General features: G+C 44.8%; 3 protein-coding genes across 8 annotated transcripts in view; 1 reads left to right on the plus strand and 2 right to left on the minus strand.

Annotated features, from left to right (window-relative positions):
* Positions 1-18,415: 18,415 nt before the first annotated feature.
* LOC137330962 (cyclin-dependent kinase-like 2) lies at positions 18,416-71,410 on the minus strand. Of its 2 annotated transcripts, none has more exons than XM_067994550.1 (13): positions 71,121-71,410; positions 64,010-64,200; positions 48,017-48,211; positions 45,592-45,770; positions 42,677-42,789; positions 38,527-38,666; positions 36,075-36,163; positions 33,186-33,321; positions 30,866-31,194; positions 29,392-29,485; positions 26,198-26,351; positions 22,733-22,836; positions 18,416-21,233 (listed from the first exon to the last, which is right to left on the minus strand). In XM_067994550.1, the coding sequence occupies exons 2-13, from the start codon at positions 64,175-64,177 to the stop codon at positions 21,168-21,170; spliced, it is 1,767 nt and encodes a 588-aa protein (XP_067850651.1). In that variant the 5' UTR covers positions 64,178-64,200; positions 71,121-71,410; the 3' UTR covers positions 18,416-21,167. The 2 variants fall into 2 exon arrangements, with proteins under 2 accessions (XP_067850651.1, XP_067850644.1); XM_067994543.1 differs by having other exon boundaries at positions 36,069-36,163.
* A 12,765-nt stretch (positions 71,411-84,175) lies between these two features.
* g3bp2a (G3BP stress granule assembly factor 2a) lies at positions 84,176-121,708 on the minus strand. Of its 2 annotated transcripts, XM_067994560.1 has the most exons (12): positions 121,470-121,708; positions 112,699-112,817; positions 107,003-107,084; positions 104,697-104,870; positions 103,348-103,435; positions 95,382-95,481; positions 91,925-92,105; positions 91,401-91,502; positions 90,921-91,023; positions 88,450-88,578; positions 87,679-87,797; positions 84,176-87,148 (listed from the first exon to the last, which is right to left on the minus strand). In XM_067994560.1, exons 2-12 carry the CDS (start codon positions 112,791-112,793, stop codon positions 86,876-86,878), a joined length of 1,446 nt encoding a protein of 481 aa, XP_067850661.1. In that variant the 5' UTR covers positions 112,794-112,817; positions 121,470-121,708; the 3' UTR covers positions 84,176-86,875. The 2 variants fall into 2 exon arrangements, with proteins under 2 accessions (XP_067850661.1, XP_067850668.1); XM_067994567.1 differs by lacking the exon at positions 91,401-91,502 and having other exon boundaries at positions 121,470-121,706.
* A 15,204-nt stretch (positions 121,709-136,912) lies between these two features.
* The window catches only part of uso1 (USO1 vesicle transport factor), an 85,491-nt gene continuing 78,224 nt past the window's right edge, over positions 136,913-144,179 (plus strand). For all 4 annotated transcript variants that reach the window (XM_067994578.1, XM_067994595.1, XM_067994589.1 and 1 more), the window contains exon 1: positions 136,913-137,081. In XM_067994578.1, coding sequence (XP_067850679.1) covers positions 137,016-137,081 — 66 coding nt within the window. In that variant the 5' untranslated portion in view covers positions 136,913-137,015. The remainder of the gene's footprint in view (positions 137,082-144,179) is intronic.

Below are 144,179 nucleotides of genomic sequence, written 5' to 3' on the forward strand. Positions count from 1 at the left end.
AAAATTAGAGCTGGGCCATTCAGGGGTGATGTCTGGAAGCACTTCTTCACACAAAGGGGAGTGGAAATCTGGAACTCTCTCCCCCAAAAAGCTGTTGAGGCTGGGGGTAAATTGAATATTTCAAAACTGAGATTGATAGATTTTTGTTGGGTAAGGGTATTAAGGGTTGCAGGACCAAGGCAGGTAGATGGAGTTAAGATACAGATCAGCCATGATCTAATTGAATGGCGGAACAGGCTCGAGGGGCTGAATGGCCTCCTCCTGTTCCTGTGTTCCTTCCTATTTTCCTCTGCATTTCAGTCTAGCTCCTGCTGGAAGCCTCTGAGTCACTGTGCCTTGTGATCTGTGTGGGAGCAGTTCCATTACAGTAATGATGTTATTGTAGCCCCTTTCTATCTATAGCTTTCTTCATTTGGCCAAGCTGGTTTGATAACATATCGAAGATGGAGGTCACAGAGCTGCCCAAGGTCTTTATAGCTAAAAGGTCAACATTTAGGAGGAAGACAAAGACTGGCATAATGGCCTCTGCCATTAGGAGCTGCCCTCTAGATCCCCCCAGGCATGTCGTCTCTGAGTTGCTGCTTGTAAGTGCAAGACGTAGTGACAGGTGAAGTATCTGAAGACTGCTCTTGTGAGGGACCTACTGGTTCTTCATGGGCCATACCTTATCAGTTAGGTGAGAGAAACCTGCTGGATTGTACACATAGCTGCCCAGGGCAGGCACCTGGGATGCTGCATCAAACAATGTTCATGCTTGTGTGGTTGTGCCTTTGGTCAGATCAATAAGCTAGTATTGCCTGTTGCATACAAATTTGGTCAAAGAGGTAGGTGTTAAGGAGCGTCTTAAAGGAAGAGAGAGGCGGGGAGGTCTAGGGAGGGAATTCCAGAGCTTAGGGTCTAGGCAGCTGAAGGCTCGGCTGCCAATGGTTGGAACGATGAGGCCAGAATTGGAGGAGCGCAAAGATCTCGGAGGGTTGTAGGGGCTGGAGGAGGTTACAGAGATAGGGAGGGGGTGAGGCCATGGAGGGATTTGAACAGGAAGGTGAGAATTTTGAAATCGAGGCGTTGCTGGACCGGGAGCCAATGTAGGTCAGCGAGCAAAGAGGGTGATGGGTGAATGGGACGTGGTGCGAGTTAGGATACGGGCAGCAGAATTTTGGATGAGCTCAAGTTTACAGAGGGTGGAAGGTGAGACGCCAGCCGGGATAGCATTGGAATAGATGAAAAGGCTGTAAAAAGAGTATTTGGGATCCTAGGTTTTATAAACAGGACAAAGAGTGCAAAAGCAAAGCAGTAATACTAAATAGTACAATACAAGCCATTGGTCAAGCTGCAGTCAGAATTTGCATCCAGTTTTGGGCACTCTACTTTGGGAAAGATGTCAAGTGCTTTTAGATGGTGCAGGAGAGATTTGCGAAGATGAAATCAGATGAGAAGCTTTAGTTATGAGGAAAGATTAGAGAAACTGGGGCTCTTTTCACCAGAACAAAGAAATAGTCCAAAATATGATAGAATTTGATGTTAAATAGGGAAAGAGCTATTTCCGATAGTCAGTGAGTTGGTCACTAAAAGGCATAAATTCAAGATCATCACCGAAAATCACAAAGGAAGAGATTCGGAGAATTATTTTACACGGAGAAATGTTAGGACATGGAATACCCTACCGGACGCAATGGTGGAGGCGGAACCAATAACAGCTTTTAAAAGGGAAATGGATAAATATTCAAAAAAGAAAAATATAAAAAGAAAAGCGCACTAAATAGATTGCTCTTTCGGAGAGCTGACACAGACGTGATGGGCTGTAAAATGCTGTGGTTCTTTATGGCTGATAGATTCACCAACTGGGCTCTCCTGGAAAGGAGCGGTGACCACAGGGAGCGCTAATCAGGAGACTGCACGCCTAAAGCCCATCATCGCCGTCTATTTAAATTAAATGGATGGAAAATCAGGGGTTTCCTGCAAATACCACTTCTTACCAGGAGCACCCACCCGGAGACTTTTAAAATTTATATTTGTTCTTGTGATGTGGGTAATACTGAGAAAGCAGCATTTATTGCTCACCCCTAGTTCCCTGAGGGGTTTAAGTGTCACAATGTCACGGGCCAATATTTGTCCCTCAACCAACATCGTTAAAACAGATGATCTGATCATTATCTGATTGCTGTTTGTGGGACCTTGCTGTGCACAAATTGGCATTTCGTGCATTACAACAGTGACTGTGTTTTACAAAGTACTTCATTGGCTGTAAACCGCCTTGGGACGCCCTGAGGTCATGAAAGGCGCTATATAAATGCAAGCTCTTTCTTTTTTTTCACATGTATGTTAGAGCAGGTAAGAGTGTTAGATTCCCTCCCCTGAAGGGGATTAGTGAACCAGTTGACAATCCGACAGTTTTCATGGTGTTTTTTTTCCTGGTCGTAGCCTACAAATGACCAGATTTATTCAATTCAATTTCACAATTTACCACGGTGGAATTCGAACTCACTCACCAGAACGATACCAGGGCTATAAGGGTTAAATTAGGAGGACAAATTGCACACACTGGGCTTGTATTCCCTCGAGTATAGAAGATTAAGGGTGATCTAATTAAGGGAGTTGATAGGGTAGATAGAGAGAAACTATTTCCTCTGGTGGGAGAGTCCAGAACAAGGGGGCATAACCTTAAAATTAGAGCTAGGCCGTTCAGGGGTGATGTCAGGAAGCACTTCTTCACACAAAGGGGAGTGGGAATCTGGAACTCTCTCCCCCCCCAAAAAAGCTGTTGAGGCTGGGGGTCAATTGAAAATGTCAAAACTGAGATTGATCGATTTTTGTTAGGCGAGGGTATTTAGCGTTTTTGGAACCAAGGAGGGTAGATGGAGTTAACACACAGATCAGCTGTGATCTAATTGAATGGTGGAACAGGCTCGAGGGGCTGAATGGCCTCTTCCTGTTCCCTGTGTTTCCTATGTTCCTACAACCTCTGGGTTACCAGTCTAGTCCCATAAGGTGGCAATTATTTCCACAACCTCAGAGAATCAGCCCCAATGATTGTACTTGAACTGTGCCAATTTTATACCCTAAAATAAAATGCCTGGTTACGCACAACAGCCCAACGGTGCAGTGCCCTGGAGTACCAGTAAGCTGTGCCGAAGAGCCGTGGGACATCAGCTTGTCTTCTCAGTCCCCGCACATTCCAAGTTTTGTTCTCAGATACGTTGCCGTCGAAATTACTGAGTGGAGGTCAAGTATTTCCCAACAAGGGGAGGGGACACGAGAGGGAAACCCCCCACCCCCTCTTCGAATGCAACCAATCTTCATTGAACTGCTCATCTGCCCTCATAGCTAGTTGTGATCATATTACCTCCTCCTGTAAACAGGTGTGGGATCTAGAGTGAACATCTGCCGAACTCCACCAGTCAGAACCTTGTTCATTCATTGCCATTTTCTTCTTTCTAATGACAAGCCATTTAGGTAACCTTCCGTTCATTCCATGAGCCATTATTTTCACTCCAACTCCCAGTGCAAAATTTTATCAAATGTCTTCTTAAAATCCAAGTGAATAATTCCAATTGGATGGTCGAATCCATTTATTCAGTTACCTCCTCAAAGTAACCCTGGATTGGTGACTCTCGCTAGAGCTACAAGAACTACAAGAAAGCCTTGGTTCAATGTTTGGGAGCAGACTTGCTGGGAGGGAACATATCGAGGCTGTTTCAAGTCTTATTACATTTTGTTGTTTTGATTATTCATCCAGACCATGAATATTTACAGATAGATAGTTAAGACAAGGGTTTCTCCAGCTTTATCATTAGTGTTACTGGTTCCAGTCAGGTCATAAGATGTCTCTTTACGCACTGCTTGGTGCCCATGTAACTTGGAGTGCACAGGGTTTATTAGAATCATAGAAAGGTTACAGCACAGAAGGAGGCCATTCGGCCCATCGAGTCCATGCCGGATTAATACATATATCATGGAGTGTGTGAGAGAATGTGAAATTCTAATAGTTCTTATTCCCGTTAATGGTAACAACAGCAAACACCTGTGGGTCCCGATTTTAACCCTACCCACCCGACGGGAACAGGGCGGGCAAACGGTTAAAATTGCGAAAACCGCCCCCTTCCCGCCAGGAACCTGTCGATCGCCATTTTAACTGCAGAGCTGACACGTGTCAGGAAGTCACCCACCGAAAACAGGCAGAACAACCTAATCAATATAATCAATATATGCAAATCGCTGTCCCATGATATCATTGGGAACCCATCCCTATTTTAACTGGGCGGGACAATAGTAAAACCTCGTGGGATTGGCCTCAGAAACTGACTGACCGGAGCTGCTAATTTACTGAGAATTTACCTGGAGGCAGAAGATTATGGAGATGCTTGTGCTGCAGAACTTATTGCATTTCCAAGGCATTTTCTCACTTGGCTTCACTCACCCTGATGAAGTAGCCTCTGCTTGTCACGGGTGCCAGGGTTGCTTACATACTCTGGTTGGAGGAAGACGAGCAGCAGCAGCAGCCAGGGTGAACAGGAGCAGGGCCTGTTAGACCACAGCAGGTGATGGGTGGCAGCCGGAGAGGCCAAGGACCAGGTGATATAAAAACCCTCGCGTTGGCCTTCTCAATCCACTCTGAAAAGTGACAAAAAGCGCCCCTGGCATTAACAGTCCTGGTCACCGCCCGGCCATTATACACTAAAGAACAGTCAAACCATTCAACCAAATTCCGTATCGGTTACCTTCTAACAATGCAGATTAACCGGTGCGTCCTCCACTCCCTTCGCCCCACCACTGATGGCCGTGCCTTCAGCTGCCCAGGCCCTCAGCTCTGGAATTCTCTCCCTCAGCCTCTCCCCTTCCCTCTGGCTCCTTTAAGACCCTCCATAAAACCCACCTCGTTGAGCAAACTTTTAATCACCCTTCCTAATATCTCCATCTTTGGCTCGGGGCTCATTTTCACCTGAGGAGCACTTCCAAGAAGCACTTTAGGATGTTTTTCTATATTAAATGCGTAATATAAATGCAAGTTGTTGTTACAGACTAATACTGAGCCAAAGACCCAGTCAGAACACACCCAAAATAATACTGCTCTGAGACACCTTTAAGCCACTAACCAAAACAACTAATGAGCTCAAACCTGCACCAGTTGGGTAATTTCTCCTGAAGAGTGACACATGTCTATAGGGCTTTAGGTTCTGACTGTCTGACATTTTAACAACACACTGCACTTGTTTACATAATCATTCACACTGCAATATTTATATTATAATTTCATCTTGCGCTAATATTCCTCAGCTCTGCCTTCTTGTGTGCAAATATGCAGCAATTGTAGCAACACAACTGATGGAGACACCTGAAGGCAGTCATTTTGGACTTTGCGCGATAGTGTAAAATGGACAGCAGCGAATGGGCAGCCTGTTTTCACATCTCTCCCAATCTTCATTTCCATTGAAGTCACTGCCGATTCACTGTCACCTGTTTTTACACTGTTGCCCAAAGTCAAAACTACCCCCGAAAATTTTGCAGAATTTGGGGCACTTTACTATAACATAGAATTAGGAACATAGGAACAGGAGGAGGCCATTCAGCCCCTCGAGCCTGTTCAGCCATTCAATGAGATCACGGCTGATCTGTATCCTAACTCCATCCACCCGCCTTGGCTCCATATCCCAAAAATATATTGATCTCAGATTTAAGATCATTAATTGAGCATCTACTGCTTTTAGTGGGAGCGAGTTCCACACTTCTACCACCCTTTGTGTGAAGAAGTGTTTCCTGACTTCTCTCCTGAATGGCCTGGCTCTGATTTTAAGGTTCTGTCCCCTTGTCCTAGACTCCCCCACCAGCGAGAAAAGTTTCTCTCCATCCACCCTATCAATTCCTTTCAAAATCCTTAAAACTTCAGTCAAATCACCCCTTAACCTTTTATATTCCAGGAAATACAAGCCTAGTTTATGTAATCTCTCCTCATAATCTAACCCTTGGAAACCTGGTAACATTCTGGTGACTCTGCACTGAATAATCATTCACAGTGCTACCCCACTTCCAGACATACTAGTTTGGTCTGTGCTCTCTGACCTACATTGGTTCCCGGTCCAGCAATGCCTCGATTTAAAAATTCTTATCCTTGTGTTCAAATCCCTCCATGGCCATGCCCCTCCCTATCTCTGTAAACCTCCTCCAGCCCTACAACCCTCCGAGATCTCTGCGCTCCTCCAATTCTGGCCTCCTGCATATTCCTGATTTCCATCGTTCCACCATTGGGGGCCGTGCCTTCAGCTGTCTGGGCCCTAAGCTCTGGAATTCCCTCCCTAAACCTCTCCGACTCTCTCTCCTCCTTTAAGACGCTCCTTAAAACCTACCTCTTTGACCAAGCTTTTGGTCACCTGTCCTGATATCTCCTTACGTGGCTCGGTGTCAAATTTTGTTTGATAATCGCTCCTGTGAAGCGCCTTGGGACGTTTTACTACGTTAAAGGCGCTGTATAAATGCAAGTTGTTGTTGTTTCAGGTCACTTTATGTATCTTTTTGTTCCTTTTGCCTTTCCATTGAAAGTCAATTGAAAGTCACCGGGAACCAATGTAGGTCAGCGAGCACGGACCCAACTAGTACGTCTGGAAGTGGGGTAGCACCGTGAATGATTATTCAGCACAGATTCACCAGAATGTTACCAGGGCTCAAGGGGTTAGATTATGAGGAGAAATTACATAAAAGGAATTTAGCAAAACTCTTCCAATTGTTCCTTAAACAAGCCATTAACAAGCTCAAATAAAATTAACATCGGGCTTGTATATTAATATACATTTAGCTACTTCAGCAGTTTGACAGGAGGGAGCTGGAATGAAGGAGTGTGTTGCATCAGCGTGAAAGCTTCATGGGGGTAATTTTAACTTTGGGCCATGGTATCGAACGGACCAATTACTGGAAGGGAAATATCGGGCGAGGTGTGTAATTGGCGGTTAATCCAACATGGTCCACTTTACACCATGGGCCAAAATTAAAATGACCCTCAGTAGCGTGAAAACTTTAATGCAGATTCAATACATATCGACATCCAATATCCAGGACCAGCCGCTCCCCCCACATTAATCACCTATTAAAGTGGGAAATATGTCACCAGAAACGGAACTTTGCACTAAGGATATATGGTGCACTGTTAAACTTATCTGTGTACACAAAGTTTTGCTAAACAATATTCTTATGTTGTGAAACAATATTCTTGTGTTGTGAAATATGAAAGTAGATTTTCACCCAAAGGCAAAAGACCTGGAGTATACCACAAAAATCCAAAGTATGCTGGGCAGTATTGTTAACTGTTCCAACCTCCAGATTTGAATCTGATGTTTAATATCTATTGTGCCTCAAAACACACTTTTATTTGACATTTAATGATGTAGCAACTAAGTCTAGACTGTTAGAGCAGGTAATTGCGAGGCTTAGCACAAATCTGCAATGGGTTATACATCACAGCAGTTTTGTAAACATTACTTGCACACGTCTGCACTGATTATATTTATCCACAATTAACTGCCTTGGTTTCAATGCAAGAGCCTGTTCTTCAAAGAAATTATAAGTAAATATGAAACAAAACAGAACATTGTGTGCATTGGTCAGTTTGGTCACCTTGTTGTACAACAACTTGCATTTATTTAGCACCTTTAATGCGGCGCTTCTCAGGAGCGATTATCAAACAAAATTTGACACCGAGCCACATAAGGAGATATTAAGACAGGTGACCAAAAGCTTGGTCAAAGAGGTAGGTTTTAAGGAGCGTCTTAAAGGAGGAGAGAGAGGCGGAGAGGGGGAGAGGTTTAAAGAGGGAATGCCAGAGCTTAGGGCCTAGGCAGCTGAAGGCACGGCCGCCAATGGTGGAGCGATTAAAATCGGGGGATGCACAAGAGGCCAGAATTGGAGGGGCGCAGAGATCTCGGAGGGTTGTTGGGCTGGAGGAGGTTTACAGAGATAGGGAGGGGGCGAGGCCATGGAAGGATTTGAAAACAAGGATGAGAATTTTTAAATCGAGGCGTTGCCTGTCCACTGCCCAGATGTTGGAACTGGCGAGCGGGAATGGGTGGAACACCATGAGCTGCTTGTACCCAACTTTGTGAAAGGTGCTATCAGTCAGTCGAGCTGTTGTGGGCACTGTATCATTCTTTGCCGAGGAGCAAGATTCTATACTTTCTTTCTATGAACCATTTCATCTCAAGATCTAACAAAAGAAACTTGTGGGATTGGTTTATTTACTTAACCCCTTTGCAAACTGTCTCCAGACCACTAGTACTGTATTGTGCTGTTTAATACCCCAACCATGTTTTCTGGCTTCTGGTAAACAAATAATCAGAGTGACTACTGACACCGCTGTGTCAGCCAATGAGTTGGTGGCAGGGCGGGACTTACGGCCGAACTCACGACAGAAACTACTGCAACTTCTCCCGATAAAAGCAGGGTGATTTCTCCAGCAAAATGCAGTGAGTGGAGGATAGTTACATAATACAAATTATGTGCGTAAAATCAATCCCAGTCACTTACAGCAGTTCGGTCTCCAGGCGTGATTGATGGGGGAATTACCCAATCATCTTCATTCTGGCCGGGAATTGTGATGTCACTGTATACAGCTCATAAATTATAACCCACCTAATTTACCCGATCAAACCCTTTCATTATCTTAAAGACCTCTATCAGGTCACCCTTCAGCCTTCTCTTTTCTAGAGAAAAGAACCCCAGCCTGTTCAGTCTTTCCTAGTAAGTATATCCTCTCAGTTCTGGTATCATCCTTGTGAACCTTTTTTGCACCTTCTCCAATGCCTCTATATCCATGTTATAATATGGAGACCAGAACTGTGCACAGTACTCCAAGTGCGGTCTAACCAAGTTTATATACAAGTTTAACATAACTTCTCTGCTTTTCAATTCTATCCCTCCAGAAATGAACCCCAATGCTTGATTTGTCTTTTTATGGCCTTATTAACCTGCGTTGCTACTTTTAGTGATTTGTGTATCTGTACCCCCAGATCCCTCTGCTCCTTTGTTTAGACTCTTATTATCCGAGCAGTGTGTGGCCTCCTTATTCATCCTACCAAAATGCACCACCTCCCACTTATCTATATTGAAATTCGTTTGCCAATTACACGCCCATTCTGCAAGTTTATTAATGTCGTCTTGCATTTTGATGCATTCTTCCATTGTATTAACTACAACCCCCAATTTCGTGTCGTCAGTAAATTTTGAAATTGTACTTCTGATTCCCGAGTCCAAATCATTGATGTAAATTGTGAAGTCCCACTCCGGAGACTTGAACACAAAATCCAGGCTGACCCTCCCAGTGCAGCACTGAGGGAGTTCTGCACTGTCGGAGGTGCCGTCCTTTGGATAAGACATTAATCCGAGGCCTCGTCTGCCCTTTCAGGTGAATGTAAAAGATCCCATGGCCACTATTTCGAAGAAGAGCAGGGGGAGTTCTTCCCGATGTCCTGGGGCCAATATTTATCCCTCAACCAACATCACTAAAAACAGATTATCTGGTTGTTGTCACATTGCTGCCGAATTTCTTACACTACATCAGTGACTATACTTCAAAACTCCTTCATTGGCTGTACAGCGCTTTGGGATATCCTGAGGTCGTGAAAGGAGCTAGATAAATGCAGGTCTTTCTTTCTTATTACAACAGCTCACTGAAGGCCATTATATGCCACCACACCATTCATTAACCAGAGAAATTAAAGGCGAGATGAGGAGAATTTTTTTAAGCAGCGAGTTGTTTGTCTGGAATGCGCTGCCTGAAAGGGCGGTGGAAGCAGATTCAATAATAACTTTCAAAAGGGATTTGGATAAATACTTGAAAAGGAAAAATTTACAGAGCTATGGGGAAAGAGCAGGGGAATGGGGCTAATTGGATAGCTCTTTTAAAGAGCCGGCACAGGCACGATGGGCCAAATGGCCTCCTCATGTGCTGAATGATTCTATGAATCTAGGAGATGTAGTGCCTGTGTTTGGTCAAGTAGGAAAGGAAACAGAAGAGAGTTGCATTAGGGTTAGGGTTAGAGTTAGATGATCCTCAAGATGAACTAAAGGGACAGGGTCGTGAAGGACAGTGGACTGGTCAACATTGCCGAAGATGGCAGAGGGGTCAAGGAGGATAATGAAGGACAATACCCCATGGCTGCAGTCCCGAAGGATGTGATTGGTGACTTTAACCAGGGTAGTGTAGGTGCCATGAGAGGCTGGACTTGACAAAGTAGGGCCAGACGAGGTGGGCACACAGGTCAGTGTCAATTATTCATTCACTGATGTTGGAAAGAAAGGGAGGTTGGAGAGAGTACGTTAGTCAGAGATATTAAATGGGTCAAAGCTGGATTTTTTTTAATAGGGTGGTTTACAATGAGATGGGGCAGTCCTGGAGGGTAAAGGGAGGCTGACAGCATTGGTGGGTATGGTGCCAAGGGAAGGGGTTGGTTAATCAGTTTGAGTCATGGGAACAGGTGGTGGGCTTCATAGAGGGAATGAATTTGAAGAAGTCAGAGGCTGAGATGGGGAAGAAATTATAAAGTGAAGGGGAAGAGAGAGATGAGTTGGGGGGAAAGTAGAGGGTAATGAGGGCAGGTGAAAAGGAGGTAGCAATGGCCAAATGGAAGCTCTTGATTTGGGGAACAAAGAAGAGACAAGAAAGCTTTTCTGATTTGGTGTCAGAATTGAGAATGGAGATTACTAGGGAGGGAGATCGGAAGAGGAGGGAGGTCGGAAGAGGAGGGAGGTCGGAAGAGGAGGGAGGTCGGAAGGAGATTGGAGGAGGAGGGAGGGAGGTCAGAGGAAGAGGGAGATTGGAGGAGGTTGGTGGTCGGAGGAGGAGGGAGGTCGGAGGAGGAGAGAGATCGGAGGGAGTTCGGAGGAGGAGGGAGTTCGGAGGAGGAGGGAGGTCGGAGGAGGAGGGAGGTCGGAGGAGGAGGGAGGTTGGAGTTTGGAGGGCGGTCAGAGGAGGAGGGAGATCGGAGGAGGACGGAGGTTGGAGGAGGTCCACGGTGGGGAGCAACATGGTCTTCTGGGTTGAGCAGGAGGAGGATCTGGCCATAGACAGGGAGAGGTAGAACTGTCTACGGTATAGTCCAATGCTTAAACAAAAATATTGCGGGGCAGCGGTGGGGTGGGAGGGGGGTAAGTCTGTTGGGAAAAAGACAAGGGAATTAAACATAATTAAGGTGAGAAGGCAAAGCATGACTCAACTGGGAGGCAGATACCATCAGGCTCAGTCTGAGAGGTGCTATCTGAACAGAACCACAGCCTGACGGTGATAAAACACAATATTATCCAGATGTGTACTTTAAGGTGCAGCAGTTACCTCTTCACCATTTTAAAGGTACTTACAGGCAGACAAATCTTTAACAAAAGGATTCACAATACCCAGATTTAAGAAAAACAGCATATTATATTAATTATTGAATTTAAGGAATGTAAATTCAGCAGAGAAAATTATATTTAAAGAAAAAAAGTTGAATTGTTATTGGTTTGGATAAATGCTTTAAGTTCTACTCTTTTAGTCTAATCGCCTTTATCGTTATACTGGGGAACAATTGGGTTTAAATCCCTTACATGTTTGATAATGACTTTGGCCGTGTTGCTTATAATTGAGGCGGGGTAGGAGCTTATTTTAAAAATCAGAGTCTTGGAGGGGAATCTTTGCCTGTGTTCTTACATTAATATCGTGTACATTAACTCCTAGGAGCTCAACTTTCTCAACTTCACTGGGAAACTGATTTAAGATAATTGACTAAAGAGCCAGAGGGGGGAGATGAGGAGAATTTTTTTTTAACGCAGCGAGTTGTTCTGATCTGGAATGCGCTGCCTGAAAGGGCGGTGGAAGCAGATTCAATAATAACTTTCAGAAGGGAATTGGATAAATACTTGAAAAGGAAAAAATTTGCAGAGCTATGGGGAAAGTGGGACTAATCGGACAGCTCTTTCAAAGAGCCAGCACAGGCTTGATGGGCTGAATGGCCTCCTGCTGTGCCGTGCGATTCTATAATATTCTATGATATGAAAGGGAAGAGCTTCGACCAGCAGCTCTGCTTCATCCCTGTGTCTTTTAATAATCCACAGCTACCTCGTCCTTTTACAGACGAGTGTCCCTGGATTTGAACAGCTCTTTATAATCCACAGATTGCCCACTGAACCCACATCTTCCTGGGACGGCAGAGATTCTCACAAAAGTTGTAATCTCATCTTTGAAAGGCAGAAGCTTTTCTGCACACTGATTCCGATTCAACGGGACAGTAGAAATCAGTAACCACTTATAATCCGTAATGATACTTAGGAACATTCAGCCCTCGAGCCTGCTCCATCTACCCGCCTTGGTTCCGTGACCCTTAATACCCTTGCCAAATAAAAGCCCATCAATCTCAGTTTTGACATTTTCAATTGACCCCCAGCCCCAACAGCTTTTTGGGGGAGAGAGTTCCAGATTTCCACCACCCTTTGTGTGAAGAAGTGCTTCCTGACATCACCCCTGAACAGCCCTGGCTCTAATTTTAAGGTTCTGCCCCCTTGTTCTAGACTCCCCCCACCAGAGGAAATAGTTTCTCTCTATCTACCCTATCAAATCCTTTAATCATCTTAAACATCTGAATTAGATCACCCCTTAATGTTCCACACTCGAGGGAATACAAGCCTAGTCTATGCAACCTGTCCTCGTAATTTAACCCTTTTATCCCCGGTATCATTCTGGTGAATCTGGGCTGCACCCCCTCCAAAGCCAATATATCCTTCCTGAGGTGCGGTGCCCAGATGTGAATGCGATACTCCAGATGGGGTCTGACCAGAGCTCTGTACAGCCGCAGCATAACGTCCGCCCCTTTGAATTCCAGTTCTCTTGACATAAAGGCCAACATTCCATTAGCCTTTTCAATTATCTTTTGTACCTGTCTCACTAGCTTTTAGTGATCGGCTGCACACGGAGCCCTAAATCTCTCTCTTTCTGCATAGGTTATCATTGGAAATAATTGTCTGGCACTGACAGCTAATCTGTAACCTCTGCATAACATTGAGACAAAGTTGATGAACACAAAGGGTACGGTTTAATTTAAATAGGAAGCAGAGTTAAATACACTGAAAATTGACACTAATTTGTTTTTCTTTTAAAAAGTTTTTTTGTATAAGCACTGTAACATACATAAAACGTAGGCCATTGTCGCCATTTACCTGTGTGATACCTGTTGCATTTTAATTTTATTAAACAGTCATTTTGCAAAAATAATCTTTTTGGTTCTACGCTGGATCTGAATTTTGTATCTTTTTCTTTGCAAATCAATTGGCCAATCCATTGAAGCACAAAGCAGCAAATAGCCTCACGCATGGTAAATTGAGCAATGGCTGCACTTTCAGTAAGGGGGCATTGCTCGAAAGCGGCTCATTGGGGGACGGTCAGACTTAATGCGCTCCACGTTGTGGTTTAACTGAAATGCCTCAGAAAACGTATCGCGAATCGGACTGTATTGTTCAGTACGGTTTCTGTGTCTTGTTTTACGCCTTGTTTTACAATTCTGACAATCTGGGAGATTTACGACGACCCTGAAAGTTAGAGTTATGAGGGATCGCCTGTAATTATAAATCGTGGACAATAGTACTTTTAATATTACCGCCTCAATTACAAAATGTGGGCTAATGTAGGTCACTATCACATTGCTGTTTGTGGGATCTTGCTGTGCGCAAGTTGGACGCTGCGTTTCCTACATTACAACAGTGACTACACTTCAAAAGTACCTCATTGGTTGTAAAGCGCTTTGGAACGGCCTGAGGTCGTGAAAGGCGCTCTATAAACGCAAGTTCCTTCTTTCTTTAATAAACCATCTCTCCCACCACCTGCACGTTCCCCTCCAAGTCACACACCATCCTGACCTGGAAATATATCGGCCGTTCCTTCATCATCACTGGGTCAAAATCCTGGAACTCCCTCCCTAACAGCACTGTGGGAGAACCTTCACCACACGGACTGCAGCGGTTCAAGAAGGCGGCTCACCACCACCTTCTCAAGGGGCAACTAAGGATGGGCAATAAATGCCGGCCTCGCCAGCGATGCCCACATCCCATGAACGAATATTTTAAAAAAATCAAAAGTGTGAATTCAGTTCCAAAGTTTAGAAGAGATTTGGGAAATTGGAGCCATTTTCAGTTCCAGCACCAACTCACTGCGACTTACAAAGTGTAAACACACACACTCCTTATTATTAAATTAGAGATTTGTGAGATAGTGCGTGAATTCAGCTGCCACTTTTGTAAGTTTTTTTTTAACAAAACCAAGTCCTACTGTGTTGCTGACAATTGCAAACCCAGAATACTTAGCAACGCATCTTTAAAACAATGATCAGTGAGTTCTACAAATGCAGTTTTTTTGCTTTTATTGTCCTCACAGGATGAACACACTCCCCTCTGTTTTCGACAATCCGTGTTTTGAAACCGACACTTAGAAATGAGAGTGATCATTGTGTAATGATACAAAGTAGTTTTACATCAGGAAATTTTGCTCGTGCAGACATAAAATGATCCGAGGTGGATACTATAATTAAAAACACTACATCTCACCATAGGTGCTCTTTAACTAGTCAGAAATCCACTCCCTCATTGCCCACTCATCATTTACCAACAGATGCACTCATTACTTTGTTTGCTTATGTGCTCTGATTACAAGATGCTGGTACGGTCTCAGGACTAACAAGCTATAACTAATGAGGGAAGATGCATCAGGAGCTTAACTGTTTGTGCAGTTTTATTGTAATCTATTAAACTCTTTTCTTAAATAAAAAATTGGAGAGCATTGATGACTTTAGCTCAAGATGAATTTACAAGTGTACCGCAAAGAGTCAGAAGGTCGAGGGTTCGAGCCCCACTCCAGAGACTTGAGCCCATAATCCAGGCTGACACTCCCATTGCCAGTACTGAGGGAGTGCTGCACTGTCAGACGTGCCGTCTTTTGGATGAGACGTTAAACCAAGGCCATATCTGCCCTCTCAGGTGGGTGCAAAAGATCCCATGGCACTATTTCGAAGAAGAGCAGGGGAATTCTCCCCGGTGTCCTGGACAATATTTGTCCGTCAGCCAACACCTAAAAATGGATGATCTGGTCATTATCACATTGCTGTTTGTGGGATCTTGCTGTGCACAAATTGGTTGCCGTGTTTCCCACATTACAACAGTGACCTTACTTCAGAAGTACGTAATTGACTGTGAAGCACGTTGGGACGTCCTGAGGTTGTGAAACGCGCTGTATAAACGCAAGTTCTTTCTTTTCTCCTCTTCATCTACGTGCTGCCCCTTGGTTACCTCATCTGCAGGCACACAATCAGTTTCTATGTTTATACCGATGACATCCAGCTCTATCGTTCCACCACTTCCCCTGATCCCATGACCACTTCCATACCGTCTGACCGAAGTCGTCATGGACGAGTCAACATTTTCTCAGTGGAACACCTGAAGGGTCAAAGCCAACGTTACTTTCCCCTGCTATCAACTTAGCTCCCTTGCTATTAACTTTATTCCCCTTTCCAGCAAAGACTGAGCCAGGCTATGTAAAACTTTGCTGTTCTATTTGATGCAAAGCTGAGGTACAAACCCCACATTCCATGCATCAAAAAAACTACTTACTTCCACCTCTGCTCCTATGTCATGTCCGCCACTGCAGATCCCCTTATCCAAGCTTCTCTCAACCCTCGACTCAATTTCTCCAATGGTCTCCTTACCAGCCTCTCATTTTCCTCCCTCTATAAGCTCCAACTTGCTCAAAGCTCAGTTGACCATGTCCTGCCCCGTAGTGCGTCCTGCGCGTCCATTACTCCCACCTTTGCTGATCTACATTGGCTCCCTGTCCCCATCCCCAACTCTGCAACCTCCTCCAGCCTTGTATCTCCATCCATGCCTTCCAACTTTGGTCTTTCCTCTGCCCCAGCGTTGGTCCCACAGAGCGTCCAGCTGCCTCGATCCTACTCTCTGCAATTCTCTTCATAAAACCCTTCCTCTTCTCTCTCCGCCTTTGAAGACTTTCTTGTCATATTTCAGGATTTTTTTTGATCATTTTTCCACAGAAGGGATTTGGAAAAAGAGTTACATTTAAATGTTGGGTTTTCGAAGGAAAGTGTATTCACATTAGCTTAAAAAGAATCGCTGAGCTAATGGTAATGAGCTTGGTATTGAAATTGTTTCCCCAAAGACTGAAAATAATAAGCAATTAGTCAGCCTGTCTCGGTAATCAATAAACGGCCTCACACCCACTGTGTTGGGAGGTCTCTGGTCCCAGTCTATCAGTGGGGGGGGGTTGTCTGACATGGTTCCCTCTGGTTGCGAATCTAGGGAATAATAATTGGGATAGAAAAACTCAAGAGTTAAGTTTTTAAATCAGAAGCTGTTGGGACAGGTTCTCAGCAGACTCAGAAGTTTGGAATGCAGGAGGGTTGTTAGAAGTTATTTTGTTTAAGTCGAGCAAGATGTGGGGAAGAGAGGCACATTTATTATTTTGTATTATTATGTGGGGAGTAATTTTAACCTAACCCGGCGGAGTGTGAAACGGGACGGCCAAACTGTTCCCGTCAGTTTCTCACCGAGCAGATTAGGTTAAAATTAACCCCGTGGAGTCAAGTTGGGTTGATTGAACGAAGTGAGTCTCATTATTACTGTTGCATTTTATGTTCACTTGCTGCCTGAGAAATAAAACAGCTTAACAATTTGTTTTTGGCCTCATCTTACCAAGTGTTTCCTTGATTCACCTTTGGCGAATGTAGTGGGCCATATATAAATGACACAGATATGTAGTTCGGATCAGAAGGGTGTCCTGGGATAGGGTATTGGATAGTTAGATATCGGGCAGTAATAGGACATCAGAAGATGGTTTCTGAGACGAAACAGGCAGGATTAGATAAGAAATAAAAAACAGAAAATGCTGGAAAACAGAGTCAGGGAAAAGGGGGAGGGTGGAAAGAACAAAAGGGGAAGGTCTGTGATGGGGTGGAGGGCAGGAGTGATTCAAAGACAAAAGGGGACGATGGTGCAAGGCAAAAGGAGGGTGGGAATGGGACAACTAAAGAAACAAAAGATGGGTCCAGAGGAGGTGTAAATGGCAACAGCAGAATAGCGGAGGGGGAGGGAAGCCTGGAAAATCCGGCAAAGAGGAGAGGGGTCCCGTGGCCCGGGAATACGGTGGAGAAAGGGGGGGGGGCAGGAAGACCCCAGGGATATGGACCCCCCTCACCGGCCGTGTACCAATAGGGGATCCTCACCCCAACTACCTGCCCACACCTTAATCCCCTCACCCAACAAAAATCTATCGCTCTCAGTTTTGAAATTTCCAATTGACCCCCCAGCCCCAACAGCTTTTTGGGGGAGAGAGTTCCAGATTTCCACTCCCCTTTGTGTGAAGAAATGCTTCCTGACATCACCCCTGAACGGCCTAGCTCTAATTTTAAGGTCATGCCCCCTTGTCCTGGACTCCCCCCACCAGAGGAAATCGTTTCTCTCTATCTACCCTATTGAATTCTTTAATCATCACAAACACCTCAATCAGGGATTGATGCAGTGAGGATCTGGAGGATCATGGGAAAGACCTTCGTTCATCTCTGTAGCGCTCAGTTGCAAACATATTGGTTATTTGAACTATTTACCAAATCGATCGCCATAGCCGGGTTCCCATGTAATGGAAAATGTCCATTTCTCAGGATTAATTTACTCTATAGAGGAAACTCCGTGCTCCAAAGCTCCCAGCTGGGAGCCACAGTCAAGAGGAGCACACCATCAAGCGTGAGCGGGCGGGAGCATTGAATCTACCCTTACATTCGTGCCATGTTTTTTCAAAAGCAAACTCCTGCATTGACTGGAATTACTAATTGACCAGTTCTCTGTGTACTTTCATCACCAGGACTTGCTTACTATAATCACAGAATTGCTTACAACGCATTTTGCTCTGATTTCAACTCTCCAAGTTCTATTTTCTGGATAATTATATGTACTAATATATAATTACAGGTGTCATGTTGGCGTTACAGGCACGTACAATGTTGGGAACTTAAAGTTCACGTGTTTTGTTGAATTCTTAATATTTGCCTCTTTTTAAATCTGCCTCAGTTACTCTGTGTGATCGATTTGCATCTAATTGAAGCTGGTTTTAAGGAGTTAACGTACTTTGAGGAATTAATCACCTGCCGGCTGATACAGTGTGTAATTCCCCACCGTCAACAGAATCCTAATCACCGCTGGACGCTGAGATAAAACTCACCGCAAAGCAGACTATGGGATCCTTACAAAACCCTTGGCCGTGTCAGCTTTAACTGCTAATATTAAAAATAAACACTTTTGAGGCAAGCACAATTCAAACTTGGATTACCCAACCACAGGCTTGTACGTCTGTAAATATAACTTGGGCTGAAGCATTAATGAGTGAGTGAGGAGACTCGTTGATTATGTTCAATTACTGTAATAATATTTAATCAGTCATCTCCTTCCACGCAGCAGTACAATCATTAAGATAAAACACCACAGTGAACACATTAGACAAAATATATGGCTTAGCAAACTGCGTTTAATGCCAAAAGCCAAGTGCTACTTATCAGCAGTGCTACAGCAACCATGGGGACCGTTCGATGTCCCGCTGACCCAATGAGAATGGTGCATGGAGGGGGGGAGAGGGTTAAGATCAGGCTGAGTTCATCTACCGACCCGAGGCTCCACTGCTCCCACCCCTCACCTTCACCGACTTTGAAGTAGGCCGAGGCTCCCTTTGCAGGTGATCGAGGGCCAACCGCAAATGTAAAGGTCGCAACCCGATGACTTTATCGGCGCCGCCCTGGGGGGTGGGGGGTCAAACCCGCCAGAGAAACCTGGCATGGCGCAGCAGAGCGGCCGGGAGAGGCCAAGATAAGTGCGACCTTTAGTTGTTGGGCCTCCCTCTCGCTCTGTTTGTGAACTCCCCTCACCCCAGCACTGACCTTATTCCAGGGCCTGTTCCCTCAGCTCAATTGGACTCAAATCCCACTCCCGCCCGTCAGCCTTACGTTGAGTCTACAGCACAGAAACAGGCCATTCGGCCCAACCGGTCTGTGCCGGTGTTTATGCTCCACACGAGCCTCCTCTCTCCCTACTTCATCTCACCCTATCAGCATATCCTTCTATTCCTTTCTCCCTCGTGTGTTTATCCAGCTTCCCCTTAAATGCATCTATATTATTCGCCTCAACTACTCCCTGTGGGAGCGAGTTCCACATTCTCACCACTCTCTGGGTAAAGAAGTTTCTCCTGAATTCCCTATTGGATTTATTAGTGACGATCTTATATTTATGGCCTCTAGTTTTGGTCTCCTCCACAAGTGGGAACATCTTCTCTACATCTATCCTATCGAACCCTTCCATTATCTTAAAGACCTCTATCAGGTCACCCCTCAGCCTTCTCTTTAGCCCCAGCCTGTTTAGCCTTTCCTGCTAAATATATCCCCTCAGTTCTGGTATCATCCTTGTGAATCTTTTTTGCACCTTCTCCAATGCTTCGGCCTTGACATCATTTCCGCCATCTTCTAGCAGGAAACCGGCCTCAATTTTTCAAACGTGGCCCTTAAGTTAAAACGGGCGGTGGCCTCACTTCCTTTAATAACTGCCCGGGGACGTTGTCTGTTTTGGGCCTCCCCACGCACTGTAGCCGCCTCCCCCCACTTTAAATCAACAACAACTTGTATTTACACAGCGCCATTAACGTAGTAAAACGTCCCCAAGGCGCTTCACAGGAGCGATTATCAAACAAAATTTGACACCGAGCCACGTAAAGAGATATTAGGACAGGTGACCAAAAGCTTGGTCAAAGAGGTAGGTTTTAAGGATCGTCTTATAGGAGGAGAGAGAGATAGAGGGGTTTAGGGAGGGAATTCCAGAGCTTAGAGCCCAGGCAGCTGAAGGCACGGCCGCCAATGGTGGAGCGATGAAAATCGGGGACGCGCAAGAGGCCAGAATTGGAGGAGCGCCGAGATCTCGGAGGGTTGTGGGGCTGGAGGAGGTTTACAGAGATAGGGAGGGGCGAGGCCATGGAGGGATTTGAAACACAAGGATGAACATTTTAAAATCGAGGCCAGTGTGTCTGTGACCCAGGAATGGGACAGGGTGTGAACACAGCCCCCTCTTCATGTGTTGACCATGTATTGCGTCACTAATTGGTGAAGAGTCACCCAGGTCTTCATGGCGGGGGGTAAGGAGAACGTTGCTACGATGTTGTAGCCCTGTCTCCAGCCAGTGCTGCCTTTGACCGTGACTCCCTGCTCCAAACACAGGATCGCTGAATGTTCCACCTTCACAAGTGGGACGGAACCTGTTTAGATTATTACATAATTGCAGGCGATCCCACACTCGTTTATATCGTTTACTTTATATAAAAAAAAAATAAAGGGCCTTTAACATAACATTAATCTTAAAGAAAGGCTCAAGGAATTGGGGTTTTTTCACTGGAGCACAGAAGGTTAAGACCCGGGTCGGGGCGGGGGGAGGGAGGATTCAACCGAGGTTTTCAAAGTGATGGAAGATTCGGAGAGAGCCAGTTGTATAAAAGGTTGTTTCCTTAGTTAGCAAACCAGTAAAAAGGCAGCACGGACTCAGGATCAATCATTAGACAAACGAGGAGGGAAGTTAGAATCAGAACCAAAACCGATTATCTGCTCGTTATCACATTGCTGTTTGTGGGATCTTGCTGTGCGCAAATTTTCTATCGCGTTTCCCACATTACAACAGTGACTACACTTCAAAAGTGCTTCATTGGCTGTAAAGCACTTTGGGACGTCCTGAGGTTGTGAAAGGCGCTATATAAATGCAAGTTCTTTCTTTCTTTTTCCATTTCATCTTTTCACCAACACTCCTTGTACACTCCCTTCTCCATCACAACGTACGTGACAGACCAACTGAGTTGAGTTTCGGCCTGACATGGCCTTGGGTGTTGGGTGAGGCACAGTGTCTGAGGTGCACCAGATGACGTGTTCTGGTCTGTCAGCCATTTGCTGCTTATCACCTGGCCCCAGTCCTGGGTTGTGATTCACCGACAATTATCTGGTGCAGTTCAATGAGGAACGAGGAGGGATTGTGCAGCAAGACAGTGCAAGTTGATGTCTCAGAGTGAGTGGGGTCCATGTGCGCATCGCGCGGTGCTGAAAGAACAGCAGGCTTCACATCCAGATGGGGGCTTGTCGTTTCCCCTAGGGGAGCTGTTTAACTCGGGGAAAGTTGCTCTCTGCAGCTTCCTGCAAGGAATTTAACGAGCTCTGGGGGGAAAAAAAAAGAGTGAGAATGCATCAGTTTTTATTTTAAAAAGTCGACATGTTAAAAAGCTCCTTTACTGCTTCCTTCGCCCTACTGCACAAAACTTGTCCCTTCACATAAGAACATAAGAAACAGGAGCAGGAGTAGGCCAATCGGCCCCTCGAGCCTGCTCCGCCATTCAATAAGATCATGACTGATCTGATCCTAACCTCAAATCTAAATTCATGTCCAATTTCCTGCCCGCTCCCCGTAACCCCTAATTCCCTTTACTTCTAGGAAACTGTCTATTTCTGTTTTAAATTTATTTAATGATGTAGCTTCCACAGCTTCCTGGGGCAGCAAATTCCACAGACCTACTACCCTCTGAGTGAAGAAGTTTCTCCTCATCTCAGTTTTGAAAGAGCAGCCCCTTATTCTAAAATTATGCCCCCTAGTTCTAGTTTCACCCATCCTTGGGAACATCCTTACCGCATCCACCCGATCAAGCCCCTTCACAATCTTATATGTTTCAATAAGATCGCCTCTCAATCTTCTGAACTCCAATGAGTAGAGTCCCAATCTACTCAACCTCTCCTCATATGTCCGCCCCCTCATCCCCGGGATTAACCGAGTGAACCTTCTTTGTACTGCCTCGAGAGCAAGTATGTCTTTTCTTCAGTGCACAATGTCTGGTTACTGCCCTGCCCAAAACCAATCTCCAACCTCTCACATCCTTTAAAGAGTTTGGAGCTCAGTCTCGGAGTCAGCAGGTAAATTATAATCGTTGCACAGCTGTATCAGTCTGGCGGAGACAGGGTTCTACATTTCTCAACACCTTTGGTTGGAAGGAGACAATCACACAATAATGCACCAGGTGATGGAGCATCGATCGAGATCGTCTGGACCGAGTTACCTGATTGCAACCAGGACCGCGACAGTGAAAAGGAAAGAAAAAGAAAGAATTTGCATTTATATAGCGCCTTTCACAACCTCAGGATGTCCCAAAAGGCTTTACAGCCAATTAAGTATTTTTTGAAACGTAGTCACTGTTGTAATTTAAGAAACAATTTGCGCAGAGCAAGGTCCCACAAACGGCAATGTGATAATCACCAGATCATTTTTTTTTTAGTGATGTTGGTTGAGGGATAAATATTGGCCCCAGGACACCAGGGAGAACTCCCCTGCTCTACTTCGAAATAGCGGCTGTGGGATATTTTACATCCACCTGAGAGGGAAGACGGGGCCTCGGTTTAACGTCTCATCTGAAAGACGGCACCTCCAACAGTGCAGCACTCCCTCAGTACTGCACTGGGAGTGTCGGCCTAGATTTTATGCTCAAGTCTCTGGAGTGGGGCTTGAACCCATGACCTTCTGCCTCAGAGACAAGAGAGCTACTAATTGAGCCTCGGCTGACAATGTATGTCTGTGTATGTGTATACGCGAGCAAGTGTGCGCATACGCGAGCATGTGTGTGAGACAGTGCGTACCTTGCTGTACATTTCACTCAATGGTTGGTACTTACCTGTGAGGCCAGGCTGGGCTGATGATACAGGTCCATGGCAGCCAGGGAGGGAATTTTAGATTCCAGGATTTTCCTGCTCTCCTTCCTCATTTTTGAATGCTTTGCTGGGAGAGATCAAATCGTACATCGTTACCCTTCCCAGAATAAGTCATGTATCCAACACCAATGATCTCACTTTCATCTTTCAGTCGATGTGAAAGAAGTAAAAATGGATTAGTGCAGAAATCCACGATTCACGTTTAAAGGGAATTATAAAAGAGCAAATCTGTCTGGGACTTCAACCAGCTCGGCCAGTCTTGCTCATAGTTTAGTTCCTCTCACCAACTTTTCTCTCCTCCTCTGGAAGTGTTGACTCCTTGCTGCTGTGTTAGATTTGACCTCGTGCTTGGTGAGAAAGATCAGTCCCAGAACTGAGCCCTCATTCTACGCAAACCTCAGTTGTACCTTTATACAACCGTAGTTGCAAAGAGCCTTGGTCAGACCCCACCTGGAGACACTGCGTTCAGTTCTGGGCACCGCACCTCAGGAAGGATATATTGGCCTTGGAGGGGGTGCAGTGCAGATTCACCAGAATGATACCGGGGCTAAAAGGGTTAAATTATGAGGACAGGTTGCACAGACTGGGCTTGTATTCCCTTGAATATAGGAGATTAAGGGGTGATCTAATTGAGGTGTTTAAGATGATTAAAGGATTTGATAGGGTAGATAGAGAGAAACTATTTGCTCAGGTGGAGGAAGTCCAGAACAAGGGGGCATAACCTTAAAATTAGAGCCAGGCCGTTCAGGGGTCATAGAGTCATAGAGTTATACAGCACGGATAGAGGCCCTTCGGCCCATCGTGTCCGCGCCGGCCATCAAGCCCTGTCTACTCTAATCCCATATTCCAGCATTTGGTCCGTAGCCTTGTATGCTATGGCATTTCAAGTGCTCATCCAAATGCTTCTTGAATGTTGTGAGGGTTCCTGCCTCCACAACCCTTTCAGGCAGCGAGTTCCAGACTCCAACCACCCTCTGGGTGAAAAAGTTCTTTCTCAAATCCCCTCTAAACCTCCCGCCTTTTACCTTGAATCTATGTCCCCTTGTTATAGAACCCTCAACGAAGGGAAAAAGCTCCTTAGTATCCATCCTATCTGTGCCCCTCATAATTTTGTACACCTCAATCATGTCCCCCCTCAGCCTCCTCTGCTCCAAGGAAAACAAACCCAATCTTCCCAGTCTCTCTTCATAGCTGAAGCGCTCCAGCCCTGGTAACATCCTGGTGAATCTCCTCTGCACCCTCTCCAAAGCGATCACATCCTTCCTGTAGTGTGGCGACCAGAACTGCACACAGTACTCCAGCTGTGGCCGAACCAGTGTTTTATACAGCTCCATCATAACCTCCTTGCTCTTATATTCTATGCCTCGGCTAATAAAGGCAAGTATCCCATATGCCTTCTTTACCACCTTATCTACCTGTTCCGCCGCCTTCAGGGATCTGTGAACTTGCACACCAAGATCCCTCTGACCCTCTGTCTTGCCTAGGGTCCTCCCATTCATTGTGTATTCCCTTGCCTTGTTAGTCCCTCCAAAGTGCATCACCTCGCACTTTTGCGGGTTAAATTCCATTTGCCACTGTTCCGCCCATCTGACTAACCCATCTATATCGTCCTGCAGACTGAGGCTATCCTCCTTGCTATTTACCACCCTACCAATTTTTGTATCATCAGCGAACTTACTGATCATACCTTTTACATTCATATCCAAGTCATTAATGTAGACCACAAACAGCAAGGGACCCAGCACCGATCCCTGTGGTACCCCACTGGCCACAGGCTTCCAGTCACAAAAACAACCTTCGACCATCACCCTCTGCCTTCTGCCACTAAGCCAGTTTTGTATCCAAAGTGCCAAGGCACCCTGGATTCCATGGGCTCGTACCTTCTTGACCAGTCTCCTGTGGGGGACTTTATCGAAGGCCTTACTGAAATCCATGTATACCACATCCACTGCGTTACCCTCATCCACACGCCTAGTCACCCCCTCAAAAAATTCAATCAAATTAGTCAGACATGATCTTCCCTTGACAAAGCCATGTTGACTATCCCTGATTAATCCTTGCTTCTCCAAGTGGAGACTAATTTTGTCCTTCAGAATTTTTTCCAATAATTTTCCTACCACTGATGTTAGGCTCACTGGCCTGTAGTTCCCCAGTTTTTCCCTACTCCCTTTCTTGAATAATGGTATTACATTAGCGGTTCTCCAGTCCTCTGGCACATCCCCTGCGGCCAGAGAGGTTCTGAATATATGTGTCAGAGCCCCCGCAATCTCCTCCTTTGCCTCACACAGTAGCCTGGGATACATTTTGTCTGGGCCTGGGGATTTATCCATTTTTAGGCCTGCTAAAACCGCCAATACCTCCTCCCGTGATGTCAGGAAGCACTTCTTCACACAAAGGGGAGTGGAAATCTGGAACTCTCTCCCCCAAAAAGGCTGGGGGTCAATTGAAAAATTCAAAACTGAGATCGATAGATTTTTGTTGGGTAAGGGTATTAAGGGTTACAGAACCAAGGCGGGTAGATGGAGTTAAGATACAGATCGGCCATGATCTAATTGAATGGCGGAACAGGCTCGAGGGGCTGACTGGCCTCCTCCTGTCCCTATGTTTACACATCCAATACCTGGTGATGTAGCAAACCAAGGGGTCGAACAGAACCCCAATTACTATATTTAGCTGACTGGATACATCTCGAGACCTCTCCCGATTCCTGGACCATGGGAAGTAGTTGAATAAAGATGCTATCAGGCAGAGCCGAGGATACAAACTATGGAACAGGTTTAATAAAAATAACAGATAAACCATATCAAAGTTCCCTTGCCAGATACAAAATAACAAAACATTTAATTAACTCTACTGATATAAATCTGATCTGCATCTGCAACAAACCATAAGATTTAAAAGGATGACACCAGAACTGAGAGGTTTTACCGATCAGGAAAGACTGAAGCGTCTGGGGCTCTTTTCTCTAGAAAAAAGACTGAGAGGTGACCTGATTGAGGTCTTTAAGATTATGAAGCGGTTTGATAGGTAGACGTAGAGAAGATGAGTCCAAAACTAAGGGCCATAAATATAAGATAGACTCTAATAAATCCAATGGGGAATTCAGGAGAAACTTCTTTACCCAGAGAGTGGTGAGAATGTGGAACTCGCTCCCACAAGGAGTAGTTGAGGCGAATAGCATAGATGCATTTAAGAGGAAGCTCGATAAACACATGAGGGAGAAAGGAATAGAAGGATATGCTGATAGGGTGAGATGAAGTAGAGTGGGAGGAGGCTCGTGTGGAGCATAAACACCAGCACAGACCAGTTGGGCCGAATGGCCTGTTTCTATGCTGTACATTCCATGTAACTCCTGATATTGCAGACAGCGAGAATATAGCACAGGGATTGATGGATACAGGACTTCCAACATTAGTCCCGCTGTTTACCTTCTGCTGCTTTCAGCTCTGGGAGGTGATTACTGCTGCTCAGTTCAGGGAAGTGCACATCCTCCTTCTCAGATTTGAAAGCCTCCCATTTTTTTTTGCTCGTGAGCCCCACTCTCTCGAGTTGGACGGGCCGCTCCGCTTTCTCCTGTTGGAGCTAAGAGAATCAAGAAGAGAAAGAAAGACAAGACTAGCATTTATATATCGGGCCGCTCGAGACACTTAACCGGCACTGAATTACCTTGAGGTGTAGCGACTGTTGCTATAACCGCGACAATTCAACAAAAGTCAACACGTTAAATTATTTCTCCATACGTGTGTTAAAAGAACAAGTGGGGAGGTAAGGAGAGATGTTTTTACGCAGCGAGTTGTTATGAAGGATCTTAAGGCCTTGGAGAGGGTGCGGAGGAGATTTACTAGAACAGTACCAGGGATGAGAGACTTCAGTTACGTGGAGAGACTGGAGAAGCTGGGATTGTTCTCCTTAGAGCAGAGAAGGTTAAGGGGAGATTTAATCGAGGTGTTCAAAATCATGAAGGGTTTTGATAGAGTAAATACGGAGAAACCGTTTCCAGTGGCAGGAGGGTCGGTAACCAGAGGACACAGATTTAAGGTGATCGGCAAAAGAACCAGAGGGGGAGATGGGGAGAATTTTTTTTACGCAGCGAGTTGTGATGATCTGGAACGCGCTGCCTGAAAGGGCGGTGGAAGCAGATTCAATAATAACTTTCAAAAGGGGAATTGGATAAATACTTAAAAAGGGAAAAAATTTGCAGGGCTATGGGGAAAGGACAGGGGAATGGGATTCATTGGATAAAGAGCCGACACAGGCAGGATGGGCCAAACTGTGCTGTATGATTTACCCACATTTGCCTCATTCCCAATAATTTGGACTTTGGGCGCCACTTGCTGGCAGGATCCGATACTGCAAGTGCAGAAGCATCAGTGCAACATCTGGCAAATCCTGATGCTGCACAGCTGGAAGATAGTGACAAACCCGAAGAGCTCAGCCTTCTGCAAAACAGGCGGAATTCTTCAGAGAAACATTTTCTTATTCCCTTAAGGAGTAACAGCGGTAATAATGCAACAAAGTAATAATAGCTTTAAAAAATTAACAAAGATTTGATTTTGAAAAAATATTATTCAGGGAATTCCTCTTGTCCATCCCCGATATCTATCACTCCACCATTGGCGGCCGTGCCTTCAGCTGCCTAGGCCCTAAGCTCTGGAATTCCCTCCCTAAACCTCTCCGCCTCTCTCTCCTCCTTAAAACCTACCTCTTTGACCAAGCTTTTGGTCACCTGTCCTAATATCTCCTTATGTGGCTCGGTGTCAAATTTTGTTTGATAATCGCTCCTGTGAAGATCCTAGGGACGTTTTGCTACGTTAAAGGCGCTATATAAATGCAAGTTGTTGTTGAGGCAGTCACACCTAAACACTAATCACCCGAACCAGTACTCAGGATTGGCTGAGCTGTTAGGAGGCATTGAGGCCTGCCACCGTCTTGTAACTGTGCAGTCGCAGGGTTTTTGAGATATTTATGGTGCTGCTCTTGCAGTATTGGATCCTGCCATCAAGTGGCACCAAAGTCCACATTATTAGAAATTGGGGCCAATTTGGATACGGTACTCGGGACTCTCTATGTAAGGCACTATAAGGCTCACTCTCTGTCAGTCTATATACGCTGAAAGATGGGGTAGATTTTATGAATTTTTAAAAATTCATTCATGGGATGTGGGCGTCGCTGGAGAGGCCGGCATTTATTGCCCATCCTTAATTGCCCTTGAGAAGGTGGTGGTGAGCCGCCTTCTTGAACTGCTGCCGTCCATGTGGTGAAGGTTCTCCCACAGTGCTGTTAGGAAGGGAGTTCCAGGATTTTGGCCCAGCGACAATGAAGGAACGGCGATATATTTCCAAGTCGGGATGGTGTGTGACTTGGAGGGGAACGTGCAGGTGGTGTTGTTCCCATGTGCCTGCTGCCCTTGTCCTTCTAGGTGGTAGAGGTCGCGGGTTTGGGAGGTGCTGTCAAAGAAGCCTTGGCGAGTTGCTGCAGTGCATCCTGTGGATGGTACACACTGCAGCCACAGTGCGCCGGTGGTGAAGGGAGTGAATGTTTAGGGTGGTGGATGGGGTGCCAATCAAGCGGGCTGCTTTGTCCTGGATGGTGTCGAGCTTCTTGAGTGTTGTTGGAGCTGCACTCATCCAGGCAAGTGGAGAGTATTCCATCACACTCCTGACTTGTGCCTTGTAGATGGTGGAAAGGCTTTGGGGAGTCAGGAGGTGAGTCACTCGCCGCAGAATACCCAGCCTCTGACCTGCTCTTGCAGCTGCAGAAACTTAACTGGACCAGTTAATACTAGTGATCCCAGAGTGGGGCTTTAAATAGCAGGAATGCTAATCGGAGTATTTTCTTCATGGCGAGAGACTGGGAACTGTGGAGGAGCAAAGGGATTTGGGTGTCCAAATACACAAATCACTAAAAGCCGGTGCCAGGCTCAAAAAGTAATCAAAAGGCAAACAGAATGTTAGCCTTTATCTGGAGATACTGCGTTCAGTTCCGCGCACTGCACTTCAGGTAGGATATATTGGCCTTTGAGGATGTCCTGGCCAATATTTATCCCTTAACCAACATCACTAAAAAAAGATGATCTGGTCATTATCTCATTGCTGTTTGTGGGATCTTGCTGTGCACAAATTGGCTGCCGCGTTTCCCACATTACAACAGTGACTACACTTCAAAAGTACTTAATTGGCTGTAAAGCACTTTGGAACGTCCTGAAGTCATGAAAGGCGCTATATAAATGCAAGTTCGTTCTTTTAATAAGTTTATTCAGACAGTATGAAATTGGGAAATCAGCTGTTCTGCCCCCTCTCCCTAAACTTTCAGGATAACGGGAATGGTTGGCAGGTTACAGTTTATACTTTATTGTTGTGTGTTACATTTTTCCCAGTTGCTCTCCCAACTAATCAATTCCCATCCTCTTTTAATCGGGAAGCCGGGTGCTGAGGTCAGAGATTCCCATACAACTAGAGGGTCACTTGGATGGGAAATAGTGGGAAGCTGTCCTGGCCGTCTCTCCCGGCCGACACACTGGCTGAGACTGACCGATCGGTGGGCTGACCGGCGGATGGCAAATCAGATTCCCCATTGGGCTGGCAGCTCAGGATACCGCTCGTCTGTAAGAGCCCAGACCTACCTGTCCGTTTACATACACACTGAAGAGGTTGATGGGAAGGGGCTGGTTCAGTGTTCTCAGCGGGTTTGTGTGTTTCTTCATCTTGTTGTTGACCCTGAGGGAAAAATAAAGAGAGGAGAAGAGAGATCTGTATTCTAATCAACCGGTAAGAGCGCCATCTGTCTGCCCCTTCACCGCCCTATGGTGCCAATGGCATTGGTGGGTACTTGTACTCAAGCCAAGCACGCAGCACTTCCACAGAGTAGATTAATAGAATCATACAGCACAGAAGGAGGCTATTTGGCCCATCTTGCCTGTGCCGGCTCTTTGAACGAGCTATCCAATTAGTCCCACTCCCCCGTGCTCTTTCCCCATAGCCCTGCAAATTTTTCCTTTTCAAGTATTTATCCAATTCCCTTTTGAAAGTTATTATTGAATCTGCTTCCACCGCCCTTTCAGGCAGCGCATTCCAGATCATCACAACTCGCTGAATAAAAAAAATTCTCATCTCCCCCTCCGGGTCTTCTGCCATTTACCTTAAATCTGTGTCCTCTGGTTACCGACCCTCCTGCCAGTGGAATCATTTTCTCCTTATTTACTCTCTCAAAAGCCTTCACGATTTTGAACACCTCTATTAAATCTCCACCTTAACCTTCTCTGCTCTAAGGAGAACAACCCCAGCTTCTCCAGTCTCTCCACATAACTGAAGTCCCTCATCCCTGGTACCATTCCAATAAATCTCCTAGTTTTGGACTCCCCGCACATAGTCACCGTTACTACGTAAACAACCGTGGCAGCCAATTTGTGCACAGCAAGATCCCTCTCCCAGCAGTGAGATAAATGACCAGATAATCTGTTTCTTAAGGTGCTGGTTGTGGGAGGAATATCAGAGGGCACGGGGAGAATTCCCCGCCCTTTGGATGGTGTCGTAGCATCTTTTACATCCACCTGAACAGGCAGACGGGGCCTCGGTTTAACATCTCATCCAAACGAATGGGACCTCCAACAATGCAGCACTCCCTCAGTACTATGTTGAGTATGTACTCAAGTCCTTGAATGGGGCTTAAACCCATGAGTTTCTCACTCCGTGGGGTAGATTTTGACTCTGTGCGACAGTGTAGAACGGGTGATAGTGAGTTGGCAGCCCATTTTACATCACTCCCATTGAAGTCAACGAGAATAAAAATGGGCGAGAGACGTATGGCAGGCTGCCGACTCACTATCACCTGTTTCACACTGTCGCACAAAGTTGAAATGACCCCCAGTCAGTAAGAGTGCTACCAATCGAGCCAAGCTGACACAAGTTACATGGTTGCGACTTTCCCGACGTGCACCGACTGCGGGCAACGTTCCCCACCTGGGAAACGGGAGATGCCATCTGCCAGTTTTGGGAGTGAATCCATCTGCTATTTGCCGCTCTAAGCGGGGCTGAGAAGGGATTGGTCACCAACGCGGGTCCCGGTTACAACAAGCTACACGTGACCTTTGCACCTACCAGAAGTTGGGCTGACCCGAGACTCCGACCCCAGAGTTCACGTTCACACTGAGGGCTGCGGGATTGAGGGTGGGAGGGTTCTGGGTAATAGGAGGGATGACGGTGCCAGCTGGTGACTTCGGACGGTCAAAGCCAGCGCTTCGGTCTTTTACCAGTCCCTGAGATATGACCTTATTTGGCCCCAAGTCCCGGAACGTTCCGCCGTCGACAACGTTCTCCACAGCTCTCTCCAACTTGGCAGCTTTCTCAGACTCAACTTTGGATGCTTTGGTTTTGGGCAGTTTACCATCAGATTTAGTTTCCTTGGTTCTTGACTCAGCATCTTCACCCTGTTTTCCAAGAAGGTGAGAAACATCCTTCACCAATACAGTCCTCTACACCCAGCAGGGAAAATATACTGACAAGCAAGTCCTTCTCTGAGAAAATGTTATATTAACATTGTGTCCATCCTCTGTTTATCCTTTTCCAGAGAGCCGATTGATCCCTGGGAGCCGCGGCTGCGATTGGTTGTGGGTGTCCTCTTTTAATTGGTTGTTGCTAAGCACATGTTTAACAGGGACCCACAGTGTCCAAGTATCACATCCACATTAAGCACAGGGCCCACCGTTAAACACAGGGCCCACCGTTAAACACAGGGCCCACCGTTAAACACAGCATCACCATCAAGCACAGAGCCCAGCGCCAAGCACGGAGCCCAGCGCCAAGCACGGGGCCCAGCGCCAAGCACAGAGCCCAGCGCCAAGCACAGAGCCCAGCGCCAAGCACAGAGCCCAGCGCCAAGCACAGAGCCCAGCGCCAAGCACAGAGCCCAGCGCCAAGCACGGGGCCCAGCGCCAAGCACGGGGCCCAGCGCCAAGCACGGGGCCCAGCGCCAAGCACGGGGCCCAGCGCCAAGCACGGGGCCCAGCGCCAAGCACGGGGCCCAGCGCCAAGCACGGGGCCCACCGTCAAAGTTCCAGGTCCAACCTCCCACTCTCTCCCTCCCTCCAACTCCAGCCATGTGCTTCTGGAGCAGATTGCTGTTACAAACTAATTAGACCTAGAAATTCCCCAGGTTGTCAGTAAAACACATATCAGGGATCAGTAAACAGTAGCAAAACAGCAACTTGCATTTATATAGCGCCTTTAACGTAGTAAAACATCCCGAGGCGCTTCACAGGAGCGATTATCAGACAAAATTTGACACCGAGCCACATAAGGAGATATTAGGACAGGTGACCAAAAGCTTGGTCAAAGAGGTCGGTTTTAAGGAGGATAGGGGTGGAGAGACGGAGAGGTTTAGGGAGGGAATTCCAGAGCTCAGGGCCTAAACAGCTGAAGGCACGGCCGCCAATGGTGGAGCGATGAAATTCAGGGATGTGCAAGAGGCCAGAATTGGAGCAGCGCAGAGTTTTAGGGCTGGAGGAGCTTACAGAGAAAGGGAAGGGCGAGGCCATGGGAAGAATGACCATAACATGACCGTATCATATGACTAAGGGCACACATCCTCTTTATATTCTTACTTTACTTCTGGGGGCTAAAAGATCTAAGACCTCATTCCACAATATAAACTGAGGTATGGGGTCACTGGGAACCGTAACGATAAAAGAGAAATGGGTGAAGGAGATAAAGAGTATCCATAACACAGGCATGTAGAGTCCAGAGCACGCACACAGAGAATCTATCGTATGGGTGAAGGGTCTCAGTAACGTGAGTGGGGGCTGGCTGAGCTCGATGGCCAGGGCTTGTATTTCTCTGCCCAGTCTGATTGGGACTGAATGATTACCTGGTCTTTATCTCCACCATCCCTTCTTTCTCGATCCATTTCTCTTCTATCGTTCTGGTCTCAGTGACCCCGTACCTCAGTCCTGCTCCTTCTCTGCATTACAACCAACCATTCTTAGAACGACTGCTTCTCGTCCTGCTGCTTTCACACAGATTTTAAACTCTGCTCATTATTTTGAACTTAGTTAGGAACGACTGGCCACAGCAACTGTTTAATATATTTACAGCGAAGGAAATTTCCAAACCAAATCTTTATCAATTGATTTGAAGGTACATTTACATAGAATTTTACCGCTCAGAAATTCGGCACTACAGGTCGATGCCAGTGTTTAATCTCCACACCAGCCTCCAACCCATCTCCTGCTGCATCTCACCCTGTCAACATACCTTTCTATACCTTGTGTGCTTATCTTGTAGATGAACTAGGGAAGATTACCCCCGTCCAAAGCCTCAACAGGCCTCATGAATCAAGATGAAACACTCTACTAAAAAGATTCAAAGATTCTGGTGGTGACCACAAGTTAGAGGGTTCTCTCACTGCAACTTTATGACTCACCTTTGAATTTGTTAAGGACTTTTTCTGGTCTTCTGGTAGTTCCTCCAACTCCTTCTTGCCAATTTTTGACCTCTTGGGTAGTGGAAGATTATCTTTCAAGTCCTTGTGATATCGAACACCAAGCTCCTGGGTAAACCTAGTTACAGACACAAGACCAAACTAAATTACTTTCCAACAGAAAACGCAGGAGAAGCTCAGCGAGTGAGGCAGCGTCTGTGGAGAAAGACCCTTCGTCAGGTCATCGACCTGAAACGTTAACTCTGTTTCTTTCTCCACAGACGCTGCCTGACTGGCTGAGCTTCTCCAGCATTTTCTGTTTTTATTTCAGATTTCCAGCATCCGCAGTATTTTGCTTTTAAATTACTTTCCAACTGTGCTTCAAAAAACTTACAGCACAGAAACAGGCCATTCGGCCCAACTGGTCTATGTTAGTATTTATGCTCCACACGAGCCTCCACCCTCCCCTCTTCATTTCACCTGATCAGCATAACTTTCTATTTCTTTCGGATGAGACGTTAAACCGAGGCCCCGTCTGGCCTCTCAGGTAGACGTAAAAGACCCCACGACACTAGTTCAGAGAAGAGTAGGGGAGTTCTCCCCGGTGTCCTGGGCCGATATTTATCCCTCAACCAACATCATTAAAACAGATTATCTGGTCATTATCACGTTTGTTTGTGGGATCTTGCTGTGCACAAATTGACTGCCACGTTTCCTACATTACAACAGTAACTACACTTCAAAAAGTACTTCATTGGCTGTAAAGCGCTTTGGGACATCATGAAGTCATGAAAGGTGCTGTAAAAATGCAAGTTTGTTCTTTCTTTCTTTCAGAATACCAACATCCAAACACTCAGCATGCGGCAGAAATCTCTCTCCGCTATTTTAGTGGAGGTGTTAGCACTGGTTTTAAAAGAGCTATCGCCTTATCACCGAGATTGTGGAGAGAGAAGTTTCAGTATTGCACGGTGTAATTTCAGGGTCGTTGTGAAAGGAGAGTTCGGTGGTATTATGAGAGCAAGTTCTCTGTTTCGGGGCTAACTATCCTATTCCTAGGCTGGAGGCCGACCTTTGCATCATCATTCCCTTGTTACATTATCGGTCTGCCCGCCTTCTACAAGAAGGAAGGAACGCACATGGGGGCATCTGTGTGATTACAGTATCCAATGAGGAGGTTCACTGTTCCCACCCCAGGTCTCGTGAACATAAGACTAAATATTGGGAACTAAACAACATCTTGCATTTATATACAGCGTCCTTCATGTAGTAAAACGTCCCAAGGCGCTTCACAGGAGCGATTATCAAACAAAAATTGACACCGAGCCACGTAAGGAGATATTAGGACAGGTGACCAAAAGCTTGGTCACAGAGGTAGGTTTTAAGGAGCACCTTAAAGGAGAGAGAGAGAGGTAGAGAGGCGGAGAGGTTTAGGGAGGGAATTCCAGAGCTTAGGGCCTAAACAGCTGAAGGCACGGCCGCCAATGGTGGAGCGATGAAAATCAGGGATGCACGAGAGGCCAGAATTGGAGGAACGCAGAGTTTCTAAAGGTAAACTCCTGATTATAGAGGATGCAGGGTCCACTTACAGGAGTGTGCAGTGATGCTGCCCCTTACAGAATATCTGGTACAGATCTGAAATTTATAACAGTAGGCTTAACGGCCCATTAGGGGCAATGGTACATTGCCCATTCATTTGTACCCAGTGCCCATCCCTCGATTATCCTGTGGATGTTTGATGTAAATGGGCTGAGCACAGGTGATCAAAATTAGCTCCTAATTCTCTATATCTAGTTTTAGAATAAGATTAAGACCAATACAGGGACTAAAATGGGTAAATTATGAGGACAGGTTGCATAGACTAGGCTTGTAGTCCCTGAATAAGGGGTGATCTAATTGAGGTGTTTAAGATGATTAAAGGATTTGATAGGGTAGAGAGAGAGAAACTATTTCCTCTGGTGAGTGAGCCCAGAACAAGGAGGCATAACCTTAAAATTAGAGCCAGGCCGTTCAGGGGTGATATCAGGAAGCACTTCATCACACAAAGGGGAGTGGAAATCTGGAACTCTCTCCCCTGAAATAAGCTGCTAAGGCTGGGGGTCAATTGAAAATTTCAAATCTGAGATTGATAGATTTTTGTTGGGTAAGGGGATTAAGGGTTCCGGAACCAAGGCGGGTAAACGGAGTTAAGATACAGACAAGCTATGATCTAACTCAATGACAGAACAGGCTCGAGGGGCTGAATGGCCTCCTCCTGTTCCTGTGTTCCAGTTCAAACTTAGCCTTAGCCTCCTGACCCCAATGCTCAGCAAATTGTAGGCTGCACACACGTGTTATTCTGATAGGCACACGTCAGTGGGAGGAAGGTGCAAGTGAATTGTCCACTTCACACGAGTGACCGCGTTACAAATAATAAATTAATTAGTCGCGAAGTACTTTGGGACGACCCGAGGCTGGGACGAGGTAAATTTAGGGTTGCCAACTCTGGTTGAATATATTCCTGGAGGTTTCATCACATGACCTCCTGACTCCAACCGCAAGCCCCCCGCCCCCCACAGTCCCGCCATTGGTCGCCCAACACGCCCATCCTCGCGGTGCCCCGCCTTCCCACGGCCAATCGGGAAACGAACAGACTCTTCATTATCCGATTGGATGATTCTTGTCTGTCAGTCCATCAGCCTTTCTCCCCCCATCTCCAGCGTGTCTATAACCAATAAACAGAAGTGTGCAAAGAAAATGAAAATAACACACAATATTTTTTTAAACCCCTATGATTTTTCTCGCTGCAGTGCCCTGGAGATTAGTCTTTAATTCCTGGAGACTCCAGCCCAATCCTGGAGGGTTGGCAACCCCCTATATAAATGGAAATTCCTGCTTTCTTTGCTTTACCGAGACCTTTCAGAAAACCCATCTTTTGTGAAATAGTCGTGTTCCAGCAACTCTGCACAGGATGGTCTTTTATCGGGGTCTATCTGTAAACATTTCTGGAAAAAAAGACAGCAACAGTTTAGAGCAATGTTAAATTGGGTCATCCGCCTGTGACAAACACTGTATTAAATCACAGTGAAATCATGTCTCATTTTACAACAGTTTTGGAAGAAACGACAAATAGAAATCCCTCACCAGCTGAAACGACTATTTCTTCAAGTCAATCGAAGGAGAAATAGCTGCTTCCTTGGTACCGGTTGCTATGCCTACTGGGCTGATGCACAGGGTTGGATTTTGCAGGATTGGGGCATCTCGTGGCGCACACTGTTAGTTAGACTTTATTCTGCACCCGTCTGCTCAACGGACCGTAACTTGCTGGGAGCGCGAGCTGATAACGGGCGGGGCGGGGCAACTGGGCATCCAGGACCTCAGTGAACGACGGGACCAACAGTCTGTCTCCTCAATCAGTGAGATTAAAAGATAGAGAAAGAAACAGAGGAACGACGGAGAAGGGAATAGAGTGAGTTAGAGTCAAATCAGGTAGAGAAAGAGAAATAAAGAGAAGGAAAGAAAGATTGGATTAAGAGAGAGAGAGAAAAAAGAGAGAAAGGAAAAGTAAGAATTTTTAAAAAAAAAAATCTCTAACAATTCACTACCTGCAGGAATGAGATTGAACAGTTTAAATTGTTCCCTTTCTGGGCCGGAGAGATTGATTAGCATTACATTAATAATTATCACGTCGTTAAAAAGGTACTTCGGCTGTTAATCACCAGCTCTAACTTTCTGTGGCGAGTTTAATGGGCAATTAATGTGCAAATCCAGCAAGTTCTTAAAGCTAACGGGGAGGTTGAGGGCGAGACGCCGTTTGTGTGAAGCAGACGGAGGAGTGGGGTAAATCGACCAGCAGGTTCTGGAGATTTGTAACTCACGGCGTCTCTCTCAATCCCCTGAACCTGCCGGCCGAATTTCACGTTATTAATGGCGTGCGTCATGAACACGCCGTTATCTTTCCAGCAAGACCCGACCCTTGATGTGATCCTGTAGGTGATGGCCCTCTCGTCTCTCTTCTATTTGACCGTGTGAAGTCTGGGCCAAGATACTTGCATTCAATAGTGATCTCAGGCGAGATCGCTATTTCCCATCTTTCTGTCTGAAAACCACAATCTCCCGGCCCTGTATCGGTGTAATTACCAGCAACGCATAAACCAGGTACTTGAATATTTGTGAAATTCACCAATGTCGGCCCATTTAAAAATGATTTGGATACACTGCCTGTAACCAGTGTGATTATGACTCGCCCCGTGCTGACCAATACAAGACCAGTCCAGAGCAACAAACCCCCCAGTATTCCCGGTTACACAGAGAGGATTCACCACTTTAATGTTCTTGGAATATTTTAATGCTCTAACGAGGATTGGGGGTAGGGTCTATTTTCAGCCTAGGGCTCCCAATGCAGAGCTTTGTGCAATGAAATTCCCGCATTTTTTTTAAATTTTGAAAAAAAATTCCAAATGGAGGGCATTTTTTGAAATTTTCTGCCCAAATATGGGCGAGTGTATTGAATTGCAGCACAACACATCAGACAACACTATCCTATCCTCTGCACATGAGCAACACTGAGTGCTAGGAACACTGTGCAGTGTTGCTATGCAGAAGGAGATTTAGGTCCTGACACTCCCCCAGGATCTCGTTGCTCTCCCAACACAACTCCAGCAGGAAACCAGCAGAACCCGGAGAAATTTTTTTAGGCAGTGAGTTGTTATGATCTGGAATGCGCTGCCTGAAAGGGCGGTGGAAGCAGATTCAATAGTAACTTTCAAAAGGAAATTGGATATATGCTTGAAAAGTAACAATTTGCAGGGCTCTGGGAAAAGAGCAGGGGGGTGGGGCTAATCGGATAGCTCTTTCAAAGAGCCAACACAGGCACGACTGGCCGAATGGCCTCCTTCTGTGCTGTAAGATTCTATGATAAGTAAAAAAAAGACAGACATAAGCTACATCAGGTCTCCGTCATTGTGGTTGTGAGACGAGTTCCCGTTGTAAGTTGCAGCTTGAATGTAAACCCTGCTGTAGTACAGTCGTGTAGGGTTAAGCATTCATAGAGCTGTAAAGTCTGTCTCAGCACGTGACATGGGTCAACAGTACGGCAGATTAAGAGGAGACACTCTATGGCATGCAAACTTGGCCCACCTCCTCGGTGTGATGTGGCCTCATGCTGGGAGCTGCTACATTTGGTCCCATCCCATTTCAAAACCGAGATCGATAGATTTTTGTTGGGTGAGGGTATTAAGGGTTACGGAACCAAGGCGGGTAGATGGAGTTAAGATACAGATCAGCCATGATCTAACTGAATGGCGGAACAGGCTCGAGGGGCTGAATGGCCTCCTCCTGTTCCTATCACTGCAGCAAAGTCACGTACCTTCACTAAGTCTAAGGCCAGGAAGGGGATTTTGGGATAGCGATTTTGAAGAAGTTCAATTTCTTTGATTTCAGGCAGGTGCAGTCCAGCGAAGAGGGGATTCTTGTAGAAGAGCCCCTGATGTCTGGGAGTTAGATTACCTGAGGCAGGAAAATACTTTGTAAGTATCGAAGAAAGAATCTTTCGTTAAGACGCACACAGCAAATCAAAAGGAACCAGGGGGTAAATTGTGTGGATTAGTGCCTGACGCGGACCCTTTGCACAACCGGACCACATATTGGCGCTCTGGGGGGGGGGGGAAAAGAGGTCAGCAGGGGTTATTCAATTTAATGGACAGGAATCAGATATACTGACCCCCGGGCCTGAATTTCCAAATTGACCGGGAGCATGCATTTGTAAATGTTACCCTTTGACGTTGGGAATCCTCCTCCAGTGACATCAGGAGACTAATGCAAGGAATCTTACAACACCAGGTTATAGTCCAACAGTTTTATTTGAAAATCACAAGCTTTCGGAGGCTTTCTCCTTCGTCAGGTGAAGTGTGGGATTCCTTGAAGGCTATCTGTTTTTAATACAACGGGTCATTCTCTCTCTTTCTCTTCCTTTCGGATGTTTCTCTCTCTCTCTCTCTCTGTCTTTTGTTCTGGCCATTTGTATATTCGGTGGTCCTGTATGTAATGTCTCTCTGTCTGAACACTTTGATTGCCTTGACAACGGGCAGTTGGAAAGATTATCTGTAATCACCAGGCATTGTTCTATGACTATATATGCGGTAACCTTCAAGGAATCCCACACTTCACCTGACGAAGGAGAAAGCCTCCGAAAGCTTGTGATTTTCAAATAAAACTGTTGGACTATAACCTGGTGTTGTAAAATTCCTTACATTTGTCAACCCCAGTCCGTCACCGGCATCTCCACATCAGGAGACTAGAGAGAGGACTGTGGGCAGCACATTCAATCCATGCAACCGCTAAACGGAGGCATTCTACACAAAAAGGTACATTCACCAATCCCATGCGCACAGGGAGTGCGGATTGGACACCCTTCCTTCGAGCACTGGGGGGTGCAGGATTGGTGAATTTACCCTAAAATGTCTATGTCCCTCTGATCCACAGTTTGTTGGCAGAAAACTACCGAGAAACACCAGTGAGATTTGACAACGTTTCGGATGATGTGGCGCAATTCATCAAAGCACACTTCAAGATAATTATTGTATTTAAGAGAGAACTTGCATTTATATCGCACCTTTTATGTCCTCAGGACCTCCCAAAGCACTTTGCAGCCAATGAGTTTACCTTTGAAGTGCAGTCACCGTTGTTATGTCGGCAGTAACGGTCGCCGATTTGCTCATAGCAAGTTGCTTAAAACAGCAATGAAATGATGACCCAATAATCTGGCTTTTTTTGGTTGAGGGATAAATATTGGCCACGACTGGGGAGAACTCTCCTGCTGTTCTTCGAATAGTGGCCGTGGGATCTTATCCGTCCACCAGAGAGGGCAGACGGGGCCTCGGTTTAACGTCTCATCCGAAAACAGATTATCTGGTCGTTTATCTCATTGCTGTTTGTGGGATCTTGCTGTGCACAATTTTTTTTTTTTGTGGCTGCCGCGTTTCCTACATCACAACAGTGACTAAACTTCAAAAGTACTTCATTGGCCGTAAAGCGCTTTGGGAGATCCTGAGGTCGTGAAAGGCGCTATATAAATGCAAATTCGTTCTTCTCTCTGCTTATGCTAGACGTGTGTTTTAGGTGTTATTTTCTCTCTGTTGGGAATGGGTCTTCAGGTGAACGTTAACTTTGTGGGGTCCTATTCTGTTGTGAAACTATCACACAGAGGAATATCGGAATTTGACGTTCCTACGTTCTGTACAATGGTCGGATATTCTATATCCGAACCTGTCTTAATGATCAGGTCCACAATAAACAAAGCTAACAGGTGGACATGTTCCCATATTCCTGGTTCTGGGATTGGGGAATACGTCCTTACGATGGGTTAGGAGCTAAAAAAAAAAGTGATCATAGTTTCAAAGATTGTCGGAATCATAATGATTACAGAGTGCAGGCGAATGCTCTCATCAGTACTAGACGCTGGTTACAAGGCTCAGTGAGCAGTTAATAAATTAGTATGACAGGACTCGGGAATGACAGAGATACCAAGTATCATGTTTGCTTTGGAAAAAGAAATAGCAAAGTGAATAAATAATTAACAGGATGATCCGATCTTCCAATTCCCATTTGGAAAAGCTCAGTCACAGCTGGTGTTAGAAGCCAAAAGTCAAACAACGCAAGTGTGTTTGGAATGTCAATATCATAAACACTTTGATGTTTTTGAAATGTAAAGCTCTCTGGATTATAAATGTATTGGGTCTAATCTTAAATGGAGCAGTACTTTTCTGATAAGGGGCTGGATCGGGGGGTGGGGCGGTTGTCACAGGTGGGATGTGCTTCTAACGGGAGATTTTTTAGACCTGTACGGGAATCTCGGAATCCATCAGTTCTGCCAAATGTTAGCAGGAGCAGTGTTTTCATTTAAAAAAATCCTGCATTACAGCCTCCCTAGCAACACACGCTGATAAAAGAGCTAATGCAATTTTAATACAGTCTGACAACCATTCTCTGACCTGCGTTCATTGTTCACGACTCCATTTTGCAGCTGCCAAGTTAAGAAGCTTCTGGAATAGTTGTGCCAACCACTTGCTGTTGACTGCAAACACTCCTGTCTGCAGGAGGGAGGGCCTAGAATGTTCTTGATGGGACGAATAGTGCGCAGTGGACGGGAATCGAAATCCTGGGCCAGGACAAAGTCACTTTGCTTCTGCGTGGTACGTGTCGAGGGGACACAGGAGCTGGCGCATCCAGGCCTGAACGTTCCAGATCAATCCAAAGACCGTACGCAACGTACCAGCCCTGACTATCCACCGCTTTCCCCTGGCTGTGCACAGCTCTAACCCATCACCCCGGAGGGTTGACCCCAGACCTCTGAACTCTGAGGGGAAAAGCTTAAACAGAGCTAACTATCCGTCGGTGAATCAGAGTGAATGGAGCCTGCGCGTGGGCCCGTGGGAAACCTGTGGCCCATTCGTATTCAATCACATTTTACTCAATCTTTCTGTCGAATCCCACTCACATTTTTCCTGATTCCAGTTGCCTCTGGTTGTTTCCTGTTCTTATCCCAAAGAAAACACATGCACCAAAATCCCTTCCCCCTCCCCACAATTCTTATTGGAATTAAATATACACTTGAAAATGAAAAATTTCCATGGGGGAACGAGCGGGGGAGTGGGAATAATTGGAAAGCTCTTTCAAAGAGCCAGCACAGGCACGATGGGCCAAATGTCCTCAGTCTGTGCTGTGAGATTCTATGATATTTACCCACACAGCAGCGTCAAGCTGAGAGGGCAGAAGTGAATTAGAGTACAGTCCAAATGCCCAGTAGCTAAGAGCAGAAGATGGGCACTGTGGGCTGGAATGGGTTACCTTAAATTTGGAGATTGAGTGACAGAGCAGCGTCACAGCAGTTGTGACGTACCATGATAGTCCAACGGGGTCCTGGTCACAGAGTAGTCCAGGAAATCAAACATGAGCAGAGTCCCAGACATCAAGAAGAGCTCAGGTGAAAAATCACAGAACGAACCAGGCTCAGGTATGGCCAATGCGCTCTGTACGGGTAGGTTGGTATCTGATATTGGTGGTGTAAAATATATCCACTGTTAGGAGCAGGGAGTCTTAAGCACTGGGAACTTAGGAACATACGCAATTGACGGGCAGGGAAAGACAAGCCAAAGAAAGAGGAGATGGGGCAGAGCAGGGGCGGGGGCAACGGAGAAAAGGGGCAACGGAGAAAAGGGGCAAAGGACGGCCAAAAACGACATCATCTTACAGAACAGACTCGTGGAAATAACAGTACAGAATGAGGGGGTGGGGTATATTTGGTCCATCGTGGAGCTAGTTCCTTAACTGCAGCTATTAACAGTCAGCTGATAAGTGAAGGTCTCCAAAAAGCACAAATTAATCTGATCCTAATGTCACAATCAGAGGAAAGGGAATGGGAAATAAAATGAATTGCATCATTTGTTTTTAATGGAGGCCCCCAATAGAAACCCCCGTATCAGCCCTCTCCGATGAGCCATTCTCACTAACGTACTCACCGAAACACTTGATTATCTGATACAATTGATCAATATCAGAGTCTCCAGGAAAAAGTGGCTCTCCTGTCAGCATTTCAGTTACCAGGCAACCAACAGCCCATACATCCACGGATCTGAAGGCGACAGTGACAACTTGCATTTATATACAGCGCCTTAAATGTGGTAAAAACACCGCAAGGCGCTTCACAGGAGCGATTATCAAACAAAAATTTGACACCGAGCCACATAAGGAGATATTAGGACAGGTGACCAAAAGCTTGGTCAAAGAGGTAGCTTTTGAGGAGAGTCTTAAAGGAGAGGTTTAGGGGGGGAATTCCAGAACTTCGGGCCTAGGCAGCTGAAGGCACGGCCGCCAATGGTGGAGCGAAAGAAATCGGGGATGAGCCAGAGGCCAGAATTGGAGGAGCGCAGAGATCTCGGAGGGTTGTAGGGGCTGGAGGAAGTTACAGATGGTAAACACAGATTACAGGGCCGGTATTTATATCATTCGGAAGATCGACTATCTTTTCTAAACAAGTGTGAAGTGATTCATTTTGGTAGGAAGAATGAGGAGAGGCAATATAAACTAAAGAGTACAATTTTAACGGGGGGTACAGGAACAGAGAGGCCTGGGTGTGCACATACACAAATCTTTGAAGGTGGCAGGACAAGTTGAGAAGGTTGTTAAAAAAGCATTTGGGATCCTGGGCTTTATAAATAGAGACATAGAGTACAAAAGCAAGGAAGTTATGCTAAACCTTTCTAAATCACTGGTTAGGTCTCAGCTGGAGTAGTGTGACCAATTCTGGGCACCACACTTTAGGAAGGATGTCAAGGCCTTCGAGAGGATGCAGAGGAGATTTACTAGAATGGTGCCAGGGATGAGGGACTTCAGTTATGTGGAGAGACTGGAGAAGCTGGGATTGTTCTCCTTAGAGCAGAGAAGGTTAAGGGGAGATTTAATAAGGTTGTTCAAAATCATGAGGGGTTTTGATAGAGAAATAAGGAGGGAGAGAGGGCACTGTAAGGAGGATTGAAAGAAAAATACAGCATTATGGCAACAGTTGCATGTGGGATCGTTCCACACAGAATGTCATCAGTGGAAACCCAGAGTCTCTTTGTCAGCACTGTCTTTCAGGATATTCAGTCGTTGCTAGCACAGTGCATGATATGTACTTGGAACGTGCGGTGCAGTCATACACAACCATTCCATTGACTTTAGTATAGTCCATTCCCGTTTTTTTGTGACAGACGCAAATACGTTTCTCGCAGAGAACCACTGCAATATGCCGGCAGCTGTTCAGCGATTCCTGACATATGAAGGGCGGGGAGGGCGAGAGACACAGCACCTGGACAATGGACAGCGAGCACATTATGGTGAAGTTATTTTGAATAGAGGAGAGTCCTGTGCCCTTTTTTTTTTAGGGTGTTATAAACTTTTCGTGAGAAAATGTTTCAGTGTCGGTGAGCAGTCAGCTGATTCCGCAAGAGACAGCTCACCTCAATATCCAAAGTTCTCAGCACTTGTGGTCTCACTGGATGATATCAGAGATGGAAAGCAGAAAGGGTGGGACAAGTTGAGAAGAAAAATTAGGTCTTCAGTACATTTTCTTTACATTTTGTTGGGGGGACGGGACACAATGATAACTTTCTCCCTGGCATTGGTCATTTCCAAACCTTCACCAATGCTCTATTTGCCCAAGAGATTAATGATCCAGTTACACCCCCCACAATCCAACATTCCCTCTCCTTGTAGGGAAACCCAGCAGCTTCCCACCTCCCCTTCCTCCCCCTCCTCCCATCCTCATCCCCCTCCTCCCCTCCTCCCATCCTCATACCCCTCCCTCCCACTCCTCCCCTCCCTCCCCCTCCTCCCATCCTCATCCCCCTCCTCCCCTCCCTCCCATCCTCATCCCCTCCTCATCCCCCTCCTCCCCTGCCCCTCCCTTCCCCTCCTCATCCCCCTCCTCCCATCCTCATCCCCCTCCTCCCATCCTCATCCCCCTCCTCATCCCCCTCCTCCCATCCTCATCCCCCTCCTCCCCTCCTCCTCCCATCCTCATCCCCCTCCTCCCCTCCCTCCCCCTCCTCCCCTCCCTCCCTCCCCCTCCTCCCCTCCCTCCCCTCCTCATCCCCCTCCTCCCCTCCTCATCCCCCTCCTCCCCTCCCTCCCCCCCTCCTCATCCCCCTCCTGCCCTCCTCATCCCCCTCCTCCCCTCCCCCTCCCTTCCCCTCCTCCCATCCCCCTCCTCATCCCCCTCCTCCCATCCTCATCCCCCTCCCTCCCCCTCCTCATCCCCCTCCTCCCATCCTCATCCCCCTCCTCCCATCCCTCCCCCTCCTCCCATCCCTCCCCCTCCTCCCATCCCTCCCCCTCCTCCCATCCTCATCCCCCTCCTCCCCCTCCTCCTCCCATCAGCCATGGCTCAGCAGGTAGCTCTCTCACCTCTGAGTCAGAAGGTCGTGGGTTTGAGCCCCATAATCCAGGCCGATGCTCCCAGTGCAGTACTGAGGGAGTGCTGCACTGTCGGAGATGCCATCAATAGGATGAGACATTAAACTGAGGCCCTGTCTGCCCTCGCAGGTGGATGTAAAAGATCCCACGGCCACTATTTCAAAGAAGAGCAGGGGAGTTCTCCCTAGTGTCCTGGGCCAATATTTATCCCTCAACCAACAGATTATCTGGTCATTATCACATTGCTGTCTGTAGGAGCTTGCCCTTGAGGTGAAAAATTGAGTTGTTTAAAGGTGAAAAAAGGATTCAATAGGGTTGGATAGAGAGAAACTATTTTCTAAGAAAGAAAAGAAGAGAAAGGAAAAGAAAGAAAGAAGGAAGAGAAAGAGAGAAAGTTGTGTGGTTGGGTTTTGGACAGTTGTTGTTTGAGAATGATTCCATCTCTCTGATTGTTGGAACATGGCCTCTCTTAAGTACATACTTGCCGTACTTGGTGTCTCCAACTAAGAGTTCGGGAGCTCTATACCAACGAGTTGCCACATAGTCGGTGTAAATCTCTCCGGGGGCTGCCAACGTCCGAGCAAAGCCAAAATCACACAGCTTAACCACCCCGGACTGAGACACTAGTATGTTTTCCGGTTTGATGTCACGGTGAATGATCTGAAAGGATACACACACACACAGAGTGGCCATCAGAGAACAGGCCAAGTACCAAAATACTCCAAGTACTGTTCAATCTACTGGGAACGACATTATTTTATAGAGTATTCTTCTCCCCTCCCCCACTGAGAGGGCTATGCTTTATTTTACAACAAGTAAGTCAATCAATAGATTTAAACATTGAATCTTGATATCACAACCTGGATTAGCAAACTAACTATTCAGTCTGCTGAGAAGCCTGAATATATAGTTGAAAAGAAAACATTTGCAGGGCTATGGGGGAAAGATCAGAGGGAGTGGGACTAATTGGATAGCTCTTTCAAAGAGCCGGCACAGGCACAATGGGCCGAATGGCCTCCTTCTGTGTTGCATGATTTTACGAGCTCCAGATAGTGCAGCCACGTCACCTGGAAATTGTGGTGTCTCGCCGATCGGAGAAAGATTTGAGGGCCTGATCCGCGGGGCTGCTGATTTTTTCCAAACATTAAAAAAAAATCAATGGCCAGAAAATCATAAGCCTCGTGAATCAGGGGCGCTGGCCTCTTGCATCTGATTCTCCGATCCGCGGTCCCATCGGGCAAGATGCCGTGCCAGCAGCAGCACCTCCTCGCAGTTCTGGCACTCCTGTGCCTGCTGGTAGGTTCCCTGAGCAGGCTCGTGGTCAGTTAAGTAGAAATTAATTAGCTATTTATACCCATTTATGAACATGGATCAGACAACTAGAGTCCACTAATAAAATGTTTCTCTACCTTGTGATTGTATGGAATGAACTATCGAGGGAGCAGTGGAGGTAAATGGTGTGGAGGAATTTAAGGAGAATTGGACAGGTATTTGAGGGAGTGGGTTAGGACGAGCCAGATGAAGCAGAGGGTTCTTCCAGTCCTGTACTTTCCGATGCTCCTGTAACGTATGGATTGATCGAACATGGGGCAAGACAGCTATTACTGGTCTTGTGCCCCCATCCGTGCCTTTGTTACCTCGAGACTCAACTATTCCAATGCTCTCCTGGCCGACCTCCCATCTTGCATCCTCCATAAACTTGAGCTCATCCAAAACTCTGCTGCCCCCGTATCCTAACTCGCACCAAGTCCCGTTCACCCATCACCCCCTGTGCTCGCTGACCTACACTGGCTCCCGGTCCAGGAACGCCACGATTTTAAAATTTGCATCCTTGTGTTCAAATCCTTCCATGGCCTCGCCCCTTCCCTATCTCTGTAAACCTCCTCCAGCTCTACAACCCTCCGAGATCTCTGCGCTCCTCCAATTTTGGCCTCTTGAGCATCCCCGATTTTCATTGCTCCACCATTGGCGGCCGTGCCTTCAGCTGCCTGGGCCCTAAGCTCTGGAATTCCCTCTCTAAACCTCTCCATCTCTCTCCTCCTTAAAACCTACCTCTTTGACCAAGCTTTTGGTCACCTGTCCTAATATCGCCTTATGTGGCTCGGTGTCAAATTTTGTTTCATAACACTCCTGTGAAACACCTTGTGATGTTTTACTACGTTAAAGGCTCTATATAAATGCAAGTTGTTGTTATTGTACAGTGCCTGGCCATGCATACAGGACACCAGCTAGGACATTGAGACAGAGGAGTGTGATTTATTCTAATTAACCAACTAACTGACTAATTACACATATAAAACCAGAAAATGCTGGAAAAGCTCAGCGGGTGAGGCAGCATCTGTGGAGAAAGAAACAGAGTTAACGTTTCAGGTCGAAGACCTTTCGTCAGAACTGGAAGATGTTAAAGAGTTAAAGTTTTTAAGCAAGTACAGAGCCGGGGAAAGGGGAGGAGGGAGGGAGGGAAGAACAAAAGGGAAGGTCTGTGATAGGGTGGGGGGCAGGAGTGATTAATTGACAAAAGGGATGATGGTGCAAGGCAAGGAGGTAATGGGACAGGTAAAGAAACAAAAGATGGGTCCAGAGTAGCTGTAAGTGGCAACAGCAGAACCATTACCAGCACCCGCTGTCTGATAAAACGGGAGCAATGATTATGATCTGAAGTTATTGAAATCAGTGTTGAGTCTGGAAGGTTGTAAAGTGCCTAAACGAAAGATGAGGTGCTGTTCCTCGGCTAATAATACTAATTAAATTAGAGTTTAATGAAGGAGTTGACCAGTTATTGGGAACGATTGGTGTATTCTCTCCACCAGCGTCCAGCGTGATTACCATCAGTGGTGTCTGTTGTCAGGTGGCAGCCCAATGAGGGGAGAGCCGAGAGACTGCACATTCCACGATGCATCACTCACATTGTGGCTGTGGCAGAATGCCATCCCTCGCAGGACCTGAATCAGATATTTTCTAACTTTGCCGTACTCTAATCCATTCGGGAACTGTTCCAGGTCATCCAGTACGGTGTGGTCCACAAACTCAAACACCAGGTACCAGCGCTTTTTCTTCTTGCAAACTTCGAGCAGGTGGACGAGGTTCTCGTGTCGGAGTTGCTGTTAAAACAAGAAGAGAAAAGAGCAAACGTTTTCTTTTTCTCCTGAGGGGTTGGCAGATTTCCGGACAACCTTTGAAACTCTCTTACAGCTTCATATGATGCAGAACGAGCGAAGAGAGCCCTTGTCTAGTTGGGGACAGGCGGCTTGTTAGTTTAAACAAAATACATACTAGTGAATCCCGAGTGACGCTTCTCGCGATAAGTCAAGAGATGAGTTGTTTTATAAGGACAGGTATCGTACTGTACGATAAAATATAGTGTCCCTTTAAAGAAGAAAGACTTGCATTTATATGGCACCTTTCACGACCTCAGGATGTCCCAAAGCGCTTTACAGCCAATGAAGTACTTTTGAAGTGTAGTCACTGTTGTAATTTGGAAAAGGGGCAGCCAATTTGCACACAGCAAGGTCCCACAAACAGCAATGTGATAACGACCAGATAATATTTTTTTTTAGGGACGTTGACTGGCTAAATGTAAATACGCTATATTCTTGAAATGAAAGCTGGGGTCAGCTACAGGTCAGGCTGCAAGTTGTAGGAGGCTAGTGTCTGACACAGCTTGAAAATTGGTTAAACCAATGAATGGAGCTGCATCAAGGTGGCAAGTGGGGTGTCAGAGTGGTCAGTGCCGGGGCCACTGCAATCTATGGTGTACAGAATTTATTGGGAGCTGGGGGCAGTTTACACCAAATTGGAGGGAGGGTTCAAACAATAGGGAACAGGCAAACCAAATACAACGGGATCTGGATAATAAAAAGACAGACTTGCATTTATATAGCACCTTTCACGACCTCAGGACATCCCAAAGCACTTTGCAGCCAATGAAGTACTTTTGAAGTGTAGACATTGTTGTAATGTAGGAAACGCAGCAGCCAATTTGCGCACAGCAAGATCCCACAAACAGCAGTGTGATAATGACCAGATAGTCTGTTGTTAGGAGGTGGTTGAGGGACAGATTTTGGCCAGGACACCGGGAAGAACTCCCTTCCTCCTTTTCGAAATAATGTCGTGGGATCTTTTATGTCCATCCGAGAGGGCAGACGGTTCAATGTCTTGTCCGACAGGTCTGGAAGTGGACTGAAGTAGAGGAATTACCATTTAATGTGAACCAAATGCAAGGGACCAGTATTGGCCGAGGCTCAGTGCCGGCACGCTTGCCTGGGAGTCAAAAGTTGGTAGGTTCAGGCCCCATCCAGACACTTGAACTCATATTGGAAGCTGACACTTTTCAGTGCAGTACAGAGAGTGTTGAAGGTGCTATCTTTGGTACGAGGCATTAAACCAAGACTCCATCCGTCTGCTCTAAAGGATCCCATGGTACCACTTGAATTGTAATATTTACCCCCCCATCCCAACTGGTTCACTAATGTCCTCGAGGGAAGGGAACCTCCCTCCCCTACCTGATCCGGCCTACACGTGACTCCAGCCCCACACTATGTGGTTGACTTGTGTCGCCCTTAAGAGTGACTAAAGATAGACAATAACTAACTGCCTTGCCCACATTGAAAGGATAGATAAAAAACATATACACAATACCAAAAGGGTGGAAGAGATATTTTGAAAGAGACACGTTATTTTGGCACTTATTTAAAACTTTTGTTATGTCGAGGTTAGGTAGACCAGTTCTGTAGTCACATATAAAATAAATCATAGAATCATAGAGCACAGAAAGAGGCCATTCGGCCCATCCTGCCTGTGCCGGCTCTTTGAAAGAGCTATCCAATTAGTCCCACTCCCCTGCTCTTTCTCCGTAGCCCTGCAAATTTTTCCCCTTCAAGTATTTATCCAATTCCCTTTTGAAAGTTACTAATTTATTGCCTATTGGAGTACGTAAGGACTGGTTAGATTTTTACTTAATGTTTATGTTATTACAAATTATGTCACTCGGGAGGAGTCAGGGCAGGTTATTGGTGTACGTCACCGGTTTAACTGAATGGAACACCGAGGAACAAACACCCAGAAACTGTATCACCTGACGTCACAAATTATAACATCAGGATCAGCACCTCATCTTTAAGAAAATCTCCTGCCGAGATTTCAGAGACGAGTCTGCAGTCATCACCCATTGTGCGGGGGTGTCAGAGTAAAAAAAACCACTGGAACCCCTCCTGTGATGGACTGAATCCATATTATGAAGGAATTAGAAACAGCAAAGGTCCCAACACCAATTCCCTTGGATATTTCATCCCCTCTCCTCCAATGCCCCCACCCCCCAACCCCATTCCTGTATCACAGCCCGAACAAAATCCTACCATCCAACCAATTTCTTATCCATTTCAGAACTGGACTTTGCAGCTGAACCTTGGTCACAGTTCACTCACCCCTCACCTGAAGCGAAGTGTAATATCCAAAGGATTAGTCAAAGGCGGCCAAAAGAAATAAGTCCTCATAGTCTGACCACGGAGCTGCTTCGCCTCAGGTCTCCCTTATGTAAGTGTATTGCGAGCACTGCCGAGCTACTCAGTGGCAGTGTTTGAAGATAATGTACCTCGATGAGGACTGGATAGTGTTTTACAATGATTACCTTCAATTCTCACCCTCTCAGAGTCCCCACTGTGTCTCAAGCCAGATTTCCATGATCATGTGGACTCTTATAGTTTGAGGCAGGGTGGATCGCGTGTACATAACAGAGCCTGCCCCATTTTCCTCTGTGTGCAGCACACAGGCAACCCTTTACGTCCAAGTGCATTAAGAGGAAGATCTAACCCATAGTTTCACTCTACAACTTTTAAAAGAAAGTACTTGCATTTATATAGCACCTTTCACTACCTCAGGTCATCACAAAGTGCTTTACAGCCAATGAAGTATTTTTTGAAGTGTAGTCACTGTTGTAATGTAGGAAACGCGGCAGTCAATTTTGCGCACAGCAAGATCCCACAAACAACAAAGCGCTAATGACCAGATCGTCTGATTTTTTAAAGTGATGTTGGTTAAGGGATAGATTTTGGCCAGGAACTGGGGAGAACTCCCATGGTCTACTTCGAAATAGTGCCATGGGATCTTTTACCCCTCATCCCCCACCACACACTGAGGCTGGCCTTTAGAAAGTCAGGCCCTGCGTTCCTTCCAGGCCATTAAAGACAGCAACGGAACTCAAACTACGACACCACAGGCAAAGCGAGAGAACCTGCATAAACGTGGCTGGTCGCTGATTATTTCTGGTGTGAATCGTAGAATCGAACAGCACAGAAGGAAGCCCATCGTGCCTGGGCCGGCTCTTTGAAAGAGCTATCCAATTAGTCCCACTCCCCTCCTTGCTCTTTCCCCAGAGCCCTGCAGAGAGTACAGGGCGAATCCAGCGTTCCCACACTCGCAGCTAGGAGCTTCACTCAACGGGGCACTGGTCAGAGAGAGAGGGCCACAATTCGAGAACACTGATCCTCCGACTAAACAAGCCTCCCCATTGGGAGTCCAGCATCACTGAACGCCTATATTTCAATTATTTTAAAAATAAGTCGTAGAGATCTGGTCAGAGGCTTATTGATTTTGTTTGTACATTCAACGTCAGTCGGGCACATTTATTTCCACCATTGTAATAATTTTAAGACAAGCAAATATATAGGCCGCGGGCTCTGTTCTCTAGAAAAGAGAAGGCTGAAGGGGTGACCTGATAGAGGTTTAGAATTATGAAGGGGTTCGATAGGGTAGATGTTGAGAAGATGTTTCCACTTGTGGGGGAATCCAAAACTAGGGGCCATAAATATAAGATAGTCACTAATAAATCCAACAGGGAATTCAGGAGAAACTTCTTTACCCAGAGAGTGGTGAGAATGTGGAACTCGCTCCCACAAGGAGTAGTTGAGGCGAATAGTGTAGATGGATTTAAGGGGAAGCTGGATAAACACATGAGGGAGAAAGGAATAGAAGGATATGCTGATAGGGTGAGATGAAGTAGGGAGGGAGGAGGCTCGTGTGGAGCATAAACACCGGCATAGACCAGTTGGGCCGAATGGCCTGTTTCTGTGCTGTAAATTCTACGTAAAATAAATCCATCTTAAGGAACCACCAAATAGATAATTAAAACACTCATCTGCGCCATTCAAACAAATCAAATAAACTCAAGCAGACATGTATCTCCTTCTTTTAGTAGATACTAAATCAAAGCAACAAGCAAACTCACAGCATTCCGAAAGCTTGTTCAGGCTTGCCCAGATACTCAAGAATGCTTTAAAGGAAGAGATTAAAATAATTTCAACAGCACATTAACCAACATGTTCATTGATATTACCGAGGAACTCTTGTGTAACAACTGGTGGAGAGTATTCAACTGGACCATAATAATTATTAACAGAATAAAAAGGCAAATTCATCACATCTAATTACCCATCAATTAACATTTTTATTTTATAAATGTGCAATTTTTAGAATCATAGAATCGTACGGCACATAAGGAGGCCATTCCACCCATTGGGCTTGTGCTGGCTCTTTGAAAGATCTATCCACTCTCCTGCTCTTTCCCCGTGGCCTGTAAATTTCTCCTTTTCAAGTATTTATCCAATTCCCTTTTGAAAGTTATTATTGAATCTGCTTCCACCGCCCTTTCATGCAGTGCATTCCAGATCAGAACAACTCGCTGCGTAAAAATATTTCTCCTCATCTCCCCCTCTGATTCTTTTACCAATTATCTTAAATCTGTGTCTTCTGGTTACCGACCCTCCTGCCACTGGAAACAGTTTCTCCTTATTTACTCTATCAAAACCCCTCATAATTTTGAACACCTCGATTAAATCTCCCCTTAACCCTCTGTCTAAGGAGAACAATCCCAGCTTCTCCAGCCTCTCCACATAGCTGAAGTTATAATGGCTTTAATTTGAGATTTTGCTGTCTCACCTGTTTGTTGTGTCAGCCACAGGTGATGCCAATTCTCTGACCAATACATTTATTGAGTATATTAAAATAACAATATATTAATCGACTGACCAAGGGTAATTTACTAGAGAAAACAATATTCAGAGCATTTAATGTTCACCTAAATTTAAATTCATCTCAAAGCAAGTTTCTACTACAATGGACATTATCTTATTAATCCTGCAAAGCATAAATGCTGGAGAACATAAGTGCAACTCCTGCAATGCTCTGCTCCTGACCAGGAGCCCCACTCCGTGAAGAATTGGCCCTCGTTAACTGACCTACCTTAGGGGTTCAGGCAGAAGGGAGAAAGGAATAGAAGGGTATCCCAATAGGATTCGACGAAGTGGGGAGGGAGGAGGCTCGTGTGGAGCATAAACGCCGGCATAGACCAGTTGAACCGAATGGCCTGTTTCTGTGCTGTAGCTTCAAAGTAATTTGATATCTACAAGCATAGCTACTGACCAGAGGTGCAGTATTGCTGAATCTGCTCTGTCTTATCAAAGTTCAGTGTACAACTCTGTAGTGATGTGAGGTCTAAGACACTCAGATACCATGCTATCCCCTTGAGATGCACCATGCTTCGATATATGAATAAACAAGCACCCCTCTGCTGGTTATCATTGTAAACAAAGTGGGAATACATTACACTCAGTGCCACTGACAGTAATCAGCTGTCGAGATCTGTGAGCCTGAGCTCCCAAGGCAAGTTTGTTAAAAATATTCGGACCTGTCACAAGATAGAACAGAACCTTGCGATCCACTTATTATATTAATTAGTTCTCATCCTCGCACATGGACAACATGTAGTTCCTTGTAGTTGTGAAATCGAGTGACTCACCTCCCGACTCCCCAAAGCCTTTCCACCATCTACAAGGCACAAGTCAGGAGTGTGATGGAATACTCTCCACTTGCCTGGATGAGTGCAGCTCCAACAACACTCAAGAAGCTCGACACCATCCAGGACAAAGCAGCCCGCTTGATTGGCACCCCATCCACCACCCTAAACATTCACTCCCTTCACCACCGGCGCACAGTGGCTGCAGTGTGTACCATCCACAGGATGCACTGCAGCAACTCGCCAAGGCTTCTTTGACAGCACCTCCCAAACCCATGACCTCCACCACCTAGAAGGACAAGAGCAGCAGGCACATGGGAACAACACCACCTGCACGTTCCCCTCCAAGTCACACACCATCCCGACTTGGAAATATATCGCCGTTCCTTCATTGTCGCTGGGTCAAAATCCTGGAACTCCCTTCCTAACAGCACTGTGGGAGAACCTTCACCACACGGACTGCAGCGGTTCAAGAAGGCGGCTCACCACCACCTTCTCAAGGTCAATTAGTGTTAATTGTATCCATGTGATACCTCAGTGCAGTTCTGAGGGAGTGCTGCATTGTAGGAGGTGCCGTGTTTTGCATGAGACATTAAACAGAGATCCCTTGCCTGTTCCATTGGTTCAAGCGGCAAAGATCAACGATCCTGTGGTATCCTTTCGAAGAGGAGCAGGGAGTTCCCCCTTTGCCCTGGTGAACATACATCTGTCAATCAACACCACAAAAAAATAGACTGACTACTTGTACACTTCATTACTTTTTGTGGGATCTTGCTGTGTGCAATCTGATAATCTGTTTTTTTTTTAGTGATGTTGGTTGGTGGGTAAATATTGGCCCAGGACACCGGAGAGAACTCCCCCTGCTCTTCAAAATAGTGGTCATGGGATCTTTTACGTTCACCTGAGAGGGCAGATAGAGTCTTGGTTTAACATCTCATCCGAAAGTGCGGCACTCCCTCAGTACTGCACTGGGAGTGTCAGCCTGGATTATGTAACATGAGTTTTAGATCTTACAACAGATATAACTTGGGATACGGAAATATACGGGGAGCCAAGAGTACACATCAGAAATTATTTTAAATGGCCAGAACATCACTCACAACACGGGCCAGAATTTCAGACAGGGGCTCTCATCGGGCAGACTCCCCATTGCGAAATGCGAGGTTGGGAAATTGCCCCCTTTGAAGACGAGAGACAGGGAACGGTCGTTCTCACTGTAACAAGGAGATCCACAGAGAACACAATTCATCTGTCTGCATGCATCAAGCGGCCCATAAAATATTAAGCTATTGTCTTTTTAACAGGTAGTTAGTGCGGTGTAACAGTATATCAATGGTTTGTCTATCTCAGCCACATCCTATCTCAATAGCAATTGTTTGCAGCCCTGCAGTTGTCAACTGACCGATTGTCTATTGACATCACTGAGTCAGCCAATGAGTTGAAGGCGAGGTCGGACTTATGGTCCTGCCTCCAACTCACTTATGGATTCACAACAATTCCATTTACTTCACAGCAAACAAAGTCTATTTAAACAGTGCATGACAGCAAACCATCTATTTTACAGCAAACAAAGTCTATTTAAACAGTGCATGACAGCAAACCATCTATTTTACAGCAAACAAAGTCTATTTAAACAGCGCACTACAGCAATCTGTGTCCATTTAAAAAGAGTCTCTTCGAACTACAGCAAACAGAACTCATGACCGAAACTACAGCAACTTCTCCCGATAAAAGCAGGATTATTTCTCCAGCAAAATGCAGTGAGTGGAGGATAGTTACATAACACAAATTATGTGCGTAAAATCAATCCCAGTCACTTAGAGCAGTGCGGTCTCCAGGCGTGATTGACGGGGGAATTACCCAATCATCTCCATTCTGGCTGGGAATAGTGGTGTCTCTATATGCAGCCATCAACAGAGCAGCACCTTGTGGAATCTCAGACTCTGGGGCAACAGATGGTGCACACCTGCTGTATTTACCGACACTTTACATTTCCGCACAGCTTGCGGTAGGGTGAAAATCACTGATTGCAAACATCTACACCCTGGCCATTGTAAACATACAGGATAGTGAATACCCAGGTACTAAACAGGGCCATTGTAAAGTTTCCCTTTCTGCATATGGTGCTGTATCCCTCGGGTTACTTATATGGGACTCTCTTCTCTTTCCAGATGCTGATGAACGTGTTGGATAGTCCCAACATCCTCTCGTTTCATTTCAACATTTGCAGCTTTTTTTTTTGTTGGCTGGCTGGAGAATCCTTGGGTCACCTTCACGTGATGTAAAGATCAAATCCAACAACCCCCTGCCCCACATTCTGCCCAAGAAACCCGGAAAAATATCTATGTCCCTGGCATAAAGACAAGAGGTCAAGCTTCTATCCAACTCCGTGTTGGTCCTGAACTGCTGCAAGGGTTGCCCCAATCTCACGTCATAACTTCAGGAGGAGAGGGGCAGGAGCCCCAGGGAAATGGCATTAAGTTGCCATTTTCAGCCGTTTACTCCATTATCTCCAGGGAAGGCTGTTCAGTAGACGTGGTCTACATGGACTTTAGCAAAGCGTTTGACAAGGTACCGCATGGTAGGTTGTTACATAAGGTTAAATCTCACGGGATCCAAGGTGAGGTAGCCAATTGGATACAAAATTGGATTGACGACAGAAGACAGAGGGTGGTTGTAGAGGGTTGTTTTTCAAACTGGAGGCCTGTGACCAGCGGTGTGCCTCAGGGATCGGTGCTGGGTCCGCTGTTATTTGTTATTTATATTAATGATTTGGATGAGAATTTAGGAGGCATGGTTAGTAAGTTCGCAGATGACACCAAGATTGGTGGCATTGTGGACAGTGAATAACGTTATCTAGGATTGCAACGGGATCTTGATAAATTGGGCCAGTGGGCCGATGAATGGCAGATAGAGTTTAATTTAGATAAATGTGAGGTGATGCATTTTGGTAGATCGAATCGGGCCAGGACCTACTCCGTTAATGGTAGGGCATTGGGGAGAGTTATAGAACAAAGAGATCTGGGAGTACAGGTTCATAGCTCCTTGAAAGTGGAGTCACAGGTGGATAGGGTGGTGAAGAAGGCATTCGGCATGCTTGGTTTCATTGGTCAGGACATTGAATACAGGAGTTGGGATGTCTTGTTGAAGTTGTACAAGACATTAGTAAGGCCACACTTGGAATACTGTGTACAGTTCTGGTCACCCTATTATAGAAAGGATATTATTAAACTAGAAAGAGTGCAGAAAAGATTTACTAAGCTGCTACCGGGACTTGATGGTTTGACTTATAGGGAGAGGTTGGATAGACTGAGACTTTTTTCCCTGGAGAGTAGGAGGTTAAGGGATGATCTTATAGAAGTCTATAAAATAATGAGGGGCATAGATAAGGTAGATAGTCAAAATCTTTTCCCAAAGGTAGGGGAGTCTATAACGAGGGGGCATAGATTTAAGGTGAGAGGGGAGAGATACAAAAGGGTCCAGAGGGGGAATTTTTTCACTCAAAGGGTGGTGAGTGTCTGGAACGAGCTGCCAGAGGCAGTAGTAGAGGCGGGTACAATTTTGTCTTTTAAAAAGCATTTGGACAGTTACATGGGTAAGATGGGTATAGAGGGATATGGGCCAAGTGCAGGAAATTGGGACTAGCTTAGTGGTATAAACTGGGCGACATGGACATGTTGGGCCGAAGGGCCTGTTTCCATGTTGTAAACTTCTATGATTCTGCCGATCTCCTGCTAATCTTCCGTTGAAATTCAGTGCAATGTTCTCTCTGTTTTTTGGGTTAATTTTAATGAGTTGGGCCTCAACACACAGCCTCAGCTGTCAGGAACGTGTACCAGAAATTTTGATGTGGAATTATAGTCCTAAACCCTTGCATCTTGCTTCATCTCTCCCCACCTTTTAAACACCATCTCAAAACCTGCCAATTCAACCAGTCTCTGGTCACCTCTCCCTTTGACCCCTCGGTGAAGGTTTTTTTTAATGGTAAAGTTGCTATATAAAGGCTTTAGTTGCTGTTTGAGCAGGAGGAGTAAAGGGGAAACTTGAAGAGTTGGGACAGGGAGGTTTTGGTCGGGGGGTGGGGGTCAAATGAACATTTGCAGAGAAGGTTTTTGAAAGCAGGGAGGGAGGAAAGCGGAGGGATCGAGGGGGAGAAGTGCAGAAGGCAGAGATGGAGTAAAAAAAATAGTGCCATTTGTGGTGGAATGCTGAACAACAATTAAACTGGTGCAATGCATTGCTGCATTTTTCCAGAATTTTCTTTTCTGAGTTGACAGGTAAGCATTGGACCGAGCTCCAAGCTCAGCAGTTTTATTCCCTGCCTGGGATGTCCTCCATCTTTGACATGCTTCTGGTTTTACACAGTCTATCGATACAGTATTTTCTTTGCCATTTCTCCGGCCTATTCACCGTGACAAGTAATCTGCAGGATCCTGTTTGATAATTCTTCATTCGATAATCACACCACAGGACACAGTTTACCAGAACGTACCTCAGGCACAGAGCCCTGACTGCCTGCGTGGAGCAGGTATCAGAAGATTACAAGTTGGCTCCCCTGTGATCCTCTGCCCGGAATTGAGGGGTGACCAGAATAGAGGTCTTTCAGATTATGAAAGGGTTTGATAGGGTAGATGTAGAGAAAATGTTTCCACTTGTGGGGGAGACCAAACGTTGGGGCCATCAATATAAGATAGTCACTAATAAATCCAATGGGGAATTCAGGAGAAACTTCTTTACCCAGAGTGTGGTGAGAATGTAGAACTCGCTACCACATGGAATAGTTGAGGCGAATAGCATAGATGCATTTAAGGGGAAGCTAGATAAACACGAGGGAGAAAGGAATAGAAGGATATGCTGATAGGGTGAGATGAAGTAGGGAGGGAGGAGGCTCGTGTGGAGCATAAACACCAGCAAAGTCCAAATGGCCTGTTTCTGTGATGTAGTTTCGATGTAACTTCCCAATGCGTGCTCCCAGCGGCCGGGTCTCAACACTCAGAGCTCGTATTCCTAATTACATTTCAGAACAGAGAGACGGTCATTTTTTTAAATGATGCCCCTCAAGTGAACGAACTGCTTCGCAAATTCCTCCCGCTCTCTTTATGGCCACTTCAATTCCCATTTGCCAATTTTGTGGGGCAGGCTTGATGGACCAGCTGGTCTTTTCCTGCCCGTCAATTTCGTATGTTCGTAATGTTCTCACAAATCTGATGAAGCTGTCACTTTGTCTTGTTTCCACACAGGCGGCTTGAGCTCCCGCCTTCCCATTTTGTACTCACTCCACTAAAACTAGCGACAGGAGGGATCTTACCATCTCTTGGGATGGATACAATGACGTACTTGTATCTTAGTTTGAAAAAAAAAATTAAATATGCGTTTCACTGATACAATCCACACTCCATGAAATTGGCTACAGAGCAAATGTTTCATAGTCTGATACTCGAAGCCCTTCTCTCGTTAGACACCTTTGCTTTGCTGCATCAGTTTTGGGAAAACTGCGCTACGTTAACCTATGTTAACATTGTTCTAAATTGGATAGCCAGGTGGTGAAGGATAGACTACGAGAGCCTGATCTTCAGTTGCTTCCAAGCCTTTATTCACCGAGATCCACATCACCCACACCACACCCTAGATAAGCTCTCATATAAATGGGCACAAGAGAGTCCCCAATTGGTATTCACCACATGGATACAATTAACACTAATTGATACAAATCACATGGATACAATTAACACTAATTGATACAAATCACATGGATACAATTAACACTAATTGATACAAATCACATGGATACAATTAACACTAATTGATACAAATCACATGGATACAATTAACACCTTTCCCACCCGCTTACATTTCCACCAAGCACCACTGGGGTCGCCAACCCTCCAGGATTGCCCTGGAGTCTCCAGCAATTAAAGACAGTGGCTCCAGGACACTGCTGGAAAAAAACCCGGGAGAGAAAAATCACTGGGGCATTTAAAAATTGTGTTTTTTTAAAAATAATTTTCTTTGAACATTTTTGTTTATTAGTTATAAAAATATTGGACACGGGGAATGAAGGCTGTTGACTGATGGTGAAGAATCATCCAATTGGGTAGTGAAGAGCCTATTCACTCTCCGATTGGTGTAGGAAGGCGGTGCACCGCGAGGATGGACACGGCGGGCGACCAATGGCTGGAGTGTGGGGGCAGGGCGGTCAGAGGCAGGAGGTCATGCGATGACACCTCCAGGAATATGTCCAACCAGAGTTGGTGACCCTAAGCACCATTAGGCAGCAGGTGAGTCTGACAACAAACTGAGGACAACAGGGCCAAGGGGGGAATTGGGCAGTGGCTGGAGTCATAACTGACACATCGATGATGGCCATGGTTAATGGAGAACAATCGTCGCAGCCCCGGGAGTTCCTCAGGGAAGTGTTCCTGGCCCAACCATTTACAGCTGCTTCATCAGTGACTTTCCCCCCCGTCACACGGTCAGGAGTCGGGCTGTTCACTGATGATTCCACAGTGCTCAGCTCCATTCACAACACCTCCGACAATGAAGCAGCCTATGCCAGCCTACAGCAGGACCTGGATAACATCCAGGTTTGGGCTGACAAGTGGCGGGTAACGTTCACGCACAAGGGTGAGGCAATGGCCATCTCGAACAAGTAAAGACCCAGTCACTCCTGTTAATTGTATCCATGCGATTTATATCAATTAGTGTTAATTGTATTCAGGAAGTGCATAACAATTGGGGACTCTCTTGTATCCATTTATATGAGAGCTGATCTGGGGTGTAGTGTGGGTGTAATCTGGAGCTCTGTGAATAAAGGCTTGGAAGCAACTGAAGACCAGGCTCTAGTATTCCATCCTTCACCACTTGGTTATCCAATTTATAACAATTCCTCCTGACCTTCCTCAATTGGACCACCATCACCAAGTCCCCTACCATCAACATCTTGGAGGGGCGGGTCACCACTGACCACAGACCACCTCCCCTTGACATTCAATGGCATTACCATCGTCGAATCCCCCACCATCAACATCCTGGGGGTCACCACTGACCAGAAGCTTAACTTGACCAGCCAAATCAACGCAATGGCTACAAAAGCAGGGCAGAGCCTGGGTATTGTTTGATGAACGTCTCGTCCTTTCAAAGCCTCTCCGCTATCCACAGGGCTCAGGTCAGGAGTACGATGGCAGACTGACCACTCACCTGGGTGGACGCAGCAACGAGAACACTTGCATGATGGACGCACCTGTTAATAGGATCTGTTGCAACCCCCTGCACCACTGGCACACTGTGGCTGCAATGTGTACTATCTGCAGGATGGACTGTGGTAACTCACCAAGCTCACCTCAACACCCTCTCTCAGTACCTCGACACCTACCAATGAGAAGGACAAGAGCAGCAATGTCATGGGAACACCATCACCACCAAGATCCCCCCCCACCAAGTCACACACTTTCCTGACTTGGGCATAAAATCATCATTCCTTCATCATTGCTGAGTCAAAACATCCTGTAACTCTCGACCTCACACAGCACCCTGCAGTGGTCGATGTAGAAAGCCCACCATCACCATCTCTGGACAACTGGGAAACCCACCACCTCCATATCTGGGCAACTGGGAAATCCAACACCCCCATCTCTGGGCAACTGGGAAACCCACCACCCCCATCTCTGGGCAACTGGGAAACCCAACACCCCCATCTCTGGGCAACTGGGAAACCCAACACCCCCATCTCTGGGCAACTGGGAAACCCAACACCCCCATCTCTGGGCAATAAATGAGACTTCTCTAGCATCGCTCACACCCTGAGAACAAATTGTAACAAGATCCATGAAAATTTTTCGTCACGTTTTTATGTCAACTTTTAACATTGAAATTACCTATGTAAACATTTAGAATGGAAATCCTGTATGTAAACAGTTGCCTGTAACGCATACAGTTGCAGGCACTGGCCAGCAGTGGCTCTGTGGAGTGGGTTTCTGAAGTATTTCTCTCAATTCTGTCACCATCTTTTATATATAAAATAAACTTATATATTCATCAACTGATTGTGGGCAATTTACCAGGATCTTCAGGAAGTAAATACAGAACAAGCATTCACCGAGGACTACAAAAAAATGTTGTTGTGTAATTAGAGTGCTCAATGAATTCTTGCCAATTTAAACTTATGGCTTAACTAGACATCAGAATACAGTCTGACAGTATAATGTTCCTCGTCATCTTGGCATGTCATGCCTTTGTCTGTCAATAATACTGACAGGCTTATTGCCAGCAGTAATTATTGTACAATAGACCGTGTTTTCCAATACTTCGGTATAGAGATATGACAGTTAATCTTTTATAAACCTGCTGAACCTTTTCACCAACACTTCCACCAAGTGCTGGAAGTTCTGGGAGTTCTGTCTCACTTATGCATTCACCTCATAAACAAATTGCTTAAATGTCGCTGCCATGTGAATGTTAGAAAAATAAAGTCATTACCCGTTGCCCACCTGTGGTTATCTCTGTGCCTGCTTCCGATTAACCATTAATATTGCAAAAATAAACACCACATGGTGAGGTAAATAACCCTTTCTGTCAGACAGTCATTATTATAACCTGCTTGCACGTCATAACCACGCTCGGTACAGTATACATAGCCAAGAGCAGTAAGTAAACACGCTTTTTCCTTCCGAAAAAAACCTCTGTGAATGTATAGATTATATAAAGTTAATGGTTCAGACCTTGCTCGAGTGGGACATCTTGAGACGCGCCCTGTTAGTTAGATATTTTCTGCACCCTTCAGCTTAAAAAAATTTTGTGGCATAATTTCACTGGAAGTGTGAGCTGATAATGGGGTGGCGAGGGCAATGGGGACATCTGGGACCTTAGTGAATGATGGAACCAACAGTCTATCTCCTTAACCAGTGAGATTAAAAGATAGAGAAAGAAAAAGAGGAACGACGGAGAAGGTGAATTAGAGTCGAATCAGGTAGAGAAAGAGAAATAATAAAGAGAGAGAAAGATTGGATTAAAAGAGAGAGAAAGGAAAAGTAAGAAAAAAAAATGTTAAATTTAGAATGCAAAATTCTTTTAATTCTCTAACAGTTGACCACCTGCAGAAATGAGTCTCAAACAGTATAAATTGCTCCTTTGCTGGGCCAGAGAGATTGACTGGCATTGCATTAACAATTCTCACACCATTGAAAGGGTACTTAGGCTGTTAATTATGAGCCCGAACTCTCAGCGCTGAGTTTAATGGGCAATTAAGGTGCAAATGCACCAAGTTCTTAAAACTAACGAGGAGGTTGAGGATGAGACACCGTTTGTGTGAAGCAGACGGAGGAGCGGAGTAAATCGACCAGCAGGTTCTGCAGATTCGCAACTCATGCCGTGTCTCTCAATCCCCTGAACCCGCTGGCCGATTAATGACGGCGCGTGTCGTTAACGTGCTGTTATTTTTCCAGTAGTGGAAAATCTCCAACAGTGCAGCACGTCCTCAGTACTGCACTGCAATTTACAGCCTAGATCATGTGCCCAAATCCTGGAGTGGGGCATACATTAGGTCTTAGCTGTGGCTCAGTGGGTAGCTCTCCCATTCAAATCCCACTCCAGAGTCTTGAGCACTAAATCTAGGCTGACGTTCTCAGTGGAGTGCTGCACTGTCAGAGGTGCCGTCTTTCGGATGAGACGTTAAACCGAGGCCCCGTCTGCCCTCTCAGTTGGACGTAAAAGATCCCACGGCCACTATTTTGAAGAAGAGCAGGGGAATTCTCCCCGGTGTCCTGGGGCCAATATTTAGCCCTCAACCAACATCACTAAAACAGATTATCTGGTGACAATGACTGCACTACTGAGCTGAATTCTTTGGTAACCTAGTGCTGGGTAAGGTATCTAAGCTTCCTGACAGTTTAATGAAGACAAATCTTCATTGTTCCCTCAGGGTCGAGGGATAGTAAGTTTATATTGACTGTTATAATCGCAGGGCGAGGGAGATGTGGATATGGCCTAGAGCAGTCTGTAGAGGCTCAACCTGCCATTGTAAATCCCTGAAAGAATGGTGTTTATTGCAGTATGGCAGCTGTTAGTTACAATCAGGCACTTTGAGAGCAGCTTTCAACTGCGTGAAACATCTCACCTTTAATAACCTTATTTCCCTCATGGCAATTTTTTTCACCATTTTGTCATCGTCACCGTCCAGGAATTTTTTGATGGCAACAATTCTTCCACTTTCTTTGTTCCTGCATTTCATTACCGTCCCATAACTCCCTTCCCCCACCAGGCCCAGGTTTTCATATTTTTCCATATCTGTTAAGATCCACCTGTGAACTGTAAGCAAACAAACATTAACATGGAAGGAGACTTTTTTTTTAATGCATTCTAGTTTTCCCTATAATACATCAAAACCATAAAAAATGCAAACAAAGCACTGGGTTTAATATCTGGAGGGGTAGAATTGAAATGTAGGGAAGTTATGTTAAACTTATACAGAACCTTTGATAGACCACACTTGGAGTACTGTGCACAGTTCCGGTCTCCATATAACAAAAAGGATATAGAGGCACTGGAGAAGGTGCAAAAAAGATTTACAAGGATGATACCAGAACTGAGAGGTTATACCTATCAGGAAAGATTGAACAGGCTGGGGCTCTTTTCTCTAGAATAGAGAAGGCTGAGGGGTGACCAGATAGAGGTCTTTAAAATAATGAAGGGGTTTGATAGGGTAGACGTAGTGAAGATGTTTCCACTTGTGGGGGAGACCAGAACTAGAGGCCATAAATATAAGATAGTCACTAATAAATCCAATAAGGAATTCAGGAGAAACGTCTTTACTCAGAGTGGTGAGAATGTGGAACTCGCTCCCACAAGGAGTAGTTGAGGCGAATAGCATAGATGCATTTAAGGGGAAGCTGGATAAACACATGAGGGAGAAAGGAATAGAAGGCTACGCTGATAGGGTGAGATGAAGTAAGGTGGGAGGAGGCTCGTGTGGAGCATAAACACCGGCATGGACCTGGTTGGGCCAATTAGCCTGTTACTGTGCTGAAAATTCTATGTAATTCCGCTAATGGTGGAGGGATGAAAATCGGGGATGCGCAGAAGGCCCGAATTGGAGGAGTGCAGAGATCTCGGGGGGTTGTAGAGCTGGAGGAGGTTACAGAGATAGGGAGGGGGCGAGGTCATGGAGGGATTTGAACACTGGAATGAAAATTTTTAAATCCAGGCGTTATGAGTAATCTTGGGGATTTAGGATATTTCACACTTTGAGAGTTTAGTTACAAATTTCTAGGAATCTACAATTTGACACCTTGCCACAATGAATGATGACGGTCACTCCTTTGAAGGAAGTAACAGTCCCAGTGCGAGCTGTCACCATACGACTATGACATCTGTTTTTGAAACATATTCCAGTCAGTGGATCACAAAGGCCTCGCAGAGTTATTTTTATAAATGGTTTGATGCACCGATGGAATTTCAGCCATCGACACCTTGAAACTCAATGCCCAGCCACACATCCCGAGCACCTTTCTTGCAGGTCAATACAAAAGGTTATTTTGTTGTCGAAAGCGGGAGGCCCCTGCTTTAGTGCTGCACATACTGTGACAGGGCTGCGGTGGAGAATTCTCACAAGCGGGTCCAAACTAATCAAAACTCTTTTCAGTGGCCAATGACAACACCGTAACACTGAGGCTGATGGTTAGGTTCGTCAGCAGGACACACGACACGGAGGACGTGTCAAACCGACTGTTTGTAACAAAATGGAGGCAGCGATGACGTGCTCCCACATTAACAATTAACCCACTTGCGGAGATTGCTTTCAGGCAATCAGCCGCAGTTCAGTATTTTCCTACTCAGACAACACTAGCCTTAACAGGAGAGTGCCTGACGAGTACAGCCCGGCTAAGATTTGAGTCGATGATCTCGGCCGACACTCCCAGTGCCAATACCGAGGGAGTGCTGCAGTGTCGGAGGTGCCGTCTTTTTGGATGAGACGTTAAACCGAGGCTTCGTCTGCCCTCTTCAGGTGGATGTAAAATATCCCACGGCCACTATTTCAAAGAAAAGCAGGGGAGTTCTCCCCTGGTGTCCTGGGCCAATATTTACCCCTGAATCAGTATCACTAAAAGCAGATTATCTGGTCATTATCACATTGCTGTTTGTGGGATCTTGCTGTGCACAAACTGGCTGCCACATTTCCTACATTACAATAGTGACTACACTTCAAAAAAGTACTTGATTGGCTGTAAAGCACTTTGGGACGTCCTGAGGTCGTGAAAATCTTTTTCTTTCCAGGTGCGGTTCTAGTCCAAGCCGATAGAGGCACAGAGTACAAAAGCAAGGTGGTTATGTTGAACCTTTATAAAACACTGGTTCGGCCACAACTGGAGTATTGTGTCCAATTCTCAGCACCGCACTTAAGGAAGGATGTGAAGGCTTTATAGAGGGTGCAGAAGAGATTTACTAGAATGGTTCCAGGGATGAGGGACTTCAGTTACGTGGATAGACTGAAGAAGCTGGGGTTTCTTCTCCTTAGAGCAGAGAAAGTTGGGAGGAGATTTGATAGAGGTATTCAAAATCATGAAGGGTCCAGACAGAGTAGATAGAGAGAAACTGTTCCCATTGGCAGAAGGGTTGAGAACCAGAGGGCACAGATTTAAGGTGATTGGCAAAAGAATCAAAGGGATATGAGGAAAATCTTTTTTACGCAGCGAGTTGTTCTGATCTGGAATGCGCTGCCTGAAAGGGCGGTGGAAGCAGATTCAATCATGGCTTTCAAAAAGGAACTGGATAAATACTTGAAAGAAAAAAATTTGCAGGGCTACGGGGAAAGGGCGGGGGAGTGGGAATAGCTGGATTGCCCTTGCAGAGAGCTGGCATGGACTCAACGGGCCGAATGGCCTGCTTCTGTGCTGTAACCATTCTATGATTCTATCTAAACATTTGACTCTTCAAGTGCATTGGTAAGCAGTGAGATTAGAATGTTGTACCTAACTCGGGGCTCTCCTCATCTGACAACACTTCCAGTTGGATTGGACAAATCCCACTTTCCCTCACCAGACATTATTGTAACACATTATCTGAACAAACCAGGGAGGGGCCACTCATCAGAGCTCGAAGCTCTGTTGTAATGTAGGAAATGCAGAAGCCATATCTCCACATACACACCCCACCCATCACAAAAATCAAACAACATGCATTTATATAGTGTCTTTAATGTAGTAAAACGTCCCAAGGTGCTTCACAGGAGCGGTTATCAAACAAAATTTGACACCGAGCCACTTAAGCCACAGGTGAGCAAAAAATTGGTCAAAGAGGTAGGTTTTAAGGAGCGCTTTAAAGGAGGAGAGAGGTAGAGAGACGGAGAGGTTCAGGGAGGGAATTCCAGAGCTTAGGGCCGAAGCAGCTGAAGGCACGGCCGCCAATGGTGGAGTGATTAAAATCGGGGATGCACAAGAGTCCAGAATTGGAGGAGCGCAGAGATCTTGGAGGGTTGCAGGGCTGGAGGAGGTTACAGAGATGAAGAGGGAAGCCATGGAGGAATTTGAAAACAAGGATGAGAATTTTAAAATTGAGGCGCTGCTGGACCGGGAGCCAATGTGGGCCAACGAGCACAGGGGGTGATGGGTGAACGGGACTTGGTGTGGGAATTGGTAGTATCAAGAGGCAGAAAGAAGACTTTGCATCAACTTTGTCTTTGGTTTCATTACCACAGCAAAAATCTAGGATATTGTATTAAGGTAACGCACTCCTTATGGTTACTTTACTTTTTTTTCCCCCTTCTGATAAATAAGGATTGATTTTAAGAATGATTCACAGTTATATCAATTGCCAAGGCTCATCTGGCAAATCATTTATTTCAAAATGAGAACAAAAGATTGGAAAGAAGTGATCTGCCTGGCCAAGAGAGTGAGGAATAATGAGTTGTGATCACAGCGTCACTTGACTGAGTTCAGATTTGGAGCCCAGCACTTTATCACCATCGGAAAACATCTCCGAATTATAATAATGAATGTTCAGACATGTACAATGTGATAATTGGACAGAGCGTTTATTGACACCACTGTGTTGACCAATGAGTTGGAGGCGGGGCGGGACTTACAGTAAACAGAGTCTATTTACTCAGCAGAGTCGGTTTAAACAGTGCACTCCAGCAAACAGTCTACAGAGTCTATTTAAAAAGAGCCTCTAGGAACTAGAGCAAACCGAACTCATGACTCAAAGTACAGCAACTTCTCCCGATAAAAGCAGGATTATTTCTCCAGCAAAATGCAGTGAGTGGAGGATAGTTACATAATACAAATTATGTGCATAAAATCAATCCCAGTCACTTAGAGCAGTGCGGTCTCCAGGCGTGATTGACGGGGGAATTACCCAATCATCTCCATTCTGGCCAGGAATAGTGATGTCACTATAGGCAGCCATAATTGGGGGCTGAGAGCTGATTAAACATCCCAGAAGATTTACTATCACCTAACTAAGTAACTAAGCAACATATAATGCATTGTTATCATAAACTATTCTAGCCTGTTATGAATTGGTAGACAGGAAGAAGTTAATTTGAGCCAACACCACCCCCCCCAGGTATGAAGTGGCTTCCAGGGCTGATATCAGCTTAGTACTTTACAAATCAAAGTGTCAAACAGCTATCTGGTAAACCGCTCCCACTGAGGCTAAAGGTATCTCTTTGCTCATTCTGTCACCCGGTAGTAGGCTCAATCCAAATAGCTCCTTCAATCCATCTAAAACACTCCTCTTCTTCCCAACGCCTGCACTGGTCTTTAACGTCTCCCCTTCCCCGTGCACTTTTCCTGTTTCCAAACTAATTTCTTTTCCAAGAGTTCCAGTTTCTCATCTGGTCTTTGCTTGAGTAACAGAGTGGCAAAAATAAGAGCACACGGAATTGGAGGTAACCTTGTGAGATGGGTGGGTAATTGGTCGGGAGGTAGACGACAGAGAGTGGGGATAAAGGGTTGATTAAATAATTGTGGTACTTAAAATGAAAAAGAGAGTTGATAGGGTCGATAGAGAGAAATTGTTTCCTCTGGTGGGAGAGTCCAGAACAAGGGGGCGCAATCTTAAAATTAGAGGCAGGCCGTTCAGGGGTGAAATCAGGAAGCACTTTATCACACAAAGGGGAGTGAAAATCTGGAACTCTCTCCCCCAAAAGGCTGTGGATGCTGGGGGTCAATTGAAGTTTTCAGGACTGAGATCGATAGATTTTTCTTCGGTAAGGGTATCAAGGGATATGGAGCAAAGGCAGGTAAATGGAGTTAGGAACAAATCAGTCATGATCCAAGTGAACGGCAGAACAGGCTAGAGAGGCTGAATGGCCCCGCTCCTGTTCCTACGTTTGTTACATACATCTGTACATTTGTTCTATTTAGCACTTATGGCTGGGCCGTTCTTGTTGCTTGTGGTTACATTGATTACATTGGCCAGGTCGTTTGCAATTTTTCTTGTGCTTGAAACTGTGTATTTTCCTGTCTGCTCTGCTCACAGTGGATCATCTGCTTTAAACTAATGGCAATTTCTTGATAATGAAATGCCCGTCAATCTTTTCCATCACTCTCGTTCATTTTCATCATCTGTCAGGTTGAATAATGCGAGAATATCCTCTGCTTTAAGTGTCAGTTTGGCTCAGGGTGCCTCTGAGTCAGAAGATTGTGGGTTTAAGCTCCCTTCTGGGACTTATGCTCATAATCTAGGCTGACACTCCAGTGCAGTACAGAGGGAATCCTGCATTTCCAGAGGGGAGGGGAGGGGATGCTGCCTCTTGGATAAGACATTAAACCGAGGCCCCGTCTGTCTATGGAGGTGGACATCAAGGGATCTCAGGGCACTATTTGAAAAAGCGTAGACTTCTTCCGTTGTCCGAGTTAACATTCATCCCTCAACTGCCACCAGCAAAAACTAGATTAATTCGTCACTGATCTCATTTGCTGTTTGTGAGATCTTGCTGTGCACAAACTGGCTGCGATGTCTGCCGACATAACAACACTGACTGCAATTCAAAACAATTCATTCGCTGTGCAGAGCTTTGGGACGTCCTGAGGATGTGAAAGGTGCTATATAAATGCAAGTTCTTCTCATTTATCAACCATGTAGTAAATTAGTGTTTACTTGTGTAACACTCATTTCGGAATATAAGTACAGGACTGCAATCACTCTTCAAGTCTATCTGACCGGTGCCAAAATTGAAAGCTTCCAATAGCCCAATCCCTCAAATCATAGAATCATACAGCACAGAAAGAGGCCATTCGGCCCATCGTGCCTTTGAAAGAGCTATCCAATTAGTCCCACTCCCCCTGCTCTTTCCCCACAGCCCTGCAATTTTTTCCTTTTCAAGTATTTATCAAATTCCCCTTTTGAAAGTTATTATTGAATCTGCTTCCACCGCCCTTTCAGGCAGCGCGTTCCAGATCATCACAACTCACTGTGTAAAAAAATACTTCTCATCTCCCCCTCTGCTTCTTTTGCCAATTACCTTAAATCTGTGTCCTCTGGTTACGGACCCTCCTGTCAGTGGAAACAATTTCTCCTTATTTACTCCATCAAAACCCCTCATAATTTTGAACACCTCTATTAAATATCTATCCAATTCTCCCCTAACCTTTTCCATATAATCTACCTTCATTAACTTCCTCCCTGGACAGTCTGTTACACACGTTCACCAACCTCTGTGTAAAGTAAGTAAATCTAAGATGTGCCCCGGTCTTAAACTTGATCTCCTGGTTCTAGAATCCGCGACAATCTTTTAACATTTAACTCAAAATACACAATAACTGACTTTGGAAACCAGTGTATGAGCAGATCTGCGCTGTCAGTATAAAACTGCAAATTACCAGAAAACGTAAAGTTTTGAAAGTTCAATTTAAAAAAAAAAATCAGTAAAAAGAATTCCAATAAATTCATGGAAACACTCAACATTTTTTTCAACAGGCTGTACCAAGGCGGATCACGTGAACAGATTGAACGATAGCAAATACCTCAATATAGAGTTTATTCCACTCAATTTTATTGTTCAATCAAACTAGATATTGAACTATTTCCAATAACATTGCCGAGTCTCTCAGAGTGGATGAGAGGTATGAGAAGTTTTTGGTCACTCTAATATCTCCATTCATTCCACAACACAATTCCCCCAAGTCTCTCTCCAGTAATCTAACTTTCCTATTTCTGTTCCTTGACTCTCTGCATTGTTCTATAGTCCAGGCTCCTCTCACTCCAGTGCCCGTTAGTTTCTGTACCTGAACAAGTCGGGTTAGTCTCAACTCTTCCATCTGCTCAGCACATCCACGGGAACAGCTGTTAAACTTCCAAATGACAACGCCTTGTGCCTCCCCCTTTACATTAAAGGCTGTGTGAAGTGTAGACTGGCCGCTGTTACTTTGCTGGAGTCAGTCAGTCCGCCAGAGTCTCTCATTTATCCGACTGAACTTTGGTGACGGAGGATGAGCGGCAGAGAATGGGGCGGCGCTTCCCACAGAGTGAGGAGGGAAGGTCGGGGAGAGACATTGCCCGTCTCCCTGGACAGGACCCAGGTCTTGCTCGCAACCACAATGGGAAAAGGAGTCTGTGTGCTGGGTGGTTACCAACAGCAACAAGTGACTCTCCCCACAACATGGAGCACCAGCCTCAGCACCAACCAATCCGACTGTTCCATCTACCCAATAAACTTTTTTTTGATGGAAAAAAAAAGTTTGCAAGACAGTCCCCCAAGTTAGTGATGGAGAGCAGGACTGATTGTTCCATTCACCCAATAAACTTTTTTTTTGGAGACAAGTTGTAAAAAAGTGTTTGCAAGACAGTTTATCAAGTTAGTGATGGAGAACAGGACGGAACAAACAAAAAACAAAGGAAAATACTGCTGGAAATCTCAAACAGAAAACGCTAGAAACACTCAGCAGGTGAGTCAGCATCTGTGGAGAGAACAAGCCAAGGTGGCACAGTGCCGTCATTGCATTACTGATTCTGTGTGCTGCTACATTTAAAAATTAGACAAACACAAATAGTGAAGTGAAAAGTGCATTACAAAAGTTTACAACCGCCCCCACCACCAACCTAGTAGTTATAAACTCAGCCACTTTTTATTTTCTAATCATGTAAATGCAACTAAAGATGTACAACTTTCTTCCCACTTCTGTGGAAAGGTCAGCGACCTTAAACGTTTAACTGTTTCACTCTCTCCACAGCTGCTGCCTGACCTGCTGAGGGTTTCCAGCATTTTCTGTTTTTATTTGTGTTCAGTTGTGAACTGAAACCTTTAACAACCACTCTCAATGGGCAGAAGTTACAACACTCCAGTCACAATGGGCTCAATATCCCATCTGCCTCTGTCCCTGTGACAGCCCAGATATGACCAGGATTGAAGGGATGCTGATTTAACCATTTTACAGAAACAATTTTTATTTTTAGTAGCTACAGGAGGGATAATGGCAAGTCAGTGTCATTGACACAAAACCATCGAACTGAAGTTCTGATCAACGATTGCGTCCAAGCATGAATCAATCCTTTTCTCATTTACCTGCCAATCGACCAGCTGCGTCTTTCAAACATTTTCCATTTTAAAAACCTTAAAATACACGAGGCTGGAAACTGCTATTGGTGCTAACAGTGGGTGAACAATTAACACCTTTATGTGACATTGCTGTGTGTGTTATTTTAATGAAAATAGGAGGTCAGAGGAATGCCATACGAAAGTGTTACACGTTCATATAACCAACAGCAATTTCCCATTCACCCATCACCCCCACGCCCCTGTGCTCGCTGACCAACATTGGCTCCCAGTCCAGCAACACCTCAAATTTAAAGTTCTCATCCTTGTTTTCAAATCCCTCCATGGCCTCGCCCCCTCCCTATCTCTGAAACCTCCTCTAGCCCTACAAACCTCCGAGATCTCTGCGCTCCTCCAATTACACATCCCCGATTTTAATCGCTCCGCCATTGGCGGCCGTGCCTTCAGCTGCCTAGGCCCTAAGCTCTAGAATTCCCTCCCTAAACCTCTCTCTCTCTCCTCCTTTAAGACGCTCCTTAAAACCTACCTCTTTGACCATGCTTTTGGTCACCTGTCCTAATATCTCCTTATGTGGCTCGATGTCAAATTTTCTCTGATTACGCTCCTGTGAAGCACCTTGGGTCATTTTACGATGTTAAAGGTGCTGTATAAATGCAAGCCACTGTTCTGATCCTGTCAGAAAGGGTTAATTTCTCATACTGGAAATAAAAGAGTCATTGAAAAAAATATCAAAAGTGCCCAAAATGTAGTTTGCAGGAACAGCCAGACGGAGCTGAGTTTTATGTTAACCTGAGTTTCAGGTTAAGTTGACTGACTGCCTCCAGACTGGGGTTTACAATCTATTCTCATTAATTGTCACTCTTGATCGTTCCCTGTGGCTGTTGACCCTTGTAATCAGGACAGTCCAGCCCCTGTCCCTGGTTATTGCGCGGTAACCATGGGGACCTCCCCACGAGGTGTAAACAAACTGAAAACAGCTTTGAAAGTTATAGTAAGTAATCGGGTGTGACACCCACACACAAACAAGCTAATGGCCTGTCTTACACATCACAGTAGTGGTAGAACCCTAAATATGGGAGTACATTTTATCGTTAAGTAAAATTCCAACCCCCACTCTGTATTTTGTTTCCAAACACTGACCATTCAGCAATTACAGTGGCAGCATTGCTCAAATAAAGCCGGTTAATGAACACACACGAGGAAAACGTCTCCCCATTTCCCCCAATAAATGGTTGCATCTATTCTCGATGAAAATAAACTCTCTCACATCGGTAACAGCCAGACCGTCCAACAAAGTTGCTTTGAGGAAACTGAAGAAGTTCTTGAAACTTTAGCATTTTAGCAGCTTAGTTATTATATCTAACCCGAGGTACAGACACTGCAATAAACATCCCTGTAAGCTGTGAATGCCAGAAACTATCTGCTCAGAACATGTTTCTGCCTCAAGTTCACAGGCAGCCACCAGAATCAGGAAGTAACACCCGGTTCTATAAAAGAAGCGCTAGGAATAGAGGGGTTTTATTATTTTGGAACGAACATTGTATGGTGAAGCAAAGTGCTGACTTACTGGGCTCCCCTGGGCCCCTCAAGGGAGGTTTAGGCCCCCTCCTGCTCCCTTTCCCCAGTCATGAGAGCCTCCCATAACCGTCATCCCCCCCACCGTGACATACCTGGTCTCCAGCGGCCTCCTGCTGCCCAAAATCTCCCCCACCGACCAGCTGCTGCTACCCTAGGGTCGCCAACTCTGGCTAGACACAATCCTGGAGGTTTCACCACATGACCTCCAAATCACACAACTCAAAGAACCTCCCCCCCCATCGCCAATATTTTTATAACTAGTAAATAAAATGTTCAAAACAAATGAAGAAAAAGATACCATTTTTTTTTTTTAAAAACACCCCGATGATTTTCTGCTGGGTTTTTGCTGGCAGCAGTGTCCTGGAGATTAATCTTCAATTCCTGGGGACTCCAGGACAATCCTGAAGGGTTAGCAACCCCTACGCTTCCCGTCTATCTCGGGCGGACAGCTGACCTGTGTCACACGGAAGAGGCCAGGAGTTAAAATGGCCTGGGCCTCACGCTGCCGAGGACAGCGGGTTTGGCGCTCGCTTAGTCCCCGTCCCCCACCCCTTGGCCGAATTCTGCTGCAGGTTAAAATCGGCACTTTAACGCCATTAAAAGTATTGGCCAGGAAATTGAGCTGAGGAGTGAACGAGCCCTGCCCGCCACTCGTTTGTTATCAACTCACCCACAAACTATTCACAGGCTTCTGGGCGCCAACTTGCTTTAATGGATTCCTGCAAAAAGTCCAGCGTTCTCTCCACGGGGAAAGGAGCGCACTCTCCCCGCAGCCAATCAGCTTGAAGCATCCTTGACAAGCCATGCAGACTAAGAATCGGGAAGTGTCAGATAATTCACTATAAAATCAGTTAGAGAAAGCGAAAAAGAAAAGGGTAAGATTAAAAAACAGATAAAAGAGACAGAAAGAATAAGTAAAAAAATTTTTAAATTGGAATTTTTTTTTTAAAGTGTCGAACAATTAATATCTGGAGGGAAGAGACTCCACATTTTTAAAAGCTAATTTTCAGTGTCAGGGGGTTGTTTGGCAGTCATTAATACTTACCACACCGTTAAAAGCTAGTTTAGACCTGATATAACTCAGCATCCCTCCAAATAGAGAGATGAGTTCGTCTCCAGCTGGTCAGGAGAGCAAGTTCGCTGGTCCATTCATTCAGCCGGTGAGCTGTCCTTCCCCTGCAGCTTTCAAACTAGGTCAAATGGTAGAGCGATTTCCGGGTTTGACCGCGCACATGCGGTCTCCGGAACTTGCTCTTCCATTTGCCCTGAAATAACGGTGAGTCCTGTTAGTCTCGTCGTTATTTCATGAACAATTTCCAGGCCATTAAAATCTCTCACCAGGGCAGAATCAAAGTGCCATCTACTGTCGTGGGATGGAACAGCAGCAAGGCTGGGAGCAGCGGAGGCAGGAGCGGACCTGATTGGGGACCGGAGAGGAGCAGGGAAATAAAGAGCGAGGAGCAGAGGCAGTATATATTATATATTATTTATATATTATATATTAATTATATATTTGGTGGGATTGAAAAAGAAATCAAGGATTGATGTCACAGGAGAACAGGTAGGTGATTGGTTGGTGAGTATTACAGATTTGTTTGCTCTCTAAGTTAGGGCAGTGGGTTAAAGTAAGAGTTGGGAGAATATAACTACTATTACTTTATTAAATTAGTAATTTAAGCTAGATTAACAAATTAATTAATAAAACTGCAAATAATCGATTGGATAAAAACTTTTTAAAAAATAATTAAATGAAACAAGGTTAGATTTGGATGGCTGGGCAGGTGGTGTGTCGTAACTGCAGCACGTGGGAGTTTGTGGAGACCAGCAAGATTCCCAGGCAACCACATCCGCATTAAGTGTCTGCAGCTTGAGGGACTTCGGCTCAGAGTTGTTGAGCTGGAGTTCGAGGTGCAGACATTGTGATGCATCAGGGAGGTGGAGTGTTATCTGGACACTTTGATCCAGGAGGCAGTCACACCCCTTGGGTTAAGTAGTACTTTAGAGTTAGTCAGTGGTCAGGGACAGGAGGGTGTGACTGCGAGTCAGGCAGGTAAGGGGACCCAGGATGCAGTGGTGGAGGAGCCTCAGCTCTTAACCTTGTCCAACAGGTATGAGGTACCTGCTACCTGCATGAATGAGAACAAGGACTGAGGGAGGAAGGGCAAACTGACCAATGCACCGTGGTACAGGGGGCCATTCAAGTGGTAGGAGATAGTATAGTCAGGGGGACAGACAATGTTCGCTGCAGCCGCGACCGAGAGTCCCGAAGGCTGTGTTGCCTGCCCGGTGCCAGGGTTAAGGACATCTCCTCGTGGCTGGAAAAGATCTTGGAGCATGAGGGGGGAGGATCCAGTTGTCGTGGTCCATGTAGGAACCAACGATCTAGGTAGAACTGGGAATGAGGTTCTGCTGAGGGAATTCAAGGAGCGAGGATCTAAATTAATAAGCAGAACCTCAAAAAGTAATAATCTCCGGATTACTACCTGAGCCACGCACAAATTGGCACAGGATCAAACAGATCAGAGAGTTAAATACGTGGCTCAAAGAGTGGTGTGGGTGGGAGACAGGGGTTTTGATTCATGGGGCAGCGACCCCAGTACTGGGGAGAGAGGGAGCTGTTCCGCTGGGACGGGCTCCGCTTAAACCAGGCTGGGACCAGTGTCCTGGAAAATGAGGGGACATTTAGAAATCTAAACAGAAAAGACAAGGCAATAGAGCAGTGTAGCGATTTAGGTAAAGATAAGCAGAGTGGGACAGGAAGGGACAGAGTTTCACAGAAATAGTACATCAATGAATAAAAAGTGAAAGTAGGGAATAATGGTGAAAAAGTTAAAATTAAAGGCTCTTTATCTGAATGCACAAAGCATTCGTAAAAAGATAGATGAATCAGTGGCACAAAGATAAACGGGTTTGATCTAATAGCCATTACAGAGACGTGGTTGCAAGGTGACCAAGGTTGGGAACTAAATATTCCAGGGTACTTGACATTTTGGAAAGACAGGCAGAATGGAACAGGAGAGGGGGTGTAGCCCTGATAATAAAGGGTGACATAAGGACATGATGTGGAGATAGTCTCAGGATAAGGACAGTTAGAGAGAAAGGATCTTAGCTCCAAAGATCAGGAAGTAGTATCGGTATGGGTGGAGATAAGAAATAACAAGGGGCAGAAAACACTGGAAGGAGTAGTTAATAGGCCCCCCCAACAGTAGCAATACAGTTGGACAGAGTATTAATCAAGAAATAATAGGAGCTTCTAACAAAGGTAATGCAATAATCGTGGGAGACTTTAACCTTCATAGACAGGCTGTAACTGGTGGGGTGCCGCAAGGATCAGTGCTTGGGCCTCAGCTATTTACAATCTATATTAGTGACGTAGATGAAGGGACCGAGTGTAGTGTATCCAAGTTTGCTGACGATACAAAGCTAGGTGGGAAAGTAAGCTGTGAGGAGGACACAAAAGAGACTGCAAAGGGATTTAGACAGGTTAAGTGAGTGGGCGAGAAGGTGACAGATGGAGTATAATGTGGGGAAATGTGAGGTTATTCACTTTGGGAGGAATAGAAAAACAGAATATTTTTTAAATGGTGAGAAACTATCAAATGTTGATGTTCACCTACAAAAAACACAAAGTTAGCATGCAGGTACAGCAAGCAATTAGGAAGGCAAATGGCATGTTGGCTTTTATTGCAAGGGGATTGGAGTACAAGAGTAAGGAAGTCTTGCTGCAGTTGTACAGGGCTTTGGTGAGATCTCACCTGGAGTACTGTGTACAGTTTTGGTCTCCTGATCTAAGGAAGGATATACTTATCTTAGAGATGGTCCAACAAAGGTTCACTAGATTGATTCCTGCGATGAGAGGATTGTCCTATGAGGAGAGGTTGAGTAGAATGGGCCTATATTCTCTGGAGTTTAGAAGAATGAGAGGTGATCTCATTGAAACAAATAAGATTCTGAGGGGGCTTGACAGGGTAGATGCTGAGAGGTTGTTTCCCCTGGCTGGAGAGTCTGGAACTCGAAGCATAGTCTCAGGATAAGGGGTCGGACATTTAAGATTGAGATAAGGAGGAATTTCTTCACTCAGGGTTGCGAATCTTTGGAATTCTCTACCGCAGAGGGCTGTGGATGCTGGGTCGTTGAGTATATTCACGACTGAGATCAATAGATTTTTGGACTCTAGGGGAATCGAGGGATATGGGGATCGGGCGGGAAAGTGGAGTTGAGGTCGAAGATCAGCCACGATCTTATTGAATGGCAGAGCAGGTTCGAGGGGCTGTATGGCCTACTCCTGCTCCTATTCTTCTTATGTTCTTAAGGTTAAAGAGACTGAAACCAGGGCATAACCAGGTAAAATAACTGCCAATTCTTGCTGGGTGGTAATTAAATCTTGAAAACGCAGAATATTCGTTCAATTTTCTCTCCTTCTGATTCATTTCCACACCCTGCTGTACACATTTCCCACAGCCATCAACAACTTGCATTTATATAGCACCTTTCACAACCTCAGGGTGTCCCAAAATGCTTTACAGCCAATGAAGTACAGCAATGAGATAATGACCAGATAATCTGTTTCTTTCGTGATGTTGGTTGAGGGGTAAATATTGGCCAGGACATGGGGAGAACTCCCTTTTCTCTTCTTCAAAATAGTGCCATGGGATCTTTTACGTCCGCCTGAAATTGAAAAGTTGGCACCTCCGACAGTACAGCACTGCCTTAGTACGGGCACTGGAACGTCAGCCTAGATCTTGTGCTCAAGTCTCTGGAGTGGGACTTCAACCCACAGCCTTCTGACTGAAGAGGCGAGAGCACTGCCCACCGAGACACGGCCAACGCCTAACTGAATTTATCTTCCAATGAAACAACAGCACTAACAGCCCTTTGCAAGCTTCCTGGCTCTGAAATTTCAAATAAAAAATTACAAATACAAATCAGACTGAACTGGCTGGATTACCAAGTCCCACAGTTGCGTGTGGTTTTGAGGCGACATGTTGGATAGACCTGGTCTCCAGCAATTAGGAATTATTGCTTCTCCTTCACATATGGGATAACCACCTTCCAATGTTCACAATCTAATTTTGCAATTAAATTTTCTGTTGAATGGCCCAGTAAATAATCTCCATATTCTGAAAATGAACTGCAGGGATTTCATTACTTGATTTCATTAACAATTTTTAAAAAAAAAAAAAAAATTAAAAAGGATGTTGCATTGTAAACACATTCTTGGGAGAACGGGCTGTTAAATCCAATGGAAGAGATAAGGATCGTTCTACTCAGAAAACTTAAAACACTCGCAATGCATGCTTGCTGAAAATCAGTTGGTTCTCGCCTTCCTGAAAGCAACTATAATCTCTCCAGTTCTTGCTGGAAGTCTGGAAAGAACAGCAGGGCTACCCTGTAATTACTCAGTTGCCAGGCTACAGTTCTTCATGAACATCAACAACGGCCAATTAAAATAAGTGGAAGATGTAAGCATTGCGCTGGCACTCACTGACCGTGTGATAAACTGCCTCAACTCAGTAAACCTTTCAATAATAAATTTTGTACTCAATCCTGCAACAAAACTTGGGTGTCAAAAATATTTTCTGCTACCAGCTATTCTTCAATTTAGTAGTGGAGAGTTTGGCACAACGACAGGAAAATTTTAAAGATGGAGAAAGATAAATACAAGCACAGACCAAACTGTTTTTGAGGGAGGTAAAGTATTGGGTATCAGCTTGGCTCAGTTGGTAGCACTTTCACCTCTGAATCAGCTCTCTGGTTCAAGCCTCACTAGGACTGGTGCGTATAATCTAGGCAGACACTTCAGTGCAGTACCAAGGGAGTGATGTTAAAGATCCCACGTCACTTTCTAAAGAACATTTTGTCTCACTTTTGAGAAATACCACCATCATCATTAGTATCCTCCACTTCGCTGGTGTTTTTAATTGATTAATTGAATGTATGTTTTTTGTTGTTGACATTGTTGTATCAAAATCAAACAGATACCAATAATAATGACCTACAATGAAGCATCTTCATTCTTTGACATCTTTCGCACATCAAGCCAAGTTCTGGGGATGTCACATATTCAGCACAATTGATTATTTTTTTTATGCAGTCACTGGGCAGAGCCACATGACTTCTTACTTGCACATCTGCACCACTGCTTTCCTTGATAAATATTAATGACTTGGGTGTACAGGGCACAACTTCAAAATTTGCAGATGACAAAATTTGGAAGGGTAGTAAACCGTTAGGAGGATAGAGACGGGCTGGTGGAATGGGCAGACACATGGCAGATGAAATTCAACGCAGAAAAATGCAAAGTGATACACTTTGGTAGGAAGAATGAGGAGAGGCAATATAAACTAGAGGGCACAACTCTAAAAGGGGTGCAGGAACGGAGAGATCTGGGGGTTTATGTGCACAAATCCTTGAAGGTGGCAGGGCAGGTTGAGAAAGCAGTTCAAAAAGCATACGGGATCCTGGGCTTTGTAAATAGAGGCATAGAGTACAAAAGTATATAAGTTATGATGAACCTTTGTAAAACACCAGTTCAGCCACAACTGGAGTATTGTGTCCAGTTCTGGGCACCGCACTGAAGGAAAGATGTGAAAGCCTTAGAGAGGGTGCGGAAGAGATTTACTAGAATGATTTCAGGGGTGAGGGACTTTAGTTACGTGGATAGACTGGAGAAGCTGGGGTTGTTCTCCTTGGAACAGAGACGGTTGCAAGGAGATTTGATGGAGGTATTCAAAATCATGAAGGGTCTAGACAGAGTAGATAGAGAAACTGTTCCCATTGGCGGAAGGGTCAAGGACCAGAGGACATAGATTTAAAGTGATTGGCAAAAGAAACAAAGGTGAGGAGGAAAAACTTGTTTACCCAGCGAGCGATTAGGATCTGGAATGCACTGCCCGAGAGGGTGGTGGAAGCAGGTTCAATAGTAACTTTCAAAAGGGAACTGGATAAGTACTTGAAAATGAAAAAATTTGCAGGGCTACGGGGAAAGGGCAGGGGAGTGGGACTAGCTGGATTGCTCTTGCATAGAGCCGGCGTGGACTCAATGGGCCGAATGGCCTCCTTCCGTGCTGTAACCTATGATTCTGTTATAATGGCCCCAGTTTCCGCACAATAACTTAAGCTGATCCAACCAATCTCTCAATAAAATCCCTAACCAGCCCCAAACAAACAGCAGCAGAGCCTGAATTGAGGATTGGGAGGGAGGAGGTGTGCAAACGATTCCGATAACGGGATTAAAGATGACCCTACAAGGTACGTAAACCTATCTTTCCTGAACATTTACCTGAGGAAGGAGGAAGTCTCCGAAAGCTTGTGAATTTAAAATAAAATTGCTGGACTATAACTTGGTGTTGTAAAATTGTTTACAATTATCTTTTCTTCAGTCAGGTATATTTCTATTTCACACATCATTGGCGCCACGCCGAAGTAACACAGAATCTAGGGTGGAGGCCCCTACTGAGGAGCTCCAACACCTACTCCCAAGATCTTACAAAAATACTGTCCATTGCCAAATTTAAACAATGTTTGGCAGACAAGTGAGGAGTTTTCCATATAGCAGCCTTAGAAACATTGCCCATTGAAACTTCACCAAGGGCCACCCAAGAAATGGTCATGGGACGAGTGGAATGGTCCTTAATTGGACTCATCTCTCTAGGATCCTTCTCAGTAGGATGGAAAGATTGCACTCTCATTGTGCCTTATCGGCACAAGAATCACCATGTTGCTATAAAACAAATAATTTCCTTGAATTCCTAAAATTGAGTCTGGTGAGCACACAGGTGAACATTATTATTATTTTTTTAAAAAAGCACAAAACCTGGTCGGAGCCACAAAGAAGCAGTTGTTTTTTTCCATTTTCAGATTCCAATCCACCGGCAGAGCTTTGCATGTAATGAGCCCGGTTCAACTGGGGCAATTTTTAAAAAAAATGTTATGGCTAAGAGCTGTACTTTAAGTGCTGCAGGTAGTGGGCATGGGACTCAAGGAGATTGTGCTCGGAATAGAAGCATTATTAAAGCTGGAGAAAAATATATAATCAAGGGCTATGGGGATTGGGCGGGAAAATGGAGTTGAGGTAGAAGATCAGCCATGGTCTTATTGAATGGCGGAGCAGGCTCGAGGGGAGGTATGGCCTGCGCCTGCTCCTGCTCCTATTTCTTATGTTCTTATAGTACAGGAGTAGGGGTCACATCTGCTCCTGCTGGCATGACATTAAAAAAAAGGGTAGGAAAACACTTAGCACAAAATTTCCTCAGATGCAAATCAAGATAGTCGAAGTTTCTACAGTGTGTGAATAGCCAAATAGAACTGCGGAACATTATTCCTGTCATTTGCACCAGACTCCCCAGTCTTGCCTAGATTCTTGCAACAGAGCTTGAGCCTCTATAAATCCACTCACCAGAAATACAGGTTTATCAGCTTGTGAAAGATGCAAATGAATAGCAATGTTTGGCTGCAGACAATGATCAAATAGAAGTAGATGCATCCAGGGTCTGAGTCCCAAGTAAGCACTCTAGAAAACATTGATGTGGAGATGCCGGTGATGGACTGGGGTTGACAATTGTAAACAATTTTACAACACCAAGTTATAGTCCAACGATATCAAATAAAAATCGTTGGACTATAACTTGGTGTTGTAAAATTGTTTACAACTAGAAAACATTGCAAGACCATGCAGGAAATATTCCATCTTATTAATTTACTTAACAAAAAGAGCAAAGGACACAAAGAAGGAAACAGATCTAAATCCTAGGACTTAAAAGCAATTAACTAAGGAGAGACTGGTATGAAGAGAATATTAAGAGTGAATTTGGAGGTACGTGTGGAAGAGTAGTGTAGGCCATTCAGCCCCTCGAGCCTCTTCTGCCATCAACGCATGAAAGTAGAGTCCATGAGGGCAAACTCTATGATGGTTGCGAACAGCAATCTTATTAGCATCAAGTCTGCAGCAGTTTTATATGTAAATTATGCTCAAAAATATAGGCTGATGTTTTTATATATAGTGTAGAGAAAACGATCAATTTTACCAGGTATAGAATTCATCAAAGAGAAATCTTTTACCATCAAAACCACTAAATGCAATAAAAATTTAATTTGTTAAAACAAAAAACTCAGGCTAACTTCATACACAAAACACTGGACAATTGGCCCATTAGAGATACAACAGAGAGAGGAAGCAAGATAAAAGAATTACAAAATTCTCAATAGTAATAAGTAAATGTTTATGCAACAATTTATATGAAACCAGAGACATTCATTTTTTAAAAAAAGGTTCAATCATGATACACAAGGAACAAACTGACTGGCAAGTCTGTATTTAAGTTCTGCAACTGGAGTTTCAAATTTAGATTGAAGATTGAACAAACATGCTTCTAGATTAATTTTCCTGTACAATTAATTATTTTGCAAAAATAAGTAGAGGGAGCCTTCTGGGTCATCAATTCACAGCAATGTCCACCACCCCACCAACTCATCACTGCATTTAACTGCCTCCAAAAAGTTCCAGATTTTGCCTCCACAACCCAATCATTCCAGCTATTTTCAATATCCTGTGGGACAGCAAAAAATGAGTGAGAACTGCAATTGCAAACACATATTGGAAACAGTGCCACAAGTATTTTGGAAATACTTCAAACGCAGACTCATGACTATTACAGAATGCATGTAAGGATTATGGTATAAACATTTTCCTGTCAATATCTACGCCGATTTGGATGTACCACAAAATGAACATTTAAGTGACAGCTTGGCTCAGTGGTAGCACGCTCACCCGAATCAGAAGCTTAATCCCCAATTCTAGGCCTTGAGCGGGTATATTTAAATGGACACTCCCAGTACAGTACTCGGGGAGTGCCACATTTTCGGAGGTGCCATCTTTCCAATGAGACATTAAACAGAGGTCCCGCCCGGCTCTTTCGGTGGACATAAAAGTTCTCGTGGTCTTTTTCCAAAGAGTAGGGAGTTCTCCTGGCCCAACACTCAACTCTTAGCCAACACCACTAAAGACAGATTAACTGATTATTCATCTGCTTGTGGGGCCTTGCTGTGCGCCAAACCGCACGACATGTTCACCTACAGAAAAAAGTGACTATAGTTCAAAAAGTCACTCCTCGGCTGGGAAGAATCGCGGGACATCTTGAGGACATGAAAGGTGCTATACAAATGCAAGTTCTTAAAACAGGACACAGGAATTATAATACTGAAAACAAATTTGAATGCTTCAGACATCAGTAGTTTATTGTATGTTTAGTCCAACACATTCAAAAATGAAAATCAAAAATGAAGACCTGCCATCTGCAACACATGTAACTACTATGCTCTAATAGCATAAGATGGCCAAACACATCAGCATTTTAAGATGGCAAACCATTTAATTATCTACAATACCCACAAAAGCCAAGGTGGTAAGCCCATTCCATTGGCAAGAATGGAATGATATTGCTCCAATACAGTGACATATACCAGCAACTAGTGCCACCCAATAATAAACACTCTTAGTGGAAAAAGTCTAGTAACTTTGCTTTAGGGGTATTATCGACTATTCTAGGGAGTGGGGAAACAGGACTACAGCACACAATCAAATTCAGTGAACAAATCACTAGTAAGTCACCACATTCTGATGTTACCAGATCTTTCTTTCTTTGTTTCATCAATATTTAAGAGAGTGAGAAGCAAGCCAGATCAAAGGATGGGCTCTTCCGCATTTCTCAAGGTTAATTAAACTTGTAGGCAACACTTTCTGGAAATGGGCTCCAGTCCCAGAAGTGGTTTGAAATGAAACTGAAGTTCAATGCTGGTGAGGTGCAGCAATTAGCACAGCAGAAAACTGTGAAATTCTGGTAAACTACTTGGCAATGAATTTGTGCAAATGATACTGAAACCAAGTTGTGTGTCCAGGGCGAGGGTTTCAAGTAAGATGGGGGGAGTGGGGGGAGAGACGCTTAACCCTTCCTTGCCCGATGGAAACTTCAAGTACAATATTTCCAGGCCACATTAATAGATCTGAAGTAGGTATCAGTCGAAAAAAAAAGTTTAAACAAGATTGAAAACACAAAAACTAATAATGTATCCCAGAATTTGAGAAATAGTGCAAGACCACCATCAAACAAGGAAGACCTCAGAAATGTTCAAACAAAATCAAAACCAACAGACACAATTATCCTTTCGATCAACAGCTAGAAACAAGTAAACTTCACCACGTGTGTCTGCCAGCTTTGAACAGTCAACAAGTGACAGCCTCGAGCTGTGCATGTAAACAAATTACTGCTTCAAAAATCACTGCGCTACTGATAGATGTGCATTGCTGCTAGAAGCTGTGACTTAATGACATCCCTAATCACAACCAGCAGCTTTCACCTGTACCAAGCTTCCACGGGGTTACCTTACATCATTTTTTTTTAAAAATGAAACTTAAGCTGCGGTTTAGGTACTGCCAAATATTGGTACATAAGGAGGACAAAAAGCTGCTGATTCTGGATTGAAAGCTGCAGTATCCTTTTACGTCGGCCTACCTGTTTTTAAAAAAAACACGCAACAATCAGTTTTAACCTTCGCATAATGTAGCTTTCCCTCAAAAGTTATGCTTTATATAAACTAGCTCAAAATCATAGATGAGCATACATCTTTAAATAACCGTTTATGCAGGTAACGTATATGCAGAACCATGCTCTTTGCATATTTTTCATAAAGATAACAGTAATGGGTTTTAATTTTACATACCTAATTGTAAAACACAAACACAAGCAAAAAAAAAAATCACCAAGTTGCAGGAATGGTACAAAAACAGCTAGGAAGAGCTGAACAGGATATTGTGCAATTTTTTTTTCAATACTTCTTTTTGCCCCCCCTCCAGAGCAAGGATGCTGCAGCTTTTCACATCTTTGCATTTCATCAACACACTAGTGATTCCGTAAGGTTTTTTTTTTACAGCTGTTCGGCTTTGTACAAGACAGCAGTTATTACAAGAGTTACCAGCAAGACTGGAATGACGTATCAATAGAAGGCACCATCATGCTCTTTACACATTGAAAGAACTAAAACAGTAACATTTAGCTATGATTTTTCCGCTGCACATTCATAACCGCACAGATTGAGGGGGAAGGAGAGAGGTGTCGAGCAGCGAGGGGATCCCTGTATTGCAGTGGGGTAGATAGAAAATCTAGAGGACGAGCCGCCAAACTCTTGCGTTGTAGGGCTGTAATACGAGTTCACAATTGCTTTTGTATTTCAATTTTTTAGTTCACGAGAGAAAAAAAAAAATCCATCTCCATCTGAAACTGTTTCAAACATTGTCTATTAAGGTTTACAGATGTGGGAAACACGTCGGTCACAGCAAGTATATAAGATTCAAAGCCCACATCTGGCCATCCTTCCCTGTCGGAAGTGGACAGCAGTTGGATTTTCACCTGTCTCCTCCTGCAGTTGCCATGGCGAGTGACGTTCTAAGAGTACCCATTAGTGCATTATGACGAGTGCATGAACGAAAGTTCTTGAACCAAGTATTCCTAAAAGAAAAATATCAAGGCAAGCTTCTCCAATTGCACCAATTTTTTTTTCTCAATAGAATTGGGCAGAAACTTGACACGTTTATGAAATAAAGCAGCCAAGTTGCATCAAAAGGCCTGAGGTTTTTGTTTTTTTTTAAAGTGGGTGAATCTTCAGACCTTTAAAATGTGTTCCAATTAAATCGAAGCCTCTTTTTTTTTTCAGTCCTTGTACAATGGTTTTTGCTTAAATCCTGTTCCAAAAATAGGGAAAATGATCACTTTGATGTAACTGGTAAAAGGAGGCTTGTTTTCACAAAGAAATGAAAAAACAGGCCGTGTCACATTCCAAAGCCAAAATTAACAATAATGCAAAAAGAAAATGAAGAGTGTGGTACCACCAGCTAGATATCGGAACAGCGGCGTTTTAGCGACGGGGTCCAGCAAAACGACCTTCACCTTGCCCACCCCCTCTGCCGGATCCAAGACCCAGCTTCGGTGCCATGCCACCTCTGGGCGGAGGTCCCCGGCCATCCCGATCGCGCATCATCCCGCCGCCAATCATGCCACGCGGGCCAGAGCCTCGGTCACTACGACGGTTGTCTCTGCGGTCATCTCCACCTCTGCGCTCCCCTTCGCGAACAGCTCGGGTTTTCTTTTCCTCCACATTCAGGCGGACCTCACCTCGAAACATGACTGGCTGCGGACACAGATTTTAAGTTTAACGCGTTGCTGAACAAAAATTGCAATCAAAAAATTGTTGCAGATAGTGTCGGCTGTGGCTCAGTGGGCAGCACTCTCGTCTCCGAGTCAGAAGGTCGTGGGTTCCAGCCCCACTCCAGAGACTTGAGCCCATAATCCAGGCCGACACCCCCAGTGCAGTACCGAGTGAGCGCTGCACCGTCAGAGGCGGCGTCCTTCAGATGAGACGTTAAACTGAGGCCCCGTTTGCCCCCTCAGGAGGACGTAAAAGATCCCACAACACTATTTCGAAGAACAGTGAGGGAGTTCTCCCAGATGTCCCTCAATCAACACTGCTAAAAAGATTAACTGGTCATTATCACATGGCTGTTTGTGGGATCTTGCTATGCGCAAATTGGCTGCCGCGTTTCCTACATTACAACAGTGACTACACTTCAAAAGTACTTCATTGGTTGTAAAGTGCTTTGGGGACGTACTGAGGTTGCGAAAGGTGCTATATAAACGCAAGTTCATTCGTTTAGTTGTTACCTTGGCACTCAAGATCCTCTGGACAGGATCTGGATCATCGAACACCACGAACCCAAAGTTAGGCAGTTTTCCTCCACTGCTCTTGGTGTTAATGCGGAGCTCAACCACATTGCCAAAACCTAATCGAGTGCAAAACAGAAGAAATATATTTAGACTGCCAAGCACAGCAACAAAGCCAACCATAACAGGCACTTTAGCAGGTTTGAAAAGCAGCCATTAATGTCTGAAAAAAAAAGGTCCAACAATTTTGATTACCGGAGAGAGCATCGTAACACCGCAGGCTGAGGACAAATTAATCTGTTTGGGCACTCTCGTTTTCGATGTGTCAGATCGACAGCCATAAACATGACACGGCCGAGCCATGTCAATATTGGTTTCCACTCCACCTTCCCCCCCCCACCACCTCCCCAAAATGAATACATAATGTAACAGCAGACCCTGCACGTGTTGCCATCTGATTTGGAGGCTACCCGTGGAGAGTCGAGGTTTTGGAGCCATGAAGAGCTCAGGGGCGAGAGTTGGGAGTATTAGTAACATGACACACAAAGGTCACGTACCATATAAGAGGAAAAGAAAGGAAAAATGGCCAAATATGTACAAATATGACGCTACAGGATACCACTGCTCTACTCAAGGTTGGCAAATTCAGATTTCCAGGTTGGTATTGAATAGGATAAACTATCCTCTGGCTCAATTCTCTGTACACGATTATTCAATTAAGACTTCAGGCATTTCCAAATTAGGCAATAGTTATTCCTACTAACTACTCACTCATGAAGAAGTCTTTCAGTTCATTTTCATCAATGTCATGGGGCAAGTTGCCAACAAAAAGCTGGTGACTATCTGGGTAACGAATTATTCGCCGGTTCTCAATTTCATTCGGTTCAGTGTCTCCTCGACCTGCAACACAGATATTCTTTTGATGAGGATTTTAAAACTACTCTTGCATTTTAAGTTTGTCTACAAGCAACAGATACCAATGCTTTGATTAAAAACATTTAAAAAGGTAACCTAACATTTTGGTGCTATAAATATCACTCTTACTTATCCTGTTGTAGCTTTTTTTTATTCGTTCATGGGATGTGGGTGTCGCTGGCGAGGCCAGCATTTATTGCCCATCCCTAATTGCCCTTCAGAAGGTGGTGGTGAGCCGCCTTCTTGAACCGCTGCAGTCCGTGTGGTGAAGGTTCTCCCACAGTGCTGTTAGGGAGTTCCAGGATTCGGACCCAACGACGATGAAGGAACGGCGATATATTTCCAAGTCGGGATGGTGTGTGACTTGGAGGGGAACGTGCAGGTGGGATTGTTCCCATGCGCCTGCTGCACTTGTCCTTCCAGGTGGTAGAGGTCGCGGGTTTGGGAGGTGCCGTCGAAGAAGCCTTAGTGAGTTGCTGCAGTGCATCCTGTGGATGGTACACACTGTAGCCACAGTGCGCCGGTGGTGAAGGGAGTGAATATTTAGGGTGGTGGATGGGGTGCCAATCAAGCGGCCTGCTTTGTCCTGGATGGTGTCGAGCTTCTTGAGTGTTGTTGGAGCTGCACTCATCCAGACAAGTGGAGAGTATTCCATCACACTCCTGACTTGTGCCTTGTGGATGGTGGAAAGGCTTTGGGGAGTCAGGAGGTGAGTCACTTGCCGCAGAATACCCAGCCTCTGACCTGCTCTTGTAGCCACAGTAGTCATGTGGCTGGTCCAGTTAAGTTTCTGGTCAATGGTGACCCCCAGGATGTTGATGGTGGGGGATTCGACGATGGTAATGCCGTTGAATGTCATGGGGAGGTGGTTAGACTCTGGGGCTTCTCTTCCCACTGTCACTGCAGGAGACCCCATCCTTGGGGGCCCCCCCCTCCACCCTTCTTCCTCATGTACATGCTGCCCCTTGGCAACATCGTCCAGACATGAGGTTAGCTTCCACACATATGCCAACGACACCCAGCTCTACCACCCCTCCAACTCTCTCGACCACACCACTATCTCTATGCTGTCAGACTGACAGTCTGACATTCAACCTTAGACAAGTCATTAAGTATGTTCAGCTAAAACACTGGAAAGGCAGAAGCCATTATCTTCAGCCTCTTGCCACAAACTCCCTAACCCCTCCACAGACTCCACAGAGATCTCTAGCCACTGTCTCCGGCTGAAACAAACTGCAATCCCATCATTCCGTTTGACCCCAAGCTGGGTTTCAGACCCCATATTTTCTCCACCACAAAAGCTGCCTATTCCCAACTTTAACATCACCTGCCTCCACTCCTACCTCAGCCCACTTGCCACTGGGACCCACATTCATGCTTTTCTGACCTCCAGACTTGACCACTCCAATGCTCTCTTGGCTGGTCTTACATCCTCCATCTTCCACCCGCCTTAAACTTCAACTCACCCCAAAACTCTTGGTACCATACCCTATCCCGTATCGAGTCCTTCTCGCCCATCACCCAACCGTGCTAACTTACATTGGCTCCAGGACCCCGACATCCCATTTAAGTTTCTGTTTTGGTCTGAATTATTGCCCTCTTCAGGTGTGCAATTTTAGTATTGGGGAAATGGAATTTTATTTTTAAAGTCAGGCATCCGGTATCAGCATCAAACACACTCGAGACAGGTATAGATCCCTGTACTCTGCCCCAACATCAAGGCAACACCCTTTAGAGCACCAGCGTGACACTATCCTTTGGACTCTCTCTCTCGTGCAAGATTGCCAACTTAATGACAAAATCAGAGGCACTTTTATGCTGCGTAGATACTGGATTAAGACTGCTGAAACTCATGTCACATCACATCTTGTTTGGGCTGGACTTAAACCCAGATGAAAAGGTGGCCAGCTGATCTGCCCAGCCCTGTCAGCTTTGTCCTTCTTTTGCTTCCCCATTTTCCAACACCACTTCACTTTTACGACTCACACGTTTTGAATAAAATCAAATGTTGCTACAAAATGTCATAACCAGAGGACACAGATTTAAGGCGATCGGCAAAAGAGCCAGAGGCAACATGAGGAAAAAATTTTAATGCGGTGAGTTGCTCTGATCTGGAATGCACTGGCCGAAAGGGTGGTGGGAGCAAGTTCAATAGTAACTTTCAAAAGGGAACTGGATAAATACTTGAAGGGAAAAAATTTGCAGGGTTATGGGGAAAGAGCAGGGGAGTGGGACTAATTGGAGAGCTCTTTCAAAGAGCCAATACAGGCACGATGGGCTAAATGGCCTCCTGTGCAGTACCTACTACGATAAATACACAAGCTCACCTGTTCTAGGTCCTCGGGGCACTAAACCCAGCCTCTCCCGAGGGCGCTGATCACGAGATCGTGGCGGCGGTGTCTGGATTTCATTTTTAGGTTCAGCTCTTGGCTGGAATTTTACAGGGGGAGAAAAAAAAAGTGAAGTTGCTACAATGGCTCAACGCAAGAAATATACACAATTTCAAACCGAGTACGTTTCATTTACACTTTAGCTCAGCGATGGATGGTATTAACAGTTTTCACTTCCTGCCTAAAAAAAGACTTGCTCTAGTAATCAACTGACAATATTACTTTCTTTATCAAGGGTACGTGCTAATAACTAACGCAAATATCTAAGCTAGCAGTTTTTTTTTTATAAAAAAAGTTACCTAATCCAAATTGAAAAACAGACAGAACATCTAAGCTTTTCTTTTGAAGAAAAGCAATTTGAATAATTTTTATATATGTATATATATATTTTAAAAAGCAAGTCCATTCACAGATTACCTGTGAGGCTGGGGCTTTAACAACATGGGGAGGAATTCCAGAGGAAGGAACTGTACCACTAGGAGGCAGATTTTTACTTGTCACTGAGGCCCAGGAGAAAGCCTGCAGGGAATGCAACACACACCTATGCTACTATCAAGAAATAAAGCATTCCCTCAATACAAAAAAAATCCTGTGCCTAACGAAAAAGATCTGGGTAAGTTTGCAGCCTGGTACCTTATTGGTGCTAATTATATAGGGCAATTGCATTTAACATGTCTACGAAATAGGTGTTACGGTCAAATTAAAACTGCTACAACTCACCAGTTTTAACACTGTTTTAATATTAATACCCAGTTAGTTTACCAATCCATACAACTTACATGCACTTTTTGCAGTGCTGGCTACATATATATATACATACACAAAGTCTATATTTTACTTGAAAAGCACCTTTGTTTTTAAATTAGGCAAGATAGATTAAGGCATAAAGTTACATCTGTTGCTAAGAGTAACCTATAGAATGAGAATGACTGGTTATTAACCTTTGGTGGCTCCTGTGGTTGAGAAACTGGTTCCGCTGGGACAGGAGACACGGCCTTTTCCTCCAACTCTTCCACACTTTTCTCCACCAGCTCAGGTTCGGGTTTAGTTTCCTCGGTTTTTGGTTCAGGCTCGGGTTCAGGATCCGGTGCTGGCTCCTCCAGGGGCTCCTCCACACCATTACTTTTTTTTTTAAATTAAAAAAAGGTAAAGACAGTCAAGATACATTTTAAGACCGGCATGTCAAAAATTTAGAATAAAAACAAAACATCCTGCGTGCGTGCCCTCGCCTCAGCACTCACACAGGAGTATCAACATGTATAAATGGGAGATGCAACATACACAAAAATATTCAGTAAAAATCAGTTCATTTTGTAAGTTCTAATACTGGCATATTAACATGAAGTCTAAACATTTGTTGCACAAGGTGTGAACACAGGAGAGCGCGACACAAATAAAATGGAAACGTGGCACAGGCACAATGGGCCGAATGGCCTCCTTCTATGCCTAACCATTCTTTGATGCAACACAGCTACTTTTTCCTATGGCAACTCAGCTGTTGTGATTAAGTAATTTTTACAACCATACTACCTCCCAATTCAGCTCTACAAACGGTATTTGAAGTAACTACTACTGTTCTGACACGTTTACGGCCAAATACTGATAAACTGGATCCAGCAACACCAACATGACCTACGTTGCCGTCACATGTTGAAAACGCCCACTAATACCGGTGTGTGTGTGCATACAACAGACCAGTCATAAAGGGTAACTTTCCATTATCCACCATCATTAAATTGAGATTAGAATCAGATTAACTGCCAAGCGAGGGGATTATTGACAAGGTATTCACAGAATCTTAGAAATTTATGGCACAGAAGGAGGCCATTCAACCCATCGTGTCTGTGCCGTCCGAAAAAGAGCTATCCAGCCTAATCCCACTTTCCAGTTCTTGATCCGCAGCCTTGTAGAGGTTACGCACTTCAAGTGCATATCGATGCACCTTTTAAATGCAATGAGTGTTTCTGCCTCTACCACCCTGTCAGGCAGTGAGTTCCAGACCCCGATCACCCTCTAAACAAAAATGTTTTTCCTCAGCTACCCTCGAATCCTTCTACCAATTACTTTAAATCTATGCCCCCTGGTTATTGATCTCTCTGCTAAGGGAAATAGGTCCTTCCTATCCACTCTATCTAGGCCCCTCATAATTTTATACACTTCAATTAAATCTCCCCTCAGCCTCCTCTCTTCCAAAAAAAACCCCCAGCCTGTCCAATCTTCACTCATAGCTAAAATTCTCCAGTCCTGGCAACATCCTCGTAAACCTCCTCTGTACTCTCTCGAGTATTACTTGGGGAAACCGCTTAGAACAGGTAAAGTTCCGCACTGGGAAAGTAACTAGTGCTGTGGGAGAGGATTTAAACTAATATGGCTGGGGAGTGAAAGCCAAGCTGTGAAAATTGGTAAAGAAAGCAAATAGTGTAGGAAAGCAAAAATAAGAAAAAGAGGAATAATTAATAAGATTAAGATGCCCAAAAAACTGGAGTCAGGACTGAGTGATACATATGTGAATGAACAACACATTCAAAAGAAAATTGGTGCATGTAGAATTAACAACTATGAAGTGTTATGATAATAGTAACTATATAGTTGTTAATACTACATGCACCAATTGTTCAAATTTGGACAGGACTGGGAACTTAATATTCCTGGCCTCAGCATCCTCAGGAAAAATATAGGAAAAGGGGAATTGGCCAGCAGCATTAATAGAGGATTCCATTATGAAACACCTTGGGATGTTATTCTACGTTAAAAAGAAGCTATATAAATGCAAGTTGTTTAGAACATACGGTTGTGATAGGGGATTGTGTCATGGAAGAGGAAGCAAATTGATAGTTCAGAGGGAGGTGCAAGAACAGGGAGATAATATTGGGTGATTTTAACTATTCCAAAATAGACTGGGATAAAGGTAATACACATGGTCAAAGTGAGGAATGCTTTTTAGAATGCATTCAAGACTGTTTCCTGGATCAGTATATTTCTAGTCCAACAGAGAAAGTGTTGTTCAATTTTGTTCCAGGAAATGACGTCGGGTAAATAACTGATGCGAGAGATAGGGAATAATTGGGAAATAGCAACCACGACAATTAGGCTCAACAAGAAGAGAGAAAACGCTAATGAAGACTCAAAGATCAAGATGTAAATTAGAAAACAGCAAATTTCAGCGAGTTGACGGATCTGGCAGAAAGATTAGCAAACTAGATGACACCAGCAGTGGGGGAATCTTCAAATATGAAAATTTGATAATGGGACAAAAAAGATGCATCTCTATGAGGTGAAGGCAAGTCATTTATAATTGAAAAGGTGGTACATAGTTCTGCAGAGAGATATTAAAACTAAAATTAAAATGCATGTGTTAAAATAGAACCAATAATACGGAAGAAAATACTGTAGTGGGGATTATCTAATCTAGTTTGAGAAGGTCACAAGCATGATGGATAGGAGACTGTCTATGGATGTTGTCTATATGGACTTCCAGCAGACATCTGACAAAGTTCCGTACAAGAGATTATTAGCAAAAATAAATGCGGACAGAATTGGAGGCAACCTTGTGACACGGGCTGGTAATTGGTTCGGATGTCGGAGACAGAATAGACGACACCAATTTAGGAGGCACAGTAAATCTTGTAGATGGGAGCAGGAAGTTACAGAGGGACAGACTGACAAATCTGAGTGGGCAAAACGGTGGCAAATGGAGCACAATGCGGAGAAATGTAAGGATCCAAGAAAAACAAATTGGAACATTTTCTTAATGGTGAAAGACTCGAAGCTGTGGAGGAGCGAAGAGATTTAGGTATTCATGTATCCATTTGATCAGATGAAAAATTGATTAATTCTTTAAGAATATACTCATAACTAACATGTCTGCCCTTCCAATGTCAGTCACTATCATCATTTGGAAATCAGAATCAGATTAGGCATTAGGTGAATAGCTTTTGTGATAAGGAACAACCACCTACTTGAAAAAAAACTAGACTGGGACATAAGCAGCAGGCTTGGTAATGTGTAACTGTACCTCTATCCAGTACAGGGACTATAATGTGTCATAATGCAAAGATGCTGTACACTAAACTGATTTAGCTGGCCAGAAATGTCTAAGTGGTGGGTTTTCACTGCCCCATGCCTAAAGACCTTACATAGTTTATCTTTTGCAGCATCATTGGCTCACACTGACCACAGATGCCATTCAAAGTAAAGACTCCTGGAAACAACATCATCTTGATCTGTAAAGTTTTAGGTTGCTACAAAAAGGATTACAGCCAAATGGATCTTAAACACGTGGAAAGAATTTAACCATTCAGCAATACGCTTTAAGAAAGCAAGTCGTCTAACTTTCATTATTGCCATCAACTATAGTCACCATTCTTGCATGATGAACTTACAACAGGAGATATTTACCTGACAGCGTGAGACTCGTAATACGTATTAGCATTTTCCTGTACAGGTTCAGGAGACGCTTGACGTTCTTCTGCTTCCTCCTCCACTTCCTCTTCAGATTCTGAAAAGTGCAGACTGACTTAAGTTAAGGAGGTCAACTAATTTAGGCACGCATTTCAACACAGATACAACAACCGTACTCATCCAGAAGACTTTTAAGAATTCCCAAACAACCATGTTGTACAAATAACAGTCAAGAATTCCATGACTACTGACACCCGAGAAAGACAAGATTCCCCATGGAGAGCAACACAGCTCATATGAGCAGGAATGAACAGCACCACAAAATGAGACGTGGTTCCCTTCCTACTCTGCTCTGTTGAGTTACTCATGATGTGGAGATGCCGGTGATGGACTGGGGTTGACAATTGTAAACAATTTTACAACACCAAGTTATAGTCCAGCAATTTTATTTTAAATTCACAAGCTTTCGGAGATTTTCTCCTTCCTCAGGCAAATGTTTCAAGATCTCCTTGAAGCCTACGCATTTATACATATTGAACAATACATGGTGTTTACAGACTGCCCCTGCAACTGCCCGTTGCCAAGGCAATCACCGTGTTCAGACAGAGAGGTGTTACCTGCAGAACCCCCGAATACACATTTAACAAAAAAACAAACAGGGAAAAAAAAGAGAAAAAAAAACACAGAGAGAGGCAGAAACATCCGGAAGGCAGAGAGAGCCAGCAAATGACCCATTATATTAAAAACAGATAACATTTGTTCGCTGGTGGGGTAACGTGTAGCGTGACATGAACCCAAGATCCCGGTTGAGGCCGTCCTCATGGGTGCGGAACTTGGCTATCAATTTCTGCTCGACGATTTTGCGTTGTCGTGTGTCTCGAAGGCCGCCTTGGAGTACGCTTACCCGAAGGTCGGTGGATGAATGTCCATGACTGCTGAAGTGTTCCCCGACTGGGAGGGAACCCTCCTGTTTGGCGATTGTTGCGCGGTGTCCGTTCATCCGTTGTCGCAGCGTCTGCATGGTCTCGCCAATGTACCATGCTCTGGGGCATCCTTTCCTGCAACGTATGAGGTAGACAACGTTGGCCGAGTCACAGGAGTATGAACCATGCACCTGGTGGGTGGTGTCATCTCGTGTGATGGTGGTATCTGTGTCGATGATCTGGCATGTCTTGCAGAGGTTACCGTGGCAGGGTTGTGTGGCGTCGTGGACGCTGTTCTCTTGAAAGCTAGGTAGTTTGCTGCGAACGATGGTCTGTTTGAGGTTGGGTGGCTGTTTAAAGGCGAGTAGTGGAGGTGTGGGGATGGCCATAGCGAGGTGTTTGTCCTCATTGATGACATGTTGAAGGCTGCGGAGAACATGGCGTAGTTTCTCCGCTCCGGGGAAGTACTGGACGACAAAGGGTACTCTGTTGGTTGCGTCCCGTGTTAGTCTCCTGAGGAGGTCTATGCGATTTTTTGCTGTGGCCCGTCGGAACTGTCGATCGATGAGTCGAGCGTCATATCCCGTTCTTACTAGGGCGTCTTTCAGCGTCTGTAGGTGTCCATCGCGTTCCTCCTCGTCTGAGCAGACCCTGTGTATTCGCAGGGCCTGTCCATAGGGGATGGCCTCTTTGACGTGGTTAGGGTGGAAGCTGGAAAAGTGGAGCATCGTGAGGTTGTCCGTGGGCTTGCGGTAGAGTGAGGTGCTGAGGTGCCCGTCTTTGATGGAGATTCGTGTGTCCAAGAAAGAAACTGATTCTGAGGAGTAGTCCATGGTGAGCTTGATGGTGGGATGGAACTTGTTGATGTTATCGTGTAGTCTCTTTAGTGATTCCTTGCCGTGGGTCCATAGAAAGAAAATGTCGTCGATGTATCTGGTGTATAGTGTTGGTTGGAGGTCTTGTGCAGTGAAGAAGTCCCGCTCGAACTTGTGCATGAAAATGTTGGCGTATTGGGGTGCGAATTTGGTCCCCATGGCTGTTCCGTGTGTTTGGGTAAAGAACTGGTTATCGAAGGTGAAGACATTGTGATCCAGGATGAAGCGGATGAGTTGTAGGATGGCTTCCGGAGATTGGCTGTTGTTGGTGTTGAGTATTGATGCTGTCGCAGCGATGCCGTCATCGTGGGGGATACTGGTGTATAGTGCCGAGACGTCCATCGTGGTGAGAAGTGTTCCTGGTTCAACTGGTCCGTGGGTACTGAGTTTTTGTAGGAAGTCTGTAGTGTCACGACAGAAGCTGGGGGTTCCCTGTACGATGGGTTTCAGGATGCCCTCGATGTATCCAGAGAGGTTCTCACACAGGGTTCCGTTGCCTGATACGATGGGACGTCCGGGTGTGTTGGCTTTGTGTATCTTTGGGAGGCAGTAGAAGTCTCCCACGCGGGGATTACGTGGGATGAGAATGCGTAGGATGCTTTGAAGGTCTGGATCGAAGGTCTTGATCAGTTTGTTGAGCTGGTGGGTGTGTTCTTTGGTCGGATCTGCGGGTAACCGTCTGTAGTGTTCCTGGTTGTCCAGTTGTCGGTATGCTTCTTTGCAATAGTCTGTTCTGTTCTGTATGACTATGGCTCCTCCTTTGTCCGCTGGTTTGATGACGATGTTGCGGTTGGTCTTGAGAGCGTTGATGGCGTTGCGTTGTGCTCGGGTGACATTCTGGACTGTCTTCTGAGTGCGGCTGATGAATCTAGCATTGACGCATTTCCTGACAGCTTGAGCATACATGTCCAGCTGAGGGCAGCGACCCTCCGGAGGAGTCCAGTTTGACTCTTTCCTCTTCGGTTGCTGTACCGCGGATCCCTCTGTCTGCTGTTCCGGATCGTCGATTGTCTCATTGGGTTTGCTGCTGAAATCTTGGGGTTTGTGGTAGAATTCCCGGAGCCTCATTCTCCTGATGAATTCCTCTGTGTCCGCCGCGAGACTAGTGGGGTCCATTTTGGTAGTGGGGCAGAAATTGAGCCCTCGGCTGAGAACTTCGATTTCGTCTGGTTGAAGGGTGTGGTCGGATAAATTGACAATAGACTTCCCTGTGGTTGCAACCGTGGTACCAGGGGAAGCTTGGTCGTTGCTGGTGGTGATGCCGAGTTTCTCAAGCTTCCTGCTCTTGGTTTTCATGTAGGCAGCGTAGTTCCGTTGCCTCGTCTGTTTGGCGGTATAACGTAGCTGGTCTGCTGTGTCCTGAGTACAGGTTGAGAGTATGGACTCTATCTTGGTTTCGAGGTTGTGGCGTCTGCTGTAGAGTTGGTGTATGAGATGGTTGCGGAGTGTGCGAGAGGTACGGCGGCAGAGTCTCTCAGCGTAATCCGAGTTGTATGTGGACTTGAGTGGGTTCGTGATCTGGAGTCCTTTCGGGATCTTGTCTGCTTTCTTGCAGCTCTGTAAAAACTTGATGTCTGTGTCTAAATGCGCGATCTTCTTGGATATCCTTTCCACTGTGAGCCGGCAGTTTGTGGTGTCGATGGTAGTCATGATGTGGAGATGCCGGTGATGGACTGGGGTTGACAATTGTAAACAATTTTACAACACCAAGTTATAGTCCAGCAATTTTATTTTTAATTCACAAGCTTTCGGAGATTTTCTCCTTCCTCAGGCAAATGTTTCAAGATCTCCTTGAAGCCTACGCATTTATACATATTGAACAATACATGGTGTTTACAGACTGCCCCTGCAACTGCCCGTTGCCAAGGCAATCACCGTGTTCAGACAGAGAGGTGTTACCTGCAGAACCCCCGAATACACATTTAACAAAAAAACAAACAGGGAAAAAAAAGAGAAAAAAAAACACAGAGAGAGGCAGAAACATCCGGAAGGCAGAGAGAGCCAGCAAATGACCCATTATATTAAAAACAGATAACATTTGTTCGCTGGTGGGGTAACGTGTAGCGTGACATGAACCCAAGATCCCGGTTGAGGCCGTCCTCATGGGTGCGGAACTTGGCTATCAATTTCTGCTCGACGATTTTGCGTTGTCGTGTGTCTCGAAGGCCGCCTTGGAGTACGCTTACCCGAAGGTCGGTGGATGAATGTCCATGACTGCTGAAGTGTTCCCCGACTGGGAGGGAACCCTCCTGTTTGGCGATTGTTGCGCGGTGTCCGTTCATCCGTTGTCGCAGCGTCTGCATGGTCTCGCCAATGTACCATGCTCTGGGGCATCCTTTCCTGCAACGTATGAGGTAGACAACGTTGGCTGAGTCACAGGAGTATGAACCATGCACCTGGTGGGTGGTGTCATCTCGTGTGATGGTGGTATCTGTGTCGATGATCTGGCATGTCTTGCAGAGGTTACCGTGGCAGGGTTGTGTGGCGTCGTGGACGCTGTTCTCTTGAAAGCTAGGTAGTTTGCTGCGAACGATGGTCTGTTTGAGGTTGGGTGGCTGTTTAAAGGCGAGTAGTGGAGGTGTGGGGATGGCCATAGCGAGGTGTTTGTCCTCATTGATGACATGTTGAAGGCTGCGGAGAACATGGCGTAGTTTCTCCGCTCCGGGGAAGTACTGGACGACAAAGGGTACTCTGTTGGTTGCGTCCCGTGTTAGTCTCCTGAGGAGGTCTATGCGATTTTTTGCTGTGGCCCGTCGGAACTGTCGATCGATGAGTCGAGCGTCATATCCCGTTCTTACTAGGGCGTCTTTCAGCGTCTGTAGGTGTCCATCGCGTTCCTCCTCGTCTGAGCAGACCCTGTGTATTCGCAGGGCCTGTCCATAGGGGATGGCCTCTTTGACGTGGTTAGGGTGGAAGCTGGAAAAGTGGAGCATCGTGAGGTTGTCCGTGGGCTTGCGGTAGAGTGAGGTGCTGAGGTGCCCGTCTTTGATGGAGATTCGTGTGTCCAAGAAAGAAACTGATTCTGAGGAGTAGTCCATGGTGAGCTTGATGGTGGGATGGAACTTGTTGATGTTATCGTGTAGTCTCTTTAGTGATTCCTTGCCGTGGGTCCATAGAAAGAAAATGTCGTCGATGTATCTGGTGTATAGTGTTGGTTGGAGGTCTTGTGCAGTGAAGAAGTCCTGCTCGAACTTGTGCATGAAAATGTTGGCGTATTGGGGTGCGAATTTGGTCCCCATGGCTGTTCCGTGTGTTTGGGTAAAGAACTGGTTATCGAAGGTGAAGACATTGTGATCCAGGATGAAGCGGATGAGTTGTAGGATGGCTTCCGGAGATTGGCTGTTGTTGGTGTTGAGTATTGATGCTGTCCCGCAGATCCGACCAAAGAACACACCCACCAGCTCAACAAACTGATCAAGACCTTCGATCCAGACCTTCAAAGCATCCTACGCATTCTCATCCCACGTAATCCCCGCGTGGGAGACTTCTACTGCCTCCCAAAGATACACAAAGCCAACACACCCGGACGTCCCATCGTATCAGGCAACGGAACCCTGTGTGAGAACCTCTCTGGATACATCGAGGGCATCCTGAAACCCATCGTACAGGGAACCCCCAGCTTCTGTCGTGACACTACAGACTTCCTACAAAAACTCAGTACCCACGGACCAGTTGAACCAGGAACACTTCTCACCACGATGGACGTCTCGGCACTATACACCAGTATCCCCCACGATGACGGCATCGCTGCGACAGCATCAATACTCAACACCAACAACAGCCAATCTCCGGAAGCCATCCTACAACTCATCCGCTTCATCCTGGATCACAATGTCTTCACCTTCGATAACCAGTTCTTTACCCAAACACACGGAACAGCCATGGGGACCAAATTCGCACCCCAATACGCCAACATTTTCATGCACAAGTTCGAGCAGGACTTCTTCACTGCACAAGACCTCCAACCAACACTATACACCAGATACATCGACGACATTTTCTTTCTATGGACCCACGGCAAGGAATCACTAAAGAGACTACACGATAACATCAACAAGTTCCATCCCACCATCAAGCTCACCATGGACTACTCCTCAGAATCAGTTTCTTTCTTGGACACACGAATCTCCATCAAAGACGGGCACCTCAGCACCTCACTCTACCGCAAGCCCACGGACAACCTCACGATGCTCCACTTTTCCAGCTTCCACCCTAACCACGTCAAAGAGGCCATCCCCTATGGACAGGCCCTGCGAATACACAGGGTCTGCTCAGACGAGGAGGAACGCGATGGACACCTACAGACGCTGAAAGACGCCCTAGTAAGAACGGGATATGACGCTCGACTCATCGATCGACAGTTCCGACGGGCCACAGCAAAAAATCGCATAGACCTCCTCAGGAGACTAACACGGGACGCAACCAACAGAGTACCCTTTGTCGTCCAGTACTTCCCCGGAGCGGAGAAACTACGCCATGTTCTCCGCAGCCTTCAACATGTCATCAATGAGGACAAACACCTCGCTATGGCCATCCCCACACCTCCACTACTCGCCTTTAAACAGCCACCCAACCTCAAACAGACCATCGTTCGCAGCAAACTACCTAGCTTTCAAGAGAACAGCGTCCACGACGCCACACAACCCTGCCACGGTAACCTCTGCAAGACATGCCAGATCATCGACACAGATACCACCATCACACGAGATGACACCACCCACCAGGTGCATGGTTCATACTCCTGTGACTCAGCCAACGTTGTCTACCTCATACGTTGCAGGAAAGGATGCCCCAGAGCATGGTACATTGGCGAGACCATGCAGACGCTGCGACAACGGATGAACGGACACCGCGCAACAATCGCCAAACAGGAGGGTTCCCTCCCAGTCGGGGAACACTTCAGCAGTCATGGACATTCATCCACCGACCTTCGGGTAAGCGTACTCCAAGGCGGCCTTCGAGACACACGACAACGCAAAATCGTCGAGCAGAAATTGATAGCCAAGTTCCGCACCCATGAGGACGGCCTCAACCGGGATCTTGGGTTCATGTCACGCTACACGTTACCCCACCAGCGAACAAATGTTATCTGTTTTTAATATAATGGGTCATTTGCTGGCTCTCTCTGCCTTCCGGATGTTTCTGCCTCTCTCTGTTTTTTTTTCTCTTTTTTTTCCCTGTTTGTTTTTTTGTTAAATGTGTATTCGGGGGTTCTGCAGGTAACACCTCTCTGTCTGAACACGGTGATTGCCTTGGCAACGGGCAGTTGCAGGGGCAGTCTGTAAACACCATGTATTGTTCAATATGTATAAATGCGTAGGCTTCAAGGAGATCTTGAAACATTTGCCTGAGGAAGGAGAAAATCTCCGAAAGCTTGTGAATTTAAAATAAAATTGCTGGACTATAACTTGGTGTTGTAAAATTGTTTACAATTGAGTTACTCAGATCAGCTGTGCCGCAGAGGAATGGTGCCATGCACGCTCAACAGAAGGGGTTAGGTGCCTCGAGGAGGGGAGAGAGAGAGAGGGAAGACGCAAGAAGTTGAGGGTAGACGAGCCGAAGGGGAAACAGAAGTACTGTGGGGAGGGGAGCAAGCACGAAGTGAAGGGAACGTTCGGCTCCCAAGCCTCGCGTGGGCTTTTGTGGCCCCTGAAGGAGCACTCCTGCGCCTCGCTGCAAAAATAAATTTAACATTTCCTGGGCTGTTTTACAAGTGGTCCCCAGTAGTTCCTGTCGCTCATTGCCTGGTCGAAATATGCGGTGCGTGCGCGATGCCTACTTTTCCCATTTGTACCTCGGAACTGTAGTCGGGGGTCCTACGTACGTCACAGTGCCCCGATTTGCGTATTGCAAGTGGCCACCTGCCTGAAACAAGAGAGCACTCAGGCCACCCATCTCAGGAACCAGCACAAGATGGCAACAGCCAAAGACAGCGTAAATGGGACTGTAAGTGACCCAACACCATGTTTGCCCCAGACAGAGTGAGTTAAACCGGTCCCGAACGTTTCTAAAAACAAGTTCAGAAAATCTTGCGACTGATACCATGGATTGGAATGGATTAAAATTGCGTTATTGTCCGCTTTTGAAGTCAAATCGCAAATACTTTGGCCTGCAGCTTAATCTGTGATAGTAAATATACCATCTCAAAACAGTTTGATTTCTCACCTTCTTCCAATTCTGCGTCAGAGTCAAACACTTCATCCTGGTAGCGGAATATATCGTTATGGACGTAGAATTTGTTTGGTACAGAACCCTGTTTTTTTAAAAAAAAATGTGAATGTTACAGTAACACAGTCTTTAGTAGCCTTGTTCATTGAGTAATTAGAGCAAAATGCTTAACAAGTCTGCTACATACAATATCTGCACAACTCACTTTCTAGTCATTTCCAACATAACTTCCCCATTAACTATTCCTTCACAACAAATCTGAAAAAATGGGTGTGGTTTTACCAAATACCAATCTGTTCAAAAGAAGCCTTCAATTATGCAAGAAAATGATCTGGAATGCGCTGCCTGAAAGGGTGGTAGCAGCAGATTCAATAGTAACTTTCAAAAGGGAATTGGATAAATACTTGAAAAGGAAAAATTTTACAGGGCTATGGGGAAAGAGCAGGGGGAATGGGACTAATTGGATAGCTCTTTCAAAGAGCCAGTACAGGCACAATGGGCCGAATGGCCACCTCTTATGCTGTACCTATGATACTATGAAATCATGCTCAAGACCTTCAGCATTCAAAAAATTGAGCAGCAAGTAGATTTTCTATTGTAAAAAGAATTACACTGATATAACCTAGTTTTATAGGTGAGCAATGCAAGACTCGAGTATATCTCGAGCAGGAGTCACTGATATTTCTGGACTAATGGGGAAGTCCTTTTAATATATTTTCTCTTCCCTCCCCCCAAATCACCAAAAAGTTAGTTCACTTACATTCTGTCCACTAAGGATTATGACCATTGTGCAATAATTATTGCACATTCATAGTTTACCCCGTAAACTCCCCGCAGGTTCCATGAAATGAAAAATTCCTGGCCTCTGATTGTTTCAAGTTTTAGCACACGTCCAGTGATGCTGCCACCGTAATAAAGCCACCCAAATGTCAGGAGGATTTGTTACTGTGATGCTGCTTCTGTTTCCTGCCCCTACTCAATCTTCTCTTCATCTTTGTATGGTACTCTTTCCACTAAAAATGGGGCATCAGAAACCTTTGCCTATATTTGACACTTGCTATATATTTTCGAGGGAGAAGACACTTCCTCCACCCCCTACCAGCTAAATTTCATCTTCAAAGGCCCAGAGACTAACAACCCCTAAAACCCAACTGATGAGCAAGCCTCTCCATTGTGCAGACTTAGGAACATACATGGGAACCCCTTACCATCATGTTACTAAGAGGCTTGGTCTTCATTGAAAGCAACAATTTGAATGCTTGGTATTGATTCAAACGCAGTGAATGCCGCATCAATCTATGCTGCATTGCAAAAAAAAACTTTAAAAGCAAATATTATAAGCTTACCTCTGGTGCCAGGACAAAAGTCTGCATGAATTTCCTCATGGGCTGACCACTGTTGGACAACTCTCCCATCACCTGCACAACCACCCCATCGCTCAGTGTGGCATGTGCATCCACATGACGAATCTTTGTATGGCAATCACTAAATTGAAGGGACATGACCTTTTTGTGGATCTCCTACAAAAGATGCAAGCACAGTTTAGAATCAGCACTAAATTCTACTAGCATTTAGAAATTTGATTATTGCTTTGATCTAAAATAAATTTACTCAGGGCTTTAATATATATATATTTTTTTAAATCTGCTTAATGAAAAATCTTCAAACGGTAAGCAAGTTTTAAAAATCTTACTGCAGGTCCCAACATTTTTTTTTTAAAAACAGAAACAGGAATGCAAATGGGGATGTTAAGGGACAAAAGATGTACTGGTCAGCCGAGTGGTGCAGTGGGTTAATACACTGTCTTTTCAACACAAGTCTTGATGCAGATCCAGGCCAGACATGGGAGTGAATGTACAGGCACCGAGAAGAAACGCAGGGATCTCGTCGCAGTGGCTACGCTCCACTGTATAAACACCCTACTCTCAGGGAACTGGGGACATCCAGACCCCACAAAAACACGGTGCAACAAATGAACCGGATTCAGGGAGGTAAGCTCCTCACATTTCCACTGAGACAACTGGCTCTCCACATTTCACAGGGAAGTCCAGCGTGAACAGCAATCAAGTGTAAAAGTAAAAAGAGGAAGTGAGACATGGGCAAACAGCTGAAGAATATTAAGTAGTTTGTATCAAGGTAGTGGCAACCTTGGCGTGGGGTTATTTAGTCTACTTGCACCAATACACTCTGATTCAGGGAACCATGAAAAACTGGCAAGCCTGGTGTACTGCTCTTAATTGATTGCCTCAAAATTACACCAACCACTATCACCATCACAGACCCACAATCATCAGGATTTTGCACTGTCCTCCAGCTGAAAATCATTCCACATAGACATTACCTAGGCCAGCGCTACCTTTTAAAAAAAAATTCATTCATGGGATGTGGGCGTCGCTGGCAAGGCCAGTATTTATTGCCCATCCCTAATTTCCCTTGAGAAGGTGGTGGTGAGCCGCCTTCTTGAACCGCTGCAGTCCGTGTGGTGAAGGTTCTCCCACAGTGCTGTTAGGAAGGGAGTTCCAGGATATTGACCCAGCGACGATGAAGGAACGGCGATATATGCCCCAGTCGGGATGGTGAGAGACTTGGGGTGGGGGGAGGGGAACGTGCAGGTGGTGTTATTCCCATGTGCCTGCTGCCCTTGTCCTTCTAGGTGGTAGAGGTCGCGGGTTTGGGAGGTGCTGTTGAAGCAGACTTGGCGAGTTGCTGCAGTGCATCCTGTGGATGGTACACACTCTTCAACTGGAGTCACCTACCCTAACCGGATGTAGCCCAACACTCCATCTTAGCTACCTCACCACCCCCAGCTCCAAATCATGTACACTACCTTCAGTAGCTTTAACATGTATGCCAAGGCCACTTTAATCCATCTCCAGAAGATTACCCGTTTATATTCCCAACCCTTCCACTGGCAAAATCCTTATCCATGCTTTCAACATCTCGAAGATCAATTTCCCTAATGCTTTTCTTACCAGCCTCTCCTTTCTGTAGTGTTCTTTGTGATAGAAGCCCTGTGCCCCCCAAATTCCCACTCTTCCTACCATGAAAGCACTTGGGGCACTGAGAATTTTTTTTTGAAATTAAGCATAATATAAATGCAAGTTGAAAGAGGAGCTACAATTGGCCCGAGCGTCCCTAGGTTAGGAGGGGGAGAATTGGCTCAGATTTCTGATCCTGATCACCACCCAGCAACTCCTGCGCTGGAAGTCCGTGCGCCAACGTCAGGCGAGGGGAGGTTTGAAGTCGGCCGTGAGGCCGAGGAGGGATGGACAGAAAATTGGGTAGGAGAAAGAAAGAATGAAATTTAAGAGGGGTATGGATCTATAACATGCATAGAAGTGAAGAATGTGCCCATTTTGTATATTAATATAGTGGAAGATATGTCTCCAAAATGTGGTGGCAGAGATGCTATGGTATGTTTTTTTATAGAAATTAATCTCATTAATAAAGCCAACTCATGTCTTGATACAATACTGCGATGAAGATGAAAGTATCCTGTATACAGTGCACCAGTATTATACATCAACAAATCACTATGCAACAGAAAAACTATCCCATTACTTCAACCTTCCAATCAACATTAAATTACATCTTGATATTAATACTAAAAACATCTTGCTTGCAAGAAACATAAAGCATCATAAATACTTACAGCTTGGCCGTAAACAGCTTCTGCAGGTTTCCCATTGCCATCTAATCCACCATGAACATAAGAGGAGGTCCTACCATAAAACCTGGAGAGACAATTATCGCAAGCAAAACTAACCATTAATAAGTTATATTCAAAATTAAAAGTTTATTCTCTGAATGTTGGTCTACAAGATATAATTCTATTGAAATACTACAATTAACAATTGCTCTGTAGTTGCACCTGTAGTTTGACCAGTAGGTAGCGCGCACACTCTCCCTCACACCACTCTTATCCAAACGCAAAGAGTTAAAGGGCAGTTTGGCAGAGCCACGGTTTAGGGAGAGATACTGCGGGGGTTTAACCAGCTGAAACCCACAGCTTACCAAACACTGCAGCACTTTCTGCTGCTTGTCCAGCCACAGCCACCCTACTTGGCAGAGTTATCTGGAGTCAAGTGATAAGTCTGTCCTATCCCCGCTCCCCCCCAGCCCACCATCAATCATCAACAGCACCCTGGAGCACTGTATACATTGCCCAGTTCAGGCTCAGAACTTCCACTGCCAGGCACTCAATCTTGGAGCCAACGCCAAAGAGACTCTGCTTCCCTCTCTTCTCCTCTTCCAAGTACTGGATGTATTAGTGTAAATACGAGCCTGTGCACTATTTATCAGCCATATCCTTATAAACTTCAATGTTTGTTGTACACTGTACCAGATAGTACACATATACACTATGGTTGTTAATGACCAGGTGGTTTATGCAGAGATACGCACCTCTCCCAGTGGGCTGCCAGAACTATTAGAATGCCTAGATTCAATGCTTGGTTCCAAGTGTCTATGTATGTTGGAAAGAAGTTATGACTGGTGCAGGCTGTCTTTCATAGCAACTTAACATCTGGTTTGGTGTTTGAAAGACAAGGGCTTCGGCGGCATTCACTTTCCATTACTGACAGCTCAGAAAAAACTGCTCTCTGTGCTGCAGACAAATGTGGAGCAAGCAGGGGAAAAACTACGACGGTTCCTTCGAGGTATTTGCACCAAAAGCTGAACAATCCCGGAATATTAAAAGTTTAATAAAGGACAGCAATCGTCACGCAAAACCCAAAATTCAGTTGCTACAATGAACAAGATCCTCAAGAATCTCCTGCAATTGTGCCTGATCATTTTAGATTAGGTTATTTTCCAGAGTATGCAAATTCATTTGGACTGGGGTGGGAGATTCTGCTTGTATCCTCCTGAAGTGCCAACGTCAAGCTATGAACAGATTGCACAAAGTTAGGTCCAAAGGGATAGCTACAGTGAGACATTGCACCAAGTTTTTAAAAAAGAACATCTGAAAAACATATAACCTGTATGATCTTTGCCAGCAGCAATGGACATTTCAATGCCAAAAAATATAAACAAAAATTTTTTTTATAAATGTGCTTCTTGTCCACCTTGGATTGCAATATATTCAGACAGCTTTAAATGACAAGGTCGTGATCAACAGACAGGGTATTAGAAACAGAATTTAAGTCTTCCATCAAAGTTGCGCACTATACTCGGAGACCCAGCAGCAGACGCTATTCAAAGCACAATTCTTCTCACAAGTTGACTAATGTGCACAAATGAAATAACAAACATTGAAGGAATACCCCAGAGAACACTCAAAAATCACACTTGTGGGCCTAAAACAAAACAATTGCTTGGCGATGAAACTGAACCATTTGCTTTAAGGACAACACATTCCAATCAATTTTAATGAAGCATCGCTGAAGATGGGAGAGTGGACACTGAGCAGGCAGCAGTTCTGTGTTATTATGTAGCATGCTTTAATACAGAACCACTAAGTTAATCTGGATGAAAGACATGAATGACAGCAACTACTGAAGGTAACAGGAATGAAAAGTTAAAACTCAAGTTTATAGCAATTGGATTCAGGTTTCCAATATGATTCACAGGCTTTTGCTGGAGTAATTCCACTTTGATTACATGGCAATGGCTGTGCCTCAAAGCAATGTGAGATGGCAAACAGTAATAAATGATTTGGTCCAAGGATACAGCAACAGTAAACTACCATCTGGAGATGACTTTCAGAATATTCCAGTAATGTTTTGTCACCAATCTCCAAAGGGATTGCTGCTTTAGAAAGGGTACACAAGAGAGCAACAATGATTCCAGGACGTAGTATGGGGCTAAGGGAATTAAGATGGAAGACAGGATTCCAGTTTTCATAACTCGTCTCCATCTAGTGAGCTAATCATATTTGATTTTTTACTAAATAATTACATTATGATGTACAAGTCAATGTCAAGTTAAAACTATGCACAGACTAGTCCAGCCATATCCAAATTCCTGGCAAAAAGTCCAAACAAGTTGCTTTGAACCTTAAATTTGCTCAGTCAGGAACAGCCTTGCTGAGTCATAATGAGTTTTACGGTTGATTTATGCCACTGAACTGCGCAATAATCCAGTCCTAAAACAAACCCTCACGGATGAACAGAATAGAGGTCCCCTCGTGAATTGAATAGATGTGGCCCCATTTGTACTTTGACACATCCTGAATTTTTGCAAGTCAAAATTATCCACGTGCCAGATGTTTGATACACAGATGTTTTAAACTGAGACAATGGCAAGCGTGCAAATGGAAAAAGGAGAGAAAAATTGAGTCACAAGTCTACTAGCAGTTCATACTAACAAGTGCCTGATCAGTATCGGCATCAGTTGTACTTCAGAAAGGAGCCTGGTTTATACTGCTGCCAATATGGCATATAAATCACATAGTGGCAAATGGGAGCCAGATTTCTGAACAAATTCAACTGCCAATTACTACTAACACCAGGTATTAGCAACTGGGCAAACAGTATTGCTGGATTATGTTAAGTAATATTGTGCTCCAAAGGCCAAATTAGAAGATTTAATAGCGCCCCATAAGCGAACTGATAAAGGCAGCACTCTTTGTAGCACTAGTGAAGTTATCTTCAACATTCACTGTTTTCGAACACAATGTTTAAAGCACCAGTCCACGTGTTATACCTCTAGTAAAGCAACTGGAATACTTCCACTCGGATAAACCTCCAAAACAGAAAAATGATAGTTCAGCAATAGAGTGCAGACAGTCACTCTATATTAATAACTTAGATGAAGGGACCGAGTGTAAAGTATCCAAGTTTGCTGACGATACAAAAGGTGGGTGGGAAAGATAGCTGCGAGGAGGACACAAAGTCTGCAAAGGGATATAGACAGTTTAAGTGAGTGGGCAAGTAGGTGGCAGATAGAGCATAATATGGGGAAATGTGAGGTTATTCACTTTGGTAGGAATAGAAAAACAGAACATTTTTTAAATGGTGAGAAACTATTAAATGTTGATGCTGAGAGATTTGGGTGTCCTTGTACAAGAAACACAAAGTTAGCATGCAGGTACAGCAAGCAATTAGGAAGGTAAATGGCATGTTGGTCTTTACTGCAAGGGGGTTGGAGCACAAGAGTAAGGAAGTCTTACTACAATTGTACAAGGCTTTGGTGAGACCACATCTGGAGTACTGTGTACCGTTTTGGTCTCCTTATCCAAGGAAGGATATACTTGCCCTGGAGGCGGTGCAACAAAGTTTCACTAGATTGATTCCAAGGATGAGAGGGTTTTCCTATGAGGAAAGATTGAGTAGGATAGGCATATACTCTCTGGAGTTTAGAAGAATGAGACGTGATCTCATTGAAACATATAAGATTCTGAGGGGGCTTGACAGGGTAGATGCTGAGAAGTTGTTTCCACTGGCTGGAAAGTCTAGAACTAGGGGGCAGAGTCTCAGGATAAGGGGTCAGCAATTTAAGGCTGAGATGAGGAGGAATTTCTTCACTCAGAGGGTTGTGAATCTTTGGAATTCTCTATCCCAGAGGGCTGCAGATGTTAAGACACTGAGTATAAACAAGGCTGAGATAGAAAGCTTTTTGATCAGGCAGGAAAGTGGAGTTGAGGCCAAATCAAAGCCACGATCTTCCTGAATGGCAGAGCAGGCTCGAGGGGCCGTATGGCCTACTCCTGTTCCTATTTCTTATGTTCTTATGTCAACTCAATCTGAGGCTATCCACCTGATTACAATGCTCAACATCCATGACTAAGGCCACGAAGGAGATGTTGGTTTCAGATACTGGTAAAAGCATGCAATTGAGAAGATGGGACCAGACAGATTATATGGGAACAATAATGGTAGAAAAACATTCTTGTACAGCAATTTTCTTAATAGACTGCAGATTTTTCTCTGTGGTTGAGACCTTTAATAACTGTACAGCATTTGGATTTTATAATGTAATTTTATAATTTAAAAGAGCACAGATTAAAAACAGACAGCCAGTTCATTAAAAGGCCATCTTGTCTGAGCAAGGAAGATATTTGCATCAATTTCACATGTCTGCCTGCACATTTGATAACTTATGTAAGTTAACAAAAACGCAAGTGAAGAGTTGCATCACTTGTGTAAAAAGTCAACACCCAGAGGAGTGGCTGCCTTTGCCCTCGAACAGCATAGTTTAAACGGAACAGCATGCTATTCATATGCACTGCAAAAATTCACCATGACCAGAACAGCAACAGCATATTTCACTTACTTACTGTGAGTTGGAAGGTGCCCACCTTTCTGAACACTGTTTTTTGCCAGACATAAAATCTCTCACTTGAACAGCACCAGAGTGCCCACTGGTTAAACACTTTCTAACACAATGCCCACAGCTCTTAGTAAATTCAGAATCTGGATAAACAGTTACAATAAGCTTCAGTCCAAATTCAAAATTTTCTTGCTTGGGCATGACATTATTACCTATTCATGCCAGAGGTGTCTATGGCAGACATTGAGTGCACATTCTACTGCCATGACATTGCCAACATCCACAATCATAATTCAAACAAACTGGCTGAAGTAAATGGACTTTTCTCAAGGTGGTATGGAATTAGCTGATTTTTTTTGCTCCTTCTCTGCAAACCCCACATTTAAATAATATCGGATAAATACTCGAAGGGGAAAAATTTGCAGGGCTATGGGGAAAGGGAAGGGCAGTGGGACTAATTGGATAGCTCTTTCAAAGAGTCGGCACAGGCTGAACGGCTTCCTTCTGTGCTATAAGATTCTATGCTTCTACAGTGAATTACATCAGACAAGGCGAAACCTCAAAGGGACAATCAGCTGTCGGATATTAAGAAACAGCAATGAGGTGCCCAATCAAAGTTTTCAGATCTTTTTTCAGCAAAGCTCCATACGACAAAGTAAATCCAAAGAGGAAACACTTCAATTTTCGACAAATGTAAAATTTCAGAAGAATAATTACCTACTTCTCAAGGGCAATTAGGGATGGGCAATAAATGCTGGCGTTACCAGCGACGCCCACATCCCATGAACGAATAAAAAAAAACTTTTAACACTTTACAGTGGGTTTATATACATATTAAATAAAACTGAACTGAGTCACCGATTACCATTACAACAATGCAGACAAGTACATTCATTGGGGTTTGTAGTTCAGGGTCAGTATGGCAAGAAACTTGCTGACAACCATTTAGTACCTTTTCTACCCAATGTTAAGTGTTGCTTCACTGTCAAAGTGCTGGAGCTGAAAACTCAAGTAATTACCCGGTTCCAGGGAGTCACTCAGTTCCTTGGACTCACTGGCATTCAGTTTTATACAAAAGTCTTTTACAGTAATTCCAATAAGAACAGTGGTTAAACTGTACAAAAAATAAATACATACCTGTGCAAGAAGTCTGGTGCCTTATTGAGCAAAGTATAATACTGTCTCACAAACTCCCGCCCGACAAGCAGGGGACTTGGCTTCTCCATCACCATTTCTTTGGTACACAATGACACTTGCTGAAGGAGGGGAGGGAAAAAGTGATTAGTTTACTTCCCTATGTATAGACCAGTAACAAATCAGCACGACTAATCATCACCATTCTCCCACCCTAGCCTGGAGACCAATATAAAGATACATTAGGGATGAACAAAGCAATAGTACACGCGAGTGCTGTATAAAGCTCCAATTTGTAACACTTAAAAACTCTACTTTAAAAGGCAAACAATAATGTAGCAAACTATGCTCTCTCCAGCAACAATGCAACGGTCTCAAAATCTATGCCTGAATTTGATTTTTTTTTTGCCTCATTTGAATTAAATAACAAAGTGGCAATTAGTGCTACAGAAGTTTGAATCGTTTGAATTAGGCAACTTTGAATTAAGAGCAGACTGGGCAAAATACTTAATTCCCTAGATCTCAGCAACAGAATTGTCAGTAGGTGCAACTTTTTTCAAACTTTACTCCAACTTCATTCATGATCTCACTCTTCAAACAACACACCAACAATCATTGTCAAATTGAAATGATGTAGAGGAGAAGCGCATTACATAGACTGAACTAGAGTCGTACATCAGTTTGGAATGTGTCTACATAAGTGAACTGCATGCTACATGTGTACATGTATTGGTTATTTACCTCCTGACCTAGAGAATTAAACACCTACACATTAATAGGGTGCATAAACATAATCTTGCACATAGCTGGTGAATTCATGATATTAAAACCAGTTTACAATACAGGACTTAAGAACTAGTCTACAGATCTGGGGTCCAGCAAAATTTGGTCATCTCATGTAATGGCTTGGTCAGGCATGTTGCCCGGTTACCTTCAAACAAGTTTGAGATGTTTAATCTGTTTTACATCATGATTATTTGGTTTGGGGGCGGGTGGTGGAAGTGACACCATTACTTCAGCAAGTAAGTTATAAACAAGGATAAATTTATGAAAAAAATCATTTCAACCTCAAGAGTTGGATTCCTATACTGCCTGCGCTCAACCCCGATTTCCATCAACCCGCCAACGGCGGCCATGCCTTCAGCTGTCTAGGCTCTAAGGTCTGGAATTCCCTCCCTAAACATCTCCGCCTCAACCTCCCTCTCCTCCTTCAAGACAATCCTTAAAACCTACCTCTTTGATCAAGCGTTTGGTCACCTGTCCTAATCTCTCATCTGGCTCAGTGTCAAATTCTGTCTGATTACACTCCTGTGAAGCACCTTGGGACGTTTTACTACAATAAAGGTGCTGTATAAATGCCAGTTGTGGTTGAGGGTGAAAGGGGTTTTCTTTGCAACAGACGGAAATTCCTGTCTTCTGCAATTTTAACTTCTTAAAAAAAGACACGAGTATCTGTGAAGCAGCTTGGGACATTTCTTTTCTACGTTAAAGGTGCAATATAAATGTTGCTGCTTTTGAGGAAAAATTGATTTACCCACCAATAGCCAGGACTGGAATGTCAGCCCAAAGCATATAAACATCTTGCATTTATATAGAGCCTTTAATGTAGTAAATCGTCCTACGGTGCTTCACAGGAGCATTATTAGACAATGACACCAAGCCATATAAGGAGACATTAGTACAGGTGACCGAAAGCTTGGTTGAAGAGGTAGGTTTTAATAATGGATAGACCAACCCAGAAAATGAAATGCTGTGTGTGTTTCACACCAGCCTCCTACAGCATTTAACTAAAAAACTACATAGAATCTTACGGTTCAGAAGGAGGCCATTCAGCCCATTGTGCCTGTGTCGGCTCTTTGAAATTAGTCCCAACCCAATTAGTCCCATTCCCTTGCTCTTTCCCGTAGCCCAGCAAATGCTTTCCTTTTCAAGCATATATCTAACTCCCCTTTGAAAATCATTATTGAATCTGCTTTCACCGCCCTTTCAGGCAGTGCATTAGAGATCATAACATACCACACAAAAAATTTTAATCTCATGTCCTTTCTGGTTCTTTTGCTCGTTACCTTAAATCTGTGTCCTCTGGTCATTGACCCTCCTTGTGGTGGATGCAGTACCTCCTTATTCACTCTATCAAAACCCTTCATAATTTTGAACACCTCTATTAAATCTCCGCTTAACCTGGAGAACATCAGCTTCTCCAATCTCTCTACATAACTGAAGTCCCTCATCCCTCGTAAACATATAAATACATAAAAATTTAAAGCAATGAAACAGGCCAATCGGCCCAACTGGTCCATTTGGTGTTTAAAGAACATAAGAAACAGGAGCAGGAGACGACCATCGGGCCCCTCGAGCCTGCTCCGCCATTCAATAAGATCATAGCTGATGATCTACCTCAACTCCACTTTCCCGTCTGATCCCCATATCCCTTGATTCCCTTAGTGTCCAAATATCCATCGATCTCAGTCTTGAATATACTTAACGACTGAGCATCCACAGCCCTCTGGGGTAGAGAATTCTAGAGATTCACAACCGTGAGTGAAGAAATTTTTCATCTTAGTCCTAAATGGCCAACCCCTTATCCTCAGACTATGCCCACTATTTCTAGGCTCTACAGCCAGGGGAAACAGCCGCTCAGCAGCTATCCTGTCAAGCCCTCTCAGAATCTTATATGTTTCAATGAGATCACCTCATTCTTCTAAACTCCAGAGAGTATAGGCCCATTCTACTCAATCGCTCCCCATAGGACAACCCTCTCATCCCAGGAATCAATCGTGAACCTTTGTTGCACTGCCTCCAAGGCGAGTATATCCTTCCTCAGATAAGGAGACCAAAACTGTACATAGTACTCCAGGTGTGCTCTCAGCAAAGCCCTGTACAACTATAGTAAAGCTTCCTTACTCGTGTACTCCAACCCCCTTGCAATAAAGGCCATCATGCCATTTGCCTTCATAATTGCTTGCAGTACCTGCATGTTAACCTTCTGTGTTTCTTGTACGAGGACACCCAAATCTCTCTGAACATCAACATTTAATAGTTTCTCACCATTTAAAAAATATTCTGTTTTTCTATTCTTCCTACCAAAGTGAATAACCTCACATTTCCCCCATTATATTCCATCTGCCACCTTCTTGCCCACTCATATAACCTGTCTATAGCCCTTTGCAGACTCTGTGTCCTCACAGCTTACTTTCCCACCAAGCTTTGTATCATCAGCAAACTTGGATACATTACACTCGATCCCTTCATCTAAGTCATTAATATAGATTGTAAATAGCTGAGGCCCAAGCACTGATCCTTGCGGCACCCCACTAGTTAAAGCCTGCCAACCTGAGAATGACCCGTTTATTCCTGTTCTGTTTACTGTCCATTAACCAATCCTCTGTCCATGCTAATATATCACCCCAATCCCATGAGCCCTTATCTTGTGCAACAACCTTTTGTGTGGCACCTTATCAAATGCCTTTTGGAAATCCAAATATACTACATCCACTGGTTCCCCTTTATCTACCTGCTAGTTATATCCTCAAAAAACTAATAAATTTGTCAAACACGATTTCCCTTTCATAAAACCATGTTGACTCGGCCTAATCTTATTATGATTTTCTAAGTGCCCTGTTCCCACTTCCTTAAAAATGGCTTCCAGCATTTTCCCTACTGATGTCAGGCTAACTGGCCTGTAGTTCCTTGTTTTCTCTCTCCATCCTTTCTTGAATAGTCGGGTTACATTTGCTACTTTACAATCCACGGGGACCGTTCTAGAATCTAGAGAATTCTGCAAGATCACAACCAATGCATCCACTATCTCTGCAGCCACCTCTTTTAGAACCTAGGATGTAGGCCATCAGGTTCAGGGGATATGTTGGCTTTTAGTCCCATTAATGTCTCTAGTACTTTTTCTTTACTAATATTAATTACCTTAGTTCCTCACTCTCATTAGTCCCTTAGTTCCCCATTATTTCCAGTATGTTTTTTGTGTCTTCTACCGCAAAGACAGATACAAAATATTTGTTTAACGTCTCTGTCATTTCCTTATTCCCCATTATAATTTCTCCTGTCTCAGCTGCTAAGGGTCCCACGTTTACTTTAGCTAATCTCTTCCTTTTTGCATACTTGTAGCTCTTACAATCTGTTTTTATATTTCTTGCTAGTTTACTCTCATTCAATTTACTCCCTCTATCAATTTCTTGGTCGTCCTTTGCTAGTTTCTAAAACTCTCCTAATCCTCAGGCTTACTACTCTTCTCAGCAACATTATAGGCCTCTTCTTTTAATCTAATACTATCCTTAACTTCTTTAGTTAGCTGTGGATGGATCACTTTTCCCATGGAGGGTTTATTCCTCAATGGAATGTATATTCATTGAGAATTATGAAATCTTTATTTAAATGTTCACTATTGCTTATCTACCATCATATCTTTTAACCAAATTTCCCAATCAACCGTAGCCAACTTGCCCCTCATACCTACGTAATTAGCTCTAAGGTTAAGAACTAGTTTCAGACTTAAATATGTCACCCTCGAACTCAATAATGAAATTCTATCAAATTATGATCATTCTTTCCCACAGGATCCCTTACAATGCAATTACTAATTAACCCTGTCTCATTACACAATACAAGATCTAAATTAGCCTGTTCCCTGGTAGGTTCCGCAACATATTGTTCTAGGAAACGGTAGTGAATTCATTCATGAACTTGCTCTCCAAACTACTTTTGCCAATTTGATTTGCCCAGTCTATATGAAGATTAAAGTCCCCCATGATTATTGCATTACCTTCGTTACAAGCTCTTATTTCTTGATTAATACTCTGTCTAACAGTATAACTACTGTTAGGGGGCCTATAAACTACTCTCCAGTGTTTTATGTCCCTGGTTATTTCTTAACTCTACCTATACTGATTCTACTTCCTGATCTTCCAAGCCAAGATCCTTTCTCATTACTGTCTTTATCTCACCCTTTATCAGGGCTTCCCCCTCTCCTTTTCCATTTGGTCTGTCTTCTCTAAAGTCAAATATTTAGTTCCCAATCTTGATCACCTTGCAATCACATCTCACTAATGGCTACTAGATCAAACCCATTTAATCTCTATTTGTGCCATAAATTCGTTTACCTTGTTACGAATCCTTCATGTATTCAGATAAAGCGCCTTTAATTTTAACTTCTTACTATTGTTCCCTGATTTGACCTTATTCACTGATGCACTATTACCGTTAAACTCTCTGTCCCTTCCTGACACACACAGTTTATCTTTACCCAAATCGCTACATTGCTCTATAGCCTTGACTTTTCTCTTTAGATTTATAAATTTACCCTTACCTGAACCCTCCCCCACCCCCTCCCTTTTTAGTTTAAAACCTTATCTACCGCCCTAGTTATTTGATTGTACTTACGCTGTACTTAAAGTAGATAAGTTATCCAGTCCGGATGGGATGCAACCTAGGTTGCTGAGGGAAGTAAGGATGGAAATTGCGGAGGTACTGGCCATAATCTTCCAAACATCCTTAAATACAGGGGTGGTGTCAGAGGGCTGGAGAACGGCAAATGTTACACCCTTGTTCAAAAAAGGATGTAAAGATAAACCCAGCAACTACAGGCCAGTCAGTTTAACCTCTGTGGTGGGGAAACTTTTAGAAACGATAATCCGAGACAGAATTAGCAGTCACTCGGACAAGTTGGATTGATTAAGGAAAACCAGCACGGATTTGTTACAGGTAAATTGTGTTCAACTAACTTGATAGTTTTTTGATGAGGTATCAGAGAGGGTCGATGAGGGCAATGCGGTTGATGTGGTTTATATGGACTTCCAATAGGCGTTTGATAAAATGCCGCATAATAGGCTTGTCATCAAGACTGAAGCCCATGGAATAAAGGGGGCAGTAGCAACATCAGTACAAAATTGGCGAAGTAACAGGAAACAGAGAGTAGCAGTGAACGGTTATTTTTCAGACTGGAGGGAGGTGTACAATGGTGTTCTCCAGGGATCAGTACTAGGACCACTGCTTTTCTTGATATATATTAATGGCTTGGACTTGGGTGCACAGGGCACAATTTCCAAATTTGCAGATGACACAAAACTTGGAAGTGTAGTAAACAGTAAGGAGGATAGTGATAGACTTCAAGAGGATATGGTGAAATGGGCAGACACATGGCAGATGAAATTAATGCAGAAAAATGCAAAGTGATACATTTCGGTAGGAAGAATGAGGAGAGGCAATATAAACTAGAGGGCACAACTCTAAAAGGAGTACAGGAACTGAGAGATCTGGGGGTATATGTGCAAAAATCCTTGAAGGTGGCAGGGCAGGTTGAGAAAGTAGTTCAAAATGCATTTGTGATCCTGGGCTTTATGAATAGAGGCATAGAGTACAAAAGCAAGGAAGTTACGATGAACCTTTATAAAACACTGGTTCGACCACAACTGGAGTATTGTATCCAGTTCTGGACACCGCACTTTAGGAACAATGTGACAAGCCTTATAGAGGGTGCAGAAAAGATTTACTAGAATGATTCCAGGGATGAAGGACTTTAGTTACATGGATAGACTGGAGAAGCTGGGGTTGTTCTTCTTGGAACAGAGAAGGTTGAGGGGAGATTTGATAGTGATATTCAAAATCATGAAGGGTCTAGACAGAATAGAGAGAAACTGTTCCCATTGGCAGAAGGGTCAAGAACCAGAAGACATAGATTTAAGGTGATTGGCAAAAGTACCAAAGGTGACATGAGGAAAAACTATTTTACACAGCGAGTGGTTATGATCTGGAATGCACTGCCTGAGGGGGTGGTGGAAGCAGATTCAATCGTGGCTTTCAAGAGGGAACTGGTTAAGTACTTGAAAGGAAAAAATTTGCAGGGCTACGGGGATAGGGCGGGAGGGTGGAACTAACTGGATTGCTCTTGCCTAGAGCTGGCACTGACTCGATGGGCCGAATGGCCTCCTTCCATGCTGTGACCTTTCTATGATTCGCCAGCACACTGGTCCCAGCCCAGTTTTAGTGGAGCCTGTCCCAATGGAACAGCTCCCTCTTTTCCCAGTATTGGTGCCGGTGCCCCATGAATTGAAACCCCCGTCTCCCACACCACTCTTTCAGCAACGCATTTAACTCTCTGATCCGTTTGACCCTGTGCCAATTTGCACGTGGCTCAAGTTGTAATCTAGAGATTACCACCTTTGAGGTTCTGCTTATTAATTTGGACCCGAGCTCCTCAAACTCCCTCAGCAGAACCTCATTCCAGTTCTACATATGTCGTTGGTTCCTACGTGGACCATGACAACCAGATCCTCCCCCTCATGCTCCAAGTTCTTCTCCAGCCATGATGAGATGTCCTTATTCCTGGCGCTGGGCAGGCAACACAGCCTTCGGGACTCCCGGTCCTGGCTGCAGGAACAGTACCTATTCCCTACCACTGCCACGTTTCTTTTTACTCCACCCACTTGAATGCCTCCTGTACCACGGTGCCGTGGTCAAATTGCCCATCCTCCCTGCAGTCTTTGTTCTCATCCACACAGGCCTCCTCCCATCCTCCCCCCCCCCCCCCAATACTTCATCTAACCCGATATCCTTCTTTTCCTTTCTCCCTTGTGGTTATCTGGCTTCCCCTTAGGCATCTATGCTGTTCACCTCAACCACTCCTTGTGGTAGCAAGTTCCACGTTCTAACCACTCCCTGAGTAGAGGTTCCTCCTGAATTCCCTATTGGATTTATTAGTGACTTCCTTATATTTACAAACTCTATAGTTTTGGACTCCCCAGCAAATGGAAACCATCTTCTCTATGTCTACTGTCTCGAACCCCATCATAATTTTTAAACACCTCTATCAGCTCGCCCCCTCAGTCTTCTCTCTTCTAGAGAAAAAAGCTCCAGCCTGTTCAATCTTTCCCGATAGTTATAACCACCCAGTTCTGGTATCATCCTAGTAAATCTTTTTTTTACACCTTCTCCAGTGCCTCTATATCCTTTTTGTAATATGGAGGCTGGAACTGCACGATGCAAAGTGTGGTCTAACCACAGTTCGATACAAGTTTCACAAAACTTCTCTGTTCAATTCCATTCCTCCAGAAATGAAACCCAAATGCTTGATTTGCCTTTTTTTTTTAATGGCCTTATGAACCTGCTTGCTACTTTGAGTGATTTGTGTACCTGTGCCCCTGGATTCCTGCTCCTTTACCTCATTTAGACTCTTTATTTTCCAAGCAGTGTGTGGCCTCCTTATTCTTCCTACTAAAACGCACCACCTCACATTTCTCGACACTGAAATTCATTTTAAATGGAACTTTGAAATTTATTACTTTAAATTCGACTCTGCATTTAAATATCACAGACCATCACTGCCTCATATACTGACTGGGCCACGCTTGTGTACCTGAGGGCACGGAGCGAACTCGAACCCACACACGATGCCGGCTCCACGCTGCCGCCCCGAGCCTCATGTTACTCACAGCCGGAGGGACACGGGACAATGGCGGGCCCAGTCAGAGGCGGCCGCTCCCTCACCACGGTGCGGGGCTAAGCACAAGGCCCAGGCCCGCCTTTCCTCCCTCCTCCTGAGGGTTTAGCCGGGTTGTTGCTGATCGGGGTTGGAGTCTCTCAGGGGGGGGGACCCCGGGCCGTCCCTCTCCCCTCACCCCCCGCTATAGGCGGGCAGGAGAGGGACACACGGGGCCGCAAGGCCGAGAGAGACGGTGGGGGGGGGGGGCCCTCGCCCACGGCAAGAAGCGGGGCCCTCGCTTCCCCCCTCACACACACACACACACATCCCCGCTCTCCGTTACCTGCACGATCCGTTCCGAAGCGGCGGGTGGGAGTGACGGATCTTCGGGTCTGATCTTCCCCCCCCGCTCCTCCTCCTCCGCCTCCTCCTCCCCCCCGGTTTCCTTCAGCCTCCCGATGCCGTGTGCGTCTGCCCAAAGGGTCCGGGCGGCGTCACCCTGTAAACGGTCCCCGGCGCGGCGCGGCCAGGAGGAGCGTGCGACTCACCCCTGCACCACGGGGCAGGGAAACCCGCCCGGCGCTCGCCAATCCCCGACAGCGGCGCCAAAACGTCACGTCATCGGCTTGACTGCGTCACGGCGCGATTGCGTCGTGACATCATGGCAAGATCGCGTCACGCTATCGGCATGATTACATCACATTATCGGTGTGATTACACCGTGGTATGATCGCGTCACGCTATCGGTGTGATTACACCGTGGTATGATCGCGTCACGCTATCGGTGTGATTGCACCGTGGTATGATCGCGTCACGCTATCGGTGTGATTGCACCGTGGTATGATCGCGTCACGCTATCGGTGTGATTGCACCGTGGTATGATCGCGTCACGCTATCGGTGTGATTACATCGTGGTATGATCGCGTCACGCTATCGGTGTGATTGCACCGTGGTATGATCGCGTCACGCTATCGGTGTGATTGCACCGTGGTATGATCGCGTCACGCTATCGGTGTGATTGCACCGTGGTATGATCGCGTCACGCTATCGGTGTGATTGCACCGTGGTATGATCGCGTCACGCTATCGGTGTGATTGCACCGTGGTATGATCGCGTCACGCTATCGGTGTGATTACACCGTGGTATGATCGCGTCACGCTATCGGTGTGATTGCACCGTGGTATGATCGCGTCACGCTATCGGTGTGATTACATCGTGGTATGATCGCGTCACGCTATCGGTGTGATTACACCGTGGTATGATCGCGTCACGCTATCGGCGTGATTACACCGTGGTATGATCGCGTCACGCTATCGGCGTGATTACACCGTGGTATGATCGCGTCACGCTATCGGCGTGATTACACCGTGGTATGATCGCGTCACGCTATCGGTGTGATTACAACGTGGTATGATCGCGTCACGCTATCGGTGTGATTGCACCGTGGTATGATCGCGTCACGCTATCGGTGTGATTGCACCGTGGTATGATCGCGTCACGCTATCGGTGTGATTGCACCGTGGTATGATCGCGTCACGCTATCGGTGTGATTGCACCGTGGTATGATCGCGTCACGCTATCGGTGTGATTGCACCGTGGTATGATCGCGTCACGCTATCGGTGTGATTGCACCGTGGTATGATCGCGTCACGCTATCGGTGTGATTGCACCGTGGTATGATCGCGTCACGCTATCGGTGTGATTACATCGTGGTATGATCGCGTCACGCTATCGGCGTGATTACACCGTGGTATGATCGCGTCACGCTATCGGCGTGATTACACCGTGGTATGATCGCGTCACGCTATCGGTGTGATTACACCGTGGTATGATCGCGTCACGCTATCGGTGTGATTACATCGTGGTATGATCGCGTCACGCTATCGGTGTGATTACACCGTGGTATGATCGCGTCACGCTATCGGTGTGATTACACCGTGGTATGATCGCGTCACGCTATCGGTGTGATTACACCGTGGTATGATCGCGTCACGCTATCGGTGTGATTACACCGTGGTATGATCGCGTCATGCTATCGGTGTGATTACATCGTGGTATGATCGCATCACGCTATCGGTATGATTACATCGTGGTATGATCGCGTCACGCTATCGGTGTGATTACATCGTGGTATGATCGCGTCACGCTATCGGTGTGATTACACCGTGGTATGATCGCGTCACGCTATCAGTGTGATTACATCGTGGTATGATCGCGTCACGCTATCGGTGTGATTACACCGTGGTATGATCGCGTCATGCTATCGGTGTGATTACATCGTGGTATGATCGCGTCACGCTATCGGTGTGATTACATCGTGGTATGATCGCGTCACGCTATCGGTGTGATTACATCGTGGTATGATCGCGTCACGCTATCGGTGTGATTACATCGTGGTATGATCGCGTCACGCTATCGGCGTGATTACATCGTGGTATGATCGCGTCACGCTATCGGTGTGATTACACCGTGGTATGATCGCGTCACGCTATCGGTGTGATTACATCGTGGTATGATCGCGTCACGCTATCGGTGTGATTACACCGTGGTATGATCGCGTCACGCTATCGGCGTGATTACATCGTGGTATGATCGCGTCACGCTATCGGTGTGATTACATCGTGGTATGATCGCATCACGCTATCGGCGTGATTACATCGTGGTATGATCGCGTCACGCTATCAGTGTGATTACATCGTGGTATGATCGCGTCACGCTATCGGTGTGATTACATCGTGGTATGATCGCGTCACGCTATCGGTGTGATTACACCGTGGTATGATCGCGTCACGCTATCGGTGTGATTACATCGTGGTATGATCGCGTCACGCTATCGGTGTGATTGCACCGTGGTATGATCGCGTCACGCTATCGGTGTGATTACATCGTGGTATGATCGCGTCACGCTATCGGCGTGATTACATCGTGGTATGATCGCGTCACGCTATCGGTGTGATTACATCGTGGTATGATCGCGTCACGCTATCGGCGTGATTACATCGTGGTATGATCGCGTCACGCTATCGGTGTGATTACATCGTGGTATGATCGCGTCACGCTATCGGCGTGATTACATCGTGGTATGATCGCGTCACGCTATCGGCATGATTACATCGTGGTATGATCGCGTCACGCTATCGGTGTGATTACATCGTGGTATGATCGCGTCACGCTATCGGTGTGATTACATCGTGGTATGATCGCGTCACGCTATCGGTGTGATTACACCGTGGTATGATCGCGTCACGCTATCGGCGTGATTTCATCGTGGTATGATCGCGTCACGCTATCGGTGTGATTACATCGTGGTATGATCGCATCACGCTATCGGCGTGATTACATCGTGGTATGATCGCGTCACGCTATCAGTGTGATTACATCGTGGTATGATCGCGTCACGCTATCGGTGTGATTACATCGTGGTATGATCGCGTCACGCTATCGGTGTGATTACACCGTGGTATGATCGCGTCACGCTATCGGCGTGATTACACCGTGGTATGATCGCGTCACGCTATCGGTGTGATTACACCGTGGTATGATCGCGTCACGCTATCGGTGTGATTACATCGTGGTATGATCGCGTCACGCTATCGGCGTGATTACACCGTGGTATGATCGCGTCACGCTATCGGTGTGATTACATCGTGGTATGATCGCGTCACGCTATCGGCGTGATTACATCGTGGTATGATCGCGTCACGCTATCGGCGTGATTACACCGTGGTATGATCGCGTCACGCTATCGGTGTGATTACATCATGGTATGATCGCGTCACGCTATCGGTGTGATTACATCGTGGTATGATCGCGTCACGCTATCGGTGTGATTACATCATGGTATGATCGCGTCACGCTATCGGTGTGATTACATCATGGTATGATCGCGTCACGCTATCGGCGTGGTTACATCATGGTATGATCGCGTCACGCTATCGGTGTGATTACACCGTGGTATGATCGCGTCACGCTATCGGCGTGGTTACATCATGGTATGATCGCGTCACGCTATCGGTGTGATTACATCGTGGTATGATCGCGTCACGCTATCGGTGTGATTACACCGTGGTATGATCGCGTCACGCTATCGGCGTGGTTACATCATGGTATGATCGCGTCACGCTATCGGTGTGATTACACCGTGGTATGATCGCGTCACGCTATCGGTGTGATTACATCATGGTATGATCGCGTCACGCTATCGGTGTGATTACATCATGGTATGATCGCATCACGCTATCGGTGTGATTACATCATGAAATAATCATGTCACGCTATCGGTATGATTACATCGTGGTATGATCGCGTCACGCTATCGGTATGATTACATCGTGGTATGATCGCGTCACGCTATCGGTGTGATTACATCATGGTATGATCGCATCACGCTATCGGTGTGATTACATCATGAAATAATCATGTCACGCTATCGGTATGATTACATCGTGGTATGATCGCGTCACGCTATCGGTGTGATTACATCATGGTATAATCATGTCACGCTATCGGCGTGATTACATCGTGGTATGATCGCGTCACGCTATCGGTGTGATTACATCGTGGTATGATCGCGTCACACTATCGGCGTGATTACATCATGGTATGATCGCATCACGCTATCGGCGTGGTTACATCATGGTATAATCATGTCACGCTATCGGCGTGGTTACATCATGGTATAATCATGTCACACTATCGGCGTGATTACATCATGATATAATAATGTCACGCTATCGGCGTGGTTACATCATGGTATAATCATGTCACACTATCGGCGTGATTACATCATGGTATAATCATGTCACGCTATCGGTGTGATTACATCATGGTATAATCATGTCACACTATCGGCGTGATTACATCATGGTATGATCGTGTCACACTATCGGCGTGTTTACATCATGGTATGATCACGTCATGTTATCGGTGTGATTACATCATGAAATAATCATGTCACGCTATCGGCGTGATTACATCGTGGTATGATCGCGTCACGCTATCGGCGTGATTACATCATGGTATGATCGCGTCACGCTATCGGCGTGATTACATCGTGGTATGATCGCGTCACGCTATCGGCGTGATTACATCGTGGTATGATCGCGTCACGCTATCGGCGTGATTACATCGTGGTATAATCACGTCACGCTATCGGCGTGATTACATCGTGGTATGATCGCGTCACGCTATCGGCGTGATTACATCGTGGTATGATCGCGTCACGCTATCGGCGTGATTACATCGTGGTATGATCGCGTCACGCTATCGGCGTGATTACATCATGGTATAATCATGTCACGCTATCGGCGTGATTACACCGTGGTATGATCGCGTCACGCTATCGGCGTGATTACATCGTGGTATGATCGCGTCATGCTATCGGTGTGATTACATCATGGTATGATCGCATCACGCTATCGGTGTGATTACATCATGAAATAATCACGTCACGCTATCGGTATGATTACATCGTGGTATGATCGCGTCACGCTATTGGCGTGATTACATCATGGTATAATCATGTCACGCTATCGGTGTGATTACATCATGGTATAATCATGTCACGCTATCGGTGTGATTACATCGTGGTATGATCGCGTCACGCTATCGGCGTGATTACATCATGGTATGATCGCATCACGCTATCGGTGTGATTACATCATGAAATAATCATGTCACGCTATCGGTATGATTACATCGTGGTATGATCGCGTCACGCTATCGGTGTGATTACATCATGGTATGATCGCATCACGCTATCGGTGTGATTACATCATGAAATAATCATGTCACGCTATCGGTATGATTACATCGTGGTATGATCGCGTCACGCTATCGGTGTGATTACATCATGGTATAATCATGTCACGCTATCGGCGTGATTACATCATGGTATGATCGCGTCACGCTATCGGTGTGATTACATCGTGGTATGATCGCGTCACACTATCGGCGTGATTACATCGTGGTATAATGATGTCACGCTATCGGTGTGATTACATCATGGTATAATCATGTCACGCTATCGGCGTGGTTACATCATGGTATAATGATGTCACGCTATCGGTGTGATTACATCATGGTATAATGATGTCACGCTATCGGCGTGGTTACATCATGGTATAATGATGTCACGCTATCGGTGTGATTACATCATGGTATAATGATGTCACGCTATCGGTGTGATTACATCATGGTATAATCATGTCACGCTATCGGCGTGATTACATCATGGTATGATCGCGTCACACTATCGGCGTGATTACATCATGGTATGATCACGTCATGTTATCGGTGTGATTACATCATGGTATGATCGCATCACGCTATCGGTGTGATTACATCATGGTATAATCATGTCACGCTATCGGCGTGATTACATCGTGGTATGATCGTGTCACGCTATCGGCGTGATTACATCATGGTATAATCATGTCACGCTATCGGCGTGATTACATCATGGTATAATCATGTCACGCTATCGGTGTGATTACATCATGGTATAATCATGTCACGCTATCGGCCTGATTACTTCGTGGTTTAATCGCGTCACGCTATCAGTGCGATTACATCGTGGTATGATCGCATCACGTTATCGGTGTGATTACATCGTGGTATAATTGTGTCACGCTATCGGCATGATTACATCATGCTATGATCGCGTCACGTTATTGGTGTGATCAATTCGTGGTGTGATTGCGTCATGTAACTGTGGCGTGACGTCCGCCAGTAACTCCCGCCACCTCCACCTGCTGACCTGGTTGGGGTTTTATTGCTTTGGGCTGCAACAATCTACTAGCATCAACCCCCAACAACAAGGTGGGGAGGGGGGAATGAAAAGTGCTTCAATTAAATGAAGGGTAGTAACAACAACAACAACTTGCATTTATATGACGCCTTTAACATAATAAAACTAGATTGATTCCTGGGATGAGAGGGTTGTTCTATGAGGAGAGATTGAGTAGATTGGGCCTAAATTCTCTGGAGTTTAGAAGAATGAGAGGTGATCTCAATGAAACATATAAGATTCTGAGGGGGCTTGACAGGGTAGATGGTGAGAGGCTGTTCCCTCTGGCTGGAGAGTCTAGAACTAGGGGGCATAGTCTCAGGATAAGGGGTCGGCCATTTTGGACCTTTTTAAAAATTTGTTCATGGGATGTGGGCATCGCTGGCAAGGCCGGCATTTATTGCCCATCCTTAATTGACCTTGGGAAGGTGGTGGTGAGTCGTCTTCTTGAACCACTGCAGTCCGTGTGGTGAAGGTTCTCGCACAGTGCTGTTAGGAAGGAAGTTCCAGGATTTTGACCCAGCGACGATGAAGGAACGGCGATATATTTCCAAGTCGGGATGGTGTGTGATTTGGAGGGGAACGTGCAGGTGGTGTTGTTCCCATGTGCCTGCTGCCCTTGACCGAGATGAGAAGGAATTTCTTCACTCAGGGGGTTGTGAATCTTTGGAGTTCTCTACCCCAGAGGGCTGTGGATGCTGAGTCATTGAGTATATCCAAGACTGAGATCGATAGATTTTTGGACTCTCGGGGAATCAAGGGAAATGGGGATCGGGTGGGAAAGTGGAGTTGAGGTCGAGGATCAACTATGATCTTATTGAATGGCGGAGTAGGCTCGAGGGTCCGTATGGCCTATTCCTGCTCCTATTTCATTTGTTCTTATTTGGGAACAATGGCAGGAACTTCCAGGAACACTGAAGATGGAAGTTCAGGGAACACTGGTACAGGTGTTGGGATCTGAGATCATTAGGAAAGCATCACTATGCAAAGCCTTAAACATTAGGAGAAAAACATGGGGGACATAATGAATAATTTTTGGCCCATTTATCTTATGATTCCATAAAAACCTAGAATTCCCTCATCAGAGTATCTAAACATCTCCTGAATTACTCCAGAGTTTTTGCTTCCACTCATTGTGTGACACAGGACTATTGGGAAAGTGTTCTGTCCTGGGCTGTAGGACAGGATGCTGGGGGATTATTCTGCTTAAATTCAGTAAGATCAAAGTGGAGGCCAGAATCGTTTGTTCTTTATTTTGTATCATTAAGCAAATATAAGTTGTACCAATTGGACTAAGCAACCTTGAACATACCTATTCTATGTGTTTCAACTTACTGCAGAATAAAGTAGCTTATGATTCAAACCAAACCACACCACATCCAGTGTTAACTCAGACCACCTTCAGAGAGATTGATGAGGTACATGTGCGAAAGATGCAAATATCTGGTCCAGATAGCAAGGAGATGCTATTGTTATATCCCTGGGTCGTGCCATCATACCAGTGAATCTAGGACAATGTGAGTCAATTCCCATAAAAGGAAAATGCTCCCACTGCTTAATGGAACGACTGACACCACTGAACCTGAGAAAGTATCTACGTCAGACCCGAATTTATAACAGGAGTGTCCAGTGATATCCCATACTACATCCAGTGCATTCCCCCGTGGTAAAGGGGTCCATTATTCACCCAGAGGCCGACTATCCCAGATACCTTGCTCACTAGGTCAAGTTTTGTGCTTGCCTATGGAACCTGGCTTTTATGTTGAGTACAATTAAAAGTATTGGGAGAGAGCCCAAATCATCAAAAATGAAGTAATTGCTTATGCAATTAGCTTGAAAGTACATTTAAGCTATCGAAAGCTCTGTGGGGAACTGAATACCCACCTCCCAGCTGAAACCCATAGGTCTCTTAGAGTGATTTGTGTATTGTTTCACTTCCCCCACACAAAGATAAAATAATTGTATTCGGTAGGATCTAAAAAGTTCCACTTTAAATGCACAATACATTAGCCTATCTAAAACTACATATAAAAAATATAACATGGAGATTTTATGGTGTGAAGCAAGTTAGTACTCTCATTTCAACAGCTGTATACAGGCATACAAAGCTTCAATCATGTGCTACAAGATTATAATGTGTACAGAACTATTAAATGCAGTTTGTTATATTTTGCATGATATACTTTTTTCCTGTCAGCTGACACTACTGGTCAACATGAATGCTAATAAATTTAATGGTAGAATCTGTGAATGGATTATAGTAGCTACATTTATAAATAGTCATGATTACACATTTAGGACTGCAATTATAATTGCATTAGAATATAATATTTCAACACTTGTCAGCTGGTTTCAACAGCTACTTGGCTAAAGCAACTAGCCTGGATCAGATATGACGGTGACTGCTCAATCATTTCCCCCATGGTTGTCCTTAAAAAGGCCAAGGCTCTATTTGTTCAGGCCTTTGGGTGAACAATCAGATCCTTTTACCACGGGGGAATGCACTGGATGTAGTATGATATATCACCGGACACTCCTGTTACAAATTCGGGTCTGTCGTAGATACTTTCTCAGGTTCAGTGGCATCGACTGCTCCATTAAGCACTCTGAGCATTTTACCTTTATGGGAATTGAATCTCACCGCCCTGTATAATATTCAGGCATTACTCAAAAAGGGAAATGGGAATTATTGTCTCCTTGCGCGTGTTACACCTTTGTTGCCTCCTTAACCGTTGGAAAATCACAGGTAAACTTTTAACCAGATGAGTTTTACATTCTAAAGCTGCAAATTCCTTACATTGGACTACACTTCCAAAGTACTTCATTGGCTGTAAAGCACTTTGGGACATCCTGAGGTCATGAAAGGTGCTGTATAAATGCACGTTCTTTCTTTCTTTCAAATAGCTAAGATTGGTTTTGGTTTTTTTTAACTTCTTTTTGTCAGATAAGCACCTGAAATTCTCATGAAGTAGCTCTTCAAGTGGAGATTCTGGATTTAACTTTCCATATTTACCGTATCAGATAGCTCTCATTGCCCACAATGGTACCTTTTTCCCCCTCTGTTACTATTGATCTTGACTTGGCCCTGTCAGTAAATCTGAACCTCTGCTGTTTTCTTTACTTTCTCTCAAATTTACCACCTGGTGATACTGCTGCTAATTCCAGCTGCATTTTCTGTTGTCTTACAATTTGTTTCTGCCAGAGAAGTTCCTGGTGCATGATTTGCCCTTTTGCTCCTTCAGAGGTCGATTTGCTATATTATTACATATTTATCTCTAAGAAGACCACTACTTTATTAGATCAGATTCAGTCATCATTTGTGAAGAAAGTTCAGCCCCAATTGTAACAACAACAACATTTTACATAGCATCTTTAATGTAATAAAACGTCTCAAGGCGCTTCACAGGAGCAATTAGGAACATAGAACATAGGAACAAGAGTAGGCCATTCAGCCCCTCGAGCCCGCTCCGCCATTTGATAAGATCATGGCTGATCTGTGATCTAACTCCATATACCTGCCTTTGGCCCATATCCCTTAATACCTTTGGTTGCCAAAAAGCTATCGATCTCAGATTTAAATTTAGCAATTGAGCTAGTATCAATTGCTTTGCGGAAGAGAGTTCCAAACTTCTACCACCCTTTGTGTGTAGAAATGTTTTCTAATCTCGCTCTAATTTTTAGACCGTGCCCCCTACTCCTAAAATCCCCAACCAGCGGAAATAGTTTCTCTCTATCCACCCTATCTGTTCCCCTTAATATCTTATAAACTTCGATCAGATCACCCCTTAACCTTCGAAACTCTAGAGAATATAACCCCAATTTGTGTAATCTCTCCTCGTAACTTAACCCTTGAAGTCCGGGTATCATTCTAGTAAACCTACGCTGCACTCCCTCCAAGGCCAATATGTTCTTCTGAAGGTGCGGTGCCCAGAACTGCTCACAGTACTCCAGGTGCGGTCTAACCAGGGTTTTGTATAGCTGCAGCATAACTTCTGCCCCCTTGTACTCTAGTCCTCCAGATATAAAGGCCAGCATTCCATTAGCCTTATTGATTATTTTCTGCACCTGTTCATGACACTTCAATGATCTATGTACCTGAACCCCTAAGTCCCTTTGGACATCCACTGTTTTTAACTTTTTACCATTTAAAAAATACCCTGTTCTATCCTTTTTTGATCCAAAGTGGATGACCTCACATTTGTTTACATTGAATTCCATTTGCCACAGTTTTGCCCATTCATCTAATCTATCAATATCGCTTTGTAATTTTATGTTTTCATCCACACTGCTTACAATGCCACCAATCTTTGTGTCATCGGCAAACTTAGATATGAGACTTTCTATGCCTTCATCTAAGTCGTTAATAAATATTGTGAATAATTGAGGCCCCAAGACAGATCCCTGCGGGACTCCACTAGTCACATCCTGCCAATGTGCGTACCTACCCATTATCTCTCCTCTCTGTCGCCTTTCGCTCAGCCAACTTCCTAACCAAGTCCGTACTTTTCCCTCGATTCCATGGGCTTTTATCTTAGCTAACATTCTCTTATGTGGGACTTTATCAAATTATCAGACAAAATTTGACACCAAGCCACATAAAGAGACATTAGGACAGGTGACCAAAGAGGTAAGTTCTAAGGAGGGTTTTAAAGGAGGAGAGAGAGATAGAGAGGCGGAGAGGTTTCGGGAGGGAATTCCAGAGCTTAGGGCTTAGACAGCTGAAGTCACTTGACATTAAATTGCATCTTTCATCTGTCTGCCCATCCTACAAACCTTCTATATCTTCCTAGATTCTTTTACAGTCCCTCCTGCTATTAATCAAAACAGGTTGTCAACAAATTTCAGTATCCTGTTCCCAGGCCCAAGTCCACAACTAAATTACCCTTTTCAGCATTGAGCAATCCTGCTTTCTCTTTAATTATTCTTTTACTTTTTATATGTTTATAAAAGCCCCCTTTTTAAAATCTTATCTTCTAGCCCTTGTTCACATTTTGTTTTATTCTTAATTTCTCTTTCAAAAAGTTTAAAGCTACTGTGTCCACAGTAACTGAGTCAGCTCTCTGAATTTGATATCTGTAAATGCCACCAGGCAACAGGGGTTAAAAAAAATCATCTAATATCTTCCGGTAGAAGCTCTTGTGTTATTTACAGAAGATGTTCTAGATAATATTTCAATGTAGTTTGCACAATTCCAACGGTCTTAACCTCTAGTGTTTGTAGGTGGGAGACAAGGACCTAAGAGTAGACCATCGAGAAGACATGAGAATGGGAGTCAGACTTGCTCTTCATATCCTCAGGTCCTATAGAATTGAGAAGGTACTTGGAGGAAGAAGGAAGAGTCACAAACCAAGGTTATAAATTTAAGTAAGGCAAACTTCAAAGGAATGAGAGATGAACTGACCATAGTAAACTGGACTGAACTGTTAATGGGTAAACCTACAAACAGTGGAAAGTATTTGGTTCAATGCAAAACCAGTACATTCCCCTAAAAGGCAAAGGCTCCACTCATGTAGATTAGCAACCAAAGATGATGACCTCGTTTGTCCCAATATTTAGCTGGAGGAAGTTATGGCTCATCTAAGACTAGATGTCAAGACAAGCAATCTGACAGCGCAGAGGTCGTTGGAAGGGTGAAGTGGGGTGGTGGATAGGAAGAGATGTGAGTCATCGACATGCATGTGGGAGATGACCCCATGGCTTCGGATGATGTCGCCAAGGGGCAGCATATAGTTAAGGAAGAGGAGAGACAAAGGATGGCTCCTTGGGGAACTCCAAAGGTGACGGCATGGATGTGGGAGGTGAAGCCACTGCTAGAAATTCTCTGGTTACCATTGGATAGGTTAAAGTGGAACCCAGCAAAGACATCCCACAGAGCTGGACAGTGGAGGGGAGTTGTTGAAAGAGAATCTGTGATCGACTGTGTCAAAGGCTGCAGAGAGGCGAAGGACGATGAGGCAGGATAATGTACCCCAGTCACAGAAAATGCCATTTGTGACACAGGACCATTTTGGTACTCTGAGAGAATTGGAGACCTGATTGGAAGGATTCAAACAGGAAGTTCTGGGAGATATGCACGTGGATGAGGGAGGCGACGACATGTTCAAGGACCTTGGAGAGGAAAGGGAGGTTGTAGATGGGATGAACGTTAACAAAGGCAGTGGGGTTGAGGATGGGCTTCTTGAGGAAGGGGTGATGGATACCACTATTGAAAGGTAGGGGGAACCATGCCTGTGGAGAGGGAATGATGCATTAATTCAAACAGTGAGTACTTGTAGGATCTTGTTTGCTTGTTCTGTTGGATGTAAATCCTTATTTTAAAAACAGTGCACAGAGAAACGTCAACTCTCTGTAGGTTCTGTATACACATAATGGAACTTGGATTATTATCTGCTGACTGAATGGTGTCGTACCACAGTCATGTTTTGTATTAAAATTGTAACAAAAGAACAAAACATTTGACTATAGTGTATTCAAATTATGTTAATGGAGCAAAAATGTTTAATTACAGAAACAAATGGAATTACATAATTTCTGCAATTCCTGTCGGATCAATACTTTATTTATCTGCAGTAACTCCAATGAGATCAATGTATTATTTTTTCCAATTCCTGTGAATTGGAAAAGACGAATGTGTAGTTGAATATTCGTTGTGTGGGGCGGGAGGAACATGAGCCTTTTACAAGGAAAGACAATTTGAAGTTAAATACCTGAAACTAATTGGAACAGAAGTTTTGTATGAGAGATGCGAACTCTAATTTTTTCAATTTTTAAGAGGCATCAACAGGCACTCGCACAATCTGTTATGTTCATGTGTGTATTTTTTACAGTAACCTAAAAAGCTTTTAAAAATGTGGCTTTGTCTTTATTTCACATAGAGACTTTATTTCCTGTGGGGATGGTGGAGAATTTGGAATATATATGTTCCAGGATGGATTTGTCGCAGGGAAAGGCAATTGTATTGCAAAACATGAGCGCTGTCCCCTTCACTGAAACAGTAATGCACTAAAATTGTTAACTTAAATGAAGCAGAGCAGCACAAGTACTGTCCTTTTAACTGAAGCAGTACTACATTAACACTATTCAAATCCCTCCGCCCCTCCCTATCTTTGTAATCTCCTCCGCTCCTCCAATTCTGGACTCTTGAGCATCCCCAATCTCCTTTGCCCCACCATTGGAGGCCGTGCCTTCAGCTGCCTAGGCCCTAAGCTCTGGAATACCCTCTCTAAACTTCTCTGCCTCTCCTCCTTTAAGACACTGCTTAAAACCTACCTCTTGATCAAGCTTTTGATCACCTGTCCTAAACACTACTCATTTAACTTAAGCAGTACTACATTAACACTGCCGCCTTTAACTGAAAGCAGTACTGCATTAACACAGCTCCTTTAATGAAAGCAGTGCTGCACTAAAACTGCCCCTTTAACTGTAGCAGTGCAGCACAAACACTGCCCCTTTAACTGCAGCAGTGCAGCACAAACACTGCCCCTTTAACTGCAGCAGTGCAGCACTAACAATGCCCGTTTAACTGAAAGTAGTGTTGCACTAACACTGTCCCTTTAAAAGAAATCAGTGCTACACTAACACTGCCCCTTTAACTTAAAGCAGTGCTGCACTAACACATCCCCTTTAACTAAAGCAGTGCTGCACTAACACAGGCCCTTTAAATGAAGCAGTGCTGCACTAATAGTGGCCCTTTAACTGAAAGTAGTGTTGCACTAACACTGCCCCTTTAATGGAAAGCAGTTCTGCATGAACACTGCCCCTTAACAGCAGTGTTGCACTAACACTGCCCCTTTAACTGAATGCAGTTGTGCCTGAGGTATGTGACCCCTTTAACTGAAGCAGTGCTGCCTGATGTATGTGGCCCCTTTCAATGAAAGCAGTGCTGCCTGATGGACGTGGCCCCGTTAACTGAAGGCAGTGCTGTCTGATGGACGTGGTTCCTTTAACTGAAAGCAGTGCCGTCTGATGGACATGTCCCCTTTAACTGAAACAGTGCTGCCTGATGTATATGGGCCCTTTAAATGAAAGCAGCTCTGTCTGATGGACGCGGCCCCTTTAACTGAAAGCAACGCCGTCTGATGGCCATGTCCCCTTTAACTGATTGTAAACAATTTTACAACACCAAGTTATAGTCCAACAAATTTATTTTAAATTCCACAAGCTTTCGGAGGCTTCCTCCTTCCTCAGGTGATCATACACATTTCCACACCGTTCACCTGACGAAGGAGGAAGCCTCCGAAAGCTTGTGGAATTTAAAATAAATTTGTTGGACTATAACTTGGTGTTGTAAAACATCGTTTCCAATGTACGAGGACTTCCCCACAAACATAAAATATCTTCTAATTGACTTAAGAAGTTACAATTTAAAAAAAACTGTCTTAAAGAAAGTGAGATTGACTCCCAATTGACCAGTTCATTTGACCAAAAATAATTCCCAGTTTACAATTGTCAATCCCAGAGTCCATCACCGGCATCTCCACATCATGGCTACCATCGACACCCTTTAACTGAAGCAGTGCTGCCTGATGTATATGGGCCCTTTAAATGAATTTTACAACACCAAGTTATAGTCCAGCAATTTTATTTTAAATTCACAAGCTTTCGGAGGCTTCCTCCTTCCTCAGGTGAACGATGTGGAAATCGTTCCACATCGTTCACCTGAGGAAGGAGGTAGCCTCCGAAAGCTTGTGAATTTAAAATAAAATTGCTGGACTATAATTTGGTGTTGTAAAATTGTTTACAATTGTCAACCCCAGTCCATCACCGGCATCTCCACAACTTTAAATGAAAGCAGCGCCGTCTGATGGACGCGGCCCCTTTAACTGAAAGCAGCGCCGTCTGATGGACGCGGCCCCTTTAACTGAAAGCAGCGCCGTCTGATGGACGCGGCCCCTTTAACTGAATGACACCGATGGACTCGGTGTGGCCACGTGTTGCCACGTCGCCGCGCAGGCGCAGTTCCGCCGGCTGGCCCTGGCCCTCCCCCTCCCCCTGGCGGCGGGATCCGGGAGTCGGGAGTCGGGCGGGAGTCGGGCTCGCGCCGGGTCGGGTCGGGTCGGGCGGAGTTTGTCGGCGGGCCCCCGGGGGTGACAGTTAGCGGCCATGAACTTCCTCAGAGGAGTGATGGGCGGCCAGAGCGCCGGCCCGCAGCCCAGCGGCGCCGAGACGGTGAGTGGCCACCCCAGCCTTGCCCTCGAAGCCGTGACTGACTGACTGACTGACTGAACCGACCCCGGTGCTCGGGGCCTGGAGCCTGGGCCTGGATTTTTGTTTGAAACGATGTGACGGGTTAAGTGCTGAAGGAGAGGGGGGGGGGGCTTTTTTTTAACGGGCCTAATGGCGGCCGCGGTGCTCGGTTACAGGCCCGTGCCGAGTGTGGGGCGACGATGTGTGTTTGTGTCGGGGCCCTGGTCGTGTTGGTAAGCCTCGGGCTACTGGTCATTCCCCCCACCCCCGCCCACCTTTACCTGGCTCATTGGGAAAAGTGGATGGGATCATAGAATGATGCAGCGCAGAAGGAGGCCATTCGGCCCATCGTGCCTGTGCTGGCTCTTTGAAAGAGCTATCCAATTAGTCCCACTCCCCCTGCTCTTTCCCCACAGCCCTGCAAATTTTTCCCCTTCAAGTATTTATCCAATTCCCTTTTGAAAGTTATTATTGAATCTGCTTCCACCGCCCTTTCAGGCAGCGCATTCCAGATCATAACAACTCGCTGCGTAAAAAATCATTTCTCCTCGTGTCCCCTCATGGTTCTTGTGCCAATTACCTTAAATCTGTGACCCTCCTGCCAGTGGAAGCAATTTCTTACTTAATCTATCAAAACCCTTCAAAATTTTGAACATCGCTATTAAAGATCGTAGAATCTGATTCACAAAACCGCTGGTGAAATATCCCACTAACCTCTTGTGATAAAGAGAGAATTCAACGACAGCTTGCATTTATATAGTGCCGTCAACTAATAAAACGTCCCCAAGGCGCTACACAGGAGCGTCATCAGACCAAATTTGACACTGAGCCACGTAAGGAGATATTAGGACGGGTGACCGAAAGCTTGGTCAAAGAGGTAGGTTTTAAGGAGGGTCGAGAGAGAGGCGGAGGGATTTCCAGAGCTTGGGGTCTAGACGGCTGAAGGCACGGCTGCAAGTGGTGAGGCAAAGGAAATCAGGGATGAACGAGAGGCTAGAGTTGGAGGAACACGTTGGTTCTCGGAGGGTTGTAGGGCTGAAGGAGATTACAAACGGAGGGAGGATCGAGGCTATGGAGGGATTTGAACACAAGAATGAGAATTTTAAAATCGAGTTGTTGTGGAACTGGGAGCAAGTGTAAGTCAGCGCACACGGGTGATGGATGAATGGGACTTGGTGTGGGTAATTATTCAGTTACCACAGACCACTGGCTCTGACTGTAGTTTTGGGGTCTGCAGTCATGCAGTTCGTAGGACCCTCCGATGTCAGCTTGAAGTCTAGGGTGGGCCGAACTATGAATTTTTATGAACTTGAGAATTTTTTTTCTCTCCTGTGACTTACTAGGAAGCTATTTCTGGGTTATATTTTGGGGGTATATCTTACTTGTTGTTCAGGTGTCAGATGTGCAAAATTCTGTCATAGAAGTATAAAACAAAAAGCCAGTTGTTTCCAATGTACGAGGACTTCCCCACAAACAAAAAATATCTTCTAATTGACTTAAGAAGTTACAATTTTAAAAAAACTGTCTTAAAGAAAGTGAGATTGACTCCCAATTGACCAGTTGATTTGACCAAAAATAATTCCCAGTTGACTTCAGAAGAGTAATTGCATCTTGTGTGGCCTTAAAGTTACCCATGCTATTTTAGCAGCAGAATAATACATTGTCTTTTATGCATTATATGCTCCTGTCTTTGGATTTACTTTAAGCAGTGCTGGGGCAATCTGGTAGTAATAAAAAAAAACATTTTTCTTTTGGTAGGACTATTCTCCTTTAGGTAGCTGACTAGCTGTGGAAAGTTAGGATAGGGGACCGAAAAGCATGTCAGTATTTGTAAGGGAAAGTTTAAAAACCATTCCTGTAAACTTCTCTACTGGCTTATGGGGGGAGGAGGAGCACTGGGGGCAGAGAGGGAGAGAAAGATCTTCATTACCATTGTTTGACTGCTGACCAACTGTTAGCCTGACGATGTCTCATCTCCTGAACTTCAGATTGATTTCATATTCTTTGGTATTAGTGCAGCATTGCTCCACTGACATGGTAAGAAGGTTTGATCTCTTCCCCCTCCCACGCGTGTATGCATAGTCTCTTATATATAAAAAATATACTACATATAAAGGTCTTACATATAAGGCTTTTGTTCCTGTAGGAATACTTTTCCATCATGCTTATCTGAAGCTTTTCTGTTCTCGCTTAAACTTGCTATTTTTAAAATGCTATTCTTCTGTACTTGCCTCTGGTTCATTCTAACCATGTGACAGATCTCAGCGCTCCTCCAATTCTTGTCTCTTGTGCATCCCCGATTTTCATCGCTCCACCATTGATGGCTGTGCCTTCAGCTGACTAGGCCCTAAGTTCTGGACTTCCATCCCTGAACCCCTCTACCTCTTTCTCCTCCTTTCAGACTTTAAAATCTACCTCTTTGACCAAGCTTTTGGTCACCTGTCCTAATATCTCCTTACGTGGCTCAGTGTCAAATTTTGTTTAATGACGCTGCTGTGAAGCACCTTGGGATGTTTTGCTACGTTAAAGGTGCTATATAAATGCAAGTTGTTGGTACTCCGAGTTGCATCTGAGTGCCAATAATGATCACTAATGCCACTGGTCTCCTTGCTCTTGAGTCTAGTAAGTTATTTGCAACAATAAAAGCAACATTTTCCATTTATAATAGCGCCTTTGACATAGAGAAATCATGTAAAACGCTTCACACAGGTGTAATCAGATAAAAAAACTAAGCTAACGAAGGAAATATTAGGAGAGGTGACTAAAAGCTTCGTCAAAAGTTGGTTTTAAGGAGGGTCCTAAAGGAGGAGAGGAGGTGAAGAAGTTTATGGAGGAAATTCCAGAGCTTAGGGCCTAGATGGATGAAGGCACCGCTGACAGTGGTGGAGCGAAAAGAAGTCCTGCATTGGAAGAATGCAGAGATCCCAGAGTTAACGGCATGGAAAATGTTAGAGATAAGGATGGATGAGACCGTGAAGGGATTTCAACACTAGAATGAGAATGATAAATTTGAGGTGTTGGAGGATGGGGAGCCAATGTAAGCACAGGGTTGATGGGTGAGTGGGACTTGGTGTGGGATAGGATGTGGGCAGCAAAGTTTTGTATGAGCTGAAATTTATGGAATGGAGAATTGGAGGCCGTCAAGGAGAGCATTGGAATAGTTGAGTCTTGACATGACCAAGGCATGGATGAGGGTTTCAGCAGCAGATGAGCTGAGGCAGTTGCGGAGATGGGTGATGTTACGGAGGAGGAAGTAGTCTTTGTGATGGAGAGGAGATGGAGGTGGAAGCTCAGCTCTGGTTGAAATAGTATTAAATTCTTGTAACTTATCAAGTCTTCCCTCCATGTCTGTTTTAATTATTATGTTTTCTCGTGCTTTCTATTTCTTTTAACCTGACCTCATCTATTCGACCTCTTGGCTGACCATGTCCCTGGCATCCTGTGTTGGTCCTCTTTGCCCAAGCTCATCAGTGCTTATGCTTTTCATCTGATAGACTTGTTCCCCTGCCTGCTTCTCTCATTGGATGTCTTGCTTGAGTTGATCTTTCGCGATCTGACAGATTCTCCTGCTTTCCTCCGGCATAGGGCCTCTTGCCAGGGCCAACCCCCGTCCCACATCGAACCTCTTGCCTGAGCGGCCTCCTCTTCCTCATACCCAAGATCCCTTTCCCAGTGATCCCAGACGCACTGCTTTGAGATCTAAATATCACCGTCCCAAATCCTTGCCTATCCCAAGACCCTCCCTGAATAACTTTCAAACCCCAGTAAATCCCTTCCCATGTGACTAAACTGCATGGGCTCCTCTTCCCCCCCCCCCCCCCCAACCCCATCCTGCAATTTCTTAACATCCTGACTACAGTACTGGCAGGCTTCAGCACTTGCCACCCAGTTTTACCAGACTTAGCACTACATATGTCCAGGACCACCTCACTACTGCCAAACACCAGAAATCTTCCCCCAGTTCTCACAGCTGCCTATACATCTCCTGCCTACCCATAATCTTGAAAACCTTGGTTGCCATCTTAATGCTTCTCGTGGGCTTAAAAAAAAGATGAAAAATGTTTAGGTAAAAGGAGCATTTAATAAACGAGGGCACTCATTTGCAGCTTCCAGGAGCCATGCACATTTTGCAAAATTTGAGCCCAGAAATACTATCTCAATACTCTTTAAAAAAAAAATCAAAAGCAATGCCACTTTTACAATCACCATAAGTTGGTGACCTTGATACATTCTGCATTACGTTGCACAAAATACTGTGCTCTCTAAATCACTGCAAGCAACACCACACAACATTTATATCCCCCGACTCCCCACAAACAGCCACAGTAGATCGATCTCTCTATCTCTCTCTCTCTCTCTCTATCCTGGTGTTTGGTTGGCTGTGAGAGTTATAAGATGGGACAGACCTTTTCTGCAGAGAGGAACTATAAATAAATCATCTCAGGTGATCGTAAACTGAACACTGGACATCTGAAGTGAAAATTGAAAAAGCTGGAAATCCACAGCAGGTCAGTCTGTGTAGATGTGAATAGAGGTTAAAATTTGGATGAGATCGATCTGTCTCCTGTCTGGTTGATCAGACAATAGCATTGCAGTGATTGTGAATAACCTAAAACTCTGAATTGGCAGAGATTGTTTAATTTGTCAGGGTTTCATATTACTTGCTCATTACAGCACTCGCTCATTGAAGAGAACAGTTTCAGGGCTCACTGTCAGGGAAGTACTGCTCGGGTGGTTTATATAAATTGTCAGAAGTAGAACTTAAAACATTTAGGTTCCCTCCATCTGTTCAGCTTTCATCATCCTCTTATTTTTAGGTATCCATAGACCATATGTCATTTCCTGACTGAGAGGGCAGGCAAGTGATCTGCTTTTCTATTGGCACCGAGTCAGCAGCTGTAAGGTCCACAGATGCAATCCAAATAGATTTACCCTCTGATTCATTTTTACATCTTTGGGGAAGTGCTTGACATTTCTCTTCACCTGATTGGAGGTAGAGGTTACGAGATCTGCATGTGGCAAGATCTGACATGTTCTGCAGTTCCATTGTATTAATGTTCACTAGATCGCCCAACCTGATTATGCAACAATAATAATGTTAATTCCTAAATTAAGTCTAATTACTGTTCAAATATAAAAGAAAAAACTCCAAACAGTAACATTCCTGCAAATATATTTCATATACATGCTAAATGACAGAGGAAACCCAAAGATCGACAGAAGCAGCTGGGTAAAATATTATGTAAAAGACAAAAGTAGAAACAGAAATAAGAGCATGTAGGCAAAGCTGTTGCAAACCTTGGGTCGATTTCCACTTAACTATTGACTGAAGTGCTGTCTGTAAAGAAGCCACCGCTGAGCAAAGGTTGAATAGGATCACTGTTTATATGGTTGGTTGGTCGTCAGCAGACAGCAAGAATTCTCAGGTTTTGTAGCTGAATTTTACAATTCCTCATTGATCCCCCAGAGGTAGTTACTTCAAACAGTTACTTGTTCTGGTGCGTTTGTATAGTTCTAACGAAAACTCTAGTATAGGTGAGGAGTAATTGATGGGTCAGATTTCTTGAAGTAATAAATTAATTTTGATAAGCTAAGACCGGAGTTCTCATTTATATGCAGCCAAGGTCCATTTACCTCAGTGTTAGACTTTGTTGAGTTTCGAGACCAATTCTACCTATTTAACAGCCATTACTTTTTAAGGATATTTATTCATCAGTTGTATTCCTTTCATGCTAATTTATACACACAATTTACATTACAGTTAAATACATTTCCTTAGTTTTGCATGGAAATGAACCAACACTTGCAATCTTTTACTGACTAGCAATATTTTGATTAATTTTCTTATTTAATGCTGCTATGGAAAATCAGATGATTGATCACAAAACTCTCATCTCAGCTCTGCTCAAGGGTAATTTACTATTCAACTTTTGTTCTGCATGTCGAGTAGCCCCTTCTGGCTGGTCACTGCTCATTTCTAATCAGTGGAAGTGAGCCATGATTGCCATGTGAGGACCCCTGAACTAAGGTACGAAAAGGGGAGGGGTGGAAGAAAGAATTTCACCTTGGGTTTCAAAATTTAAGAGAAGTTTTGAAGGAACAGGAATTCTGTGACTGGCACACTTGATTGCTTTTGAGTACGATCAAGAGTATTCCATAGTTTAATATGGAACAATATGTTCCAACAATTAACACAATAATATAAGTTAGAAACATAAATATTGCATATTGTTAGAGTTCTGTGTTTTCAATTTTTAATTTGAAAAATATTCTTGGGAATTTTTTTGAGTTTATTTCAGATCTTTTTATAAAACCATATAAGTCGTGTATGGAGAAAAACATTGGTGCAAGCACGAAGGGCCAATTGGTCTGTTTCTTTGCTATAACAGTTTAATTGTAAACCTTATTTCCAGTAAGTGTCAGCTTGGCTCAGTTGGTAGTACTCTTGCCTCTGAGTCAGAAGGTTGTCAATTCAAGCCCTGCTACAGGATTTGAGCACATAACCTGGGCTGACCGTTCATGGCAATACTGAAGGAGTGCTGCATTCCTGAAGATGCCATCTTTTGGGTGAGACGTTAAACCAAGATCCTGCCCACCTGCTCGGGTGGGCATAAAAGATCCCATGGCACCATTCAAGGAAGGGCAGGGAGTTGCCCCAGAACCCTGGGTAACATTCCGCCTTCCATCGACATCACCAAGAAGCAGATTATCTGGTCATTCTTTCATCTGCCGTTTGTAGGACCCTGCCGGGTGCAAATTCACTGTTGTTTGCTGAAGTAACAACAGTGACTGCACTTCAGTGGCAATCCATTAGTTTTAAAGTACTTTGAGACATCTTGAGGATGTGATAAGGTGCATTAGAAATGCAATTTTTTTCTTTCTCCTAAAGTCCTCAGAATAGTGAGATCAAGATGGTGGCTGAAAAGATTTTCAAAAAATACTTTGACCCTCTTCATTGGCCCTCTTTTTCTATTCGTAGCTATTTGGTGACTGCTTATTGTTTGGCTGTTTCTTCGTTGGTTTCTTCTGTCCCTCCTTTTCTCACTCGCTATTAGCCTGTTCAGTTATGAGTTATTCTGC

Source organism: Heptranchias perlo, chromosome 1 (assembly GCF_035084215.1).
Source record: "Heptranchias perlo isolate sHepPer1 chromosome 1, sHepPer1.hap1, whole genome shotgun sequence".
In the NCBI taxonomy this organism is placed as follows: domain Eukaryota; kingdom Metazoa; phylum Chordata; class Chondrichthyes; order Hexanchiformes; family Hexanchidae; genus Heptranchias; species Heptranchias perlo.

Excerpts from the sequence above, each read along its gene's own strand:
- g3bp2a (XM_067994560.1), bottom strand. The coding sequence starts at position 112,793 with ATGGTGATGGAGAAGCCAAGTCCCCTGCTTGTCGGGCGGGAGTTTGTG. Across the intron at positions 107,085-112,698 it reads GCACCAGACTTCTTGCACAG|GTTTTATGGTAGGACCTCCT; the intron begins GTATGTATTTAT and ends TTGTCTCTCCAG. Across the intron at positions 91,024-91,400 it reads TTAAAGCCCCAGCCTCACAG|CCAAGAGCTGAACCTAAAAA; the intron begins GTAATCTGTGAA and ends GTAAAATTCCAG.
- LOC137330962 (XM_067994543.1), bottom strand. The coding sequence starts at position 64,177 with ATGGAAAAATATGAAAACCTGGGCCTGGTGGGGGAAGGGAGTTATGGG. Across the intron at positions 33,322-36,068 it reads GGGTTTTCTGAAAGGTCTCG|GTTTACCCAGGAGCTTGGTG; the intron begins GTAAAGCAAAGA and ends GTCTGTAACTAG. Across the intron at positions 26,352-29,391 it reads GTGTGTATGTAAACGGACAG|CTCCAACAGGAGAAAGCGGA; the intron begins GTAGGTCTGGGC and ends TGATTCTCTTAG.